General features: G+C 39.2%; 1 protein-coding gene across 4 annotated transcripts; it reads left to right on the forward strand.

Moving 5' to 3' along the window:
* Positions 1-8,020: 8,020 nt before the first annotated feature.
* LOC127424130 (GTPase-activating protein and VPS9 domain-containing protein 1-like) lies at positions 8,021-75,417 on the forward strand. 4 transcript variants are annotated; one of them, XM_051669051.1, is made up of 29 exons: positions 8,021-8,200; positions 16,201-16,298; positions 25,072-25,276; positions 31,464-31,731; positions 32,539-33,114; positions 35,203-35,289; positions 36,194-36,328; positions 37,869-38,061; positions 38,864-38,944; positions 41,692-41,846; positions 42,050-42,179; positions 42,531-42,656; positions 42,781-42,954; positions 45,075-45,200; positions 48,871-49,005; positions 50,546-50,665; positions 52,762-52,839; positions 54,239-54,585; positions 55,139-55,226; positions 63,910-63,981; positions 64,101-64,241; positions 64,403-64,532; positions 66,396-66,508; positions 68,178-68,337; positions 69,150-69,337; positions 69,505-69,718; positions 70,936-71,008; positions 71,114-71,311; positions 72,039-75,417. In XM_051669051.1, exons 3-29 carry the CDS (start codon positions 25,092-25,094, stop codon positions 72,177-72,179), a joined length of 4,434 nt encoding a protein of 1,477 aa, XP_051525011.1. In that variant the 5' UTR covers positions 8,021-8,200; positions 16,201-16,298; positions 25,072-25,091; the 3' UTR covers positions 72,180-75,417. The 4 variants fall into 4 exon arrangements, with proteins under 4 accessions (XP_051525011.1, XP_051525010.1, XP_051525012.1 ...); XM_051669050.1 differs by lacking the exon at positions 16,201-16,298; XM_051669052.1 differs by lacking the exons at positions 16,201-16,298; positions 38,864-38,944 and having other exon boundaries at positions 41,689-41,846.
* The last annotated feature ends 68,762 nt before the right edge of the window (positions 75,418-144,179 follow it).

The following is a 144,179-nucleotide window of genomic DNA, read 5'->3' on the forward strand; positions in this document are numbered from 1 at the left end:
TGTACCTGAAATTTAAAAGACCGTATGTGTGTGTTAAGGGGAAAGGTGTTTTTACACATGAGGTATATTTCCCAAAAGAGCAGTGAGTGACAGTCTAAGGCAGGCACTGATTGGGCAGTTACTTCTCGAGGGAAATACAGCGCTGTTAGTACCTCTTAGCTCAACACACATCTCCAGCACTTGTCATAAAATAAATCAGAGCAGAGAAAAGAGAAGTGTGGAAGAGAAAAGAGAAAAAGAGGATAATAAAATATATGAGATGAGCCGTAATAAGATGATTAAGCAGAAGACGAGGAGATAAGCGCCATGAGTGAGCAGTTAGCAGAGAACCCAGCCATCCTGGAGAAGTGGTTGCAGAAGAGGAGGAGCAGAGATGAGAGAGAAAAGGATGAAATAAATATGCAGGTTGAAGCTGAAGAACATGCTCCCGTTGATCTAACAAATGAAGCAATGGAAGAAAAGAATGAAGTTGCAGAGCCAGTTGCAGATAAAGAAAAGCAGGCTAGAGTCCAATCAGTCTTTTCTTTGGTAAGGAGTCAGATCAGGACGCAGGCTGGTCTGGATGCTCAACGTATGTGTATACTGGATGTTGTACACCAAGCCACCAAGGAACTGAAGATGAGTAAGAGAGATCAGGGTGAACCTCCACCCACTGTTGAGATCCCCTCATCTGAAGAGGAGGCAGTGGAACAGAAGGACCAGAGAGAGACTGTGGAAGAGGGAGTACAAGAAACAGGGAAAGGAGAGGAGGTATGTGTAGCCTTGTTGGAGGAGATACTGTTGAACTTGGAGTCATTAAAGAAGGAGTTGAGAGAGGAGCTTGCTCAGCTTCGCCTTGAAACTCAAAGCTATACAGAAAGAGCGATTGGCGGCCTAGAGACACGCCTAACAAACTTACTGAGAATACAAGCAGTGACTCGCACAACTCCTGCTGCACTTCCAAGAAACCACACAGCCGAATCTGCGGAGACTAAGAAACACAAACCTCCCAGCATGCCATACTTAGGAGCATCTAGGAGACAAATGCTCAACCGCACAATGACCACCATCACCCCTAAAACTTGCCTCCCTCTATCCCTTGGGCCCCGCTCCAATTCAGAGCCACGGGGGGGTTGGGGTGTGGAGACTGCCACCAGCAACGCTGCTCAGATGTTGCTGAGGAGAGATGAGATGGTAAGTCAGCCTCCTGGGACATTGCCTCCTCCTCGACCCCCTGCACAGACAGGCAAGAAGACTTTGCGAAGCAGGACCCGTGTTGGTAAGCCAACATGCTAATCAAGTCTGCAGTCCAAACCTGGGTGCAATGAAAATACATCTATTGTTAGTTGGCAACAAATGGAAGGCATTAAAAAGATACAGAAATTGCACCAGAGGCAATGATAAAGTCCTCAGGAGAGAACTCAAGATAAGACTATTCAATACAAACAGTTGTCATGTTGAGAATTTGCGGAACATTGTCATTGCTCACATCAAAATGACCTTGTAGCAAAAGTGGTCTCTTCTGTGTTGTTTACTTGGTACATTTTATGACCATCAGTTTATATCACTTTATAAGTCTATAAAACTATTAAAGACCACCATGGAAGAGTGAACAAGATGCCTAGCTATAGCTAGGAGCTAAATTGTATGTAAAGATTACTGAAACATACAGTGATTTACAAATTTTTTGTTGAAGATGTTGTGCAATCTTTGTGTGTTATTTTGTGTAGTTATCTATGTATAATCAATTAGATTGTCCTTTACATTCAGCTTATACTATACATGTCTTACTTTGCCACTATCACTATCACCAGCACACCTCAAACTGCTTACAACAACTGCATGTACTTCTGTACACATTAAGAGTCAAACCATGATGATGTTTGGATATATACGTATATTATAACCTGTTTCAAAACTCCTAAGGTTAAATAAGGATGCCTGACCTTTGTTTTCAGGAAGAATATTAAAAACCTGAAACATGGTGGAACTATTGATTAGTTTTTTTCTTAGAGAATGTTGCAGCTACACTGAAAAAGATGCTTTATGGTTTCTCTTGTTGATATTTCTAGTCTCCAAAATGCAGAAATCGACTCTACACATACACATGACTGATCCAACATGGGTTCTCAGTGAGATACACAGACTGGTCAAGTTCTAACTGCTCTGTAGTCTATATAAAAATACAGACAAAAGGTGATCAAATGAAGTATAATGTTCAAAGATTTACACTAGTGAACACAACTAAAAAAACAAACAAATTAAAATCGAACATATATAGTAGTCGGCTGACACCAGTCACATGAAACCAGGTAGGAGCCACATGGAACTACTAAGGGACCTAGTCAGGGGAAAAATAACTAATTGCTGTATGAAAGTTGGGGGATGTGGAATTTAGGGGTTCACCCAATGATAGCTTTTAGACTTAGGGTGCCCCTGATGCTCAGTAGTGGAAAGAGTATAGATTTTTTATTTTTATTTATTTAATTAAAAGTATGGCTACTGAAGAAATATTTCTCCTGAGTACAAGTAGAAGTACTGAGAAATATTATGACTCAAGTAAGAGTAAATAAGTAGTTTGCCAGAAAACTACTCAAGTAATTACAAGTTATTTTATGAAAATTATATATAGTATATTCACTTCCATTTGTAGAACACAAAGGCATTTTTGTTCTTGAAAGAAACTGATGCTTCCTTTCACAAGGATGACTTAAATTGATCAAAAATACTGCCAAAATCATTAATTGCACATTATTATTACAGTTTAAATAATTGTTTTAAGTTGTATTTATTCCATTTTTTCTTTACCTGTGATGGCAAACATATACTGTCACCTATTCCTCAAACTAATTTTAAAGTGCTAATTTGGTACTCAAGAAAATATTCTTATTATTAGAACAATTGAAAATGGTTGCACTACCATGTGGAAATCACAATACAGTGTCCCCCCCATTTGCTGAGGTACTTAGTTCTTACAAGTTAAATTTTGGTTTTAAAAATAGGCAAAAAATTCTATTTTCTCCTAAAGTCTATTGTTTTAGAGAGATGAAGGCTATTCCACATTACTGTTTTGAAAAAATAATCTCCAACCAGGATAGAGAGGGAAGTGGATGGCCAGATGCATAACAAAAGTACAAGTAAATCACAGTCTCTAGTTTGAGAAACAGACACCTCACAGGTCCTAAACAAGCAGCTTCTAAATGCCAAAGACCTGCATTGCTTCAAGAGGATTCTTGGACAAACAGAAAATTTTAAGAATACAACATTTATTTAAATAGAAATAGCCATTTGTAACATTCCAGATGTCTCTAAATTGTCTTTAAACTACATAATGTACATTGTGATTAAAACACATTCCTATTTCAGGTTTATTCTCATTCACTTATGTCCAAGTATTCTGGCTATTAAGTTAACATACTGTACAAAACTAATATAATGCAATATCATTGAGGAGGAAATTTATCCTCTATGATATTGCAGCAATTATCCAGATATGGAATGAGATTACTAAGCAAACTGTTCAACTCCTACATGCCAACTGAATAAAATAAGGCAAAAATAAACATTTCACACAGTGTTTAGTGAGAGATATGATTGATTCAAACACTAAAAGTGGTTGTTCTGTATATGTATTATTGTATTACAGTTGTAATAATAAAGTCTTGATTAACATTATGGTTATTTAACATATTGAGTTATTATTATTAAGTAAATTTTGTTTGGTTACAAAATTTGGTTACATTATGTTTTGTGATTTCTCATACATTCTTTATCTAACATCCATCCATTGCACATTTTTTGCCTCTAGTGGGTGAGGATTTTCAGAGAGATAAACAGCAGCACAGGGCAGGGAAGTACAGTACAGCACCATGAGCGAGAGCGTTACACTCTAGGATAGATTATTTTTAACAAGAGGGGTGAACGGTTACGGAATTTAACACGGGAGTACAATACCGAACTGATGCGGATTGATAGAAGCGGATGTCTGTGTGCACGATGGTGCGAGGAACCGGACGGCGGGAAAAAGTTTAAGTTCACTGAAAAGTCAAAAGAAGATCGCAATGTACACGTGCGGCCAAAAGTTTGAAATAATGAACAGATTTTGCTGTTTCGGAAGGAAATTGGTACTTTAATTCACCAAAGTTTCATTTTACTGATTGCAAAGTATAGTCAGGACATTACTGATATAAAAAACAGTACCATCACTATTTGAAAAAAGTAATTTTTGATCAAATCTAGACAGGCCCCATTTCCAGCAGCCATCACTCCAACACCTTATCCTTGAGTATTCATGCTAAATTGCTAATTTGGTTCTAGAAAATCACTTGCCATTATATCAAACACAGTTGAAAGCTATTTGGTTCATTAAATTAAGCTTTACATTGTCTTTGTGTTTGTTTTTGAGTTGCCACAGTATGCAATAGACTGGCATGTCTTATAGTCAATATTAGGTAAAAAATGACAAAAAAGAAACAGCTTTCTCTAGAATCTCATCAGTCAATCATTGTTTTGAGGAATGAAGGCTATGCAATGCTTGAAATTGCCAAATAACTGAAGATTTCATACAAATGTGTACACTACAGTCTTCAAAGACAAAGGACAACTGGCTCTAACAAGGACAGAAAGAGATGTGGAAGGCCAGATGTACAACTAAACAAGAGGAGAAGTACATCAGAGTCTCTAGTTTGAGAAATAGATGCCTCACATGTTCTCAGCTGACAGCTTCATTGAATTCTACCCACTCAACACCAGTTTCATGTACAACAGTAAAGAGAAGACTCAGGGGTGCAGGCCTTATGGGAAGAATTACAGAGAAAAAGCCACTTTTGAAACAGAAAATCAAAAAGAAAAGGTTCGAGTGGGCAAAGAAACACAGACATTGGACAACAGATAATTGGAAAAGAGTGTTATGAATCTTAACCCCATTGAACTTTTGTGGGATCAGCTAGACTGTAAGGTGCGTGATAAGTGCCCGACAAGACAGCCACATCTATGGCAAGTGCTAAAGGAAGAGTGGGGTAAAACGTCACCTGAGTATCTGGACAAACTGACAGCTAGAATGCCAAGGATCTTCAAAGCTGTCATTGCTGCACATGGAGGATTTTTTGATGAGGGCTCTTTGAAGTAGTTTAAGAAGTTCTAAGTTGTAATAGTAATTTTTCATGTTATTAATGTCCTGACTATACATTGTGATCAGTTGAATGCCACTTTGGTGAATAAAAGTACCAATTTCTTTCCATAAGAGCAAAATCTGTACATTATTCCAATCTTTAGGTTGCCAGTGTATGTAATTGTAACTAAATCAGATATTTTTAAAGGTGCAGTATGTAAGATTCAGAAACCCTTGTTATTAATGACACCTGTGGCCATTAAGTGAACTGTAGCCAGCTACCTGTTGCTTGTGCTCACGCACACACTCCATAGGAATGTGAGCAAGCATCGACCAAAACAATGACTTAACGTACAAAGAGGCTGAATGTGATTCACCGACATCATGCTGACAGATGAGGTAGCATAATTAAAATTAAACAGTTATGATTGTTTTACTATAAACTTTGAGGCTGCATATTATATTTGACTCTGCAGTGCTGGAACAGGGCTAAAACAAAGTGTGGATATAGGTCTGACTCTGCAAGACTGTAGTTTGAAGTAATCACTTTTCTTTACATGATACATTGACTGCATTTATACGATAGCCTATGTCGGCGTTAGCTAGCAAGCCATCTTTATCAATAGCTGATGGCTAAATTTGGTGGATGATGACAGTAGCTGTTTATAAAATAGACTGTACATTATAAATATGTTGACACAATTCAGTATTGATGTGGTTCCATCACAACTGTCATTTTGATATATCGATGCACTATTGTTTTATAATAATAGAATGTATATATTTTCTGTATAACCAAGTTACGTTACACTAATGAATGGAGCTTTTTGCATTATCTTGAACATTGTCTAGCATTCATTTCATGTGTTATTGTAGTTTAGCTAAAATGACACAGATCAATCCTTATGGCACTATATTTCACATGCTTTGCAGTTATGTAAGCTTACCTGTCCAATAAGAAGAACGCCATTCAATTTTGATCCCAAAAACCGAACGAAGGCACCTCCTGGAATCAAATGCCCTGCCGATGTTCACTCTAGTTTTCACTTGACCACGATCACGTTCCCGCGATCTTAGCCAGACGGGATTCAGTAGATACATTTTTTTGTTGTTGTTGTTTTTTTGTTTTGTTTTTTTTTGGCTCACTCTGAGTTTGTGTAGGAGTCGGTGTTGTGCTGGGAGCCGGATGTTTGCTGGATTCCATCTCTAAGATAACATTACCTAGTGTTGCAGTTGTCACTGTCGAATAGCGGAAGAGAAGTTATTACTGTCTGAGGCAAGGCTCTCGGGAGCGCGCATAAACATCACATCCTTTGGATTGTCCCGGCAAAAGCGACCTGCTCCCTTCACATGAAAATCAGTCTACAGGCTTTAATAGGCAACCTAGTCAAATTAGGGCTCATTTTACAAGCTGCGTTACAAACCGTTCACACATTGGCAAAAAAAGTGAATATTACATGAAAAGTGTTACATATTGCACCTTTAATAAAACACGGGAACTCATTGCGTGGGCATTTTTTGCCACCATATTTTGAATTTCTGGGATTTTTTTGTCAATTTCTGTGGCATTTTTGCCCTGGGTCCTTGTTAATTTCCGACACTATTGCCATTGTATCTTTCTAAGGTATTTAAAAAGTTTGTTTTAGACATATAAAGTAAACAAGATATCCCCACATATATGTCAAATTACATTGTGTTAATGTTTGACACAGTTAAAACATTGCCTAACTTAAGTTTGATCAGTGGTTAAACGTGTTCAGACGGTTCCCTCTAACCTGAATTAAAGGCTCCTTTGCAGAATAAAATTAAATATGCAGAAAATCACCATATTACAGTTCTTGTATAGTGACAGGGCAGAAAGTCTTTAAGAAGCTAGAGAAGAAAGGACACCGGCGGCAGTTTATGCAAGCTGCTGTGCTCATGATGCTGTGCCCTGCGGGCTTCCGTCGTGCCACGCACAGCACGTTTTAATTTATAAACAGATTTAGTGCTTAGAACTTCCTATTTCTTCTTCCCAAAAATTCAGAAACATTATGTCTTTTTTTGTGCTTATATGAAAAATAACTGTAGCGAAGTTGAGTACTTAATTTTTAACCAACTCAAGTAAAAGTCCTATTATTTATTCATACTTAAAAAAGTAGAAAAATTTGAAAAATGTACTCAAGTACTGTAACGAGAGTAGTTGTAATTCATTACTTTTCACCTCTACTGACGGTAGCCAGTAAATGCATTCCTGCATATGGTGTGGTAACCACATGTTTCTCCTTATAATTTTCACTCTGTATTACATTTAGCTTTGTGCTACCATATCTAAACAAGTGATGTATAAGTAGATGAAAGATGTACCAGAGAGTACAGGTTGTACTCAACAAGTGCTTAAATAAATGCATTATTTCAGTGTTACACTTCTCACATTTGGTAATGTGGTTGGTTGTTTCAAAAAGACCTACCTGAAATAAATGTTAGAAGATAATGCTCTAAATAGATAGTGTGTGATTCTATTTGAATTGTTGTGCTCACAATGTGTTATTCAACAAAAATAGCTTAAATTGCTCACATGAAGTAAAAACATTTACAATAAAGCACAAAAAGAACAGCACAAAATTGTATTTATTTATTTATTTTATTTTTTAACAATGATATGCAAAAGCGGTACAATAGTAGGCCTACTACCAGTCTTGTGTGTGAGCATAGCGATACCTGCTGGTCAAAACAATTTGACATTCTGCTTTATGCACATGAACGTCAGTGAAATCAAACCCAAACTAAAAAAAAAAAAAAAAAAGTTATTTATTGTTTTAACATCATTTTGAATAATTATTTAAGCCAAGTTGTTAATTAAAAAACAAAAACAAATAAAAAGTTCCATAAACAGGTCTGCGCAGGTTTGAACTGCGCATGCGTATGGCGCGCGTCCCCGTTTGATGACAGCTGTGATCTGCCGCTGTGGCTGTTGCTAAAGGGAGGAGAAAATCTCACGACGGAGGGTTTCTTAAATCTTTCATTATCATCTAGGACCTTTGGAGGATTGTAACCAGAACCTGACTGTAAAACCAACGCATAACCAGCCCGACTGTAACAGTAATTACCACCCAGCCGTCAGAATAGTCGGTAAGTCTGTTTGTACGGCCGCTCGAGCTGGCTCGCTGGCCTGCTTGTCTCGGTCATGTTGTCACCTTTGTTTTTAACCCTGTTTGCTGCCAAATTAAATACTCAGAACCACATTTCGGTCTCATAGATTATTGTTAACTGACTGCAGATTTCAGAACCCTAATGTTTGAGGTATTTCACTTATTCTTTTAGTATAATTAAAACACGATGGTTCGCGATTGGACGTAGAGTCCTTCAGTAACTGACGCTCACTGGCGCTCACTGGCGCACCGACTCTTTCAGCTTTTGTTGTTGCAGTCAAGCACTGCTCTGTGACAGTCATGTTCGTTTGGTTTATGTTACTGTGTTTCGCAGTTTCAGGCCGTAGGTGGTTTGTATCGTTACATTGGACTGCGTATTACACACATATTTTAGTTTCGCAGAGAGCCTCAGTGGCTTGCATGGATTTGCTGCCTTTTTGTTTCTGTTGTCACGTATGTTCAGATCACGCGTTTCCGTCTCTTTCTTTTTAAATTACGTTTACCAGACGTTTCTCGTTTCTCTTGTTTTTGGATCACTGTAATATATGTCAAATATTCAGCCACGATCACCTCCTACAATGTTGTTTGCAGCGCTCTGATTTCAAGTGTTTTCATGCTGGTCACTTATTTCCAGACATTGTGATTTGTCTGGAAATAAGTGACCTAACTACAAACTAAAGGTATGGTTGCTTTGCTTTAAATGTGTATGATGGGACATTTTTATGGTTAGTGCAAGACAAGTGCACATACAAATAAGTTGTTTGGTGCGTGTAGGTGTCAATTGGTGTTTCCCACTGTGGGTCGGGGGTGTGGGTATTGCTTCTGTTTTTGGATAATTTCATGTGAGGGATGCTGCGATCTGGACATGCTTTCTTACTCAAACACATGCTGTCACATACAAGCTGGTCTTGTTTCTCTTAGAAGACTGCCAAATCCTAGAGCGCTCTTGTTTTCGAATCACTCAGCTGTGTTTTACTGGCACAGGGCTGACTGCTTTTACAATCTGGTTCATGCTTCAACTGGCCGACCAACCCCCATTCAGCTGTACATTGGGGGAGAATGAAGTCCCCTTACACTGCGTCTCCTCAAAACATGGCAAAGCTGTGACACTGGGTCAATGATGGTCTTTGAGTGGCATTCGAAGCTTTGGGACTTAATAATGCAACTGTATCCTCACATGTAACTAAACCTACTGTCACTCTCTAGTAGTTTGAAAGCTGAATAAGGAAGTTTCATAAGGAGAGTTTGCCTCTTCCTCTGCGAAATGTGCTGTTTTTGTTGGAGTGCTTTGTCTGAGACTAGTTCAACTCATGGACAGTTTTGCATTTTTAACAGTGAGCAGGGAGAGCAGGAGATATTTTCTGTCATGTGAAAGGAGGCAGTGCTTAAACTGTTGCCTGGGCATGGTGTGAGGTGATGCTGAGGTCAGGCAGGATGTTTCCAGCAGGGTAAGGAGTTGGGAAGTGTAACGCTCTAGATTGTGTGTGTTCATTTATGTGTAAAAGAGAGAGTATACACACACACACACACACACACACACACACTTTAGACGGATGTCAGAGGTGCCCTTAGCATATTTTTCCTGGCACCTTACTGTTGGTGTTTAGCAAATTTGAGAAACTCATACAAATCTTGAACAAAGTGTGCTTGTTAGCATATGATGTGATTCAGTAGACATGTATTTCGATATTGGACAATGGTCATATACACTTGCATTGAAATGCTGTAGCCTGGCCATTTTTTTATTAGAAACATCATCTCTGCAGTTGAGCAAACTTTGGTTGGCCTTCTCCAATTTTTATTACTTTCAACAACTTATCTAAAGGTGTCTTTACACAGCAGAGCCTGTAATTTTGCTCAAAATTCTGCGTAAAGAGTCAAAAGCCAGACTAAATTATGCCTGCTTTGACCCACCTCAGCCCCAGTATCAAAGGCAGTTCAGGTGCTGCTTAAATGTGTAAGTGAAATGCAGCATCAGAGCAGACTCAAGCCTAAACTTTATGATAGAGCATACATTTTCATAATTTAGTTTCATATTTAAAAGCATAATGTCATTTTCATTTGTTTCTGTTTTCATAATTTTATATTTTAAATATTAAACATTATTTATGCAGTTTTTATTGCTGTGTAAATCCATATATGTCTGCTCTGAGCAGCATTAAACTGTCCGTATAACTGCACCTAAATGCCACTTTAGATGCCGCTTCTGTGCCACCTTTGCAGTGTAAATATAGCTTATGAGAAGTTTAGATGACTGTTTCTGGGAGCTGCTTGAAATTGTCATTCACAAGAGGCTGAGATCATCTGCCTGTCTTGGTCAGATAATAAGCAAATACATTTGGCCTTTTCATCCTTGTTAAGCCCCATCTGGGGTGGGGGTGGGGTAAGGGTGCAACAATAAGGTTTTGAGTGGATTCCCAATCAGCGTATCATTGATTAATTTAAGTGTAGTGAAAAGAACGGGACAAAGCATCCCCTAAAACATTTTCCTTAGCCTTTTTAAAACGAATTTCAAGGTTTAAATCTTGGACAATCAGAGCCCACCGCATTATGCGCTGGTTAGAATTATGCATTTTCTAAAGAAAAATTCAGCGGCTTGTGATCAGTATACACAACTACTAAGACTGGGAAAAAATTGGTTCTGTTACAAATCGTTATCCTTGAGCAATACGATTTTAAAATCATCTCCCTGATGAAAAATCTATTTAATAAAAAAAACAAAACACTTATCTTAATGCAACAGTGATTAATAGATAAATATTTAGTTAGCTATATTTGTGCAGTGTTCCACATAACATGTTTTCTCTCTGAGAAGTTTTGTTTTACATGTAGTCCTTTTAATGCACCGCTGTTACAGCCATCAAGTGCCATTGATGGTGGACATCAAAATTCTCTGCTGTGATCAATGTTCCTGTTATTATGCAGAATCCAAAAGTTTATTTTTAGAGGTGTTGTGGAGAGTATTTGGAAGAAGTCATTCTGCAGATTCTGTCTGACACTGCTTTAATAAAAAGTTTAGCTGTAAAAAGGCTCATCAAACTGTTAGATCCCATGAACTACTGTACTTGTCGTGCCCCCGAATATATTTACAGTTGAAGTCAGAAGTTTACATACACTAGGTTGAAGTCATTAAACCTCATTTTTGTAACCCCTCCAGAGATTTCATATTAGTAGAAGCAAATAGCAAACTATAGTTTTGGCAAGTCGTTTAGGACATCTACTTTGTGCATGACACGAGTAATTTTTCCAACAATTGTTTACAGACAGATTGTTCCATTTTTAATTGACTATCAGAATTCCAGTGGGTCAGAATTTTACATACACTAAGTTAACTGTGCCTTTAAGCAGCTTGGAAAATTCCAGAAAATGATGTCAAGCCTTTAGACAATTAGCTTCTGATAGGAGGTGTACTGAATTGGAGGTGTATTTTAAGTCCTACCTTCAAACTCAGTGCCTCTTTGCTTGACATCATGGGAAAATCAAAATATATCAGCCAAGACCTCAGGAAAAAAATTGCGGACCTCCACAAGTCTGGTTCATCCTTGGGAGCAATTTCCAAACACCTGAACGTACCACATTCATCTGTACAAACAATAGTATGCAAATATGAACACCATGAGACCACGCAGTCAGGAAGGAGATGCAGTCAGTCTTCTAGAGATGAACATAGTTTGATGCAAAAAGTAGATGACAAGTATCTATATCCACAGTAAAACGAATCCTATATCGACATAACCTGAAAGGCTGCTCTGCAAGGAAGAAGCCACTGCTCCAGAACTGCCATAAAAAAGCCAGACTACAGTTTGCAAGTGCACATGGGGACAAAGATCTTACTTTTTTGAGAAATGTCCTCTGGTCTAATCAAACAAAAATGTAAGTGTTTGGCCATAATGACCATCGTTATGTTTGGAGGAAAAAGAGTGAGGCTTGCAAGCCAAAGAACACCATCTCAACTGTGAAGCATGGGGGTGGCAGCATCATATTGTGGGGGTGCTTAGCTGCAGGAGGGACTGGTGCACTTCACAAAATAGATGGCATCATGAGGAAGGAAAATTATGTTGATATATTGAAGCAACATCTCAAGACATCAGCCAGGAAGTTAAAGCTCGGTCATAAATGGGTCTTCCAAATGGACAATGACCCCAAGCATACCACCAAAGTTGTGTCAAAATTGCTTAAGGGCAGCAAAGTCAAGGTACTGGAGTGGCCACCACAAAGCCCTGACCACAGTCCGATAGAAAATTTGTGGGCAGAACTGAAAAAGCATGTGCGAGCAAGGAGGCCTACAAACCTGACTCAATTACACAAGTTCTGTCTAGAGGAATGGGCCAAAATTCCAGCAACTTATTGTGAGAAGCTTGTGGAAGGCTACCCAAAACGTTTGACCCAAGTTAAACAGTTTAAAGGCAATGCTACCAAATACTAACAAAGTGTATGTAAAGTTCTGACCCTCTGAGAATGTGATGAAAGAAATAAAAGCTGAAATAAATCATTCTCTCTACTATAATTCTGACATTTCACATTCTGAAATATAGTGATCCTAACTGACCTAAGACAGGGAATGTTTTCTACGATTAAATGTCAGGAATTGTGAAAAACTGAGTTTAAATGTATTTGGCTAAGGTGTATGTAAACTTCTGACTTCAGCTGTAATCTAACAGCCAGGGTATTCATTAGGGATGTCCCGATACTGATATCGGAATCAGGTCCGATACTGGGCTCACATACTCATAAAAAGATACCAAAAACCAGTTTAAATTCATTCGGAGTCTCCAGCAATCTGCGCTTCCTCAGCTGTGAATCATGAGATCATGAAGCGGCATTGCTGGGTAAATCATCAAAATAAGAGTTCCATTTAAATAGACAAAAATGTGACCGAAATATATCACTACTCTATAGTTATGTATTATTTACTGTATAATAAAATAATAATTGTATCATATTAAGCAATACCTCACAACTGTGATGCTCTGTTGTGCAGCACTTTATTTGACCGTTGTATTTTGATTATCTGTTAACACTTCTTATAATAAAATAATGCAATGGTGTTGAAAATTACTGATAATTTTTCTACTTTCATTTAATTAAAGTTTTATTGAATACATTTGTTTAGACACACTTTAATGATAACATTGAATAAAACTGTTAGATATGGAATTTGTGAAAGAAAGAAAAAGAAATAAAAAAAAAAAAAAACATTGATTTCTGGGTATGATAAATAGTGATAAAATGGATTAATGAAATGGACAGGCCATACATGTTAATTCCGATTCAGTATTGATCCATATTGGTTTATTTCAGTTATAATGTCCATTTTGCTTATAAAATAAATTATCTCCCAGCTAATGCTGTTAATTATACAGGGGACCTTTTAACTAGGTTCATTAGGCAAATATTAATTTCATCATTTTGGTCACATTTGAATAAATGTATTCAATCAATAAATAAGATACTATATTTCATATATTATATTTGTTACATATTTATGGTTAAATTGCATAATTTTGCCCATTTTTCCTGCTTCCAACACATGAAATTCAAGAACTGACTCTTCATTTGCTGCCTAATACATCCCACCCTTTGACAGGTGCCATTGTAATGAGATGATAGATATTATTCACTTCACCTGTCAGTGGTTTAAATGTTGTGGCTGATCAGTGTACATTACAGAGTGAAAACAAAAAAATCACAATACTAACAGAATTGCAGTATCGCAATACATATCGGCTAGGAAATATCGTTGTAATATCGAATCGGGAGGCCTGTGGCAATTCCCAGCCCTGACAACCACAGGCAATGAGCTAGAGCCAACATTTACCTCGAGGTGTTGCAGAGCTAATAAGAGCCCCAATGCCTTCTTTTCAGTAGTGCTAAAATGAAGCTGATGTTTCAAAAACTTCCTTGAAATAGCAGAAGGGATGGTCAAATCCATGCGCATCCTGCTGCAAAAGAACTGCACCGGCTCCAGCAGCGCTTGAATCAACCTTGAGTTTAAAGGTCAAAGAAAAATCAGGGGCAGACAAAACAGGTCTGCTACAGAAAAGTACCTTGACTGACTCAAATGCAGCATGACAGGCATCAGACCACACAAAGCAAATAGTTTAAAGGCGAAACCACATCCAAATTTTTTTAATATCCCATCATACCAAGGAAGCGTCTCGGCTCTCTCTTGGTTTGGGGAGCAGGGAAATCCAAAATAGTCTGGACCTTTGCAACAACAGGACGAAATTTACCTTGGCCCACTAACTTACCTAAATACGTAACCGTAGCCTTGCCAAATTCACACTTTGAGAGATTCAAAGTGAGTGAGGCTTCTCTTAAACGACCAAACACAATGTGAAGCGTTTTCAAATGATCAACCCAGTCTGTGGAGTACACCACTATATCATTGAGGTATGCATCACAGTTAGGAATGCCTGCTAAAACAGTATTCATTAGGCGCTGAAACATAGCTGGAGCGTTTCGAAGCCAAATGCCATAACTGTATATTCTGGGGGGTTATCGGGAGTAACAAATGCGGAAATTCTGCCAGACGAGGAGTTAAGGGCACTTGCCAATTGCTCTTAAGCAAGTTGAGTTTTGAAACAAAATCAGCGGAAACAACCTTATTGATGCAGTCCTCCATGTGGGGCAGTGGAAATTAATCAAGCTTCGTAACTCTGACTTTCCTGTAGTCAGTACAGAAACGAACAGAACCATCACTCTTTGGAACAAGGACACAGGGTGAACACCAAGCACTTGAACTTAGGACTGCTAACCATTTTCAAGTAAATACTTAACCTCAGACTGAAAGATTGCGCATTTAGTTGGATTAACGCGATAATCCTTAATCATTATTGTTTGCTTAATCGGTGGGTGGTCGTTCACATCAGTATCATAACACATGACATTTGTTCGAGAAGGCACGTCAGAAACAAGTCAGGGTAACACTGGATCAATTGGACAACCTCACTTCGGGATGCCTCGGACAAATAAGACAGATGAGATTGTAGATCTTTTAAAATCTCGGAATTTTGCAACCGAGCACCAGACACGGGAACACTACGCAAATCCAAACCATCTTCATCTGAACAATATAAAGTGGAGAAAACTGCAACAGGCACAACCAGGGCAACTGATCTTTTTATCTCTTTACCCTCATCTTGACAAACATATGGCTTTAAAATATTAATGTGACACATGCAAGTTTTTCTCCTCCGATTTGGAGTGCGGATCACATAATCTGTCTCACTGAGTTAGGCATCAATTTCAAATGCGTCAGTAAACCTCGCTTGCAGCACTGAACAAGGGATTGGAAGTAAAACTAATACCATGTCACCTTTCTGAAATGAGCGAGGAACAGACTTTAAATCAAATCGGGATTTAATTTTCGTCTGTGCAGACGACAACGAAGCACGAGCTAAATTGCAAGCACGATGCAAACGTTCATGGAAGGAACTCACATACTCTAACACATGGGTGGCCTTAGTTGATTCCTCAGACATCCACTTTTTCCTCAACTTTCAGAGGGCCTTGCACAGTGTGCCCAAAGACCAAATCGGCTGGACTGAAATCGAATGGTTCTTGTGGGACCTTGCGCAGAGCGAACAAAGCAAAGCTAAACCCTCATCCCAATTAATTTCCGTCTCAGCACAATATGTGCGCAACATTGACTTTTTCTCTCTCAAAAGGCAACACACTATCCAGAACAAAAGATTGGGCCACACCGGTGTGTCTCAAAATCGTAACAGGAACCTGGTCTTTCTTGAGGCCATTCAGAGAGACCATGCCCTGACAAACAAATGGATTTTAAACGGCGTAGATTTCCAAAATAGATTTCTCACTTATCAAGCGAACAAAACCAACACTTTTTGTTTGTTTCGACTGATTTTTCTTTAAGGTTGGACAGCCAGCAATAAGATGACCTGACTCGTGGCAATAAAAACATTTGTGCATTTCATTTTGTGGCAACTGTTTAGATGTTTTTGGATTTTTTTTCAGAACTGAACAACAAAGGCAGCTCACGATGAGAAGGCACAACCAACAAATATTTGTGCGCCAACACAAATTCGTCTGTGCAAACTGCAGCTTCCGCAAGGGTTGGTACTTTTTGTTTGTTCAGATAAACCACAATTTTTGAAATCCTCAATCTAAACAAGTTCATGGAGTTGTTCAAAACTGGTTACTTTGCTGGATTGACACCATTTATCAAAGAGTGTACCCTTTTCATGGGCATACTCCACAAAAGTCTGATTGGCAGTTTTAATATGAAATTGCTGTCAGTATGCTTCTGGAACAAGTTTATAAGCCCCCAAGACAGTAGACTTAACCATATCATAGTTCAAACTAACTTCTTGAGTTTTTGCGGTTAACTTGCATTGCAGCAAGAGAGGCCAAACTTCCCTCGGCCAATGCAAAGCTGCCGCAACATGTTCGAATGCATTACAATTCAAGTAAACTTCAGCCTCTCTGAAAGGTGGCACAAGAGTAAAGAGACAGAACCAATAGAGGGTGCAAGCGTTGGAGTAGTAGATGACTGATTCTATACAGGATTGGGAGATACAGAAACTTGTGGTGTCCAGTTAGACATTACAGGTGAGTGCCTGCATGTTGAGCTCTCGCTGTTTAAACCGCAGAAACTGAGTAGGATGCTCCTGACGCTTAATCTCCAAATCCAACTGTTTCAATTGGAGAGCCAGCTTAAGGTCTTCGTACCCAAACCACCAAGGGAGCGAAGTAGAGAGTCACCGCACGGAACCGACACCTTGGAATTTGCCTCCACGCCCGCCAACATATTCGTTTCCAAGCCTCCACTCAGGGTGGCCAAAGGCCAAAATAACAAACAGAACAACTCAAACAAAACCCAGTATATAAATCACCTGACGCATATGAAAAACAAAATACAGAGGCCTTCCCTAACTACCTGACTTAAACAAAGCACAAATCAATTTCAATAAAATAACCGGCTGGTCATCCCTACACTCCAGCTTCTCTAAAAACTTGCATTGGCAGTTTTGAGGAGAACACGCTGAACAAAGTATCACATGCTGAGATGTTAAACAAACTATAACTTTGGTCTGCCACCTGGAGGGAGAATCCATCGTGCTCTCAGACGCACCAGAATCCGAAGTGAGCTCCCCGTTTGTCGGTGACGCAGCCTTTTTGACGGTACACGCCGATTGATCAGCCAATCCCGTGCTTCAGAGGCATGTACAACCAAATGCACCTAGGGAGAAATAGCGAGTGGGGAGGAGAAAGTGTTAAAGAGAAGGACGGCAAAGGCAGCACAAAAAAGGAAACAATACAAACAGGCTGTAACATATTGTCGACTCATAGCTTCGGCATCTGGAGATAAGAATTCAACATTTCTGGAAGTACAGTGGGAAAGCACATCAACATCCATTCCCTTTTACGTAAAAATCCCAGAAATGTAAAAGGGAAACCCCACTATTGCAGCGCAATTCCACTTAAGTCGGTTGCAGTGGAAAGTGAAGGAAACAAACACAGCAACCTTGAAATATCTGGAAATAAAGCAAAGCAACAGAGAATAAAATAGAGAAGTCTACCTCAAATGCCATTTTTGTTATTTACACAGACGTCACATGGAAATTATGTTGCTGTGGAGAAAGCTGCCTACTGACGGTGCCGCATGTATACAGGAGTAAAGATTATACCGCTTATATGTGTATGTAAACAAGAATGGCTCTTTCTCACAATAAACTGCTTTCTGTTGTCCATGTAAACGTAGTCACTGATGACTGAGAGAAAGCAGTGCATGCGGTTTTTATCTCAGCATCTATGCCAAGGTCCTCAGATTTGCTTGGCACACAATTTCTTTAAACCACAGAGATAATGTTTCTCAAAGAGAGTGAAGAAAGCATCCTGGTTAGGAACAATTTCAATTCAGGACTCCCCCACAGCCTCCTTTGAACCATGTCTATTGAAATGAAGTAGATTTCTGAGAAAGATTTAGTGCTTGGTTATGGGATTTTCAGTGGTCAACCAGATACCAGCAGAAGCAGAAGAATGCAGATCTGAACACACTGAAAAAGCTTTCAGGATGAGTTCCACTGACTATCTTTTTGCATGCACAATTAAGTAGTTTTAAATGGAAATGTGGTTGGGATGCCAGGCCACCGAGAGAAAGTCTCACCCCACATCCCATTCCCAAATGATCATGTTGAATGTGTTAAAATCCATTAGCCTATCCCAGTTTAATATGCAGAGACTACTATAAGTATACCATTTGTAAGTTTTTGTATTTGTAAGTTGATTTCCCTGAAAGTTGTAAACACTGTTGCTCTTTGGTGCAATCAAATATTGCTCTGATTGATTAAACATCACGACCAGCCCAACATAGCAACATTTGCTCAACCAGTGGTGTAAGTTTGAGATGGGACAACCTGTTTGTCTGACCAGTAGCTGATGAAGCGGTGTTCAAGAAACCTATTTGTCTTCACATTTGTATTTCCATTTGGTGACGTTATGGCATAGAAATTACACAATTCACCTTTAACTGCCCCCTTTCCTCAATTGGTGTTTCTTTGTTGGCTTTCTGTCTATAAATGTCAGGAAAAGGATACAACCTTACTCACAATTTCTCATTTGTTCAGTCATGACATACACAATGCTGCTGTTTCAGTGCACTATAAATATGAAGTCGATCGCAGAGTCACACCACATGCACTGCTGAACAGAGCCTGAATGGTGTGTGTGTGGGTAGTTTCTCTCAGGGGTGGCCGGGTCTGGTACTTTGTTAACATGAAAGAGTCTGATGTTGCATTTAGAATGTGAATTATTTTCCACAGAGCTCTTTTCTGTCATGCACTGAGAGCATCGGCTTAGCAAGACACAATGCGGAAGAAGAAATGAAAAACATATCCTTGTTTAGGTGTCTCACTGTCTAACCTGAGAGTGGCATGCATATCACGCTGAGTGCTTCCGGTCGGTCTGTCTCAAACTGAATATCTCAGACAAACTATGAGAAGAGTGCTGTGAAAGGTTGGTGCTTTTAGACTCTTAGGATATGTGCCTTAAAATGCTTATTAAAAAGACATTTTGTTCTCTTACACTAAATGCTATTACACACATCTTTCCATTCCTCCTCAGATCTGTGTCCACTCTACCTGCTCAAATGCTGTCAGATCTAATCCAAACGCAGCTCTCTATAACAGAGGAACTGAAAAAAGGACCTTCCTCCTGTTCCCAACGCTTTTAGAAAGTGTACCTTTCAGTGTTGCTAAAAACAGAATAATTTGCTGTTCAGAGCCTGAAAAAAGAGAAAGTAGATGAATCCCAGGGCTTTAGTTGCTTGTGTGCATTTGGCTGCTGATATTGATAGTCAGTGTATTGCAGTATACTGTCATTTGTTTTTTTTTTTTACCTCCACAAAAACATCTGTCTTTGTGTGCAGTAGCTGCTGCATAATAACTTACAGTATTCTACTCCTCATTTTCAGATAAAGGCCAAATTGTTCAAGCTAATCATGACATTCTATAGATGTTCTGATCGTCAAAATGGAACAGAGACCAATTATGTCTTGAAATGTTCCCAGTTACTTCCATTCTCCATCCCAGAAATTTCGCAAGGCAGGAATTTATCTCTGGTTGAGACCCATTGTGGTCCAGTCAATGCTAGGCCTAATTGTTTGCTTTGTTTTCACTAGTTTTCCCTTTTTAAGCTTAATTAAAGCTTACTCAGTAAAGTCTGTGACCCAGCACATACTTTGACTATTCATAAACTTATTGGTACATAAAGCCCAAAAGGCATTACTACAGTTTTCAGAACTTCTCAAAATAAAGTAGAAACCTGGGTAAATAAGTGGCCTTTTCCTCTGCCCTAAAGCTAAACCTCCACATACCACAACACTGAACCACAGTGATGTGCTTTATTTGGCAAGAAGACAAGAAGTTCAGCTGGATCAGCAGTGAGCGGTAGAAGGGGCCTCGGATGCACTGATATTCCGTCATTGATGTCTGAGGTCCTGTGTGTTTGTGGGCTGGTGTATGGATGTTCAGAGGCCCATTCTTGATTTAGGGTGTCTCTGGGCTGCATTTCGTCCCACATTTCTCCTGTTTTCCTTTGTGACTGTGTTCTCTGTGTGGACCCACACACAATCGTGGACACTCTTGATCTGTTCATTAGCAAGGGTCTGAACATTTCGACCACTATTATTAAGGACGTTGCGCTATCTGACCATTTCTGTATTTTCTTTGAAATATTGATTTCTCCTGCCACTGAAGTTAGATCTGTCTCTGTCAAAAAGAGGTATATAAATGGGAACACTAGTGTGTAATTTTATAAAGGTTATATCTTTGAAACCGAGTATATCCGCAGACTGTGTTGATGATCTCCTCGATAACTTTAACTCCAAAGTTCAAATGTTATTGATGGCATTGCTCCCATAAAGGTCCGGACGATCACGGGCAGGCGTAAAGCACCTTGGAGAAACAAAACAGCAGTGAAAAACATGAAAAGAAAATGCAGGAAAGCAGAACGAATGTGGCAGAAAACACAACTTGAAGTCCATTATAATATCTATAAAGACAGCCTTCATGGTTTCAATTTGGAATAAGGCACAGCTAGGCAGACCTTCTTCTCAAACATTATTAACAGCAATATAAACAACAACCGCACTCTTTTTGCTACTGTAGAGAGACTAACAACACCCCCCCAAACAGGTTGCCTGTGAAATGCTCTCTGACAGAAAATGCAACGAGTTTGCATCTTTTTCATGAAGAAGATGAATGATATTAGAATGGCGATCAACTCGTCCTCATGTTGCACTGAGGTCAGACAGCACCCACTAGTCACTATGTCTGATTTTGAGGAAATTGATGGCAAAACCGTGGAAGAAATGGTACAGCATCTTAAAACTTCAACCTGCTGTCTTGAGACACTCCCCACAACACTTTTCAAAAATGTGTTTAACTGTCTGCAAAAAGATCCGTTAGAAATAGTAAATGCGTCACTCCTTTCAGGCACATTTCTGAAGTCCCTGAAAACTGCAGTTGTTGAGCCCCTTCTTAAAAAGAGCAATCTAGATAACTCAATATTGAACAACTACAAACCAATTTTAAATCTTCCTTTCATAGGCAAAATCGTTAAAGTTTGTTTTCAATCAGCTGAACAAATTCTTAATCTCGAATGGTTACTTGGACAATTTAGTTGAAGTTGGACTACTTCAATGGACTCCTAACTGGCCTTCCCAAAAAGACCATTAGACACCTGCTGCTCATTCAGAATGCCGCTGCCAGGATTCTCACCCGAACCAAAAAATCTGAGCACATTACTCCATTCCTCAGGTCTTTACACTGGCTTCCTGTTACATACAGAATTTATTTTAAAGTACTATTACTCATTTATAAATCACTCAATAGCCTAGGACCTAAATACATTTCAAATATGCTTGTTGAATATAAACCTAACAGACCTCTCATATCATTAGGATCAAGTCAGTTAGACACACAGAGCGTTCACTTAAAACAAGGTGAGACAGTGTTTAGCTGTTACGCCACCCGCAGCTGGAACCAGCTTCCAGAAGAGGTTAGATGTACCCCAACAGTAGCCACATTTAAATCCAGACTGAAAGCACATCTGTTTAGCTGTGCATTTTCTGACTGAGCATTGTGCTGCACTTATTGATTTCACTGAATCATTTTGCTTTTGTCTTTCTTTCACTTTAGTTACTCTATTCTTTTTATTTTATTTTTGTATAACTTTTTCTCAATGTGTTTAACATTTTTTGGTTATCCTCTGTTTAATCAGGGAAGGTTAACAACAGTTACGGATGGTGCTAGCAACTTAGTTATCCTCTGCTGTGCCAGGGAAGGTTAACAACTATTAAAGTGTCAACAATTTTTGGTTATCCTCTGTTTAATCAGGAAAGATTAACTACAGTTATGGATGGTGTTAACAGTTTAATATTCTTTTTCTTATTCATTTTAATCATTTGACATTTTTTTCAAATTTATTTTATTACTTTTTATTCTTATTTCATGTTCAGGTTTTTAATTTTTTTTTATGTATCTTGTATTTTCTTTAAAATGTATATGTAAAGCACTTTGAGTTGTGTATGAAATGTGCTATATAAATAACCTCGCCTTGCCTTACAAAGAGCTCTTTGTGCCTGAGGGATGGTCTGGGAAATCATTAGAATTTTATGCATTTTAAGAATGTGTACGTTTACTTTCACTTGTGAGAGTGGATGTGTTTTCTGAGGGTGTTTTTTGTTTGTCTACATCCCTTATTTGTTTGAGAAAGTAAAGGAGCCACCAATGTGATTTGCAAATTCTTTGACTTTATGACACAGAAAGTGTCTGGCGATGGAATACAACTAGCATTTAAGAGCAGTGGCACCGGTGCCACCAAGTTCTGTAGATAGTGACACAAGCACCTAATTTGGTAGCGCATATTTTTTTTTCTTTTCTTTTCTTTTTTTAATTAAGAACAGAAACGAATAATAGTGATATTATTGCATTGGTCAAATAATTGAAATTACAAATATATGCATATTTTTTTAAATGTGCATTAAGAGTAAAACATTGATTTTGAGTTGGGGAAGCAGATGTAAACGTACTGATATTAAGAACAGTAACATCTGTAAAAGTTAATTTACATACACCTAATTTGTATAGGGCTAAATTGAAATATTCTGACAGCGTGACTGAGTTGGGATTCCAACTGATTAAGTACAGTTATTTCTTGAATTTTCTGAAGGCAAACTAAGCCAGTTACCTTGTCCTACGATCAAAGAGGATTCGATTTTAAACAGAAGGAATGGAAATCTAATAGCTTGATATAAAAATTTTAAAAATCTGTTTTTTTTTTTTTTTTTTTTTTTTTTGGTTGTCCTTTTCAAACTACTAAAACCAAAATGAATTTGAGTTTATTTTTTTCTGCCTGTGTGAACATAGCCTTAGCTGCCTTCATTTACAAATAAAATGATTTTGGTACAGATCTGTCAACACGTCCCTATTACACATAGAACTGAAAAGCAGAAATGATGCCTTCCATTTTACCTGAAGTTTAATGGGGTTAAATGAAACGCACCAAAGCTTAGGGTGTAGTTTCCATTGTTTTGTGATGACTATGTTACAAAAAGGTGAAGTAATTTTAAAATGCTTTAGTTCAGCATGCCCTTTGGACCATGTAAAATTCATGCAGATGTCTTATGCTACATGTCCATGTTTATGGGCTCATAAGTTCCCTGAATGACAATTGCTCTATTCTCTCCCCCTCAGAGGAAATAGAGCAGTCTTTCTGTTTGGCATGGTTATTTGTCTTACACAGTTGGATTTGTGCTATTTAGCCACTCTGTTTATTGACCTTAACTGTTGTAATTTTACTGCTTCATTTGCTTATTTCATTAGGCAGGACTCCAGACTAAAAAAAATGACTTAGGAGCCATTGGCTCTTAAACTGATATATTAAGAAGCCAAATGGCTGCTTTTAGTAGCCAAATCGCAGATTTTCCCTATCTAGATTGCTGTCCAGAAAACCAAAGAAAAGGAAGTCAGCTGATAACCCATTAACCGAAGGTTTACTAAACAGTATATTTAGTTGAGAAGATAAGTTTGCATTCCCTTTTGATTCATAAATATTTACACCCCTTTCATAATTTATTCAAATATAAGAGATAAAAGATTTTTTTAATTTAGTACTGCTCTTCAGAATCTACATTACAGATATTTACATAAAGTATAGTATAGTAGTGTGTTGTCTTGAGTATCAATGAATGTTTGCACCTTGTGTAACACTTGCGTACCTCAAAAGTCCCTCAGTTGTCCTAAGTGTCAAAAGCTTGATTTTTATATATATATATATATATATATATATATATATATATATATAAAATCAAGCTTTTGACACTTAGGACAGTTGAGGGACTTATTTTATTATATAATTTTAATTGTTTTAAAATATTGCCTTTTAGTCTTTCTTTACTTTTACCGGATGGCCCAGACACAGAGACTACAAGAGTGCAAATTGAATGAAATCCCAGATGCAGTTTATTGTGCTTCTCCAATCCCAATCAATAATTACCAGAAGAAAAAAGTGATACACAATGTGGGACTTTAATTATAAAGAAGCCTGAAATACACATTTGGCACTTATTTTGAAATGTCTGCACTCCCAGTTGTGAGCTCACTGATGGCTGATTCGCTGAGAAAGTAAATCTGATTCAAACTGCTAACCTGAGCTCAAATCCTCAGTTCTGTTCGGGTGATTCATGAAAAAGATCCGGTTCAAAAGAGTCGTTTGTTCAGGACCTCACGTGCTGGGTTTGTTATTGTGTGCGGTGCAGCGAGCTCCTCAGAAACAGAATGGGTGAAAAGTGGCGCGAGACACTATGGTTGTGCACGTTCTAAAAATATATTCAGTAACTCACAAGATGATATCTGACGGAACCGCATATGAATGCACACAACCTGACTGTCGCCAATGGTGACTAGATTTTAAATTATTGACGCAATCAATTATTTTTGGTCGCATTTGCGACCATTTTAGTCACAGTCTGGAGCCCTGTTAGGTGAATAACTGGAATGCCGAGTTTTACTCAATTGGAGCAAAACTACTGAGTCTATGTTGTGAATAGTCATACCAATGGTTTACCACACGCACATCCATGCTGTATGATTAAAATTGATGTTTCTTGTTACTTTTTGATCAACAACTGACCAATAATAATATAATGTGGATATTAAAAGACACATTATTCAATGAGTGTGTTTCCATCTCATCTTTGACACACATATTGCACGGAAGATGTATTCCATTTTATTTCAAGCATATATTTTATATTCAGCTGATATAGTGCAGATGTAATGCAGTTATAATCTCACTTGTCTGCTTTTTGTTGTTCATCCCCAGCACTGTGGCTGAGCTGAACGATGGTGAAGCCAGACATTCACACTCTGGCCCACCACCTGAAGCAGGAGCGTCTATATGTGGCATCAGAGAAGCAGCTCATCCAGCGGTTGAACAATGAGGTGCTAAAGACGGCAGAGAAGCTCTACCGCGCAGCCTGGATAGCCAAACAGCAAAGGATCAACCTCGACCGCCTTATCCTCACCAGGTGATTGTGCTCTAGACCAGTACAACCAGGAGTCTTGTGCTTTTCTTGCATGACTCTGCTCATTACAAGATCAACTGAATCGGAAGAAACACTGTGAGATTATTATTCTGGCATGGCAAGTTTTGATGTTTGACTTTTTTCCTTCATGTTACATTGCTGTGCAGCTACATTCCTAGATTTTAACAGGGTTTGCCTCTAGTGGTGGTGTTTTATATCACCTCTAGTTTGTCATAGCAGACTTTAAAGTCCACATGACATAAAAATTTGAGTTTTGTATCTTTAGACAATTACACTATATTGCCAAAAGTATTCGCTCACCCATCCAAATAATTGAATTCAGGTGTTCCAATCACTTCTATGGCCACAGGTGTATAAAATGAAGCACCTAGGCATGCAGACTGCTTCTACAAACATTTGTGAAAGAATGGGCCGCTCTCAGGAGCTCAGTGAATTCCAGCGTGGTACTGTGATAGGATGCCACCTGTGCAACAAGTCCAGTCGTGAAATTTTCTCGCTACTAAATATTCCACAGACAGCTGTCAGTGGTATTATAACAAAGTGGAAGCGATTGGGAATGACAGCAACTCAGCCACGAAGTGGTAGGCCACGTAAAGTGACAGAGCAGGGTCAGCGGATGCTGAGGCGCATAGTGCGCAGAGGTCGGCAACTTTCTGTAGAGTCAATCGCTACAGACCTCCAAAGTTCATGTGGCCTTCAGATTAGCTCAAGAACAGTGCGTAGAGAGCTTCATGGAATGGGTTTCCATGGCCGAGCAGCTGCGTCCAAGCCATACATCACCAAGTGCAATGCAAAGCGTCGGATGCAGTGGTGTAAAGCACGCCACCACTGGACTCTAGAGCAGTGGAGACGTGTTCTCTGGAGTGCCGAATCACGCTTCTCCATCTGGCAATCTGATGGACGAGTCTGGGTTTGGTGGTTGCCAGGAGAACAGTACTTGTCTGACTGCATTGTGCCAACTGTGAAGTTTGGTGGAGGGGGGATTATGGTGTGGGGTTGTTTTTCAGGAGCTGGGCTTGGCCCCTTAGTTCCAGTGAAAGGAACTCTGAATGCTTCAGCATACCAAGAGATTTTGGACAATTCCATGCTCCCAACTTTATGGGAACAGTCTGGGGATGGCCCCTTCCTGTTCCAACATGACTGCGCACCAGTGCACAAAGCAAGGTCCATAAAGACATGGATGAGCGAGTTTGGTGTGGAAGAACTTGACTGGCCTGCACAGAGTCCTGACCTCAACCCGATAGAGCACCTTTGGGATGAATTAGAGCGAAGACTGCGAGCCAGGCCTTCTCGTCCAAGATCAGTGTCTGACCTCACAAATGCGCTTCTGGAAGAATGGTCAAAAATTCCCATAAACACACTCCTAAACCTTGTGGAAAGCCTTCCCAGAAGAGTTGAAGCTGTTATAGCTGCAAAGGGTGGGCCGACATCATATTAAACCCTATGGATTAAGAATGGGATGTCACTTAAATTCATATGCGTCTAAAGGCAAATGAGCGAATACTTTTGGCAATATAGTGTAGGTCATCCGTTAAGTACCATTTAGGCTGTCTTTATGTTGAGAGAATTAACTTTAGCAGTTATACACATTTAAAATGTATCTAAAGCCTATTGGCTATTTAACAGGATAGTTCACCCAAAAATGAAAATTCTCTCTTCAATTACTCACCCTCATGATATCCCAGGCATATATGACTTTTTCTTCAGCAGAACACATTTGAAGAAAAATATCTTAGCTCAGTAGATCTTTAAAATAAAAGTAGATGGTGATCAGACTTTTGAAGCTCCAAAAAACAGCATAGTCAGCATAAACATCATCCATACGACTCCAGCGGTTAAATAAATGTCTTCTAAAGCAATACGATTGGTTTTGGTGTGGAAAAAGATCAATATTTAAGTACTTTTTAACTGTAAACCATTGCTTCTGGTCAGCAGCAGAACGCTTATTCACGAGTGCTGAGTTCATGTGGTCTCTCGTGTGACGTTCACGTTGGCATGTTACGGATGTAATCTCACGTTCTTCTCTCGGTTGAGACATCCAGGATAAGCACACAAATGCACCATTGTGAGTAAACAAACAAATACAAATATAGCTCTAAACCAAAACCAACAAAGCTTCTGTACAGCATTTCTATTACTCAGTTGTAAACAACGCGACAGGAGACAGGAGTCGTATGGATAACGCTCATGCTGATTGTCTTTTAGGAGCTTCAAAAGTCTGATCACCATCCACTTGCATTTTAAGGACCTACTGAGCTAAGATATTTGTCTATTTTCCTTCAAATGTGTTCTGCTGAAGAAAAAAGTCATACACACCTGGGACATCATGAGGGTGAGTAAATAATGAGAAATTTATTTTTTTATTTTTGGGTGAACTAAACCTTAAAAAGGGGGATGAGCCCTACAATATGCCCTGCCCAAGCTTCCTGTTTCAATAGGAAATATGACCACACAAAAAAGAAAATCTGTCTTTTCAAGTCTTTCAAATTTCATGTCCAAAGCTAAGGTTGTTTTGATGGTTGAGATTATCAGTCATCATGGCCCATTTGATCTCCACTTGGAGTTATATAAACTAAGGATGCACTACTCTGAAACTGATGTTTTAACTGGATCTGGTATCAGTCCGATGAGCCTGATCCAAATCTGATACTGTAAGTCATAGTCATTACTGTCAAGCTCCAAAAATTACATAAAAGAATCATAAAAACTCCATTAAAGTAGTCCATATGACTGGTTTTAATAAGTAAATAAATAGTATGCATGCACGGCATGTTTCAGTGAATGCGCGTTGCTCTGTTGACATGCACTTTTACATGATGTGCTGCTGTTTTCAGGTCTCAGATATGTGAGCGCTCCACGAACTCCATCTAAGATTTATATGCTTAATAGGGGTAGGAAAAAAAATTATTCTGTTACAAATCACGATTCTTGAGAATGATGATTTTAAAATTGTCTCCCTGATGAAGTTCTTTTTTTTTATTTTAAGTATTCCGGGTTCAATACAAGTTAAGCTCAATCGACAGCATTTGTGGCATTATATTGATTACCACAAAACTGTATTTTGACTCATCCCTCCTTTTCTTTAAAAAAAGCTAAAATCTTGTTTACAGTGAGGTACTTACAATGGAAGTGAAAGGAGCCAATTTTTGAATGTTAAAATACTCACTGTTTTAAAAAAACAGTGTGCACTTTAACATGATTTTAGTGTGATAAAATCACTTTCTAACATTTTCTCTGTAAAGTTATAGCCAATTTTACAACTTTGTTGCCATGACGATGTAATGTCAACAAACCCTAAAATGACTAAAAACGACAATTTAAACAACTTTACAGCTGAAATAAAACATGAGTTTTAACAGAAGAATTAATGTAAGTGCTTTTATAAAATTAGAAGCTTCACATTTCTGGCTTTTTTAAACCCTCAAAAAATTGGCCACATTCGCTTCCATTGTAAGTGGCTCACTGTAACCTTGGTTTTTGAAAAGGAGGGACGAGTCAAAGTAAATTTTTGTAGTAATCATCATTATGCCACAAATGCTGTCGATTGAGCTTAACTTGTAGTGAACCTGGAATATTCCTTTTAATAAAAAAAATTACATGTTTAGCTTAATGCTAATAAAGTGATTGATAGATAGTCGAGGAAGTGATTTTTGTGCAGAGTTTCCTCACAAACAGGTTTTCTCACTTAGAAATTATTTTAATTCTTTACATTTAGTTCTTTTAATGCGCTGCTGCTACAGCCATCAAAGCGCCGCTTGTTCACTGTCGGACATCTGATTGGGTAACTGCTTAACTGGCTAGTCGACTGATACCTCAGACAACGCAACAACTGGTCGACTGGCAGTTTTAAATTGGTAGTTTTGCACATCCCTACCTTTTACCTGCAAATATGTATTATGGAGTGAAATGACAAATGAGTTGTCATTTCAGAAACAACTGTTCTTCTATTGACATTTCTTTTTGAGAAAAAGGAGTTAACACAGGTAAATATAATAAAACATCAAATCTCAATACATATTGAATCGGCAAATAAATGTTGTTATATCGAATTGGGAGGTCTGTGGCAATTCCCAGCCCTAACACTTTATAGTTCAGTTCCCATAAATGCTTTGAGAATGGCACCGGATGACCATTTTACCAGATTTTGAATATGATTAAGTAAAAGTGATTAAACTGATTAAGAAAAAGACAACACTAGTATCAGATCGGTATCAGCCGATACTGAGATTTCACGTATCAGAATCGGATTGGGAGAGAAAATTGGTATCGGCGCATCCCTAGTTTAGTATGTTTTTCCTAACTTCTCTTTAAACAGCTTCTTCACTCATACCATCTCAGGTCTCCCTTTTTTCAGTCCAACTGATTCACAATCAGAAACAAATCCTTGCAATGAGACCTGTTCCATGAAATAAACTGGAATTGCAAAACTCTTCTATGCAGTATGTAAACTCCTTGTTTGTCCTCGCCTGTCTTTTTCTTTGTTCAGTTATTTGTGGAACATCAGTCACTCTTCAATGACCCCCTTTGATCTTAAAAAGACAGCTTTTTAAATTGCCCTCAAGAGGGGTGGGCGATTATACCAGTAGACACAACAAACCGGTAGAAATTTGACAACCATTTTAAATTATCATCTCTATCACGGTTATGCAAAATTGCCGCTGCGTGGCAAGAAATGTGCACCTCATTCTATTCCCATTACACGTATGCGGTACACATTATTCTGTTGAAGAAATGGAGGAAGGCGGCACAGTTGTGTTTCACATGATTGTTGTGTGCGTGCTGGAGCATGCGAGTCCAGCAGGCTTCCCATTTGTGATCCAGTGACAGGAGAGTGCAGGGCGGGATCACTCTCGCCCCACAAACCCATTTCTCTTAATATCGCACACAAACCACAAAACTTACGTGACCCATTTGAGTTTGTTTTTTTTTTTTGTTTTGTTTTTTTACCTCAAAGCGCTATGGAGGAAGTCAAACATCTCAAACAGCAGATAGCCCGACATTGTAGCCACCAGTGACTAGGAAAACCGCTAAAACTATTTATCATGCACCAACAATTATGTGTCATAACCCTTAAAATTCTGTTTGAATGATGTTAGGTATTATAAAACAAACCGGCCATGTTTGCCTTCAGATGTTCAAATATTCTCTACAGAGATTATTTAAATCATTAATTAAATACATGTAATGAAGTGTTTATTTTCTTTGGATTTTTTTCTTTATGTATTATTTCCTTTGTTACATTGCTTTGATAAGATGTCGAGTTTCTTAAGGAAAGTTTATAATTATAATGCTAATCAACAACATCAGACTGAAATGTTGCATAATGTGAAATGTAGTATTATGGTAAGGTTGATTTAAAACCAAATTGATTTTTATTTTTTACTTTTATTTTCTTTTACTTTGATTATGTTTGTCAAATTCCATAAATTATATAACAGTCGTTTTCATTTATAAAGAGTTTCATTCACTGACGTGATTATTCAAAAATAGGCATTACATTATGGTTATTTTATAGATCAACTTTTTATTGATTTATTTTTTTAGAAAAATTTAACTATTTTGATATATATCATTATTATATAACATTTTTCATATCGTGATATAAGATTTTGGTCATATCACCCACCCGTAGCTTCCAGCAAGACAGCAAATTTGGTTTGTGGTCTGAACTGACTCATCCATGTGGGCTACTGCTTCACAGTGTGGTCCTGCATCTGTCTTAAATCCAGCACTGGATTAACCTGCATTTTGCTGCTCCTGCTGTTTTTAGATTTGTACTGTTAATATTAAAATAGAATAGGGGATCAGTTACATGTAAAAATAACATATAAAATGGTTAGTTTAAAGCTTTGTCAGGCAGATCTGAATATTTTTCTCTCTGGTCCATTTTTACCCCATGGTTTTCAGGGGCAAAATATGATTTTGGTTTTAAGCTACCCAGTGAATTTAATCAGTAACAAGATATGAATCAATTTAAGGTAAATTGATACATGAATGAAGTGCATTTCTACATAGCAGAAACATGCTTTATTTACTTATGCTGGCCAAAATCAGTTTGACCTGAAGCAGATGAGCAAGCATTACTACATTACTAGTCTCCCAATATGATGTGAAATTTCTTATTCTCCGAGGCACAGTTCTCTGACTATCTCCCACCTCTTCCCCCAAGTGCGGAGGCCTCCCCAGCAGAATGCTGCCAGCATGCCAAGGTGCTGGAGGACACACAGTTTGTTGATGGTTATAAGACACTAGGCTTTCAGGAGAGCATCTACGGGGAGTTCTTGGGCCGTTTGAGAGAGAATCCGCGGTTGGTGGCCTCTTGTCTGGTGGCAGGAGAGAGACTCAATCATGAGCACACACAGGGAGTCATATACACAGTTTTCACCTCGCTCTTTGGCAACTGCATCATGCAAGAGGATGAAAGCTACTTGCTGCAGGTAAATGGAATATATGCATGTGCACTGAGAGTTCGATATATGTGCCAGACCAATAAATCAAATTGTTTTTGTTTTTTTGGGGGTTATTTTGTGATTATCTGCATTGCCCGAGAACTCTGCCTACTTGTTCAATTATCATTAGTGTCCAAAATCAGCTTGAATCCTTTTCAGATTTTCAGTTTAAAAATAAGTTGTCATTTCATTGCCTACTGGCATTATGTCTGCCCCTTGGTCTTTCTGGTCAGATATCAGAGATTGGCCATGAAGAATTCAGATCGGTTGACCACTACTTATGCACAAAAATAATACCTTAATTTTTGCACTTACAATTATGCATTTGGACTTACTGCACATTCAGCATATACATTTTATTAGTCTATTCATTCCCTGGGGATCGAAGCAATAACTTTGTGATGTTAATGCTATGCTCTGCCAGTTGAGCTACAAGGACACAATAAGTCATTATCCCATCCTTCGTTGGCATTATAGTAGAATTGAATATGATTTAAGCAGCAAATAATGCCTGGTAGTCCGAAAATGCCTTCAAACAACCTTAATACCTTTATGATTGCTCACTTTAAACACATACCATGTTTAGCCTTTTAGAAGAAAAATGGGGACACTGTTTTATCAGTTTTCAGTACTTTTTTATGGGTTGGATACTTTTGGTCACGCTTTACTTTAGATATATGCAACTACTATGTACTTACATTAACATCTAAACTTTTAAAACGTTAAACTGCAACATTAAAAAGTAATTTTTTACTCTAAGCTCTTGTGTAACTTATGTTGTCCTTCTATTATCAGGTACTACGATATTTGGTGGAATTTGAGCTTAAGGAAAATGACAACCCTCGGCGCCTTCTACGGCGAGGCACATGTGCCTTCAGCATTCTCTTTAAACTCTTCTCCGAAGGCCTGTTTTCAGCCAAGCTCTTCCTCACTGCCACCCTCCATGAACCCATTATGCAGCTACTGGTGGAGGACGAGGACCATCTAGAGACAGATCCAGCCAAACTGATTGAACGCTTCACCCCAGCCCAGCAGGAACGGCTGTTTGGGGAGAAGGGGACAGATGAGTACCGCGGAAAGGTTCAAGCAGCAGTGGAGGCCAATGAGGCCAAGCTGGTGACCCTGGTTAACTCCTTTATCGGCTACCTGAAGCAGAATACCTACTGCTTCCCACAGAGTCTGCGCTGGATTTTGTCTCAGATGTTTAAGACATTGGCACGGGTGGAGAGGTTAGAGGTTGGTGAGGTGAGGACAATGTGCACTGACCTGCTGCTCACATGTTTCATCTGCCCAGCCATTGTCAACCCTGAGCAGTACGGCATCATCTCGGATGCACCAATCAATGAGGTGGCGCGTTTCAACCTCATGCAGGTATGTGGGATTTTGAAGTTACATTTGTGCTCAAAAGTTTGCATACCCTGGCAGAAATTGTGAAATGTTGGCATTGATTTTGAAAATATGACTGATCATGCAAAAAAACTGTCTTCATATGAATCCATTTGATCATATGAAGCCATTTATTATCACATATTTGTTTGGCTCCTTTTTAAATCATAATGATAACAGAAATGACCCATATGGCCCTGATCAAAAGTTTACATACCCTTGAATGTTTGGCCTTGTTACAGACACGCAAGGTGACACACACAGGTTTAAATGGCAATTAAAGGTTAATTTCCCACACCTGTGGCTTTTAAAATTGCAGTTAGTGTCTGTGTATAAATAGTCAATGAGTTTGTTAGCTCTCACGTGGATGCACTGAGTAGGCTAGATACTGAGCCACGGGGAGCAGAAAAGAACTGTCAAAAGACCTGCGTAACAAGGTAATGGAACTTTATAAAGATGGAAAAGGATATAAAAAGATATCCAAAGCCTTGAAAATGCCAGTCAGTACTGTTCAATCACTTATTAAGAAGTGGAAAATTCGGGGATCCCTTGATAGCAAGCCAAGGTCAGGTAGACCAAGAAAGATTTCAGCCACAACTGCCAGAAGAATTGTTCGGGATACAAAGAAAAACCCACAGGTAACCTCAGGAGAAATACAGGCTGCTCTGGAAAAAGACTGTGTGGTTGTTTCAAGGAGCACAATATGACGATACTTGAACAAAAATGAGCTGCATGGTCATGTTTCCAGAAAGAAGCCTTTACTGTGCCAATGCCACAAAAAAAACCCCGGTTACAATATGCCCAACAACATCTTGACATGCCTCACAGCTTGACGAGACCAAAATAGAGCTTTATGGTCACAACCATAAGCACTCTGTTTGGAGAGGGGTCAACAAGACCTATAGTGAAAAGAATACCATCCCCACTGTGAAGCATGGTGGTGGCTCACTGATGTTTTGGGGGTGTGTGAGCTCTAAAGGCACGAGGGATCTTGTGAAAATTGATGGCAAGAAAATCAGAAAATACTGGCAGACAATTTGCATTCTTCTGCACGAAAGCTGTGCATTGGACGCTCTTGGACTTTCCAGCATGACAATGACTCCAGTGGTTACAGCAGAAAAAGTTGAAGGTTCTGGAGTGGCCATCACAGTCTCCTGACCTTAATATCATCGAGCCACTCTGAGGAGATCTCAAATGTGCGGTTCATGCAAGACGACCAAAGACTTTGCATGACCTGGAGGTATTTTGCCAAGATGAATGGGCAGCTATACCACCTGCAAGAATTTGGGGTCTCATAGATGACTATTACAAAAGACTGCACGCTGTCATTGATGCTAAAGGGGGCGATACACTGTATTAAGAACTAAGGGTATGCAGACTTTTGAACAGGGGTCATTTCATTTTTTTTCTTTGTTGCCATGTTTTGTTTTATGATTGTGCCATTCTGTTATAACCTACAGTTGTACATGTATCCCCATAAAACTGCAAATTCGGCATTTGTCCTTCTTCAAAATGTGAAATTTAGCCAGCGGGCACGTAACCAAGATAGTTTGGGGTAGGGAACAGGGTTTTGTTAGGGAAACAGCTGAAGAAACAGCTCTTCATTTCTGCATTAGCTGCTCTGAATCCAGGTTTGTTTACATGACTGACTCTTGATGGGGCAGGTCAGTCATTTCACTGGAAGAGCAAGTTATGCCATTTTGATGAAAGATTGCGAGGTAAAAAAAAAAAAAAAAAAGATAAAATAGCAAAAAATGTCTTGTATGAATTGTTCACAGTAAGACCAGTAACATGCATTAATATAATAAATAGGGTCCATTTTGATTTCATGCCAACTAAATTTAGTCTTCATAGGAATTAAGGGCCCTAGCCAAACCTGTTAATTAGAAGGGGTTGTCCACATACCTTTTCGCCATGTAGTGTATAATCCAACTGTAATGACAATGCCATTTTCTTTCACATTCAGCCTGGTTTAAAATGCTGAGATTATTTTCCATAGTTGTAATTGTAATATTTGATGTTGGTTTGCAGTATGAATGCATTCTAACAATAATATCCAATTTCATGTGTTAGGTGGGGCAGTTGTTGCAGCAGTTAGCCATGTCTGATGCAGATGATGGAGACCCTCGACGTAAAAGCAGTTTATCAAAGTTTGATAAGGTAAGAGACATTTCCAGGATTTTGAGACGACTTTGTTTCTGATTCTGAAACTTTATTGTATTAATCATTTTGATATTGATTAGGGATGCACCGAACTTTCGGCAACTGAAAATATTTGGCCTAAACAGCCAAAAAATGAATGTTTGGTTGCGGCCCTTCAAAACTATTTCGGCTGAAACCAAAAATATTTTTTTTGTGATGTTTAATTAGCGCTTCTCCGATGACGCGTTTTGACAGTGTCAGCGTCTCCTCCCATTTCGTGCACACAGCTTGGTTAAGATACAACTGGCAAATATGTCTGCAGTGTGGATTCACTTCACCATGACCAAAAAGGATGCTAAAATAGCTAAATTTGTTCGGCTGAAATATCGAGGCGGCTCGTTGCTGAAGAACTTTAGTACGACCAGTTTGATTTATCACCTGAGAACATGACACCCTGAAGAAAATACAGAGTTCATCAAAATAACAATGGCAAAGAAAAATCTCCCCAGCCCCAGCACACCGACTCTGTGTTTTATTTGATATTTGAGGCCTAAATAATTAAATGTGTTATGAAGTGCACAATGTTCAGAAATAATATCCACTTTTCACCATTGTACTGTATTTTTTTTTGTAATTTTCTCATTGATAAGCTCAGAAGCAAAATTCATTGACTAAATTAATTTAAACACATTGCCACATAAATGATCAATCAGTAATTACCCAAACTTTATTTTTGGTTTCGGCTAAATGAAATCTTTAATTTCGGTTTCGGTGTTTCAGTAAAAAATACATTTCGGTGCATCACTAATATTGATGAATATTTATTACATTTATATGCATGTTAAAGATGAACATTGAATGTTGAAGATTTAATATTTATCGGTGGACTTCCATTTCAAATTGTTGATTGGCTCAATTTCAGACATGTGTTGCTGCCTTTTTGGATGTCGTCATTGGTGGAAGAGCTGTCGAGACTCCACCAATGTCCTCAATTAACTTGCTGGAGGGCCTAACACGGACTGTGGTTTACATGACTCATAATCAGCTTTTGGCTCTGGTACGTAGTGAAGAACTAGAGATGTGTGGGGAAGGAATAACTTTTGCTGACATTGATAACATCATCAAAAGTACAAATTGTCTAAATGGGCTTTTCACTTGCCAACAAAGTCATATTTCTTAAAAATACTAGTCTGCAGTTTCTTAAGAATCTGCGTTATGTTTGGTTACATTAGAACTCTTTTGCTGTTTCAGGTCAAATCACAGTGGCACTCTTTTCATGGCAAAATATAAAGCTTCGATAAAGTAGTGTAGTAGTGGAGTGGCCTTTCTTTCACTTTTCACTTTTTCAAATTAAAAACTGTGCTAAAATATTTAATAAATATTTTGCCATGATGTGGTTAATTTTAGGTAGGTCATAATATGCTTGGTCAGCTCTTACACAAGACTCTAAATAAAAAAAAGACTTGTTCTGTTGCAGTGCAAAAGAGAGTGAAGTAAACATGTCTAAACCTATCTAACCAATACACCAGTAACAGTCATACTGCATACCTTTCCAGGCTTAATGCTGTAAATCTTCCAGCCCAATCTGCCAAAAGCCAGTTACCCTCAATTTCTGTGTTTGTGTGTGTGTGTGTGTGTTTGTGTGTGTGTGTTTGTGTGTGTGTGTTTGTGTGTGTGTGTTTGTGTGTGTGTGTTTGTGTGTGTGTGTGTGTGTGTGTGTGTGTGTGTGTGTTTCTTCTCAGCATGAGCAGAAAGGTGTTCATCATCACACTGTCATTTACAGAGCCAATTATCCCAACTCCTATGTTGTTATTGCATTAGACTCACTGTTTGAAATTCACTAATGATGATAGCTTAATAATGAGGCCCACCTGCTTTAATTACCAGCAATGATTAAGAATGAATTCAAAAATTACCTGAAGATATAAAGAGAGCTCATCGTACACCTTACCAAAACCTTGTTTCTCAAAGAGATTTCACAGGATATCAGCTTGCGGAAATTATTTGATAACAATTTGTAGCAGTTGCCTCCTTATTCATTTTTTGATTTAATAATGTGTAGAAACAGAACAAAGATATTGTTAAACACTTAAACTGGTGGGTTGTGACCCAACAATGGATTGCTGTTCACGGACTGCAGGGAAAACTATGCTAAATGCAAATAATAAAATGTAACCAAGAATATAATCGTGTATAGGGAGCATTGCAAAATTAACCCTAACCTGATATGGCTAATACCATACTTTTGCTGTCATTTATGCATTTACACAATGTTGATTGTCAGATTAAAAATTCTGTCATTAATTACTCATGTGGTTTCAAACCTGTATGACTACTTCTGTGGAAAACACAAGGAAATGGTAGGCAGAATGTGAGTCTCAAGTCATCATTCACTTTCATTGCATCTTTCATTTGGTGAAAGTGAAAGGGACTGACAGCCTCAGTCACCAGTCATTTTACTTAACAATGTTTGATTTTAGATAAAATGTTCTTGTGCACAGTAAAAACCTTTTGTGTTGTTTTAGGTCAAACCTAAAGCAAAAACATTTAATTTTTCAAATCTCATATTGCAAACCTCATTTCATCTCTGTGTTCAGGTGGACTTTGTGCGTAGTGTGACGACAGGCGATCAGCTCAGAGAAGAGGATCACCTTGCTCTGGAAACCCTACTGGCCAATGTACCTCAGTCCCGCACGATGAAGAGCAACAGTTTTGAGCTCACGCCCTCTAACACGCCCCAGCTCTCCCCAGCCACCACGCCTGCCAACAAGAAGAACAAACTCCCCATTGGTATTCATTCTACATGAGATATACAGCATGTTCATTGCTGCGATTTATTCCCTAAAGACTAAACCTAAACAGCAACAGGCTTGATAAAAACCCCATTTCTTTTCCAAGTAACTGTCTCGAACATTGACATCAGTGGTCTTCTGATAATTGTTAACTACTGTTAGTTCTTATACTCATTTACTAGTCTGTTACATACAGTGGCCCCAGAAAGTATAGTGGACACTAAAGCAACACTTACAAAGGTATGAATGTCATAACCAAGTAGTTAGTTTCAAACCAAGTAGTGTTTTTATGACAGACGTCACAAGCTCACTTTTCAAGCAGAACATTTTACAAAAATACGTTTGTTTGGTTTTAAACAGCAAAATACTGTATTGTTCAAAATGAAGACAAAGTATTTGGACTCTTGTCCAAATGACACTTGTCTGGTTGTCAAACGTTGTGGAACTACGTGGAATGGTGTGCTGAACTACATCTGTAGTTACTCTGCTAGGTCCTCTGTGTGAACTTGAGGTGAACTGACTTCATACAACTACTATAAATGACCTTGGGACAAGATGGTTTAAATGAAAAGTGACATTTTGCATCTTTTGTTTGCAGATGCCACTTGAATAACAACATATAAAATCAATACAATGAAATTCATATTATTATTTATTTATTTATTTTTTACAAGTGTCGCTTAAGTGTATGAATACTTTTTGGGGCCAATGTATTCTGTTTCTCTTGACCACCACCTCTCTGATTTCGCCCTTCTGTCTCTTCCACCTTTTTCTCTTGCCTTGCTGCCAATGATAATCAGGACAGCAGTTGGTTGCCATAACGTGTTGGGAGCCCTCTGCCACTGCCCTGTCCACTCATATACCTTTAGTAACCCCGTTTGGTGGGTAGTCCTGCCAGTCTGCTGTTGCTGATATGTTCAAATACCCCCATCCATCCACAGACTATCACCGCTTTACCCATGCTTTGCCAGTCATCACTGTGACTGCTGTAATATGTGTGTGTGTCCCTGCTTGGAATTTTGCTGCTCGCTGTAGCACATCTGGGCTGCGTTACTTGCCTCTAGCGATATCAGTGCAGTTGCTCAGACAAGCAAGACAGTTCATAAGTGTCATAAATCTTCAAATCTTGTGAGCTATCTGCTCCTTTTATATTCCATACTGGCTTTCTTTTCGTCATATGTTTTGTGTTTACCTAATGTCATGCATCGAGACCAGAAAGAAAGCATTTAAGGGGGCTTTTACATTGGCAGTTTAGTCCAAAACAGAGCACAATTTGCATTAAAAATTGGTAATATGAAAGCTGATTTATGGACCGGGGAGTGGACCAGGGACACTCGGATAAGTACTGCAGCAAATGTGCTCAGAATGAAAACCTCTTTAGACATTACAGTCTGTCCAAGAAATGCCCTCTGAAAAGAATTGAGATTTCATCTTCCATACATCCTTCTGGTATTAATATCCATCTTGGTTGATCCGATCACAAGTGGACAGAGCTCACTACAGGTATGAACAGGTTCCATCCAAACTGTAAATGCTAATGGGACCTTATGCATCCTGGACAACAGAGAAGCCTACTCGGCTGTCAATCAACCATCGTGCTACCACAAGGGAACTTTGCCTGTTAGGTATGGCTGTAAAAGAAAACCATCTGATTGAAAAATTGCAGTACTGCAGTTTATGTTTGCTCCCTAAAAAATCCCACAATGCACTGTAAAAACCAGGGAGCATCGTTGCTCACTATGCTCCCTTACCGGAAACGTCCTCGTCTTCTGAAGTCTCAAGTCATTAGATGACGAGCACAAGTGTAAAACTATGAAGTCCAAGCATTATTTTCTCTTAAAAAGAGATGTTGATTGTAACGTCTTTCATTCATAATTACCATGAAAGTGAAACAATCTTTTAAATATTTAAGTTGTTAAAAGGTTTAAAATACACTCCTTTTTATAGTTTTATTTCTTTATGCCATTTATCTATTATAACAGACCTTTTTCACAGACTGTGATGACTCGTTTCAACCTTATTTATCAGCGTAAATCTCGCAATTTTCTTTATTATACATTTTTTTTATGCTTTGTGTTATATTACCCTGGAATTAGTTTTAAAAAATGAATTACCACAGCTGCGAGGGGGTTTCTATTACAGCTGCTGAGAGAGTGACAGTAAATTTGGCATCTTCTCCCATTTTACTGTATTAATCCACTCTCTATTTTTTACCTCTTCTGGAAAGCCGTTCAAATGTAATAGTTTCTTTTGGTCTTGGAGCAGATGGGTAAGTGAAAATAATATATGCTGTGATCTCCCATTCACCGCTGTCGACGTTTACCCTGCAAACGTTTACTTCTGCATTCCAAAACCCGGAGTGTGAAAAAGGTCTATAACACTGTACCTTGAATATCTTCAACGAAAATGAATGATAGTGTAATTTATACAGCGGTGGTGATGATTAATAACAGCTGCGCTACAATGCGCGAGCTCGTTAATGTGTCGTGGGTGATTGAGTCATAAGTGTTCCAATTTTCAGTGGATTAGTACCCTTACCAGTGCCCGAATTCATGTTCACAATATACTGATTCATGACATAGGGAGCTGGGGAGCTGATTGAGACACAGGGTGAGTTTTCTTCAGCATTGTGGACCATCGCTGTGTCTCCCATGTTGCAGGAGAACTTGTGAGTGGGGCCGGGTTTGCTCGCAGACGCATTGGGAGAGTGGGGGCAGGGTTTCATGGAGAGTGTGAGAGAGGAGTGATGCAAACCCTGGCACGGCTTTATGGAAGAAACCGGTTATGTAACGCAACATCAAACTATATCGATATAAATGATATTGTCTCATCCTATATTTCATTTGAAAATACATCAATATATCTTTAAAAATCGATATACCACCCAGTCCTAGGTGAGATCTGGAGCAACTACTGAATTTTTGTGCTTCATGTAGTAAGTACTATGTAGTCGTGAAATCAGAGACCCTCCCTTCGACAAAATCGGATACAACAGGAGATGCATTTGAGACTTAAATACCAGGTATAAATGCTGATCAGTCTTGGTTGACCACTTGTGATCATTTCACCTGAGATGAATGTTAATACCTGATCTATACAGGGCCTTTGTGGCAACTTTACAGAGTGGGAATACACTCTCATTACCTGCACCTGTGCTGGGCTTTTAAGGTAACAGTTGCAAGGAAGAAAAACTGCTCTTAGCAGTATAGAACCAAACGATTTCATTGTCTTCAAGTGTTCTCTGTTGATACTATACTGGTACAGTTCTCACAGAAGTTTATGGTTCACTAGCATGTTCTGTTACCACTTAAAGGAATAGTTCGCCCCAAAAAATGAAAAATTATGTAATTATTTACTCACCCTGGGTGTTGCCTTAAACCCGTATGACTTTCTATCATGGTACATTTAAGGAGATGCTAAACCGAATATAAGCCTATCTTTTTAAGCTGTTTGTATCGAGTATGATTGTGATTACATATGCACCAGTGCTCATTGTGTTTTGTTTCATCATCCTGATGTTTTAGGCTTCTACATTCCAGCCTTATGCTTGCTAACACTTTAAGCAGCTGCCTAACTTTGCTTCTAACCCCTAACAGTTTGTCCCTGTCCTCTCTTCCTCACCCAGCAGGCTCTCGCAGCCGCAGCCGGTCCAACGTGGCCCAGGAGGGTGAGACTGAGGCCAGCTCTCAGGAGTCTCTGCAGGAGGTCTTGCCCGAGGAAGTGTTAGTCATCTCGATTGGAACCTTAACACAGACTGTACCTGGAATGATGTCAGAAAATGAGGTGAGTCTTTATGCAGTATGTCATGAGCTATACCAATCAGTATCAGTATCAATCTATTATAATATCTACAATATTTAGCTATTATAATCTATAATAATACTGATAATATCAATATCTATTCTAATCAAGTCATCTTATGGTAGTTTTGATGGTATATATTTTGATGATATATTGGTATATTGCTGTTGTGTCTCTTTCCGTAGGTCTTGACACTTCATCTTGGAGACGGTGGACAAGGAGAAGCCCCAGTCGATGACAACAAACTGCACGGCAAACCCGACAAAACGCTGCGCTTCTCACTCTGCAGCGACAACCTGGAGGGCATTTCTGAGGGTGTGTTTTCATCAGACAACCAGCAGATGGCTGTCTTGTACATAAACACTTTCATGCCCATCTGTGTCTTGTTCCTTTATTACCTCTGTGATGGAGAGGCAGAAAGAGACTGGCAATCAAGACCAAATAAATAAATATTAGTATTGTTGTAGCCTAGTGGGAAAGATCAGGGCTGGTAACTGAAAGATTGTAGGTTTTAACACTGCAAGGGGCAATCCATGATCTAATCACCATTGTAAACCTGAGCAAAACATTTATACCAGGTTGCCCTGTCGGATAGAAATGTCAACCAAGTAACTAAATGGTAGTAATATAAATGAGTCAATGTAAGAAATTGTGTTTTGTCTATAGGGCCGTCTAACCGTTCAAATTCAGTCTCATCTTTGGACTTGGAGGTGGAATCTGTGTCAGAAGGAGGACCGGGGCCCTCTGGTAGTAATGGTGCAGAGGCCTTGCAGCTACTTGAACATGAACAAGGTGAATTTGTGTTTTTAGATTGTCCATAAAAATTGGTGACAAATCAGATACATTTCTATAAAAAGAAATGAATTTGTTGTGTTGTATGGGTTGAACAATTCCTCCTGGGTTGTTCTCTATATAGCCACCACTCAGGATAATTTGGATGATAAACTGCGCAAGTTTGAGATTCGGGACATGATGGGCCTGACGGATGACCGGGACATTTCTGAGACTGTCAGTGAGACATGGAGCACAGATGTCCTGGGCAGTGACTTTGACCCCAATATGGATGAGGACAGATTGCAGGAGATTGCAGGTAAGATGCGGTGTATTCCTGCACATCTAGATCACAAATCTATGGTTACATAAGGCTATTCATTAAACTAGATAAAATAAAATAAAAAAGCCATATACAGTATAACAAGAATTAGTGTGGTTATCTCTCTCCTGTTATACTTTCACTTTCAGGTTGTTGGCTTAAGCCTAACTACACAGGCCTTGCATGCCTAACATTTTGTTTTAGACTCATTTTGGTGATATGCGTTGTGTAGTCAAGTTGTGACCCCATTATGTGCCTCATACCAGAGTCCGCTGTCTCTGAAGCATATTTTATTAGATTGTGGTGGTTTTAATATGTTGAGAAAATTGTTTTATTTGACTGATATTTTGAAAAGATTTTAACAAAGTCAGACTAGATTGAGTTGTAGAGTTTTTATCAAAAATAGATTAAAAAATCTCAGTTTTTAATAAATATTTTATAACTTTTAAACTACTTTTTGCCATGAAAATTGTCATGGAAGCTGACATGGTGTTAAATGACAAACAAACAAACACACTAACATTATATGATCAGAAACAGTGTCTTTTAGTTTATTTTTCAGAAAACTCATTACTGGCACCTTGTGGTCAACTGAAAACTTGCACTTTTTAATTAAGCAGCTATACATTAGCAATTTTGTGAGTCCTGTTTAGTAACACCCTAGTAATTGCAGTAATAATATTTGTTTGGTTGGCCTTAAAAATAATTTGTAAAAATTCTAACAAATCATGTGCCATGTTAGCCATTTACTAAAAAAATCTAACAATAGTGTTCATAGTATGATAAATTATAGAATAATGTATTTTAAATGAAAATAGTATGCATTGTATTGTATAAAACTAGCATGCTGTATTTTTGGGAGAGTCTTTTTGCCTCTTATTACAGTAAAATGGTCACAGTAGTGATAATTTAGATAAAATGAGCATGGCTATCCAAAAAATTACAGAGGGGAATGTATTTGTTATACCTCACAGTATTGGCTAAATGGATTTGGGCATATTTAATTAACTCTCTTTCCTGGATTGAGACAAAACTATCCATCTCTGTTGACTCAGGCAATTTCCAATGATTCGCAGGGAACTGTACTGGAACAGAGTTCTATAAAGAACAACCTCAGACTGCTTCTCGCTTCATTCCATCTCATGCCGTCTCTCGCTCTCTCCTTATGTCTTTCACTCTCCCTCTCTCACCCCCTTCACCCCTTCTTTTCCCTCTATTCCCTCATCTTCTGTGTTCTCTCTCTTCCTCTCTCTCTGTCTGACATTCACACTCTCCGTCTGACATTCACACAGTCCCTGCAGTCTTATTGACCTTGGTTCCTTCTCATTTGCATCCTCCATTTTTCATTGCTCGGAATATGGCGTTGGGGGACTTTTCCGCCATTAAGTGAATTTACAGCGATTTCCTTATGTGTTTTCTCTGAGGGATTGGGTTATGAGATACACATTAAATATCCATTAATACCTCATTATCCCACTGATAAGATTACCATGATAATGAGGCAGAAATTCTAATTGTTTCACTACTGCGGGTGCCACTCATTTAATCATACACCTGAAAGACGGGCGGCCCAGAGCCCCTGCCTCACTCACTGTAAACAGGGCCAACGGGGGAAAGCTATCCTGCAGGCACACCAAACCTGGCCTTGTGCAGGCCTGCGTGTATGTGTATGCAGGGAGCTGTGATCTGCTGATTATCATAGGGCACGCTGATGATCTCTGCATCCACCCGGCCATCAAGTGCCCCCACACACATGCAGACACCTCCCCTTCTAGGCAAGCTTTTGTCTCTCTCCTCCCTTCTCCACTCTCCATTCTTCTGCCTTGTGAGGCGTTAGCTCCTGTTGGGAGTGTTTGGGAGAGAGGAGGCACTATGTGGGATGCTGGATGAGTGAGTAATGAGGTTATGAGTGATGCTCTGCTCAAATCACACCTCACAGTCACAGCCCTGATGAGACTGTGTGTGTGCGTCTGTGTGTGTGCTCACACTCAAGAACTTGCGAGGAGGGAGGCCGCAATTAACCTTTGGCCATCCCTGTTGCAGTGCTCCTACAGGATGCTTTCGATCAGAGGTGCCTCCCCCCATATACATGTGTTTTTTTTATGTCATGTTCTCAGGGGCTGCGGCAGAGAATGCACTGGGGAGCTTGCTTTGTCTGCCTGTTCTTCTGGACCCATACGGTTCTACCATTTCTGAGACGACGAGTGAGGCATGGAGCGTAGAGGTGCTGCCCAGTGACTCAGGTGAGAGTTAACACACAAAAGAAAAAGACACTGTGAGATGTACAGTATGTTTACCAACATCAAACATATTCTGCATTAAATGTGAAGAAAGAAACACCAGGTAAAGTCACATAGGCCTGTTCCCTTTCCCATACATTGCCTCCAAAAAGTAGTTGGACACTTAAGCCATGCTTTAAAATGGATGATTTTCACTGAGCTAGATGATAAATTATGAAACTAAGGGGCATCTGCATACAAATTATGCTAGACCCTTTCTTAGGACTTCACTTTTCTGAGCCATATGTGCTATTACTTAACCTCCTGAGACCCAAGCATGACTGCTAGTAGCACCTAACTAACTAGTAACTAGTAGCACCTAATAAACAAGCAAAAAAAAAAAAAAAATTCTAGAACAAATAGTTTTCCTAAAAATATGTGGACAGCGGGACTAAGTTGTGCAATTTTAAATAATACCAAGCTATAGAAAGTCAGATTTTTTTCATCAAATATTATGTTATTCCAGACGGCTCATTATAATCTGATGGCAGGTCACTTAGGGCAGGAAAAGACACTGAACAGTCTAATGGTCCTGTTCTATTGGCCGGGCATTCGTGGGGATGTTTGCAGATGGTGTGCGGCATGCCGTGAATGTCAGCTAGTAAATCTGCCGGCTGCCCCAAGAGCGCCGTTGTGCCCACTTCCTTTGATCGAGGTCCCCTCCAAAAGAATGGGTATGGACCTTGTCGGGCCTTTAGAGCAGACGGCACGTGGGAATCGCTTTGTGTTGGTTCTGGTGGACTACGCAACATGATATCCGGAAGCAGTGCCTTTGCGCAACATCTCAGCATGTAGTGTTGCGGAGGCACTCTTTAGAATTATCTCCCAAGTGGGGATTCCGAAAGAAATCCTCACTGATCAAGGCACTACTTTTATGTCACGTACACTACACAAGCTATACGAATTATTGGGTATTAAATCGATTTGGACAAGCATGTACTATCCGCAAATGGAAGGCTTGGTCGAACAGTTTAATAAAACCCTGAAAAACATAATTCGTAAGTTCATGCACGAAGATGCTCGGAGTTGGGATAAGTGGCTTGAACCCCTGTTATTCGCAGTTCGAGAGGTTCCGCAAGCTTCCACGGGGTTCTCCCCATTTGAATTATTGTATGGGTGTAAGCCTCGCGGTGTCTTCGATATCGTGAGGGAAAATTGGGAGGAGGGACCTTCAAACAGCAAAAACTAAATTCAATAAGTTCTAGACCTGAGAGCAAAACTCCACACATTGGGGCAACTATCACAGGAGAATTTGCTACGGGCTCAAGAACATCAGTCCCGGCTGTATACATGGGAAATCAGCTACAGGAATTTACACAGGGAGATAAAGTCCTTTGTATTACTACCCACATCAAGCTTTAAATTACTCGTAAAATGGCAAGGGCCCTTTGAGGTCACACGGCGAGTTGAAGTTGATTATTAGGTTAAATGAACGGATGGGGCAGAGAATGGCAAATTTACCACCTCAACCTCTTAAAACCGTGGAGGGAGGTGGTCCCTGTGGCTTTAGTGATGGTGGTACCGGAGAGGGAGGAGCTCAGGCCGGAGGTGAACTTAAAAGCCAATCGCAGCACCCCGGTCACTTGCGGAGACCACCTCTCACCGTCACAATTAACGGACGTGGCCCAGTTGCAAAGAGAATTCTCGGACATGTTCTCGCACCTTCCTGGTCGTATGAACCTCATAAAACACCATATCAAATCAACCCCAGGGGTAGTGGTACGCAGTCGTCCCTACCGATTACCCAAGCACAAAAAAAGTGGTTGGAGAAGAATTAAAGGCCATGCTCGATATGGGGTAATAGAAGAATACCACAGTGACTGGGCCAGCCCAGTGGTGCTGGTTCCGAAGAGCAACGGCTCGTTCCGGTTCTGTGTGGATTATAGAAAGGTCAATGCGGTGTCTAAATTTGACACGTATCCAATATTGACGAACTGCTCGATCGGTTGGGCGTGGCTCGCTTTTATTAATTCACTGGAATTAATGAAGGGTTATTGGCAGATCCCTTTAACACCAATGTCCTGTGTGAAAAGGCCTTCTCCACACCATTTGGCTTATACCAATTCATGACCCTTCCGTTCGGTTTGTTTGGTGCCCCGGCTAAATTTCAGCGCCTTATGGACCGAGTCCTCAGACCGCATTCTGCGTATGCTGCTGCCTATCTGGATGACATCATTATATACATTAATGAGTGGTAGTGGCATATGCAGCATCTGAGGGCGGTTCTGAGGTCGCTGTGACAGGCGGGACTCATGGAAAACCCCAAGTGCACAATTGGACGGGTGGAGGTATGGTATCTGGGGTTCCACTTGGGTCACGGGCAGGTGCGCCCCCAAATTGATAGGACTGCAGCGGTTGCGGCCTGCCCGTGACCCAAGACCAAAAAGGAGGTGAGACAGTTCCTGGAGGTTTGTGCCAAATTATTCGGATGTCACCAGCCCACTAACCAATCTCACTGAAAAGGGAGCCCCAGACCCGGTCCAGTGGTCGGAGCCATGCCAGCAGTCTTTTATGCAAGTGAAAGCTGCGCTTTGTGGTGGGCCGGTATTACATATACTCCTGATTTTTTTTTTTTTTTTTTTTTTTTTCTCTCCCTTTTGTTGTACAGACCACCGTGTCGGACGGGGTTGGGAGACGTGTTGTCCCAGGTGGTGAAGGGGGAGGAGTGCCCAGTGCTGTACATAAGGTACAGCACTGTTGAGAGAGTGTCTGGCCATCAAGTGGGCGGTCCTCACCCTTTGATACTACCTCCTGGGACGGGCTTTCACCCTCTGTTCAGACCACACCCCACTCCAGTGGCTCCATCACATACAGGATACCAACGCGTGCATCACTTGTTGGTATCTGGCTCTTCAGTCTTTAAAGTTCGAGGTGGTCCACAGACCAGGAGCTCAGATGGCTGTTGCGGACTTTCTCTCCAGAAATGGGAGGGGGTACTGGGCAGGCCAGATGGCTCCCTGGCCTGAGTCGGGCGATGGGGGGGTATGTGGTGGTGGGGGCGTGGTTGAGCGCTGGCCTGTGAATGGAGAGCGAGATCAGGAGATGAGAACAGTAAGGATCATCACCTGGCAATTGTTGTCTCTAACAGCTGTATGTCATTGCAGTGAGTGTGGAGACGGGCTTTAAAAGCGAGCCGGACGTCAGTGAGGGGTGAGAGCTACCCACAGATACGCACTGAAAGAGCGTGTGCTGAGTTGCGCTGAAAAGGGAATTGTTTGAGTTATTGTGAAAATAAATTACCTTTTTGAGTTTAATTTCGCCGTCTCCCGCTCCCTCCTTGCACCCCATCCTAAGAACTTTGTTACAAAGATATATTTCTGTATGATTCCTCCACAATCCATGTCATTAAAGTGTGTTATGCCAGTAGGCAGTAGGCAGCCTGGATGTGGTCTTGTCTGCTTGCCTCTTTTGCCTCGTAAACAGAGGAAAAAGTGAATGAGTGATATTTTATTTTTTAATTGCTGAGATTTGTTTCAGTTCTAGGCTGTGGAAAAGTAGACTCAGAAGACCAATTGAGACCTGCATTATTACAAATGAGTATATAAATGAGAGCTCTCTCCACGGAGATGCCCTGGGTGTTTTGTGTGTGTGTGTGGATGTTCCAGTTTGTGCAGTTAATGGATCTGTTTTGCAGAAGCTGCAGATCTGAAGCAGGAGGAACGCTTGCAAGAGCTAGAGAGCTGCTCTGGTGTTGGTAGCACTTCAGACGACACAGAGGTCAGAGAGGTCAGCTCCCGACCCAGCACCCCAGGGCTCAGCGTTGTTTCAGGTACACATAAACATGCATGTATGTATGTATGCAGACTCCCTGTCTAATTCTTTTTAATGAGAAACAACATGAATTTAAGACATTTTGCATTTTGACATCCATTTTTAAATGCAGAGCGACGTGAGAGAAGCTTTTTCACAGTGGTTATGTGTTCGGACTTCAAGTTTTTTACTACAGAATGACTTAAATTTGCTGTTTGTTTCTCACCAGATCGCATGCCTTCAGAAGAATTGTAAAATGATGCACAAGTCCCATGTACAACTTTTATGATACTTTTGGATGCTTTTTAAAGCTTTAAAGTGAGACTATGAACTTCCATTGTATTGAGAAGGTAGACCAGGATATATTTTTTTTCTTTTTTTCTTTTTGTGTTCTGCATAAGAAAGTAAGTAATATAGTTTGGAAGGGATGAGTAAAGTATGGCAGATTTTAAATGTTTGGGTGAATGATTCCTTCAATAGAATGACCCAGTGTAATTACCATGCGCAACATGACAAAGTTATAAGACAATCACTTTCATGATCACTTGGTTTTTATTTCTGCACTATTGCATTGGGAAGCCCTGCCCAATGTGAAATCATACTTGTCCAAAATCCTTGTCCTCATAACTGTACATTAAGCATCAAACATTTTTTGATTGGCTGTGGACATCAGTGTGGACAGACAAATTTCTTGTTGGAAACTTGTTACATCACGTTTGGTTACATGAATGCTATGGAATACTTTGTTTTTCCGTGTGCTGTTACATCTTGCACACAGTGAAGCATTCTAAACTTTCCAAGTATACTCTTTTGACCACAAGCCTGTACAGACACGTTTGTTTTGTTACGTCACACGCAAAAAACGAAGCATACTTAACAAACTGTTTGGACCAAGCAAGACCTCATAACAACTGACAATACAAAATAATGTCCTGCTTACTCATGAAAGTACTTACTTTCCCTGCTTTTGCTGATTTTTATTTGGTGACTCTTCTGTCCTGACATAGTGATGAAGAAAAATAGCTAGGTAGCAACAACAAATGCCCAATAGACTCCTTGTGGGGAGTTTTCCCTAAAGATTTTGGCAGATGGATTGTTTTTTTCTTTCTTCCTTTGTTCATTTTTGCTGTTTCCATCTCTCGTTCACCTACTATGACCTCTCCCTGGAGGATTCCTCTGCCCTCTTTGCGTACTTCAGAGCATTGGCGCAATTTCCATGATTCCTTGAGTGGAATGAGATGGGCCATTCAACATGGCCACCTCTCCGTCACCAACACACTATAGATCCTTGCTTATTTGTTAACCTTTCTGTATATCTCGGATATATGCAGTCAAATCCTAAGATATGAAAAATGTAGTCTGAAGCTCATTGTGCATAGACAGTAGAAGAAAGGTTGTTTTTTCTTTTTTTCTTCTTTTTTTTGTATGAGTGGAAGTATTTCAAGGTAAAGTTTCTACTTTGACAAACAATACAACTTCACAGTTCTAAAACTAATACGCTTCCTGCTGTGATTTATTGTTTGGTGGTTTTGCTGATGTGTTGTCTGTTGTTCGTGCAGGCATCAGTGCCACATCAGAGGACATCCCCAATAAGATTGAGGACCTACGCTCGGAGTGCAGCTCAGACTTTGGAGGCAAAGACTCCGTGACTAGTCCAGATGGAGAGGACTCTGCACATGGTACAAAACACACTTGCACACTGAAGTCACTGATTGGAAACAGTCTTACTGTGCCGTGTACTTATGTTTAAACTTTTCTGCTTAAGGCTACGTCTGCATTAATCCAGATTAGGGATGGAACGATACAATTTTTTCTCTTCCGATACCTGAACTATCAGTATCAGCCAATATGATCCCAATCCGATACCAGTGTTGTTTCACAATTCACTGTGTGGAACTAATTGGGAGTACTCTGGGTACTAAAGAAACAAAGACTTCTAACAATACATTATTTCATTATAAAATTGGAAAACAAAAAACAATTACATAAGAGCATGTGCAAAACTTTATTGTTAACTAGTCTCCAGGAAGTCTGTGTTTGAGTGTTTGTTTGTAGGCTAATTCACAGTAGTGTAATATGCTTCTCATTTAACATATGTTAAAATGCTTGTCCGGTGCCTTTCTCAATGCATGTTATAGGCGGACCGAACTATTGATCATCTACATCTGAGATGGAGTTTGTGTGGAGCAACCACATATTGCGCTGAGCAGTCCATCACGAGCCTCTGCGTGTGTTTGTGTGTGTGTCGGCAGAGCGGCGCTTATTCAGTAAAGCGTGGTGCCAGAGACTACTTTGCTGTGCATGCTGACTGTATATTTATTATTAAACACAGCCTTTTACAATTCACAAAGCTTTTGGATGACTGTAAGAGCCTGACTAAAATGCACGAGTTATATGGACTACTATAATGGTTATTTATGCCATTATTTGAGCTTGACAGTAATGTCAATGACCAACATGCGGTATCGAATTATGATCGGTCCTGTTGGACCGATACCCGATCTGGGTAAAAACGTCAGTATCAGACCTCATACCGATCCAGTTATCGGATCGGTGCCATCCCAAATCCAGATACATTTGAAAACAGCATTTTCATTTTCAAAACACTCTCCGTCCACACTGCCGTTTTCAAAAAGTTGCTTGTCCACACTGAAAAATATTGACTACCCATGCAAAAAATCACTGTTCCATGTACGGTCTGAAACGCAATTGTCGTTGGACACAAATTACGAGTAAACTCCCCATCTCCTTTGAAGGAATACAATGTGAAGTTTATGCAAAGTAACATTTATCTTTAACAACACTATAAATGTGGATGTCAGGCACAAAGCGCTGCTATCACACGGCCGCCATCTTGATTGTTTTGGGTTGAATGGATCACATGACTGCGTCACATGACAACAAATACATCATTTTCAAATATAACAGTTTTCCCAGTCCACGTTACAACGCGAAGGTGGCGTTTTCAAATTTATCCACTTGGGAGAGCGTTTTTGAAAAGCTCAGTTTTCACTGACAAAAATGCTGTCTCAGTGTGAACTGAAGGCCAAAACGTAGAGAAGATGCATTTTCAAACAAAAACGCTTTAGTGTGGACGTGGCCTAAATTTAAATGCATAGATCTGTCTCTAAAGGAATATGTCAAACCTTTTGTCTTCCAACATAATGGCCCCAAAATGTATTTAGAAAATCAAGCTGCACTTAAGGTGTGAATTTTACACAATTATCTAACACATATGAAACAAAGTGATATGTGAAAAAAAAAAAAAAAATGTTGCTAGCCATTGTTTTATTTATTTTAGCTATTTTTGCAGTTCACTTTAAACACACTGGCCCCAGGGAAATTTTTAGTGGATGTACTATTAAGTCAGTTCTCCTCTGGGTCACAGGTGTGCTTGCAGTGAAACCACAAGTGTAGTTCATTACATTAACTGTGGACATATTCCACTAAGATTTACAACTAAAGAGTCCAAAAAGGCATACTTTTTATCTTAATTTTGAACATATCACTTTTTTTTTTTATTATAATTGTATAATGTACAAAGCTAACAAAATTATTTTTGAAAAATGTATTGCTTTAAAACTGTGCCTGTGCTAGCTTTCTTTAAATTAAAAAAATAAAAATAAAAAATACTTTTTGGGGTCACTGTCTACTACTATTTGGTGTTCAGCTTTTGAATTTGTTTCTTGGGATCTTTGGTGTGGGATTAACACCTCCTTTTGTCCCTCCTTTTCAACATCCCTGTATCCATCCCTTCATTCCTCCACCTCTCTAGGGGCTCTCAGTCTGTCCTGCGCACCCTCTCAAACTGACTCACTGCTGGCCATGTTCGATCCTCTCTCCTCTGGAGAAGGTAATGTCACTTCCCAGCATGCACTGCTGTAGGATGCAGTACTTACACATGTAAAAGCTAGAAAGCAGAGCCATTAATGTGCCTAATGACAAGAGCCCCCTGAACAGCGTGTGCGTTGTGAAATAAAGCGAACGTGCGCCAGATTTCTATTCTCTTAAAGGAATAGTTCACCTAAGAATGAAAATTCTGTAATTTAGTCACCCTTTTGTTGTTCCAAACCTTTATGACTTCCTTTCTTCCATGAAATGCAAAAGGTTTTGCAGAATTTTAGCACAGTTAACCACTCAGTGAAAGTAAATTGCGACTGAGGCTAACATTCTGCCGATCGCCTCTATGTTCCATTAAAGAAAGAATGTCATACAGGTTTGGAACAACAGGAGGTGTAAATTATGACAGAGTTTTCATTTTTGGGTGAACCATCTCTTTAATGCCCATTCTGAGGTCCGGTTTCCCCCTATTTAATGGATTTGTACATTAGTGTTTAAAGCATTTAATTTGTGTGTGTGTAATACTGTGTATCTTCAATGGAATTTTTTTTAAGGAATTTTTGGAGCTCCTTAAATGTATTGGAGAGACATTGTGCGTGTGGGAATGTGTGTGTGTGTGTGTGTGTGTGTGTGTGTGTGTGTGTGTGTGTGGGAATTTGTGTGGGGCAAGGTGAGGGGATGACAGGTTGCTAGACCTCACTGCAGACGTTTTGGCTCAGTGGCCAGTCCCTACTGAGCTAGTGGCACAGGGCTGGCATTGGAATGCACTCAGTAGAGATGCTGTACCCTTGGAACAGGTGGCCTACTTTCACCTGAGGTCTGTCTCACTCTGACAGCTCTCTCAAGCTCTCTCTCTCTCTCTCTCACACACACACACACACACAAACACACAAACTGCTGCTAGCTCTGCCTCTTTCTTGACTTTGTGTGTGTGGATTCGTAGTTTTATGAATGTCAGTTGAACAGAAGTCATGTCATGACCCTGACATCTAGTTTTGTTTTCAAGAATCAGGGGCTGCATTGCAAAAACGGCTAAAGTTTTCCATTTCAGTCAAGGCTAAAGAATTCATTCATTGGCTTTTGTTAGTCAACATGAAATCAAATGTATCCTATTTAGATTAATAAATATTCCTAGTCTCATTGTGCATGAATTGTCAGTGCACATTTTTTTTAAAAGAAAAAACAGGCAGGGAAAATCATGTTAACCAATAGTCATATAGCTATTTGGACTTTGTTTTATGCTAAGGTTGAGGTAAGCTTTTCAAAACACATTGAAAAAAAAAAAAAAAAGCAGCATTACCGTTGGGGAAACGTCAAGCTATCTCCATGCTTGACCTTCTGCCTCCACGTCCCATCTCCTATCATCAAGGTTTTTTAAAAAAAATGTTTATCCTTCTCTATTGTCTTTGCAGGCTCTTCCACTGGCACCATTGTGCGGCCCAAGGTACACTATCCCCGTCCCCCTCACCCTCCACCTGACCCACCCATTCCAGAGGCCAGCATACCAGGCCACCAGGATTCACGCCCACCCCTCTTTGCCCCCCATCTGACCCAGAGTGACCTGGAGCATCCCAAGCAGAGGCACTCTTACGCTGAAAGGTTGGTGAGGAGCCGCAGCACAGATGTGGTGTCTGCTGGCCGCAGACCCAACAGCGATCCCGGACTGAACCGCAGGACCATGATGGAGGAGAGAGACCCCACCGGGGCATTCTCCACAGGGCCTACCTCTTCTCCTAGCAAGGACTCACTCAAAGGAGAGGTGAGGAGTAGTGGTCAACCACTATGGGTTTTTAAATGGCCGATACGGATATATACATGGTGAAATGTAGTAAACACTTATTTTACATAAAAAAAAAAAATATATATATATATATATATATATATATATATATATATATATATATATATATATAAACAGAAATTATAAGTTCCAAAAGCTGTCTGTAGATATTGGAACTGACACAAGGGGAGGAAAAACTTATCTTAACTGGCCAATTGGACAGGGTTATGGACTGATGCAATAATCTCAGTTTCCAAACATCGGCTGATTATCAATCCTGTAAGGATGGGTTTATCAGTCTTGCACCCATTCTAAATATCCCCACAGTATTGATGTATCTATTCTGTGTAGGTATTCTATTTTCTAACTGTTATTCTAACTGGTTGTAAATGTGCACAAACACTAAGTCTGGCGTCCATTAGAAATGTCAACTTTTTTGAAAAGGAGTGGAACTTGGCTCTTGTCTAATGGGGACTTTAAGTTGTTGGAGTACTGACATGGAGTGTGCTTAATTGTTTTTCTATGTGTTCAGTCTGAGGACCGGAAGGACAGTGATGATGAGAAGTCTGATAGGAACAGACCCTGGTGGAAGAAGCGCTTTGTTCCTGCTATTCCTAAAGGTGAAATTTATTCCCTAACTGTTTTTGTAACCAGTTTGCTTTCATCCAGTTGGCCTGTCTAGGCGTCCCAACTTAATATGGTGAAGCACCATATAGATGTGTATATACCACAAATAGATGCACAAATACAGATATTATAGCAGATGTTTTTTAAATTTTTTATTTGTAATCAGGCAACTGAAATCAGGTATCAAAACATTGTAATGGAAAAGATGGGTATTTAGAATTTGTAAAGAACTATATGGAAGTATTTGAGTATATAGTAATTTCATGTTTGAATTAAAAAAAAAAAAAAAAAAAAGCTAAATGTATATGCTTCAAATATTAGCCTAATCAGACCAAAGCTGATCATTTTGAAAAAGCTATATCAGCTAAGCTAATATTGGACAATAACGATATGATCACCAATACATAAGAGTTCTTTAAAACAGTGTTTCCTAACTTTTTTTCTGCCATGGCACACTTTTTATGACTAAAAAGTCCAACGGCCTTCTATCCCACATAACCGTCATCGATAGTTTTCCTTTTCAAGAACTTGTCCATATTTTCTGTCTTCTTAGTAGCATGTTTACTCGTAATGTTTGAAATTCGGCTCTGCAAAAAAAAATGCAAGTCACGTTGGTACGCTGTATAATGAGGTCACAGGTCCTAATTAAAATACTCTGTGGGAATGAGTTTTCTATCACTGTTTCTTTTTTTATCAGGATCTTGATGATTAAAATACAGTCATCTGAAGACAAATAAAGCCTTTTTCTACAATCAGAGAGCATTAGAAAAGATTTTACACAGAAGGAAAGGTCCATTGTATCCATAGTTTTAGCTGTGGTATTTGCAATAAGATAATAGTAACCAAAGGTAAAAGTAAAACCACGATTAGCAGTAACAATAAAACAAATTATGGCATTTTTCATAAGAAAAACACATCCAGAAATTAAATTGTATACCCTCTCTACCCTGATATATTGATATAAGTTCATGGTAAATATTCTTTAATATCTGTGATATGTGGACTAAAGCCTTACCATTTCGGTCTGGTCATGGTACAGATTTCTCCTTTATTCCTTTTCAATGCGGTTTAAAATGTTGGGGCCGTTTAATACAATTTTAAACTAGTTTAATCATTGACACATTATGGGTTTTCATAGAGGTTTTTTACAAATAATCATGCCGAATCCGCAACCCAGCCCGCTCGCAGCGCTGTTTATGATGATCTGCGCGGCTAAGCACTCATGGAAGGTAAAGTCTATGAGGGGAATTTTTTTTTTTTTTTAAAAAGGCATTTTCTGTGATGAATGTTTTTATATTTGGATACTGACTTCATGAAAAACATTAACAATGGCAAAACATCCATTGCAAAACACTCAGGCATGGTGATCATGTGCAAGTTTGCATCATTACTATGTCAACCAATGTGGTAGCAAAAGCGACTGTAGTCTGAACAAAAAAAAATCAGGGGCCGTATGTATAAAGCTGCTTAGAGTAAAATTTTAGTCTTAAGTGTGTCAAAAATTGAAGAATGTCATTTTACTCTTATTCCTTGACTTAAGTGTTTTTTTTTTTTTCCGTGATTCACAAAGTTTCATAAGTGTTAAGATTTGGTCTCAATTGTTTAAGAGTGCTGGAGAGGTGACTGTGCTCTGCGGAGACAACACTCTACAACAAAGAAAGAATGTGTTGGACCTATGATAGTGGAATTTGGGCAAATGTGTTTCGTAGTCAAGCAAAATGAAATCCATATATATATATATATATATAATTGCAGCTCATTTTTTCATTTAATGAATACATTGAAACTCGTTGTGAATTAAGCATTTGAAAAATTTGATGGGTTATATGTCTAAGCTTTCAGAGGGCTGCAAAAACTAATTGATCAAATCTAAATATTACTAAAATTATAAAAATCAGCAATGAAAATAATCAACAATGAATTAAATTATGATTAGTTGAAGATCTTTGCATTAACGTGACAAACCTCCATCTGTGAAGACAATTTACAGTAGTGAAAATGTGCTTCGATAGGAAAAAATACATTTGAAAAATGGTACAGAGCTGCATCTGAAAGAAGCTCAACCCAAGCACTATATAAAACATTTTGTAAGCTCATGGTTTTGTGTGGGGTGTCAGGTGCTTTCACTGATTCCTTCTGCTGTTTAATGTGCTTGTTAGGTGTTTAACCCCAGCTCTTAACTTACTGATTTATTCTTATTTGTCAATATTGTAAACTCAAAGTCATGTAAGTTTACATTCCTAGTTTGCAAAACAACTTGTCCAAAACATCAAGCAAGGCATTATTACTTTAAATAGGCCAATAAATAAATACAAATAGTCATGGTGTGAAGTAAACAAAAGAGTGCCACAATAAAATATTGTAAATATGTTGAACGTCAAATTTATCACTATATTGAATTGTGTTTAACTGAAATCTTATGTAACTGTAATGGTTTTGTTAATTATCATTTCATTTTATGATTTAAATTGTCCTTAATTTATATTTCTTTATATTTCTTCTATTTATATTTATATTGCAAGATTTTGCATTTAGATTTTTTGTAACCTTCAGTTTGTACATTGTTTGAGGACAACATTCGGCAAGATGTGGAATAATGTTTTAAAATACAGGAAATTAAATGTGGCTTTCTCATTTGATTAACCAAAGAATTAATCAAAAGAAAATAACCTATTACCAAAATATTGTTTTTTAAGGTGTTGTATTAAGTCATGAGTGATTTAATGATGTCATACCAGATGGGGCATATTACCCTTGCAGGCTCACTATTGGCTGATTCAGTGGTTGAGGGCAGCCGTTTTGAGTCGACATCACTATAGTCCTTATTTTACAACACGTGTCACCTCAGTCAGCACCTAAGGCCGGGCGTGCACGGTGCGATTCTGACGCTCAGGAAGTCGTGAGCTCCTGCACACGTTATGAGTCAGTTTATATGAAAATCATACAGGTGCTATCGCACACGACACGACTTTACGGCCAGGCGAATTCCGGAGCAATCGCATGAATTTTCACGCTATTTATCATTATAAGACATAAAGCCAGAGGAGGACATTGCTTTAATACCTCGTAGCTTTCGATTTAGATATACAAAGAAGACTAGCATGGCCAGGGGCTGCATTAACTGAAAACTCATTAAAAAAAAAACAAATTGATAATTATAGCAAATGCTGTCCAACATTTGACAGATTCAGATGTGAAGGGAGGCTGTGTGATTTCATGACTGCATACATAAATCATAATATCAGTGTGTTGCTGCCAGTTACTATATGACATTAAAGTGCACAAAATGTGCACGTTTAAAAAGAAAGTGCTTAAAATTCATGCACTGTTTCTTTCGGGTATACTTGAATTTAATTTAAGCACAAATATGAAGTTTAGTACAGAGTTCTGAGTTATTTTAGTGGAGTAGGCTACCAGTATTATTCAGCTTTAGATGTAGGCCACGTCCTTCTCATCTGTGTCTCTGTTTGCATGTTGATGGCAGACATTCAGAAGAAGATCCGTTAAGTCGTCTTGTCCATGTACATGTGCTTTAAAGCCGCACACAGCAACAATCTTGTTTTAGCACAGCGTTTGATTGACAAGTAGATCTTTCAACCTAGAAGTCCTTGGTTTCACTAGACATGCGTTTGGAGAGTTACAAAAATCTTCCACTTTCGTGTGCATATACAATTATAGCAGATGCTACGTTGCTATGCAAGTATGACGTATAAAAATAGACCATGATGGAAATTTTACAACTCTGTCTGTCAGAGTGATAAAGATTGTTTTCTAGCGCAACCTGTATGCCATTTTTTTTTTTTTTTTTTTAAGTTGAAGAGCAGAGAACAGCGTGGCCTATCTGTAGAATCATTTCCAGTGATGTGGTTGTGAATAATATGGGGAAAACACAGTTTTAACACGACCATTTTCTCAAAATGTGAACTGAGTTTCATTCGTCCATTTGGCCTACATATAAAAACCCATCTGGAGAATCTGAAAGTGGATCTAAACAGTTTGGAACAGACACATTTCTGCAAAATTCCTCCATGGGATCTCAAAAAGCCTAAAATCCATCTGGATTTAGCAAGGAACCAAAAATCCAAAACGCATCCGAATGATTTCCACCCAAAATTTCTGGACATAAGAGCAGTATACCCACAACATATCCCAATATACACAGATGGATCTAAATCTGGAAATAAAGTGGCGGCAGCCTTTGCAACAAACCAACTGTGTCAGGGTATCCGCATCCCTGACCAAAGTTCAGTTTTCACTGCAGAGGCAAACGCTCTACAATTGGCACTGAAGTTTATTGAGACTGCTCCACAAAACCCTTTTTTAATAATAACTGATTCAGAATCATGTCTTGAAGCATTGGAAGCTACTAAAACTGTTCACCCAACAATCGTGAAGATTTTAAACAAACTGTCATCTTTTGAAGCAAAGAGTTTTACACTCAGGAATCTCTGGTAATGAACAAGCAGACAGAGCTGCCAGAGAAGCACTATCTACTGAACCAGTAAAATGCCCTATACCTTCCACAGATCTGAAACCAACTCTGAATGTATAGATCAAAAACAAATGGCAGTCTGAGTGGGATCAATGTTTAAACAACAAATTACGGGAAATAAATCTTGTTGTTGGAACAAGATATGTGTTCCCTTTCAATAATCGCTGGGATCAAGTCATTTATACACAATGCTGGATAGGACATACAAGACTCACACACCAATTTTTACTATCAGGAGAAAATTCAGCAAAGTGCTCATCTTGTCAGAACCTACTTTCCATTAAACGTATTTTACTGGACTGTCATACCTCTACACATCTGAGGAACCTGTATTATTCAGTTGATACTTTTGAAAAGGTTTTTAATCAAGTGAATCCAAATTTAGTTTTAAGGTTTTTAGGAAAAATGAATTTTAAACACCTTATTTAACTCTATTCTTAAATAACTAAACCTGGCTCCTGCCATGAATATAGCCATAGAAGCTGGCATGGCATAAAAAATGAAAGAAACAAACAAACAAACAAATTCTCCAAATGTGTAAAAGCTTAATGAATACTCAGTTTTCATTGATTGTGTGAGTTGTAACACCTTTTCCTGATTAGTCAACTTCAGGTAGATCGCCAAATCGATTCGTACTCGCCTCACAAATTCAAGCTCCGCTTGTAATTCCTCTTACATGATGCGAGCCGCAACCACACACACCAACGATTTCCATGCTATCTCTCCCGACTGGAAAAAAAAAAACCGGTTGGGAGCTCCCACGACAGCCGATAATCGCACCGTGTACACCTGCCTTTACAATCAGGGCCCATATTCACAAAAAATCTTAAGGCTAAAAGTAGCTCCTAACGTGGAAACTCCTAATTTTAGGACTTGTAAAATTTTCTTCTAAGAGTAATTCATGAAGCATTTAAACACTAAAAGTAGCTCCTAAACCCACGACATGGGTCCTGAGGTCTTCTAAATCCCTAAGAGTGACACAACTGATCCGAAGCATGCCTGCTGTCGTCAATCCACATTAAAAACAATGTTTTAGAATTTAATTTTGACATAAACCTTTTAAAAAGGTATAGTCAGAATCTCAATTGAGTATGTATTTTAATAATGTAACATTTTAATATTATAAACATTATAATATCATAAACATTATAATATCAAATCGAGAGGGTGTTTTCATTATTGTAAAGTTAGTCAGAGACGCAGCTAACTCTCTCACCGGAGATACATTTTGACAACTCTGCACTCTCTGGCCACTGGCAAATTGGAACAGTGTAGCCCAGATGAACTGTGAGTTTCTGTCATCCGTCAACAGAAACATCTATCAAACTATATATGCCCTCTCCAGACTGCACATTGTCCGACAATTTAAAGTGTATGTATTCTCATGGATGCGTGCTCGCTGCAGAGAAAAAAAGGCGGTGTTCACTGCCATCGTGGGGCTACATGGTCTAGTTGGTACTTTAGACGGGACACGCTAGTTTAATTCCACAAACACAGGATGAAGAAATATCATCAACCGAAAAAACTCTTGTCTGTGTGTCTAATTATATTTGTTATATATATTTCGCTGTCTAATTATATTTGTTATATACTGTCTGTCTAATTATTTGTTCTGTCTGTCTGTCTTATATTTGTTATTTATACTGTATTCCGCAACTTTGCTGAAAGTTTCTTTTAGCATCTTTATAAAAGCTCCCACTCTTACACAAGTCCTATTCTTTGCTAAGAATTTTGATACTTAAGTCAAAGCTTAAGACTACTCTTAGGAGCATTTCTGAGAAGTTTTATGCATACGGCCCCAGATCTATCCACATATAACTTGCAGTTTAAACAGTCAGTCAAAATTGGATTTGAGAAAAAAATCTGATTTTTCCTGCATTGTGAACAAAGCCTTAGAGTGCAAAGCAACAAGAAATATTTTAAACCTGTCAAACTTTATGAAGAGATATTGAGAGTTTAATTATTTCTGTTTATTCACAAATATTTACCTTAATGCTTTTGAGCATCCAGAGACCTCAGTACTTTAATTTATATTCACATTCACAAAGGGGGGCAAAGCGGCACATGAAGCTGGCTTTGAGTGATGCATTGACGCCCCAGTGTGAGTCATGTATAAGTAGCAAACTTATTTTGTACGGGATTACTATTACTTACTTAACTGATATTACTTCTTTCACACCCACATTCCCAACTTTCCCATTAAGGATCTTTCTGACTTTCTGACGCTAATTAGCAGTTAACGTTTAGCATGGCTTGGGAGAGAGATTGTGTTTGTGAAGCCCAACCCTGTCTGTTGCTGCCTGTGTTTCTCACACAGTGCTCTATTGGACTGCAGAGGGTGAACTCCCAGGTAACCAGCTCTTCAAGCTCTCTCCCACTCAGTCTAGCACAGTAAACTAGCTGCTAGATTGCTGTAGACCCTTCCTCACCCCACTGCATGACGGCTCGAGCCCTGTCGAGCTTCAACACCTCATTCATGCTTCCATTTTGGGTTTCCATGGTTTATTTTTGCAGTGGTCCAAACAAACAGCTGAGCTTTTGATACATGGGTCATTCTTGCTACAAAGGCAAGTCTGTTGACCCACGTAAGAGGAAACTTGCTTAAATATGCATTGATTAAAAAAAAAATGCATATTTTGCTATTATAGTCTTGCTGTCTTACAAAGTCTAAATCTTATCTGCCTACTTGTACGTTGAACCTAAATTCACACATACAGGCAGTGCAAACACATGACCTCCTGCAGCACAGAGTTCCACATTTGTGCGCTTGCTCTGTAGTGACATGCTTGTGATAACACCCCATTACTGAATATGTACACTGGTGGCCAAAAGTTTGGAATAATGTAGTGTTTTGCTGTTTTGGAAGGAAATTTGTACTTTAATTCACCAAAGTAGCATTCAGTTGATCACAAAGTATAGTCAGGACATTACTGATGTAAAAAAAAATGCACCATCACTATTTGGAAAAAGTCATTTTTGATCAAATCTAGACAGGCCCCATTTCCAGCAGCCATCACTCCAACACCTTATCCTTGAGTAATCATGCTAAATTGTTAATTTGGTATTAGAAAATCACTTGCCATTATATCAAACACCGCTGAAAGCTATTTGGTTACTTAAATGAAGCTTAACATTGTCTTTGTGTTTGTTTTTGAGTTGCCACAGTTGGCAATAGACTGGCATGTCTTAAGGTCAATATTATGTCAAAAATGGCAAAAAAGAAACAGCTTTATCTAGAAACTTGTCAGTCAATCATTGTTTTGAGGAATGAAGGCTATGCAATGCTTGAAATTGGCAAAAAAACTGAAGATTTCCTACAAAGGTGTACACTACAGTCTTCAAAGACAAAGGACAACTAGCTCTAACAAGGACAGAAAGAGATGTGGAAGGCCAGATGTACAACTAAACAAGAGAAGTAGTACATCAGAGTCTCTAGTTTGAGAAATAGACGCCTCACATGTCCTCAGCTGACAGCTTCATTGAATTCTACCCGCTCAACACCAGTTTCATGTACAACAGTAAAGAGAAGACTCGGGTGCAGGCCTTATGGGAAGAATTGCAAAGAAAAAACCACTTTTGAAACATAATTCAAAAAGAAAAGGTTAGAGTGGGCAAAGAAACACAGACTTTGGACAACAGATAATTGGAAAAGAGTGTTATGGATCTTAACCCCATTGAGGTTTTGTGGGATCAGCTAGACAGTAAGGTGCGTGAGAAGTGCCTGACAAGACAGCCACATCTATGGCAAGTGCTACAGGAAGCGTGGGGTAAAATGTCACCGGAGTATCTGGACAAACTGGCATTGCTGCACGTGGAGGATTTTTTGATGAGAACTCTTTGAAGTGAATTTTTTTTTTCTTTTCTTTTTTTTTTCAAATTGTAATAGTAATTTTGCACGTTATTAATGTCCTGACTATACATTGTGATCAGTTGAATGCCATTTTGGTGAATAAAAGTACCAATTTCTTTCCATTAAGAGCAAATTCTGTACATTATTCCAAACTTATGGCTACCAGTGTAGAAGTGGCTTATGTGATGATTGGAGCAAAAGCATTCACAGCATGTAGGTTAATTTGGAGTGGTGGACTGGATAGAGTCCATGTCATGAGGTTCGGTTTCTCGCAGGAACATGGATGCAGCGGTATGGCGGTTTGTGAGATAACTGCATGTGTTCATCTCTGCAGTGCCAATTGGAGGTCTAAGAAAGCGGGACAAGACAGAGAAAGACGAGCAAGGAGCAGAGAGGGTCCCTCAAGGTCATTAGTCTTGATCACACATGCATACACCCACTGCAATTGTTTTGCGAGCATCTCAATGGGGTGGTTGCTGTTACTTTGATTCAGGTTGACTGTGTGTTTATGTTTGTATATATCAGGTTTGTCAGATGAGCCATCTATGTTCAGGCAAAGCTCCAAGACCCAGTCAGCAGAGGCAATAATGGACAAGTACATCAGGTACATGGAGAAACGGCCCGCTCCTAGTGATGTAGTAGCTGCAGGACCCTATGTTGGACAAGGTTTGTCATACACTAAAATTCATACTTAAAACCACAAAGTTTTTTTTTTTTTTTTTTTAAGCATTTACACTAAAGTCCAAGTTCTAAAATGTACCTGCTTCAAGTGAAATTGTTTAATTGTTTTTGTTATTGTTAAAATGTTTTGCTATGTGTTCTTAAAGAGCCATGCAGGGAAGGAGAGAGTGAGCATGACTCTCCAAAAGATGAAGCTCTGCAAAATATCTCTGCAGATGACATGCCAGACTCAGCCAGTCAGACGGCCCTGCCTCAGGACAAGACATTCTCCTTCAGGTCTCTCAGACAAACACACACGCACACTTCTGTTTTTCATGAACTTCAGCTTTTGGTGAATCCCCCTGGAGCAACCTTGGCTTAAGTGCCTTGGATGCAATGGGCACAATGCTCATGGCTTGCTCCTTTGCGGGAATCGAACCAGCAACCTTGTGGTTACTAGTTCTGAGTTGTTCACTTTACCATACCACAATCAGAACGAGTGAACTATATTACCTATACGTGTGTGTGTGTGTGTGTGTGTGTGTGTGTGTGTGTGTGTGTGTGTATATTTATATCTATTTCTCGTATACAGTTGAAGTCAGAAGTTTACATACACTTTTGTAAAAAAATTTAAAACTATAGTTTTGACAAGTCATTTAGGACCTCTGCTTTGTGCATGACATGAGTAATTTTTCCAACAATTGTTTACAGACAGATTGTTTCACTTTTAATTGACTATCACAATTGCAGTGGGCCAGAAGTTTACATACACTAAGTTAATTGTGCCTTTAAGCAGCTTGGAAAATTCCAGAATATGATGTCAAGCCTTTAGACAATTAGCTAATGATAGGAGGTGTACTGAATTGGAGGTGTACCTGTGGATGTATTTTAAGGCCTACCTTCAAATTCAGTGCCTTTTTGCTTGACATCATGGGAAAATCAAAAGAAATCAGCCAAGACTTCAGAAAACAAAATTGTGGACCTCCACAAGTCTTGTTCATCCTTGGGAGCAATTTCCAAATGCCTGAAGGTACCACGTTCATCTGTACAAACAACAGTATGCAATTATAAACACCATGGGACCACGCAGCCATCATACCGCTCAGGAAGGAGACACATTCTGACTCCTAGAGATGAACATAGTTTGGTGCGAAAAGTGCACATCAATCCCAGAACAACAGATGCTGGAGGAAACAGGTAGACAAGTATCTATATCCACAGTAAAATGAGTCCTATATAGACATAACCTGAAAGGCTGCTCAGCAAGGAAGAATCCACTACTCCAAAACCACTATAAAAAAGCCAGACTACAGTTTGCAAGTGCAAATGGGGACAAAGATCTTACTTTTTTGAGAAATGTCCTCTGGTCTGATGAAACACAAATTGAACTGTTTGGCCATAATGACCATTGTTATGTTTGGTGGAAAAAGGGTGAGGCTTGCAAGCATCCCAACCGTGAACCGTGGGGGTGGCAGCATCATGTTGTGGGGTTGCTTTGCTGCAGGAGGGACTGGTGCATTTCACAAAATAGATGGCATCATGAGGAAGGAAAATTATGTGGATATATTGAAGCAACATCTCAAGACATCAGCCAGGAAGTTAAAGCTCAGTTGCAAATGGACAATGACCCCAAGCATACCTCCAGATTTGTGGCAAAATGGCTTAAGGACAACAAAGTCAAAGCCCTGACCTAAATCTGAAAATCTGTGGGCAGGACTGAAAAAGCATGTGTGAGCAAGTAGGCCTACAAAGCTGACTCTGACTGACCTGACTGAGTTACACCAGTTCTGTCTGGAGGAATGGGCCAAAATTCCAGCAACTTATTGTGAGAAGCTTGTGGAAGGCTACCCAAAATGTTTGACCCAAGTTAAACAATTTAAAGGCAATGCTGCCAAATACTAACAAAGTGCATGTTAACTTCTGACCCACTGGGAATGTGATGAAAGAAATAAAAGCTGAAATAAATCATTCTCACTACTATTATTCTGACATTTCACATTCTTAAAATAGTGATCCTAACTGACCTAAGACAGGGAATGTTTTCTACAATTAAATGTCAGGAATTGTGAAAAACAGACTTTAAATGTATTTGGCTAAGGTGTATGTAAACTTCTGACTTCAACTGTACATAAGCTGTCCTGTCCTTTTTATTTTCTACAGTGATATTAAGAAGAAATTACGGATGGCACTGTGCTCGGCAGATTCAGTCGTTTTTCCAATTATTCCTCCTGCAACAACACGCAACGGCCTCCCAGACCATGCAGACCCTGAAGGTTCCTACTATCTAAACCTGCCACCTTAACACGAGAAAGTTGCGATTATTATTATTTTTTTAATATATATTACTGTAGGTCCTGTAGCTGGTGACAGTTTTTAAGCTGATGTGTGCAATTTTTGATACTTTATATGCAGAGACAACATTTAAGTAAGCCATTCAAAGGCTGATTTACACTTAAAGTGTGAACACTATGGCTCTGTGGCGTTCTCATATATTTATTTATTTTTTGGAGCATACTGATCAGCCTGACACAGCAACATTGACTCTACCATGGCAAATGTTATTCTGTTTGGTAGCACTAGTTGTGAGAAATTACACATTTCAGCTTTAAGATTTTCAATTTTTCAATATCCATTTGCTTTCACAAGTTATTTTAAATGGTCCTACAGTTGTAAAAAATTACATTTTAAAAATATACTGTCTAGTCTTTATATATATGTAAGCAGCGATTACTAGGCCGAGCACACCAGTGGCAAACATTTAGACTGAATATAGAATTCTGGTGATTATTTTAAGAGTGGTGAAAAAAGAGGTGGTGCTGTCACCAAATTGATATGGTATTGTAAGTGCTTGGTCACAATGCCATATATGAAGTTTCATGTCAAAATCCTTATTGGCATCTTGCCATTAAATTCACTGTGTTAAATGAGAACGGTTTGATATATCAAACAGCTTTTCATAACTTTATGTCTCTAGGTGAAACATGCAAAATTTCATGAAAATTGGACGTATGTTCTAGAAGTTCGAAAAAGTAGGTTTTCAGTTCAATTAAATTAAAAATGGCAGACAGGAAGCATGGCGAACGATAGCCAATTTATCATCAACGTACATGGCATGAACCATGGAAGCTAATGACAAGTCTAATGACCGTAGGCCAAATTAATCAAAAGTTATATGCATTTCTTTGTATCTTTTGACCACTAGGTGGTGCTGTCCCCAAGCCTTTGAGGACCTTCAGGACATGGCCCCAATGACACATACCAAATTTTGTAATGATATACCAGTGCGTTTGCAATATGCAGCAATTTAAGTCAAAATTCAAAATGGACGACAAACAATTTGGCATCAAAATTTGGTATCATTTGACTCGGTATGCCCTATAGAATCAAAAGAGACCATCATGATTTTAAGCCAAGCTATTCAGAAGTTATAAGCAAAAATAGCTATTTTTCAGGTCTCCTGACCACTAGGTGGCACTGTGCCGAAACACTGCAGGTCCCCTCAGGTCACATGAAAGTGAAATTTTGACCTGTTGGTGGTGCTAGAGGGTTTAAGTGAAAGACCACAAATTTGGTTGTTACATTTGAGAGTGTCCTATATATGGTTCTATGGGCTGCCATAGACTCGCCAGAAGAATAGTAATAATAAGAACATTAACACTTTGCACCTTCAGTGCTTCACCCCAAAAAATTGGCAAAAATATTAAAATAATTTTTGTATAGTAGTATGTCACATTGCATGGCATGTCAATTTGCCCTAATTATTTCATTTCAACTACCGGTATACTAAAGTCCATGGTATCCTGTCCATTTAAAATTAACCTTATTCTGAACTGATTTTTTTGTGGCTGTATACACATGGGATAAAAGTAGCTGTTATGCAGGTTCTGAGGTTGCAAAACGCTGTGCATTTATGTCTGTCCCCTGTCTCCTCGCTCTCCTCAGACAACGAGATCGTGTGCTTTCTGAAGGTGCAGCTGGCGGAGGCCATTAACCTGCAGGATAAGAACCAGATGGCTCAGATCCAGGAGACTACGCGCTGTGTCAGCCACCTCGACCCCCGCACCTGCAGAAAACTGCTCACTGCCATGGCAGAGGACTACAGGTACACATTACACTCTCTCTCTCTCTCTCTCTCTCTCTCTCTCTCTCTCTCTCTCTCTCTCTCTCTCTCTCTCTCTCTCTCTCTCTCTCTCTCTCTCTCTCTCTCTCTCTCTCTCTCTCTCTCTCTCTCTCTCTCTTAAGGTCTCACTTACTCTCTCTGTCTCATTGTCTCTCTTTTACTCTGTTCTCTCACTCACAACCATAAATAATTTAAAAGAAAACGTCACACAAAAATGAAATTCCTCTGTGAGATTTTAAGCTTCTGTTTCCCATACAGTGAAAGTGGACAGCGATTTTATTATTTTATTATAATTTTATTTTTTTACTGCCAAGCTCCAAATGGACAAAAAAGCACCATAAAAATGTTTGTGGCTTGTATGCTGCATTCAAAGTGTTCTAAAGACATATGATAACTTTTTGGAACAAACTGAAATCAAAGTTGTTTGTCATTGATAATCTTCACCACCACCAGAGCACTTGTGTTCAATTCAAAAGTGGCAGCTTTGTACGCATTGTGACAGGTTTACATCATTAATGCCTGATCATGACATGCTTAAATATGTGACCGATTGTCCTTTTTGGAGCTTGGCAGTAAAAATTACTATCCACTTTTGTTTTATGCAAAAGAGCAGCTGAGAGGTTTTGCATCTCCTTTTGTCTTTCATAGACAAAATAAAAGAATACTTGGTTGGACCGCATGTGTAAATACTGGAGAAAAAAAAGCATTTTTTGGGTGACCTATTCCTTTAATAAAGCTTGACATATTTTTGGGAATGATTCCATAATTAAAGTTTTGATGGGCTTGTGTGGTAGGAAGCGGGCTCCGTACATTGCTTATCTTACTCGTTGCCGACAAGGCCTGCAGACTTCTCAGGCTCATCTAGAGAGACTCCTGCAGAGAGTTCTAAGAGACAAAGAAGTGGCGAACCGTTATTTCACCACTGTCTGCGTCCGACTGCTCCTGGAACACATGGAGTCCAAGATGCTTGACTTCATCAAAGGTCTGTGTTCTCCATAAATATCCTTGAACAACAGAACTGCTTGTAGATTCTTTGTTTACTGTTGCTTGAATAATCCTATACATTTCAGTGCATTATTTGTAGTTTTCTCAGATCAGAGATGGATGTTTGTCTCAGTAGAGCCTGATTTTCTTTTTGGCTCCCTGCAGCATTTCAGGGTTGCACAGCAGCTGACGATAAGACTGCAGCGGTGGAGGATTTCCTGCGTTACTTGTACGGAGCTATGGCCCACGATGCCATTTGGCAGTTCGCCAGCGAGGAGCAGCTTCAGGATGCCCAGATGGCCATCGAACGCAGTGTCATGAATCGCATCTTCAAACTGGCATTCTATCCCAATCAGGATGGGGACATCCTCAGAGACGAGTGAGGGAACACTTATATCCTGACTGCCTTTATTTATTCATCTCTTTTTCCATTTCTTTTTGATCCTTACACTATCATAACCAGTTTAATATAACCAGGTGACATGATAAAGCATGAAGAAATTAACTGTATCTCTCCATGTAAATCTGAATTCATAAAATGGATTGCTATTACTCTAAATTCTGATTGGATAAGCTAAATTTAAAGCCATTGTAAAATGCTGATAAAAGCACATTGTATGTTATTGCACCAGGTTGATCGGCAACCGCATTGCTTGACATTTTCTTGGTCACTTGCCCTTCATTTGAAATCACGAACTGTCAGAGTATGTACTGCATTAGATGAAAGATGTACTTTCTGGCTAGTAAAAAAATATGTTTTTTAGGTATGCAGGTGAGTAGTATGAATAAATTTCTGGACATACTTCATCTGAAAATGTAGTAACATCACCTCACGCACAACCTTGCACATAACAAACACGCACGGACGACTGATGGAAGTGTGCAATTTACCGCCAAATCCGTCCCAACAGCTCTAAAATGTAAATAATTATCAGGGTAAGGCAAAAACATGGTTTGGAAGATGGATTGTTGGTGTACTACTCATTTATGAAATTTTGTTCATTTCTAACAAAAACATCTTGCATAATGTAGCTTTTAACAAGCACAATTTAACCATATGGAACAACTTTCTTGGTGTATATTTAGTACGTACAGTCGAAATGAGCCTTCCGAATCACGGTTATCTGCTGTGTTTTTCTTTTTTTTCCTTTTTTTTTTTTTTTCCTTTAAGTCGAGCATTTTGAATATGATGTCTCCTCAGCTCCCTTTATTGGGTAGTAAAGTGTCCAGTTGATTTGCAGGATCTTGCTGGAAATAGTAGATCACCTGGGTATTCCTGCCTACTCTTTTATTAGTATTGAGAGTTCGGACATCCTAATCAATTGGCATACTGTGTATAGTAAGGAATTGTGCATATTCGAACGCAGCTTCAGTTTCTATTTGCATTGCATCACGCTGTGTACTCCTTCCCACCGCTGCTTCCGCTCTACATACCTTTATATTAAATATCAAATACTGTATTTTCTGATTGCCGCTTAACACAACATATGTGCTTGCCGTAAGGACAGAAAAAAATTACTTCAAGCTTGTGATGTTGTGCCTAGTTTGGATGAAGTGTCTTAAATGTCCCATTTTATGATGTCTCCTTTGTTCCAGGCTTTTCTTGGAGCACATTCAACGTCTATCCAAAGTGGTGACGGCCAATCACAAGGCATTGCAGATCCCAGAGGTAACTGTTCTCACTACACTTCAGAATATGCTCAAAAATAAATAAAGCAACAACAATAAAAAAAAAAAAAAAAAAGCAATCTGATTTGTTTGTTTGTATGTGCAGGTGTATCTAAAGGAGGCACCATGGCCCTCCGCACAAGCCGAGATCAGGACGATTAACGCCTACAAGACCCCTCGAGATAAAGTGCAGTGTATCCTGCGTATGTGCTCCACTATTATGAACCTGCTCAGCCTAGCCAATGAGGACTCTGTACCTGGGGCTGACGACTTTGTCCCTGTGCTCGTCTTTGTTCTAATTAAAGTAAGTTAAGAGCCACAAACGTAGTCAAGTCATTTTTATTTGTATAGCGTTTTTCACAACACACATCGTTTCAAAGCAGCTTTACAGAAAATCATGCTTTAACAGAAAATGAAACTGTAATATCTATTAAGTCTTAGAGTCATCATTGTGTAGTTTGATTAAAATATAATTGTTATAGATGTTGGTTAATTGGAGAAAAATAAACTTAGAATGATCATGGTGCAAATTACTTGCATAGTTCCCAAAACCCTTGATCTCTTCCAAGTTATCATATACATAGAATACTCTGGTTTTTTCTTAAAAATATATACATCTTGTTCTATACATTTCAGCACTGAACAATTTCAACATGTTTTTGATCAATTATGGAATCTCAATTACAGTATATCAACAACACATAATGCCTTTTATGAAGCAGCTTTTAAGCTGCAGTGAAAAACTATTTGTCCATTAAAACAGAAGACAAACTATTCATCTAGCATGTTTACATAGATAAGCAATTAAAAAAAGTGTGAAGCAAAAACGCTGGCGAAAACAAAGTTGTGTCTGTGCATGACTCTCACTTCTATTTCACTTCACTTTTCCATACCTGTTTGTTTTTTCACGTATGTACCCACCCACACCAGATTTTCTCAACTAGTAAACGCACTTGGATGTGTAAGCATGCACAATGTGGGTGGTCAGATGTTATCTTGAATGTTAATTCTCACTCTCTCCCTCCCTCCAGGCGAACCCACCCTGCCTTCTGTCCACCATTCAGTACATCAATAATTTCTACGCCAGCAGGCTGAGTGGGGAAGAGTGCTATTGGTGGATGCAGTTCACTGCTGCCGTGGAATTCATTAAAACCATCGACGATCGCAAGTGAAGCAGAACAGCCACCTGTATGGGCAGACTGTAGGAAGGAGAGAGAGAAAGAGAGAGTGGACACAGAGCGGATGACTACTCTCCCCTTCACCTAGACCGCACATCAAGGCGTTGCCTCCGTCTGTATAACTGTATATAGAGGCAGAATCACTTAAACTTTAAAAACGATCAAATATTTGATATGATCATGGCAGGTTTTACTGTGGGGTATTAAATGAAAAAAATTATAATAATAATACAGCCAAGTGGAATTGCTGATGGCGACTTTGCCTCTACTGATCTCTATTATAACCCGCATCACTTTTTCTGTAGTACTGGGGAGGTGCTGGGACTTTGAATAAAATTTTATATAAAATATTAAGCAAGTAATTAGCTCTGTTATAAGATACCTATCATATGAAAAAGGGACCATGAACTACCTGCAATGATCATGTTTGTGTCAGGACACTCCAGAGGGGAATCGATGATTCTAGCCTCCTTGTGTAAACCGTGCAATCTTAACCCCATACAAAGCTAACTGTCAGAGGAGTCATATCAAAGAACGCATCACTATAGATGCTACCAATATATCAATGTTACAGTATATCAAATAATCATGCCATTATTTTAATAGGGCAGCTTGTTCTATGAATGTAAACAGGTGTTGTCATTTATTGTACATTCTTTACTACATTTCCCGGACAATTTGGAAATAAGGGCCCACATATTTATAATAAATAAAAAAATGTATTTATTACTTAACTCCTGTATTTAATCTTTTTGTTTTTATATTTACAGTCTTGTCCGATGAATTTGTTGGACAGATGGCAGTTCAATGCACAGTTTGGTTGAGAAGAAGATCTAGTAATACATGTACATCATAAAACTCGCAGAGAGCTGCTAAAACAGGGTGTCTTCACATTAGCCGATTGTTTTTCGGTGTTGTAAATTAGTGCCTTGCAGAGGTTTGCAGTATATAACACTGATTCTTTTAGTTTTGGTAGATTTTCTGCCACATCTTGAATTTCCTGTCTTCCTTGAGATTGAGGAACTCTGACCAGTCAAAGCCATGCAAAACAACAGTACTGTAGCATATTAATTAGAAACATTACCCATTAATTGACATTTAGAAAATGGATTGCTTTTGCTGAATTTGTGAAAATTATTATTAAAAAGGATCTTGACTGCTTGTTCTTATAATATAGTCTGTTGTATGTGATCGTACCAATCGATATGAGATGTATGATGAAGACTCCATGAGTTTCCAAACTCTTTATCATTAGCTGTTGTCCCAAGAATATATTTGTTTTTATTTTGCTCGTTGCTTGTGTTAAATTCCATGTATTGTTTCAGAATCCTTTACTAGTTTGATTCAAAGCCATGTTATTATTTTGCAATGGAAACCCCAAGGACAAATATTAGTTAGGATGTCTATTCCCTTGCCTATAACAAAAGACTCCCAAATTTACAGTAGTGCCTCTCATTGCTTAGTTTAGGGTATATTTTGTGGTTAGGTATCAAAGAATATTAAACACTGTGGCATGCTCATCATCAGTGCTGAGGACTGATAGGTAGTAGTTTAGGTAGTGTGTTATGAATTGATGTAGTTGAGAAAAATACATCTGATTTGATATTCAGCGTGCTGCAGGCTACCTCGTGTCACTCCCATAAGAGCTAGCTCATGTCCTTCAGTCTCTTTGTGTTTATAACTGTCTTTGCGATTGCATACATCAAACCGGAGTATAGAATATAATGCTTTACTTGTTGCAGTTAATCTATTGATATCATTTATTAACTTCCTATTAACCTTTGCACATAACACTGGGGTAAAAGAACTGTACCCTTGATATTTTGATACTGTATTGTCTAAGACTTTCCCCTTTAAATCTCTGTTTTAACGACTGATCACATGTGCTCATTAAGATGCCATGAAAATGTTCTACAGGAGGGCTGAATGTTGATTTTGGTCCTAAAAATAGTAGATGCACTTAGAACAATTAGTTCTACCTCCTACCATGCTAGTATAGAAGGCATGATAAAAATGTTGTAATGCCTTATTTTCCTCCTAGCTTTGTAGCCATTAGAGCTGAGTACATATTTTATTCCTGTCCATCTGATTTAAATGGTGCATGAACTCTGTATGCTGATCACCAGTTGTTATGGCCTTGTAAAATCTCTGCTCTTGCACAAACCGAACCCAAGCATCAGCTGCAAGAATCTGTTTATTTCCAGTGCACTTTAAACATTTATATTCTATATCAATTGTTATAACTGATTATCTTCATGTTACTTAATCCAATATAAACATGTATCAACCTTTCAACATTTTCTGTATATGGAATTGGCTAGTATTGATTTATAACTTTAATGTTACAAATGGTTCAGGCTGAAGTGTTTTCCAACACTATTTTGGTGCTCTGTTTAATTGCATTGGTTGGATATTTTAAAATAGCAGCAATTTTGCATCTGCATCTTCATGAGATTAGTTGCCAAAGGAATCAAAGACTATATTTTCAAATTTTCATTACATAATTTTACTGATATTTTTTGGTGTAAAGTCTGTCCTAACAAATTTATGCAGCTTGAGGTTTGTGTAACCTGTGACAAATAATTTGAAGAGGAGTTAATTCTCATTTTATTTACTCCTATTTTCTCCAATTTTTTTATTGTGTTTTTCTCGAGATTGAATGGTTGGTATTTTGCATACAGTTTTGTGCATTTTAAATCGGAAGAAACAAAGTTGACAGACTTACTGAGTCGATCTGAACCATCGGCCATATTCAAACCCACAAGGCAAACCTAATGTTTGAGGCCTCCGATAGAACTATTTTATTTGAACATATGATTTGAATAAAATTCACTACGATTGATTTGAAAACGGTACTGTGCAAAACCAACTTGTGTACCCCTCACCAATGAATCACATAAATGATGCAGTGGTATAAACAGGGTTTTGGGGGACTGAAATTTCTAAGACCCAGACATAACTGGCTTAATGTTAATGTTTGCACAGATGTGTTGACTGGGAGCAAGGCATTGTACTCTTTGAATATATATTGAGCTTTATAATCCTTGGCATATAATTTTGGTCCTCTATTTTGAGTGCAGAGCATGCTCATCATGAGAATTATGGATGATGGTTTACATTTGTGAGCTTACATTGTCAGGCTCCTGTTGGGAAAGTATGTTGTGTGTTATGTGATTTAAAATAAATCTGTACATATCTTTAAAAATTTATTAAAAAAGACTTTTGCCGTGAACATGCAATGTCTGTTTTTAAGTCAAATGGGTCTGTTCTATTACAATCCTGGACACGTCTAAGCATGCCAAGCATGATCTAATTCACCGTTTTCATTTTCTGAATCAAATTTTAATTGTGTTAGCCTACACAAAAGCTCATTGCAAAGCCAAGGTCAGACTGTGGAATAACTTCATCTACAATCGATAACCACAAACAAAACTCTCCATGCAGTGCTACTGATGAAATGTTCAATCAACAAGGAACATACATAACTATTTTTTAAAAGCCAATCCTTCTCATAACATCTCGCCTTGACTGATCCCTACGTAGTGGGATGTCTGAAGTGACCTCAACAGCGAGCACGTCATATGGTTTGCGTTATGACGAAACGAGGGCCTCCACAAATAGCAAAGCCCTCTACATTCGCCACACATTTAATTACCACTGACAACTGTATAGCGGATTTGTAATTGGAGATTTTCTCAGTGTAATAGACTCTCTCTCCTCAAACCTTACCACTCCAGTGCTCTAATTTTAATCTTTCCATCAGAGCAAAAGAACTCAGTGGGGTGCCTTTGCTTCTCTTGATGATATCTCAGATTGTTCATTTAAATTCAAATTTGGCCAGAAAAAGGATAATTAGTTGTATTAATAACCCAAAACGACTTGCATGGTTGGGAGATGAAATGGCTTTTGTTTAGGTGAGATGAACGGATATAGACAGCCCGCTGTGTGAGATAGAGGAAACAGGCTGGTGATATGAATAAACTTTGATTACACAATACGAGGTCCTCACCCCTCATCTAAACGCATTTGGCAATTGTATTGCCATGTTATTGTCGTTTATCCATTTGTAAACAAAGGTTCTTGAGGGTTTGGTGATTTAATTGTGCATGCTGGATTTTGGAATGGGCTTTGTCTGACACAACTGTTACATATTGATGTCAGATTGTTGCATGAAGATCTAAACAGCCTGAGGGCCAAGCCCAGATGGCACTGAAATCACAGATCATCAGGCCAGTGAGGCTCACACATGACTACACACACACACACACACAGTCTACTCCTAAAGTCTCTGTATCTATGCTATTCACTTCTGTCTTTAAATGTTAGGCTTGCGTTTTAATTCAGATGGTTTGACATTCGCAGCTCAGCACAAGTGGTCTTCTTCAATCCATCACAAAAGGTGAATTTTTTGAAGAGTGAATCAGAATAAGCTTTATTGTCGTGTTCTCATGCACACAAGTTTTTTTTTTTTTTTTTTTTTTTTTGGTGATAGGAAAAACAAGAGCACACACAATATAAAACAAGGTAAGTGTGTAAATAGACATACAAATAATAGGACATATAACAGAGATTGGCGTATGTACATGTGCAAGTGGTAATGTATGTACAAGGTAGGGGTATGTACAGTTATTGAATTAAATATGTGAATTTACATATGTACATGAGGTATTTATTTACATTATAGCACTATGGGGAGTCCTGAAAGCAGTTTAATTGTTCATGTGGAAAATGGCCGGAGGGTAAAAACTGTGCTTGTTCCCGGATATCCTGGTGCTCAGTGTTCTGTAGCGCCGGCCAGAGGGCAACAGTTCAAAGAGGCAGTGGGCAGGTTGTGTGGGGTCCAGAGTGATTCTACCTGCACATTTCCTCGATCTGGAGACATACAGGTCTTGGAGGGTGGGCAGGGGGGCACCAATAATCTTCTCAGCAGTCCTGACTGTCCTTTGTAGTTTCCTTCTGTCTGATTTGGCTGAACCAAACCAAACCGTTATAGATGTAATGACAGTGAATTAGGATTGGGGCTGTCAAACTTCAAAATGACAATATGTGAAAGCCATAAAAGTGGTCTTGTGCATTATATTCAAAGTCTTCTGAAGGATAGTGATAACTTTGTGAGGAACGGACCATAATTTTAGTGGATGTTCTCTGAATCTTGATGGTCATGAGAGTAGTAACAATGTCCAATTCGTGAAGGAATCGTTCTTTTGAGGAGGATCTTTTCAATGAATCGATTGATTCAGTTCACAAAACCGAATATTTGAAGGGAGTATTTTTTTTTTTTTTCACATACAATTGAGTTTGTAATTCGCTGCAAATGTTTACCACAAGTTTGCAGCTCTTCGCTGGTAGTGGTGAACCTGCAGCAAACCTTTGGCGACAATGAAGGGTTTGCTGCAAATTTTGAAAATAATGAGTGGTGGATTTATGATAAGTTTGCCAGAACTCTACATATGTGCAATGATGGACGAAGCCGAGCTACAATTGCATTATCTAGGTCTTTTAGTTTGACTTTGTAAAAATCGGACTGGAACGATTTCAGTCGGACTAAAGTATGAAGGTAAATTCATGACTAAATTCTTTGAAGCATAAAAGCATGTTGAATTGCTCTAAATGCAATTATTTTATAATGTTATATAATTATTTTCCAAAATCCAGAAAACAAATGCACAGGTAAATGAATTGACAGTTTGCACTAACTGACAAAATGTAACACCAGGTTTTACATTCACTGATTCAAAAACTTCATTTAATCACTTTTATTGTCACACAACCATATACACAAGTGCAATAGTGGGTGAAAGTCTTGGGTGCAGTTCCGAGCAACATAGCAGTCATGACAGTGATGAGACATACCAATTTACAATAAACATCAGATTTACACAACGCAAATTACATATCTAATATACACATAATTACACACAACACATTATACAAATAATAATATACAATACACACAATATAGAATACACATTCTACAATAAAAATAGTATATATAGTATATATAAAATATACAGTAGGTTGTATTGTACTGTATTGACATTCAGGCTGTCGGTTGATAGTCAGTTGCTAGTGTGTTGTTAAAAGAGAATATAATTTATGACAGTCCAGTGTGAGATAAGATTAATAAAGTGCAGTGCTGATGTATATTGATCGTGAGAGATCAAGAGTTCAAAAGTCTGATTGCTTGGGGGAAGAAGCTGTCATGAAGTCGGCTGGTGCGGGTCCTGATGCTGCGATACCACCTGCCTGATGGTAGCAGTGAGAGCAGCCCGTGGCTCAGGTGGCTGGAGTCTCTGATGATCCTCCGAGCTTTTTTCACACACCGCCTGGTATAGATGTCCTGGAGGGAGGGAAGCTCACCTCTGATGATGTGTCTGGCAGTTCGCACATTTAGGAAAAGAAATAAATGTGTGATGCCTTTTATGAAATAGAAAAATGACAATACCGTGTGCATTCAATTTCCAGCAAAAGAAACAAACTTTTGGCAATATTGACCCTTATTATGATTAACATTCCATGCATTCACATACATGCATTTCTATCATTAATCTCTATAAAGCTGAGAATCAATCTGAAACCCCATCTTACCAAAGTCATCACTATTTGTTTAATTAAATGCTGTGATTGTCATTAACTTTCGGCATCTCGACAGGGTTACATATCATTTCCATGCTTGTCAGTATTTCTGCATTATTGTCATGTTGAGCAGACAAATTCCTGGACATACTGGCCAAGGTTTCAACATTGGACCGCACAGCTCCCGTAATGAAGCATTTAAGTTCTACTTGATAACGAGCAATCTAAGTGCTATTTTGGGAAACAGGCGTTCTCTATGTAAAATAACAAGCAGCGTTAATTAAGATTATCATAAAAGTTTAAGTTGCAGCCAATATATATATATATATATATATATATATATATATATATATATATATATATATATATATATATACAGGTGCATCTCAATAAATTAGAATGTCGTGGAAAAGTTCATTTATTTCAGTAATTCAACTCAAATTGTGAAACTCGTGTATTAAATAAATTCAATGCACACAGACTGAAGTAGTTTAAGTCTTTGGTTCTTTTAATTGTGATGATTTTGGCTCACATTTAACAAAAACCCACCAATTCACTATCTCAAAAAATTAGAATATGGTGACATGCCAATCAGCTAATCAACTCAAAACACCTGCAAAGTTTTCCTGAGCCTTCAAAATGGTCTCTCAGTTTGGTTCACTAGGCTACACAATCATCGGGAAGACTGCTGATCTGACAGTTGTCCAGAAGGCAATCATTGACACCCTTCACAAGGAGGGTAAGCCACAAACATTCATTGCCAAAGAAGCTGGCTGTTCACAGAGTGCTGTATCCAAGCATGTTAACAGAAAGTTGAGTGGAAGGAAAAAGTGTGGAAGAAAAAGATGCACAACCAACCGAGAGAACCGCAGCCTTATGATTGTCAAGCAAAATCGATTCAAGAATTTGGGTGAACTTCACAAGGAATGGACTGAGGCTGGGGTCAAGGCATCAAGAGCCACCACACACAGACATGTCAAGGAATTTGGCTACAGTTGTCGTATTCCTCTTGTTAAGCCACTCCTGAACCACAGACAACGTCAGAGGCGTCTTACCTGGGCTAAGGAGAAGAACTGGACTGTTGCCCAGTGTTCCAAAGTCCTCTTTTCAGATGAGAGCAAGTTTTGTATTTCATTTGGAAACCAAGGTCCTAGAGTCTGGAGGAAGGGTGGAGAAGCTCATAGCCCAAGTTGCTTGAAGTCCAGTGTTAAGTTTCCACAGTCTGTGATGATTTGGGGTGCAATGTCATCTGCTGCTGTTGGTCCATTGTGTTTTTTGAAAACCAAAGTCACTGCACCCATTTACCAAGATATTTTGGAGCACTTCATGCTTCCTTCTGCTGACCAGCTTTTTAAAGATGCTGATTTCATTTTCCAGCAGGATTTGGCACCTGCCCACACTGCCAAAAGCACCAAAAGTTGGTTAAATGACCATGGTGTTGGTGTGCTTGACTGGCCAGCAAACTCACCAGACCTGAACCCCATAGAGAATCTATGGGGTATTGTCAAGAGGAAAATGAGAAACAAGAGACCAAAAAATGAAGATGAGCTGAAGGCCACTGTCAAAGAAACCTGGGCTTCCATACCACCTCAGCAGTGCCACAAACTGATCACCTCCATGCCACGCCGAATTGAGGCAGTAATTAAAGCAAAAGGAGCCCCTACCAAGTATTGAGTACATATACAGTAAATGAACATACTTTCCAGAAGGCCAACAATTCACTAAAAATGTTTTTTTTATTGGTCTTATGATGTATTCTAATTTTTTGAGATAGTGAATTGGTGGGTTTTTGTTAAATGTGAGCCAAAATCATCACAATTAAAAGAACCAAAGACTTAAACTACTTCAGTCTGTGTGCATTGAATTTATTTAATACACGAGTTTCACAATTTGAGTTGAATTACTGAAATAAATGAACTTTTCCACGACATTCTAATTTATTGAGATGCACCTGTATATATATATATATATATATATATATATATATATATATATATATATATACACTATATTGCCAAAAGTATTCGCTCACCCATCCAAATAATTGAATTCAGGTGTTCCAATCACTTCCATGGCCACAGGTGTATAAAATGAAGCACCTAGGCATGCAGACCGCTTCTACAAACATTTGTGAAAGAATGGGCCGCTCTCAGGAGCTCAGTGAATTCCAGCGTGGTACTGTGATAGGATGCCACCTGTGCAACAAGTCCAGTCGTGAAATTTCCTCGCTACTAAATATTCCACAGTCAACTGTCAGTGGTATTATAACAAAGTGGAAGCGATTGGGAATGACAGCAACTCAGCCACGAAGTGGTAGGCCACGTAAAATGACAGAGCGGGGTCAGCGGATGCTGAGGCGCATAGTGCACAGAGGTCGCCAACTTTCTGCAGAGTCAATCGCTACAGACCTCCAAAGTTCATGTGGCCTTCAGATTAGCTCAAGAACAGTGCGTAGATAGCTTCATGGAATGGGTTTCCATGGCCGAGCAGCTGCGTCCAAGCCATACATCACCAAGTGCAATGCAAAGCATCGGATGCAGTGGTGTAAAGCACGCCACCACTGGACTCTAGAGCAGTGGAGACGCGTTCTCTGGAGTGACGAATCACGCTTCTCCATCTGGCAATCTGATGGACGAGTCTGGGTTTGGCGGTTGCCAGGAGAACGGTACTTGTCTGACTGCATTGTGCCAACTGTGAAGTTTGGTGGAGGGGGATTATGGTGTGGGGTTGTTTTTCAGGAGCTGGGCTTGGCCCCTTAGTTCCAGTGAAAGGAACTCTGAATGCTTCAGCATACCAAGAGATTTTGGACAATTCCATGCTCCCAACTTTGTGGGAACAGTTTGGGGATGGCCCCTTCCTGTTCCAACATGACTGCGCACCAGTGCACAAAGCAAGGTCCATAAAGACATGGATGAGCAAGTTTGGTGTGGAAGAACTTGACTGGCCTGCACAGAGTCCTGACCTCAACCCGATAGAGTACCTTTGGGATGAATTAGAGCGAAGACTGCGAGCCAGGCCTTCTCGTCCAACATCAGTGTCTGACCTCACAAATGTGCTTCTGGAAGAACGGTCAAAAATTCCCATAAACACACTCCTAAACCTTGTGGAAAGCCTTCCCAGAAGAGTTGAAGCTGTTATAGCTGCAAAGGGTGGGCCGACGTCATATTAAACCCTATGGATTAAGAATGGGATGTCACTTAAGTTCATATGCGTCTAAAGGCAGATGAGCGAATACTTTTGGCAATATAGTGTATATACAACAGTTAGTTCTGGTCCTCAAATCAGATTGGACAAGAGACATTCCATGAGCACTGATGGTCTCACACCATCAGCACTCCAACGCTTCACTGTGTGTATCACTCCGCTTGTGTTCATGCTGTTCTAAACTAAAGTGTAAGAGCAGTGCATGTGTGTTAAGAGCTACTGTTTGTACATGTATTTTTTTTTTTTTTACATTACATATGTTAGCCAGCAGGTGGTGGCAAAAGATCATTTTTATGTGTAATATGAGCCAGTTAGGTGACGTGAAGTGAATCCGCTTCAGCAGTGTTTACATACAGCACTATATGATCGCTTGTATTACTAGGAAATAGCTTTAAACGGCTTTAAATGAACAACTTCAGCATTACGGCTCATCACAGCTGAGAGACACAACAGACTGATTAATTACACAAACTGAAGGTGCTTACCTCTTATCGGACTTTCCACACTAGAGTGGACACACTGTTTAAAATGGAGGACATTGAGGTCATATAGTAATTGACTCTTGCGCACCAGCTACCACGAAATAGGTAGAATTTCCCTCGCTTGGACAGCTACTTTTCCGCTGAGAAAGCTGATCTTCAGAAAGCTGACAGCATCTCTGCTTGGGTGTGGCAACAGGTGATCGCACATGCTCTGTCACACTCTCACTCTCTCTCTCTCTTTCACACACACACACACACACACACACACACACACATCCATCCTTCCATCCTTGTTTATCCAATAACTTGTTAGAAACAGCACAAGCCGTGATACTATTTCTGAAGTGAACTTTTTGAATTAATAACGAAGGCTTGGATGCATCATTTGGTTTGAACCAGCAACGGCAGATTCTGATCCGCCGCGTAATAAAGTAGTTCCATGCACAAATGCGTTTTTATGACCGTACTCAGTGTTTCCTAATTTTAATACCTACGGCACTCGGCCTTCGGCCGAATCACAGCAGTGCTGATGTAGAGCCATATCACACTCTTGCTCATGTGATATTGCTTAAATATATATATATATATATATATATATATATATATATATATATATATATATATATATATATATTGTAAAAAATACACATTAATTTATTCTCTCTTATCCAATGTATGGTCGTGAAGGTCCTGGAGCCTATCCGAGGAACATGTATTTTTTTAAATTATTATTATCTAACATTAAAAAAGCTGAAAACTGAGCTTTGACTTTTATAAATGAAGATAGGCAGATATGTCTCAGCTAGATTTAATGTAATGTTAGCCTAGATAAGATTATTTGAATGTTTATTAAATTTTTTAGGTCTGTCAATTACAGTTCTGATTTTAAAAATCCTCCACTGTGAAGAAGTATTTGGTTTTTTGGAACTATTTACTTCAGCACCGGACATTAATACGCAGATATTGACATAGTTCAGGAAACGCAAATAAATAGATAAATAAATAAACAAGCTCAGTTTTCACCATGGTACAATGTTAAATAAAAAATATATGTTCCAGCAAATCATATTAATGTAATAATTGCATCTTACATATTAATTAAATAAACTGTGGTCACCCTACTTCATTTTGCCTATGTCTACCTGAACTGCAATCTGTGATTCAGGGCCGGTTCTAGACACTAAGAGGCCCTAGGCAATTTCATTTTGAGGCACCCTGAATTTTTTTTTTTTACTTATTTTTATTATTTAATGTGGCGTGACATACAACAAAGTGGTAGCTCATTCAAATATTCACTTTAACAATATGAACAATCTGTTTAAAGCAGTACTCTTAGCTGCTTTTTTTTATTATTATTATTTTTGCAAGCTTTGGCAAATCTAATCAAAAGTCAAGTAGTTCTTCCACAGAGGTGCTCATTGTTGTAGCCTGGTAACTTCTAAACAACATTTTGTTATCTGATAAAGTGATAACCTGTGCACCTCATAAGAGCTGCCAGCCAATCAGAATGGATTTTCTTTGCAGTTTATGATGCCATTTACATCATGCTTGCTGTGAATGGTCTGTGGCCATTTCCTTATGTCTGAGACTGAGACTAACCCTTAGCATTGACCAAATTAAATTCACTTTCAAACATTCTTGACTTAATTGTTTAGTGTTATACAAGTACAGAAACTAAAATATAGAGAGTGCAGAATAATCAATCCCATATCCATACCATACCATGTTTTGAAATAATAATGACATAATTATATTACTAGTAATATTCATGTTCAGATAAATTCTAGCCATTTCTGAAACTCCAACACACCAAAGAATATGCATTTTCCTATTTCCTGCTTTGTTGCAAACACTGCAAGAATAAATACAACCATTTTAATAAATATATTTATTAACATTTATTATACTTTATATTAATTACAATGTTATTATATTATACATTATCTGTCAACTACTAATATGAAAAGTCTGTTAGAGGAACACATGGCATGGTGTTTCTACAAGAAACATGTTGAATTCAGTGTTACTGTGTCAAAGTTCAACATCTTTAAGCGTGTTCTCTTCAAGTCACGCATCTAAATAAAGGACTCACATGCATGACTTGTTGGGCAAACAGAATATTATTTTGCATTTTATTTGATCACCTCTCAATTCTCCTGCTCTTTTTTTTTTTTTCGCGTACAGCTCATTAAATTATGGATTGCGTCTCTTGAGCGCGGCTACGCGATACAGCAGAGGAAACTTCACCTCCACCCAGAAGACGTGTCTGAGATTTTGCGATGGCAAAGTAGACATCAGACGCATTTTACAAGTTTATTTGTTGCAACGCTGTCAATATGCTACATTTGTGGATTTCCCAAGAGAGAAACCATGCTTATCGGTCACATGTGAATGAGTTAAAATTTCTAAACGCAAGTTTTTAATTGCAGATGTGAGCGCACTGCGCAGCTCTGGGCCTCGTTTCCCAAAAGCATCATAAGCCTAGATCGTGGAATACATCTTACAATTCTTCTTAGTTTTGCCTCCTGTTTCCCAAAGCCATCATAACTTAAGTAGTTCTTGAAAATGCTCGTAGATTTATGAGTAATCCAACAGAGTTAAGAGCATCTTAATAGACAAGGGCTATATTAAGATATACGATAGAGTAATGCCTCTGTCCCAAACCAGCACGTAGATCGCTCGTTATAAAGTTGAACTTAAGTGCTTCCTTATGGGAGCTGTCCAGTCCAAAGGTGCTGATCACTTTGGCCAGTATGTCCAGGAGTTTGTCTTCTCAAAATGAAAATAAGGTGGAAATACTGACAAACATGGACGTTATATGTAACCTTGTCAAGGCAGCAACATTTATTACCTAACTATTACAGAATTTAATTAAAGAAATTAGGCATCATTATGCATCATGCAATTTGTTAATGCCTTGTAAAAAGACTTTAGGCAAGCTGATTTGAACAAGCCATTGGAGGAAAGAAGAAGAGGAGGAGGAAGAGAGAGAGGGAATCTCTCATTGCACACTCTTGCTCTAATCTGCTTGATTAACCATAATTAATTATTTATTAAGGCATATTTATTTAATTTTTAAACTGCGTGGTTACATTACTCACGTCTTCTTAAATAATCTGTTTAATAAGAACATGTCGTCTTTCTATTGCCATTACAATTATGCTCATCAAAGAAGGCTAATGTAACGCTATACTGTATTATGTGTCTTGTAAATTTAGACCTATCACGTCATATGTACAGACTGTGCAGACTGCCTATTGATTTCATAGCAATTTTTCAACACTTTTTTTATCCTCTGAAATAGTTTACAATGGCTTTCCATTGATCAAAATATATTAATACAATTTATTAAATGTCCCATTGTCTTTGATAAACTGTGAAAGATGCCAGTGTTGCTTTTTGTGCTAACAAAAGTAGACAGAGGCAGAGACTCAGACAAAAGGCCCACAGCCTGTTTATTTTCTTCCACACTCTACAAAGTCAAAACACATTGCCAGAACATGATGTCAACACTCTGCTTCGATCTGGAACTTTAAGGGGCATAGGCAGAATATGTATAGGCAGCGGTAGTGCATGAATTATGTATCTACCCCTACATAGGCCCCCCAGAATTCACGAACACTGGCAAAATCAACTTATCCGGGGCACGAACTATCCACCCTGACCTTGTAAAAGGCCTGTTTGCTGTCTCTACATAGGTCACACCAGCATTGGGAACCGCTTGAACAGCTCCCTTAGAAGTGGCAACCAGAGGGTGACCCTTTCTAGGGGCCGGGGCAGGGACCATTGTTTGGTCCAACACATGATGAGTGGGTTTAAGACGGTTGACTGAGATGCGTTCGGGTCGACCCCTAATATCCACCAGGAATGTTTTGTCCCCTGACTCCAAAGCTCTGTAGGGGCCATCGTATGGTGTCCTCAAGGCATTGCGATGTGCATCGTGCCTAATGAACACAAACTCAGTCAAGGAGAGGTCAGAGGGTATCCAAGCTTACGGTATTCCATGTTGAGAGGTAGGAATGGATCTGAAGGTGTGTGCCTTATCTAGCAGAGCTAGGCGATGAGCAGACACTGTCCAAGAATTCGTGGGGTCAGGAATAAAATTCCCTGGAATGTGGAGAGGTTGGCCATATACCAGCTCAGCTGACAAAGACTGGAGCCATTCTCAAGCCAAGCAGGACCCATGGAAGATGCTCAACCCATGTGTCATCCTTAAGGCTAGCCCTCAGAGTGGCTTTAAGTGAGCGGTGAAAGCGCTCACAAAGACCATTCATCTGCGGGTGAAATGCTGTGGTGTGGTGCAGCTGCACACCCAGTCCTCGAGCCACTTCAGTCCACAGTCCAGAAGTAAAGTGGGGGCCCCGTTCTGAAGTTAAGTAGGAGGGCACGCCTAAGTTGGCATCCCATGTGCCAATGAATGCCTGTGCCACATCTGCTGTTGTTGTCGAGGCCAGAGGTACTGCCTCTGGGCATCTGGTAGTCCTGTCCACCATGGTCAACAGATGAGTAAAACCACAGGAGGGCAGTAAGGGACCCACCAAGTCCATGTTCACATGATCAAATTGCCTTTCAGGAACTTCAAAGATTTCTAGTGGTGCTCTGATGTGTCACTGAATTTTATCTCGTTGACATTCCACACAGGAGGCAACCCAGTCTCGAACATCCTTTTTCAAGCCATGCTACATACATTTGGAAGAAATTAGCTTTTGTGAAGCTGTGCAACTTGGGCGTGACAAACCATGAGCTGAGTCAAACACTTCCCGTCTCCACGGCCTGGGTACTACTGGGCATGGTTAACCCCTGGAGACATCGCACAGCAATGTAGATTGAGCCCCTTCAAAGCTGACACCAGCTATTTGCAGACATGAGATGGCCGTTCTTTAGGCCTGTACTTCGGGGTCATTTACCTGGTCGGTTGCCATGTGGGTGAAATCAATCCCCAGTTGCACTGTTTCCACAGTAGCTCTAGACAGGCAGTCTGCCACTGCATTGATCTTCCTGTCGATGTGTCTGATATCAGTCGTAAATTCAGAAATGAAAGCAAGGTGCCATTGTTGTCGGGCAGAACAAGGCTCTGTAGCTTTTGCCATGCTGTAAATAAGTGGCTTATGATCTACGAATGCTGTGAAAACATGGCCCTCTAAGAAAAAGCGGAAGTGCCTTACTGCAAGATACAATGTGAGCAACTCCCGGTCGAAATCACTGTACTTCATCTCATTAGGGCGGAGTTGCCGCCTGAAGAATGCAAGGGGTCACCAGGCTCCTTTGACCATCTGTTCGTGCACCGCTCCCACTGCATTCTGAGGCATCAGTAGTAATGGCTATAGGTGCACCCAGAACAGGAGGTGACAGCATAGTTGCCTCTGCCAGGGCCTGATTAGCACCCTCAAAAGCCTAAGTCATCTCCTCTGATCAGTCTTTTATGCATTCGCTGACTTGCCCTTTAGAGCACTTTACAAGGGGTTCATAACTGTCGCTACCCGTGGTATGAAGCGGTGATAGAAATTCACCATCCCCAAAATATCTTGCAAGGCTTTGACTGTGTAGGGAGTAGGGAACTCTGAAACAAACTTCACTTTGGTGGGTAGTGGTACCGCATCCTCGCTCATAATTCGGTGGCCCAGAAAGTCTATGGCAGACAACCCAAATTGGCACTTTGCAGGATTAATTATTAAGCTGTGTTGACTTAGGCATACAAACAGTGATCTTAAATGGTCTAGGTGCTGTTCCCTTGAAGTGCTAGCAACAAAGATATCGTCCAAGTAGACAAATAGGAAATCAAGGCCCCTCAGCACCGAGTCCATCATATGCTGGAAAGTTTGCACCACGTTTTTGAGACCAAACGGCATCCTCAAAAATTCACACAGGCCAAATGCCATATCATCACTGTCTTTGGAACATTATCTGGGTTGACTGGCACCTGATGGTATCCACGGACAAGGTCCACTTTCGAGAAAACTGTTTTACCAGCTAAACGAACAGAGAAATCCTGGATGTGTGGCACTGGATACCGGTCAGGCGTGGCAATGTTGTTAAGGCATCTGTAATCACCACATGGTCGACAACCACCATCTGCTTTCAGCACCATGTGAAGAGGAGAGGCCCAAGGACTGTTAGAGCAGCACACTATGCCCAGTTTTCCATGGTGGCGAATTCAGCCTCAGCCACTGCAATTTTTACTGGATCCAGTCGGTGTGCCAGCAGCCCAGATGTGGAGATATAATGCACAACCCTATGATTGGCCATAGTTGTGGAGAAGGTGGGCTTAGTGAGATCAACAAACTCTCCCAACAGTCGCGCGATCTCACATTCTCCAGAGAGTGCGCTGGACAGTGTGGTTGTTGAGAAAATGCTTCATGCACAGGGTAGGGAATTGAAATGCTCAGCATCAACCAGTCGACAGTTCTTGACATCTACTAACAGGCCATTGGTGCACAGGAAGTCTGCTCTGAGATAGGCTCTATTCACATCTGCCAGTACAAACTCCCATGAAAAATGTCGCCCGTTGAAACACAGAGGCACCAGGCATTTTCCATAAGTGAGTGTTTTGCCTTTATTAGCTGCCTCAAGTGAGGGCCTGACCATGACCATTTGTTTGTCAAGTGATGAATCTGGCAAAACGCTAACCTGTGCACCTGTATCACACAGGAAATTATGACCAGATAGAGAGTCTGTGATGAACAACAGATGTGCAGTATTGTTAGTGGCAACAATGCTAATTGTTTGTGCACTGCTGGTTCCGCTGAAACTACATGGAGGGCGACATTTCTTGGCTCTTGCCCCAAAAATTGCATGAAAGAAACACAATCCTTCTACATCAACTTGCCGCACCACCAGCGCTGGGTGCGAGGTAGTGTGATGCTCTCCCGCTTTCACCACCAGGTAAACGGAAACAGCTGTGGAGCCGACTGCTGTGCGTTTTTGTGATGCAGCTTGATATTGGTCTGCCAACTAACTCCCTGTAGTTTCCGACAGAAGTATTTGTCAGGGTGGTGCGGACACTGTTGGGTAAATGTTGCAAAAAAAGTTATTTGAACAGAAAGCATGGCTTGTGCTCACACAGTAGCGTTAACATGTGATCCATTAGTTCCAACGGGTGAGCGTCACCGAGACCGGGCAGTGAAAGCAACCGGTGGGCTCCCTCTGTCTCTGAAAAACTAAAAGTCTTTAACAGGAAAGCTTTCAGTGTGATGTACTTGTCCCGGTCCATGCTGCTGTGGAGCTGCTGAGGGCCGCAACATTGTAGTAATATTTTGTTTCGTCTGTGGTGATGTCCCGCAAGGCGAATTTGGGCTCGGCTTGGGCAATCCACATGGTCGCTTGTTGCTCCCAAAACTCCGGCAGTTTTAGAGACACGGCATTCGTCGACATTGTGAGTTATGTGTTTACAAGCGTCGGGGTCACCAATGTAGCTTTTGTGCTAACAAAAGTAGACGGTGGCAGAGACAAAAGGCCCACAGCCTGTTTATATTCTTCCACACTCTACAAAGTCAAAACACGTCACCAGAACATGACGTCAACACTCTGTTTGATCTGGAATTTAAAGGGGCATATGGGGAATATGTGTAGGCAGCGGTAGTGCGTGAATTATGTATCTACCCCTACACAATAAAGATATGTTTAAGTTGCACTTAATGGACTTAAGAGCGGTTCAAGAATGTTAATTTGCGAATGTTTTTACGAACTTGGGAAATGCGCCTTAGATATTACAATTTACAAAGTACTACTTCAGTGCTTCTAACGTCCTACTTAGTGCTTCGGGAAACCCAGCCAAGGATGATAATAATAATAATAATACATAATATATATATATAAATGGATTAATAGATAAAATAAAATCAGAGAGAGTAGAAAAATGTCAATGACTTTTCTCATCGTCTCCTCTTCCTTTCTGACACCCAAGGGCTCTCTCGCCCGCACAACGTGTTGTTCAGCACCACATTTCTGTCACTGTTATCACCTCAAGAGCAGACCTCTCGACTGGTGAATGTCCCTTAAGAGCAAGTTCCACATGTCTCCTTGTTTGGTGCTCCGCAATAACAAGGTGAGTTATATTCAATTAATGTCAATGGCAGGACTATATGGCCTCCACTGTTCAAACTGATCCTGGAAGCTTTCATCTTGACCCACAGAGCAATTTGTGAAAAATAAACATTACAAATGCACATAAATGCACACCTGATGAATGAAGCATTGATTGTGTAAAAGAAATACACAATCGTTCTGCACAAAACTATTGCAAAACAAAATGTAATTATGTAGTTAATTAGGATGAATATATCTTTAAACATTTCCAGGGAGGTAAATTACAAATGTTTATAAAGTTATGCACAAATATAATGATGTTACTGTTATGAGCAGCACTGGTCCACTCAGATTGACGGCTGGTCCATGTAATCAAATCTGCCAGAATATACCAATAGTTTGCAAATAAAATTAAACTGCACTTTGTCGCACGCAAAATAACTCACATGATAATCATCATATTCCTGTTAGAAAATGTAGTTAGACATTTTTTTGTATTATTTCAAATAAGAAAATTGATATGGTTTTGATGAATTGAAATGGGTCGTGCCGTGCTTCTCACTGAATCGGTTTGTTCCGCTTTGCAGATAATTGATCCCATTTTATCTCTGTTGAAGTAGGCTAGGCCTACTTAACATCCAACACAAATAACAGTCACATATGAGCAGTAATAGGCTGACCGCATCCTCTTTTACCTGAGCCTGTCCTTTTTTTCGGAATTCTGGCTGATTATCTGGCATAATCAATGTTGCTATCTGACACATTGAAAGGCTTATTATTCACAGCCAATCATACAACAATTTACTGAGCTCATATCAAATTGCTGAAAACATAGAAGAAAAGATACATGCCATTAAAATTCCCGAACTACATGATCCTTCGAAATTCTCATAAAGAGATATTATTTGAAAGCCAGGGCTTGGGAGCATATGAGTGCTCAAGTAGATTTGCCAGGTTAAAAATAAACTGCAAAATGAAACCTAATTTTAAAATGAACTGATTTCAATGGGTGACATGTCGTCAATGCTAATCATAAACATACCCAAAAATATTTCACTTAATTCTAATGAAATTATAAACAACAAAGAAAAATAAATGCTGCTCAAAATTTGCATCAGGTTTTCTCGTAGGCAAATCAAAGACAGACAAATCAACAATAAACACAAGTGCCGTTTTTATTTTATCATTTGTTTATCTCATGTAACAACTGATTATTATTCAACTGAATTCTATTATTTAACTGACTATCTGCTGATTTTATTTAACTACTATATGAAGTGCAACAGTTAAAGAAACAAAGTGAGCCCAGTTTAAAATTTGTGGTCAACCGCATCTTAATTAAAGAGTGTTGACAGTGCACTTCTCCTTGAGGTAAGGAAAAACAGATCCAATATGACTTTGGATAAAGAAATTTGTGTTTAATTACGTTGGTTTTAGTAAATACAAATGTGTGTGTATGTGACTTGGCTCAATGGAGTTCTTGTTCATTGTAAAAATGGCAACAGCCGCCCCTGAAACCGCGATGCCTGCACCGCCTACACTGCACAAAACGCATGTGTAATGAGGGAGCGAGAGCTTTATATCTCTTGACATTTCTCTTAATTTATGTATGTTGTTTTGCATTTTTCTTTGCATGCCATTTCTTTCTAAGCTGCCATTGCTTCTTAGCACTGCAAACTGAAACGGAGAGTGCTCCCCAGCCAAGTGCATTGATCATGAGAAACAAAGGCTGTGTGCTTTTCCGATAACTATGGGTCTTAGCGCTGAAGAGTGCCTCTACATGCGAAGTTGCGAACGTTCTTTCCTTTTTTCTCGTGAGTTTCCCAAACCTGCACTTAACACGAACGCGCGACGCACTTTTAAGTGCTTCTTTGCTGTTCATTGTGAAGTGCTGAAATCTGACCGTATAGTGTCGCTCATTCATAGATTTGTGCATAACTTAATAAATACTTTGAACATTTCTCAGCGAGCTAAATTACAAGTTATTTTCTTAAATAATTAAACTAATAAACAACATAATACATAGTTTTGTAAATATTTTTGTGTTGGAGGCTACGATCTACTGTTTTTAGACAATCACTGCTTTGTTCATCAAATGTGCATTTGCAATGTTTCAATTATCATCTGTGGGTCGACCATCGGGGTGCAAGCTTCTAGAGTCTATGAAGACTATATAAAAAGTATAAAGAGGTTAATGTGTTCGCAGGCCTATTTTATGTGCACAATAGGGCGGTGGAAGCACTAACATAGGTTAAATGTACAAACATTAACTGATTAAGCGGAGATCTGTGCTTTGCGCCCAAACTGATCATCAGTGCATACCAATGTGCACGTGACAGCGCCCTTTGGTGTCAGAGAGGGAGAGTTTGTTAAGAGAAGGAATGTGGGAAGATGCGCTAAGATAGACAATTTCCCCGTAGATACAGTATAACATCGACTTCATTCCTTCTGAATTTAATACTATATCATGCGCCACTTTGTTCCAACTCATGCACAAAGGTAGGCCTATTGTTTATTGATTTAGGCCTAATTCATTTTCAATTCATTCATGCATTATTTTATTGTAATATTTTATTTTCTTGTTTCTTGTTTCTGCTAATTTCTTTTCAAATTGAAAAACAAACTATCAAAAACATACATGGCTGTTCTCTCTACCTATAGCTTTGGTCTTCAGCAGTTAACACCCGATCTCATTGCACTACCTACTGGTGAGAACGAATAGCACCAGATGGAGATTGTGCATTGGTACTCTGCTGCTTTTCCTGCAGTTCCCGGATGTGGAAGGTTGAATTTCCATCCGAATTTGAACCACTGAATTTGAGAAAGACATTATTGTTCAGCGAAATAGAATGGGCTGAATTTTACCTGTCGAAAAATCTAGGTGGTGTTTTCAAATGAACTGAATATTTTGGAAATGAACTTTGGAAGGTAATGAAATTAGTTGTGAAATTTAACCATGTTAAATTTCAGACTCCCAAAATCAAGCACTGTAAATTCAACGCATTTAAAAGTGGCGAATTCTCAGGGCCAGCAAAGCCTTCTCTGCTTGCCTAACATGTCAAATAAATACATATTTTTCATCCTTTCATTCTCAATCACCCTTTTGCCTATGTATTTTGAATCGCTTTCCACTCTTAATTAATCTACAGACAAATAGAGAAAAACGAGAAGTTTATCCAGTCAGAATTTATTCCTTGATGCTTACAAGTAAATTGTGACAACTGTTTCACAAATCGCATGCCCGAAGCCGATCTCGTTAGCCGAAGCAGCCAGTGAGTCTGAGCTCCACCCCCTAAGGCCCTCAGAATTTCCACAGAATCCCTCAACAGTGCAGAATAGGCATCTAAAGTCAGATTGTCAGATTCATCAGCCAATCAGATTTATTTATTTGTTCTTGGGTGTGATCTTTAGGATATGTCCCTGTCAAGCTCTTCTAGCTGGCCTTGAGTGACACAATCACGCTTTAAGTGATGTACATAATTTGAAAGTGAAGAGTGCGAGATCGTCATCACAGCTGGTATGCCATTGAGAAAGAGATCCTTATGGATTTAAAAACCTGAGATGTTCTGCATGACTGTGTGATTGCTTAATTTATTAAACAGTAAAGAAGGACTGATTTTCACATCAAGTAAACTGGTAAGTGCTTTTTGCATTGTTATAGCAACATCAGGAGTTTTCTATGTGTAAATTAGGCTGCTTGAGCATTCAGTGTCGGATCAAAAATTAGTGCTACGTTCCATTCAACTTGGAAAGTCGGATTTTACAACTTCCTACTAAGAAAAGTACAATGGAGTGCATCTTGAAGTCAGAATTACAACTTGTAGGCTCGTGCAGAAATTCTCAGCTCCGATTTCACCGAGATACAGGGGCATGATGTCACACAAACATGTCAACACTCAGGGAGATATACGAAGTTAGTGATAAACATTCACTTTATTATGTAATATCGATAAATGAGTTCATTTCCACATTACATGATATTAAAGCTTGTTTAACAAACACCTGCAGAAACAGGTGTATAAAACATTATAATCTCTTTTGATAATCGTACACCTGAAGCACAAATGCTAGCGCTGCAGAATTGTTTATCAGTTGGGTTGCTAGGAGACATCTCTAATGAGAGTCAAACCCCTGCTAAGCTAACAGGAGCTCTGCAGTTCCGAATATCAGGGAATGGAATGCATTTATGGTCGGAGATATCAAGTATGAATATCCCACATCCAACTTGAATGGAATGCAGCATAACCGTGTACCCTGATGAAACGAAATTTATTGCAAGCAATATTTAAATTGCAAATATTATTAGATAGATTTTTCTAGGTATTATAGACCTCCTTGGTAGATTCATATGAAAAATTATGATTTTTGAATGTCTGTTCGGGAGACGTTCATTTCACAAAACAGTCCTGCTGCAGTTAAAATTAGGCTTGCTTGAGCATTAAGTTTCGTTTCAAGTTCTGGCTTTTGTGCGTGGACGTGTTTTTAAAATGTCAGTTGGTATTATTAGTTGACTGCCACGTAATGTATGATAGGCATAGTATCTTATTCATTGTGAAACTGTGTTTTCTTAATGGCATGAATCACACTGAAGGCCTAGACTTAAAATGCACGGCCCGCGGCTGTTTAAATGCAAACACTGATAATACAATGCATTTATTTTTTCGATTAGAGCAATTCAGCATGCTTTTATGCTTCGAAGACTTTAGTCATGAATTAACTTCCATACTAAAGCATACATGACATCTTACAAAGACAAATTATTGTTTGTCCATTTGAAACCAAACTTTTCAAGTATATGTGAAAGCACTTGCAGATTCCTTCACAAACCAGACTGATTCAGTAACTGGGCCACAGCAGTTAACAGCTCATTGGAGCAGAAGCGTATCAGTGAATAATGTTTTAAAATTTGGTCTGTTTCTCACACAAAGCTAGCTATTGTATGCATTCAGAAGACGTGGAATGTAGCGCACAAGTCATTATGGTGCTCGACAGCCCCAATCTCACTTTCGTTAAACGGAAAGTGTGGCCAGAATATTCTTCAGAAATTCACCTTTTGTGTTCTGTGGAAAAAAGCTCATAAAGTCATACAGGTTTGGAATGACAGGAGGGTGAGTAGCCTAAATGATGGCAGAATTTTCATATTTATGTGGTGTTCTTTTGAGGCAAATGTGTTCAATTAGCCTAAAATTAGCCTAGCAACAAACATTTTTTTTTTCTTTTTTTATTTAGTCAATTTTCTATTGTTCAGCCTGGTATTCCCACCCCAGAGAATGAAGTTTAACACCTGTAACAATATAAAGCTGCTTAAGATTAGATAACCCAGCGCGAAAGTCAAAAGCGATTGTGGGTTCGACAGAATTGTCAATAAATCTCCTCATTCGAACGATGCTGAGTGGGTGTCATGCCTTCAGTGACCGCCAGATGGCAGCCGCACCATTTGCGAGCAATGCGTTCTAATTGCGCTGAAACAAAGAACACATTCAGTATCAAAGACAGACACACCATTTTGTGAAACCTTCCTTTCACGAACATAAGAGAAATATTGATAAATTTGTCAAAAAAAAAAAAAAAAAAAAAAAAAAGTCTCTAAATGCTATTTGTTTTATGTTAAAATACACAATACAGATTAGATGTACAACGGCAACAAGCGTACTGTAAACTCATAATGTAATGAAGTTAACATATCTGAAATAACATTAATAGCTAATAACAATAATTAGTTTTTTCTCTTATGAGTTAAAATTTAAAATAAAATTCAAAAAGATTTTGTAAGACATTTATATTAGGGCTATTATGTTATAAAAATAAATGTATTAAAATTATTTGTAATATATTTAAATTGTATAATTGATATCATAATACTTTGTGTGTGTGTGTGTGTATATATATATAGGGCTCTTGTGTATTTGTTCTTTAGAGAAACAACTCTTGCCTAAAGCCCTAAATAGCTCCCTAAATGGAAACTGAGCTAAAAGAGATTTAAAATACTGCTGCTCAAATAAGTTTAACAAACAAAGTGTAAATTATGTGAAATCTCTTGAACTAATTAACTGAGCCACTCCAGTCTTAGAGCTTGTTTTGTCTAAGTGCTTTTTGAAAATGAGCTTACCAACATTCCTCACCATAAACCAACTGCTAATTTAGAGGCACCATGAACCAATGCACACAATTGATAACCGACTTTATGATATCCCTGCATCCTCATAATCTCAGCCATTTATAATTCAGTTGATCAAATTGTGCACCACAGTTCTGCTGATGACACTTGCAAATTTATTACATGGGTAAAGTCTGCCCACAGGTACCCCAAACAATTCACTGACATCCTCCTGGTTTTGGGGGCTCATTGAGATGTTTCTGTTTTACTTGCATGCTTGCATGAATTATTTTGTTTCACTGTCTGTCCACACATAATGAAAGTTCCAACACAACTGCAGTGATATGGAAGCATTAGAAGATGGGGGAAAAAAAACATCCCTACACAGGCGAGAACAAACAAAACAAGACAGCAGCATGTCAATTAAATTAAAGGGGGAAGCTAAATGAACAAAACGTCAAACGCACATATTAAAGCTAAATGAAACAGCCCCGAGGAGCCTGTGAGACGTGCAGATTAGAGCTCAGGAGGATCCACAGAGATGTAAATAATAAAACCCAGCTCAACCTGCACACACTGGGATCGCAGCATGGACACGGGAGATGTTCAGTATCCAAACCAAATAACCAAAATCTTCTGTTCCAAACATGTTCTTCACCTATAAACAAGAACATGTTGAGCTAACTGCCTAAATTGAGTGAAGAGCATGATCAAACACACCAGGACTGTACTTTGCATTAAGAAGCTGTGAATTAATGCAGCTTTCTGCAGTAGATAAGCATGTTATACATCATGCCTCATTAATAATATCCATACAAAATATAAGGTGTTTTAAATATATTGTAAGAATATTAGGTGTTTCAGGTCCTAAGGCCTGTTTTGTAATATAGCATAAATTGTTGTTTTATAGAAGAATTTTTTTTATTTTTTATGATTTTGGTCCGATTTCCCGGAAGAGAAAGACTGTCAATTTTAAATATTGTCAGAGTTTCTACTACTTCAGGTGCTTTTATGTCCAATCGGGTTGATTTTTAGTAAAACTAACAGATTTCAACCTGTTTTTTTATTTTTTATTTGGTCAGCTGACTTCGATAATAATAAATAATTTTACATAGTAAAAATTTTAATGTTTTATGTTTATTTTACACTTTGTTTAGATTATGAAGGCCTGGTAGACCAGGCCTTCATAATCTAAACAAAGTGTAAAATAAACATAAAACATTAAAATTTTTACTATGTAAAATTATTTATTATTGTAATTTCCATCACACCAAACAAATTTGGCAATATATAATCAGTATATATGTATGTATATGTATATGTACTGTATGTATATGTATATATATGTATGTGTGTATATATATATAGATAGATAGATTTAAGTTAGTATATTTGTTAACTAAGGCAAAAAAAAAAGTGTCAGAGAATAGCTTGCTTGAGATGAAATATGAGACAAGTGATATTTGAAGAAATCAAAGAATAATCAAGATAAAGATCACTTTGTGTGCGGAACACAAAAAAATGTTTGCAATGTGAAAATTGTATTTAATTGTTTGTAGAATGCAAAGGAGTTGGCTATTTTATTTCAAAAATGTTAAAATTCTATTTCCATCACTGGCATTTCCACCATAAAGAACACAACAAAGAATTTGTTATGGGGTGGAAATGACACAATGGTGGGAATTTATGTGACTTTTATAAATAAAAATAAAATGACAATCATTACATAAATCTCATGTGATGCATGTACATACGCTGTTGGACATAGTTAGTAAACAAATAAATAAAAAATGTGAGAATGTGAATTTTTTCAATTTTTAGGAGTACACTATAGCACATAGATGGCCTTAAAGGTATACACTTGGACTAGACACAAAACTCTAATTTTTGTTTCATGGTGTCTTTAAGATCACTTTGTGTCTTCACATGCGAGTGTTCATCTCTTTCTCAGATGTTTATATATTTTATCTCAGACATCTCTAAAGTCCACTACCATGATCAGTCAGACATGCATCATCTGCAGCCAATGACTCCCTCTGTGTGAGAACGATCTGGCCTAAGTATGTATGCTTGACGCCTGCTTTGCTGATTTCTGTCAGCGTTAATATGAGCAATGAGCTCTGAGCTGTGCCTCTCATGTGTCTGAGGAATCTAAATTGACAGGGACATAGATTTCAACACAACACCAGAACCAGATAGGAACTCCATAGCATTTTTTTTCTTCATCTAACCAGTTTTAGTCACGCTGCCTTGTCCCGCAAGCAACAGGTGACAGAAGTTACAAGCAAATGTGTCTCTGGCCAAAGCAGCCCTCCTTTGAGGACCTGACCCAGGGCAGGCTTTCTGGCAACGTGCCTGATAAAAAAGTGAGCTGTTTCGGCTTCAGACATGCAGTGAGTGGAAGATGTCAAGTCTCGTCTTCATTGCAGAACAGTTTTGTCCATGTTTGAGGAGAGAAACAGGAAAAATCTCAGAACAGAGACACTGGTGGTTTTCAGAACACAGGCATATTTGCAGAAGAAAGCTTTTGTTTTTTCTGTTCATCCGGTCAGTGTTTGGCATTTAAAAATCATAAAGCATTTTAAAACAATGCTTAAATATTAAAACATACTAATAAAAAGGTAACACTTTACAATAAGGTTCCATTTGTTAACATTAGTTTACAACATTAGTTAACATGAACAATTAACAATATTTTTACAGCATTTATTAATCTTGGTTAATGTTAATTTTAACATATACAATATATGTTTTTAAAATCAAAAGTTGTATTTGTTAACATTAGTTAATGCACTATGAACTAACAATGAACAGTGTTTTTCAGCCTGGTCTCATGAAATTTACGTGAGCATTGCAACAGTTTTGCAAAACTGAAATTACGTGCTTCATTCCACATTTGGCTGCAGTTTTCAAGTGAAATGTCCAGCGGGGGTGCCAAAACAGAGCGAAATGAAGTTGTAATCAGACGAGGTTTTTAAGGTGAATTTTAGATCATACCTTCGTAACTTAAAACTTTACCCTAAACCTAACCAATAGTGTCCGAAAAGATAAATGAGAGTTTAACAAAACAGACATCCTTACCCTTAACCAACACCAAACCCTAACCGATAGTGTTTTAAAATGCAAATTTGAAATAATAATAAAAAGAAAACACACTTGAACTGAAGCAACCACGTCAATTTGTGCTGCTTCTATGCCACTTTCACTTTTTTGCGTCTTTGGCTAGACTTGAACCACAGTTGATGAGCTAAGTCAACGCACAATCAGGTGAGCTACCAAGCAAACTAATGACATGGGAAAACATGTATATGTAGGTGGGTCTGTAATACAAGTGTTACAATGTTTTGTTTTTCAAATCATGCATTAAAGTAAAAGTGTTTTGATATCATAACATAGTGGGAGGTGAGTAATAAAGTGAAAATAAGTTTTTATAAGATCAAAATCAGCAATTGTACTTGTGATTTTTGAGACAATGAATAAACCACTCAGTTGTTGTAGCGCCTCTAGTGTTCATTTCACCAGGAAACTGCAGCAAAATGAAGAAAGAGGCACATACAAGTCAGTTTGCAAAGAATTATAAAGAGTAACGTTCATTATGTGAGACCAGGTTGTTTTTTTATTAACTAACATTAACAAAGATTATTAAATGCTGAAATGTTCATTGTTTGTTTATGATACCAAATGCATTTACTAATGTTGACGAATGGAACCTGTTTGTAAAGTGTTACCCAAAAACTAATTAGTCTTTTCTTATCCCATAAATTATTTTATTAATTTTATCTCAGTTTAATCCTATTTTTCTTCTTCATTCCTGACCTCAACATTTCTTCCTCTCTCTCTCACTGTGAAAAGTGAACAATGTGTATTTGTTTCATTAAAGGGATAGTTCACTCAATAATGAGAATTCTGTCATAATTTACTCATCTTCATGTGTTCCAAACCTGTTTTACTTTCTTTCTTCTGCATGTTAGGCAGACGTTTGGCCTTAGTCACCATTCACTTTTAAGGGTAAAAAGAGTGAAAGTGGATGGTGACTGAGGGACATTCTGTCTAACATCTTTTGTGTTTCACGGAAGAAAGAAAGGTTTGGAACAACACAAGGGTGAGTAAATGATGAGAGAATTTTCATTTTTGGGTCAACTATTCCTTTAAGGAGCTAATTCTAACCAGTCTAACCCTTACAAATGATTTTGTTGGTGTAACCCAATGTTGCCAGGCTGATTTAATTATATTAAATAATATTTTGACTTGAATAAAACCATTTTATTTAGGTTACCTGATAAAACTATGTTTGCAATGAGATACAATGCTTATCAATGTGATACAGGCACCAAACCCAATAAATAAATGTGTTATAGAAAGAGTAACAAATTTAAGAAGTAAATGTAAATAACTGTAAAAAAAAAAAAAAAAAAAAAAAAAAAATCTGCTAATTTATGGGAAAATTTTATTTAAAAAATGGTAAAGTGAAAGAAAATGGTTGTAAAATATTGATTCAAAATCTCAAACCTCACAAAACAGATTAGCTATGACTGTATTATTTATTTATGTATCTATTTATTATTATTATTATTATTATTATTATTATTATTATTATTATTATTATTGTTGTAATAAACAAGATAGGTCACTGGTAATTAAATGTTTGACAGCATTATGCATACCACTGCTATGCTGCAACTTAGTTTAAAATACATGCTGCAACATATGTGTGTCATCAAATCCTGCCAGGTGAAAGTTCCTGCTCCCCATCTCTCTTTTATTTAGATGCCCTAGTTCTTATCTCACATGCCATTTCTCTCTTCTTCTCCCCTGGTTGCCTGGAGTATGCCCTGCAGGTATTTAACACAGGCCTGACTTTTCTGCTGCGCAATGCTGTTTTACAGGGCACAGGCATTAAACAGGGCTGCTCCTGGCTTCCCTGCCCTGCTTGTCAGCCCAGCAGTCTAACAAAGGTGAATTTGCTCGGTATTAAAGAGGCTCTTGTAGAAAAGCCACAGTGTGATAACACCGCTGCTTAGTCCAGTGTCCTGCTGACCATTAATGCGCCAGCACTTAGTCTTATAGGCACGACTGCAATGTTACATAGCGTTTTACACACACACGCACACACACACACACACACACGCACGTACACATTGGTGCGGCTCTACTTATGAGGACTCTCCATAGACATAATGATTTTTATACTGTACTATAAAAATACATATACTATATTCTATCCCCTAACCCTAACCCTAACCCTACCCCTAAACCTACCCCTCACAAAAAACATTCTGCATTTTTACATTTTCAAAAAAACATTTTTTAGTGTGTTTTTTAAGTGATTTGAATTATGGGGACACTAGAAATGTCCTCATAAACCACATTTATAGCATAATACCCTTGTAATTACCAGTTTTTAACCTAAAAAAATGTCCTTGTAAACCACCCAAACCCACCCAACCCAACCCCCCCCCCCTTTCGTCCGTAGGACATCCGTGTACGCAAACACGGTTAAGCGCATTGCAGATTGCATGTCTTTTCAGGAGGCACTGTGCTAAGATTAATACACTATGCTTGTCAACCTGTTTAGCAGGGAGGCCATTTAAATCGAATATTGTCATAGATATAGAAAAATACCATTCCACAGAAGCCCAATGAGGTAATTCGATTAGGCTTCTAAAATGGGAAATCTAACATGAACTAGCTCACAACTCATACAAATCTGATTTAAAAAGACATTAACAGAGAAGCCTAATGTAAAAAATGCCAATTAAGCATTGATTGCTGTGAAATGAATGTGCTCAGTGTCATAGCAGAGATGTGTGTGTATGTTTGTGAGTGTGTGTATATGTGTCTGTTCCCAAAGCAAACGACACAAGTGTGTGACCTCGGCCCTGTGACACAGAATGGCGCAGCCGCCACTGGAGATGTGTTTTTTAACCTCTCTCTCTCTCTCTCTCTCTCTCTCTCTCCCTCTACCTTTCCTCACCACTCTGTCACACAGCTACAGCTGCTCACCCATGGAGGGGACGACGGCACTATATATTAATTGAGGGTTTTCAGAAATAATAATAATAACAATAAAAAATACCTCCACCATATCTCTCCCTTTCCATCCAGCCCCCTGCTGTCAGACTACATTAAGAGTAGCATGTAGAGAAAGAGAGAATGAGAGAGAGAGAGAGAGAGAGAGAGAGAGAGAGGGGGCCAATAGAAAAGGCGAGACACCATCTCATCTCTCCTGAAGGCATCAACAATTTCCTGCCATTGTAACAAGGTGCAGCCTAAACTGATAAATTGCAGATTAAATGATGGCCACACTTCACTTGCGCTCTCCCATCACACACACACAAACACACACACACACATATTGGTGCAGCTATCATTATGAGGACTCTCCATAGACATAATGATTTTTATACTGTACAAACTATAGATTATATCCCCTAACCCTAACCCTACCCCTAAACCTAACCCTCACAAAAAACTTTCTGAATTTTTACATTTTCAATAAAACATCGTTTAGTATGTTTTGAATTATGAGGACACTAGAAATGTCCTCATAAACCACATTTATAGCATAATACCCTTGTAATTACCAGTTTGTAACCTAAAAAAAAAGTCCTCGTAAACCACTTAAACTTGCCCACACAAACACACACACACCTACACATGCAATGCCTTCCTTAATTTCACACGTTTCTGCAATTCGCTACCTTCTTGGCCTGTCAATTCAGCCTAATAGCAAGAGGCACTAAAACACCAGGGCCTGACAGACTCAGATCAAGAATGATGAACATCTCTTAGTAGTGAGAGAAGTATCTTCTCAGTCTTGACTTCACTGGATGTCTGTAACTGCTTATGCAGAAATCAGCTGTGCTCTTCATAGAGGAGCTTAGACTGACAGTGCAGGCCGTGTCGACATGTATTGGTTAAGAATGATTGCAGAGAAAGTCAAAACAATTTGTCTGTTGATGCCGTTGTAGGCATTATAACAGAATTAGGCTTTATGGTTTGCAGAGGGCATTATCCATGGAAAACTGTGCAATGCATGGGTAAAACATTCCCTGTCGGATGTTAGAATGACATATTTGCATCCCTACTTACAGTACATTGTAATTTTACTTAATACATTTTAATATGGGAGAAGAAGTGGAACATTAAGTTTTGGGTGAATTATTTTAGTTTAAAGCATATTTCAATTTCTTCCTAAATGGAAATATGCTATTTGGCGGACCACCTGCAGTGTCACCGTGGACCCCGAGGGGTTGCAGCCCCCTGCTGAAAACTACCAGTCTACCAGTTTAGCTATCTTTGGAGAAGCCAATTTCTAACATAGCCATAATACCTCAAGCAACTGGCGTTCCAATCTAAAAAGCAGGTTCTCACTTTTAGAGCATGTTCTTCCACAAATGTGAGGCCCACTTCCCACACAGGCCTCAACATATTCCTTCATTTTGCCCAAATTGTACCTGAACTAATGGAGGAAAGACACAATTATCTTTTCCACACGTATGTACCAGCCCCCACCCGCGCAACGTAAAAAAAAAAAAAAAAAAAAAGAGCAGGATGACATGAAACAAGGTCATTAAAAACCAAAACAGTGAGTAGATGCTTGTCTTCCACGGGTAGATTTGTATTGTATATTCTAATTTTACTGCCTAAATTAGATAAATAAGCATTCCAATGTAAATTTATTCATGGAGAGGGAGTCTAAGGGGGGTGCACTAAGATCTGCCAGATAATGCATAATTTCAGAGCTTAAGCCCTCATTTCTGCATCAAGCCCCTTACGTAGCGCCTGGTCATTAAATGCTAAAATAATGGCAACCTCGCAGCTTCCTCAGCCTAATTGCCTCCTTCTCTACCACTGCATTCTCAATAATGATGTAGTGTGCCTGTAGCACCAGCCTTTCTATTAATAAGATTGTATTTCTAAGTGTGCTGGATGACACCAATGTCTTTGGAGTTTAGCGCTCTGTGTGTGTGCATGTGTGTGTGTGGTGTTTGAACAAGAATTGTATAATTTTCATGTTTACTGTGCAATACTGTAGAAGCAGATTCACTGTCTATATTGCCCGCGGTTCCTTATATATGGAACAGTCTTAGATTTCAGCATGTTGCTGCTAATCTAGCAGTAAAAGGGAAATCAAAGAAGAGAAATTCTCATTAATAAAATGTTATGTCTGCTTTTCTTGATAGCTGACAAATGTATTTGGTAACAATTTAGGATACTGTTTCATATTTAATAGGTATGCAGGAGTTAATGCAGGACAAATGAGTAGTACTACATTAACACTTTACTCACTGCTATTTACTAATATAGAAACATAATTAACTAATCAGTAAGTAGCTATCTGATGACTGTAGTTGTTCTCTGTTAGCTAATCAGTATTTACTGAATTTTATTTGCCTCATTGAGAACTATTAACTAACTATGGGTAAATTAAAAGAACAATTAATTAATTATTCATCACAATATTAACTCTCTAAAATCCAGTATCTAAAATGTGAACTGTTACATTTTTATTGTCAACATGAAAATTAATCATCAGATATGCATACGCGTCATGTGTTCTTAGACCGGAAATTAATTTATAAACGTAACATCACTCTAACTCACCTACAGTGCCTGGTAGAGTACCATGACTAATCAGCTTACCTTAAATGAAGGGATGTGGTCCTATACTGCATGTGACAAACCTCTGTATTATTTAGGGTATCTTTTATCATCATTAGCCTACAAATGAATGATTTGTGCATGTTACAAAGTACTGTCATCATGAGTTCTTCTAAATAATTACTTAGAATGGAAAAGTGAAAATCTTGGTTAACCCTTAGTAATGAGTCAAGTGTTACCACATCCATATGAAGGAATTACAAATGATCTGAAACAGTAATTTAATGTGAAAATCATAGTAATTTACTAATGAACAAGATCTTATTATGTCCTTCCTCATGAGTTAATGGTTCTCTTGAACAGTATTATAAAGTGAAAATCATGGTAACTCCCTATTAATCAATGGGAACATATTGTTTCCTTCCTTATGAGTTTATCAACTTATGTAAGGCCACCGGCACTTGTTCATGACTGCAACTGTGAGCACCAGCCTTTTAAAGCGTTACATCCTGCTATAGATTGGTTTAAAGATATTGTTCACCAGTAAAGTGTTTATGCAGTATATGTTCAATGAATTTAATGTCACAGTCTCACAGAAAGATGTTTTGAATAAGTGGGAATGTTTATGTAACTGATTTATGTATCTGATTAAATTAATAAAATGTAGAACCACTATTAACTGACCAGTAACACATGAGTTACTATGAATGGTTTATAATGTGTTTTCACTATATAATACTGTTCAAGATAGCCATGAACTCAACAAAAGAAAGGAAGGAAACAATAAGATCACATTAATTAATAGTGAGTTACCATGATTTTCACTTTGTGATGAGTAATTAATGAGTAGTTATTTTAATTTACTCATAGTTAATTAATAGTTCTCAGTGAGGCAAATAAAAATCAGTAAGTATTGATTAGATAACAGTGAACTTCCACAGTCATCAGACTGCTACTTACTGATTAGTAAGAGGTGAACACAGCGATTCCTGAGAAACACTGTTGATATTCGAACTCAACTGCTAAAACAAACACACCCCTTCCTTCTGTGCTACTTTGGAAGCTCTGCCCCCCAAATTCATGCACGCAAATTCATTCCTTTTACCTCTCGGAGGCCTCTCCACCACTGAAAAGCCTCATTGATGCTGAAGCGGCTCCTAGCCCTCTACTTATCACAATCCTTCTTTTTTAGTTTATTTTCGTCTGACCTTTTCTCTTGGTCTGTTTTTCAGTCATTTGTCCTCCTTGGAGTTTAGAAAGTTTGCATCAGCCAGATTTGCCGTCGCTCTTCTAATGAATTTCCCTCTCGCTCTGCCCCCACCCCCCATCCTGTGCATGCGCAAGAACCACCCCCTGTTGCTGATTGGCAGGTGTAGTGTTGTGTGGATCGGTCTGATCCACTTTGTTTTTGTCCCATTTACAGAGCCAGGGCTGTGTACAAATACTAGATTTTTTTTCAGCCCACCCACAGAACGGACAGCTAGCAGACTGTGAGGAGATATTTGCAGAATTTGACAAAAAGTGTATTGGATTAGAATTACTGAGTGCAACTTTAACTGTGTTTCTATATTGGTTAGTAGAAGTGACTGAAGTATTAATGTAGTACTACTCATTTGTCCTGCATTAATTATGGAATAGTTCACCCAAAAATGAAAATTATTTCATCATTAACTCACCATCATGCCATCCCAGATGTGTATGACTTTCTTTCATCTGAGAATTTCTCGGCTGTTTTGGTCCATACAATGCAAGTGAATGGGTGCCAAAATTTTGAAGCTCCAAAAATCACTTAAATCAGCATAAATGTAATCCATAAAACTCCAGTGGTTAAATCAATATCTTCAGAAGCAATATGATAGGTGTGGGTGAGAAACAGATCACTTTCACATTCTTCTTCTTGTGATTTTGGTGATTCAGATTCTTCATGCATACTGGGCAGGGAGAAGAATTTAAGCAATAAAGTACTTAAATATTGATCTGTTTCTCACCCACGCCTATCATATTACTTCTGAAAATATGGATTAAAACACTGGAGTTGTATGGATTACTTTTATGATGCCTTTATGTGCTTTTTGGTCAACATTTTGGCACCCATTCACTTGCATTGTATGGACCTACAGAGCTGAAATATTCTTCTAAAAATCATAATTTGTGTTCTGCAGAAGAAAAAAAGTCATACACATCTGGGATGGCATGAGGGTGAGTAAATGATGAGAGAATTTTCATTTTTGGGTGAACTATCCCTTTAAGTATGAAACAGCATTCTAAAGTGTTCCCATGTATTTTTATTTTATTATTCAATTCACTCAAAAAGTTTGAACAGGCATAATGCTAAACTGAAGTTCTCAAGTTCAGTGCCCTGGTTTGTGTTTTTGAACATGCGTACCAGTGTGTATAAATATATGCCCCGGTCCTGCCTCTGATGGCCATAATAGCTCACAAGTTAACACTCAAAGCTCTTCCCCTCATTCTCGGGCTCAAAGGAATCTTTCCACAGGCCACTTAAGGCTTTATCTGGCCGTTGAGAGGAACCTCAAGTGGTTTTGATGGCATTGACTACCTTAAACACCCTCTCAGCATTCACTCTCACTGAAACATTTAGCCTCTGCTCATCTTCTCACATCCTTAAAAGCTGAAATTAATGACAGGAGCTCAGCCGCTCATTTATAATTGCTTCATTATACGGCCGTGTTCTCCTGACAATAATGGTGTTTGTGGTGTATTTCTAATTATGTGGCATTTTTTGTGCTCGTTATCAAGGACTTTAGGTTTCCTCTAATTGCAGGGAAAATAATGACTGCCTTTGCCTTAGCCTTGTCTGCTCCTCGCTAGACGCATCTCTCTTGGATTGCATCACAAAAAGTCTGTGCATCTCTCTGTAGCTGGAGTCTTGACAGGGAGGCCGGAAGTATAGATGTAGTATGGAGGCCCAGCTGTCCTCTGTTTACCCTTGGGCTCATGGCTGTGCACTCACTTTTCAGGAAGATATTTTAAACATTTTATTTTATTTTTTTACCAAAGAGATGGTAATTTTTAATCATTAGATGTTTTGCTTTGTCTTAAAGGGATAGTTCACCCAAAAATGAAAATTCTCTCATCATTTACTCACCCTCATGCCATCTCAGATTACTGACTTTCTTTCTTCTTTTATTTCAGCTCTGTTGGTCCATAATTATATGGGTGCCAAAAATGTGACGCTCCAAAAAGCACATAAAGGCATCATAAATGTAATTCATATGACTCCAGTGTTTTAATCCATATTTTAAAAGTTAAATAATAGGTGTGGGTGAAAAACAGATCAGTATTTGAAAAAGTCCTTTTTTGCTTGAAATTCTTCTCCCTGCCCAGTAGGGGGCAGTATGCATGAAGAATATAAATCACCAAAAACACAAGAAGAAGGTGAAAGTGATCTGTTTCTCACCCACACCTATCATGTAATTTCTAAAGATATTGATTTCAGGATTACTTTTATGCTGCCTTTATGTGCTTTTTGGAGCTTCAGAATTTTGGCACCCAATTACTTGCATTGTATGGACCTACAGAGCTGAAATGTTTTTCTAAAAATCTTTGTTTGTGTTCTATAGAAACAAGAAAGTCACACATCTGGGATGGCATAAGGGTGATTATTATGTTATCATTTTAATTTAAGGGTGAACTATTCCTTTAATGTAATTTGCTTCTTTTGTGCCAGATAGTTCACTTTAAAAAAAAAATTACAATTCTGTCATAATTTACTCACCTTCATATTGCTCCAAACCATATGACTTTCTTTCTTCCTTGGAAAACAAAGATGTTTAAAAAAGCCGTTCTTTTCCATACAATGAAAATCGATGTGGACCAGGGGTTGTCAAAAAGTACAAAACTGCATCATAAACATAGTCCATATGACTCGTAGATGATATTCCAAGTTTTCTGAAGCCTTATGATAGTTTTGAGTGAGGAACAAACTGAAATTTACATCATTATTGACTGAAAATCATGTCTGGGACAGCCGTGGTCATCATTCACATTCAGTGAATAAAGAAGAGCTGATCAAACATTAATTATGCCTAACATTTCCTTTTGTGTTTCACAAAAAATAAATAAATAAATAATTCTGGGTTGGAATGACATGAGGGCAAGTAAATGATGACATAATTTCATTTTTGGTTGAACTTTAACATTCTTCATTATTTTGTGTTGTCACTCAATGGGTTAACTCTGTGTATCTTTTAAACCTTTTACATTAAATGCACACTCTGAGGAAAGTGATATGCCACACTTCACTGAAACCACAACTTAATTCTTTAAACTCACTGCATGCAGCAACCCAAATATCGCTCTACACAGCAGGTTAAGGAAATTTAGAGATAAATAAAAACAAACAAACACAAAAAATATCATAATTATATCCAATAAGGCCCCTGAGGAGATAATCTCACCACCCGACGTGTACGAGAGATGACATTTGATGATGCATCCCGCTTAATAATCTGTTGCCGTGATGATGATAGCATCACCAATAAAGTCTTCTTTAGATAGAAGCTTAATTCAACCACAGGAGATTAAAAACCTGCGCTTAACGCCCACTGTGCTCAGCTGTTCCTTCTCCCTGTGTTACATCGACGGATATGGATAATGCCATTATAATAATTAAAGTGTGTCATGAGCTGAACAAGCCTTGCTGTTTGTAGTTGGGTGTAATGGTTACCACTACTGATACTTCCATTTGGGGAATAAAATCCATTGGAAATTACAAATAATATAACACCAGGAGCATTAGTGTCAGTTCTGTTCCTCGGTTTAAGAGAAGAAAGTCTACTAAACTATTTCTCTCTCTCTCTCTCTCTCTCTCTCTCTCTCTCTCTCTCTCTCTCTCTCTCCCCCCCCCCCTTTTTTTGGAATCTGCTGTTGCAGCATTACCTCCACCACAGTAGGAGCCCTCAGAGGTGGACTTAATTAGTAGCTAAGAGAAGGCAAGCTCTTGTGTGTAGCCACTAGTTCTGTGCAGATCCAAGTTCTACTGTGAACTTTGCTAATTATCAGGTAGTCTGTAATTCTCCCCTCTCCCATGTGGCCCCTGACAAAGAGCTGCTAGAATAGAGGGAACAATTAGATGAAAATGATGCATGAATGTTGAGAGGGGGGTGAAACGCGAATAGATATATTTCATTTTGCAGTCTGAATATGCTCGGCTGCCCGGTGAGTGTTCATTGTTTTAAAGTCATGACCAGCATGAATGAGATCCAAAGGAGACATTGCAATGCAGCACATTTTTTACCTAAATGCAAATCTGGTGCCAAGGTGCTCATTGTGCCAACGATACAATGATGTGGTGACGTGGCAGCATATTAAGATAATGACAAAGAACAACAGGATTTTTCAGGATTTATTAATCTAATATGAAGATAATTACATATAAAATCTGAATAGGCTATATGTAAATAAAAGTGTTTATTGTCAGTATTAGGTAAATTACTCAAAAAAGTAATTCACTACAAATTACTAATTACTACTCAAAAATTGATATCAGATTAGTGACTACTGATTACTTAATAAAAAATTTAATCACATAACTTATTACATTGTAAGTTTCTTAAAACACTTTTCACAGAAAAGGTTTTTTTTTCTGCTCAACAAATTCAACATAATGTTTATATTTCCCTTCTTATTCATTGACTTGTTAGGGGGTGCAGTCACGATATGCAAACAGATGTGCATATTAAAGTAATTCATGTTTTAAATATATTCTACATATGAAATATAATATTATTTTAGAAATATGTGTAACCCAAGTCAAGTAATTAAAAGGTATTCACTTAATTGAAAAGTCAGGAACTGTAATCTCATTACAAGCATTCGAAATGTAATGTGATACACTACTATTTGTACTAACAAAAAGGTAGATTACAGTAACAAGTTATTCGATTAGAGTAATTAATACATTTGTAATTAGATTACACCTAACACTGTTTAATTTTGTACTTTAAATATACAAGTATTCACTTAGGCAATATGGGAAATGTTATATATATATATATATATATATATATATATATATATATATATATACGGAGAGAGGAAGGGAGGGAGGGAGGCAGGGAGGGATGGAAGGATGGACTGATGAACGAACGGACAGACTGACAGACAGACAGACAGACAGACAGACAAATAGAAAGATAGATATGTGGCCAAGTATAGAAATTTCATGAAATTTAACTCTAGGCATAAATTGGACATGGTCCCTTTAAAAACCAGAGTTTTGCGACACTTGTTTTCCGCCACTTTCTCGTGATGCGCATGTGTGCTGGTTAGAGACATGAGAACATGTATTGCGCAAGAGAGCTCATGGTTTTGTTCATCGTTTGAGAATCTTTGGGTAAATATACAATTTCACACAATATGCTGATAAATTACATTAAATATATGTTCACAAGAGTCATAAACTCAGCAAAAAAGAAACATCCCTTTTTCAAGACACTGTATTTGAAAGATAATATTGTAAGAATCCAAATAACTTTACAGATCTTTATTGTAAAGGGTTAAACAATGTTTTCCATGCTTGTTCAATGAACCATAAGCAATTAATGAACATGCACATGTGGAACAGTCGTTAAGACACTAACAGCTTACAGAAGATAGGCAATTAAGGTCACAGTTATAAAAACTTAGGACACTAACGAGACCTTTCTACTGACTCTGAAAACACCAAAAGAAAGATGCCCAGGGTCCCTGCTCATCTGTGTGAACGTGCCTTAGGCATGCTGCATGGAGGCATGAGGACTGCAGATGTGACCAGGGCAATAAATTACAATGTCCATACTGTAAGACGCCTAAGACAGCACTACAGGGAGACAGGAAGGACAGCTGATCATCCTCGCAGTGGCAGACCATGTGTAACAACACCTGCACAGGATCGGTACATCCGAATATCACACCTGCGGGACAGGTACATGATGGCAACAACAACTGCCTGATTTACACCAGGAACGCACAATCCCTCCATCAGTGCTCAGACTGTCTGCAATAGGCTAAGAGAGGCTGGACTGAGGTCTTGTAGGCCTGTTGTAAGGCAGGTCCTTACCAGACATCACCGGCAACAACGTCGCCTATGGGCACAAACCCACCTTTGCTGGACCAGACAGAACTGGCAAAAAGTGCTCTTCACTGACGAGTCGCGGTTTTGTCTCACCAGGGGTGATTGTCTGACTCATGTTTGTCATCGAAGGAATGGGCGTTACACCAAGGCCTGTACTCTGGAGCGGGATCAATTTGGAGGTGGAGGGTCCATCATGGTCTGGGGCGGTGTGTCACAGCATCATCGGACTGAGCTTGTTGTCACTGCAGGCAATCTCTGCGCTGTGCATTACAGGGAAGACATCCTCCTCCCTCATGTGGTACCCTTCCTGCAGGCTCATCCAGACATGACACTCCAGCATGACAATGCCACCAGCCATACTGCTCGTTCTGTGTGTGATTTCCTGCAAGCCAGGAATGTAAGTGTTCTGCCAGAGCCAGCGAAGAGCCCAGATCTCAATCCCATTGAGCACATCTGGGACCTGTTGGATCGGAGGGTGAGGGCTAGGGCCATTCCCCCTAGAAATGTCCGGGAACTTGCAAGTGCCTTGGTGGAAGATTGGGGTAACATCTCACAGCAAGAACTGGCAAATCTGGTGCAGTCCATGAGGAGGAAATGCACTGCAGTACTTAATGCAGCTGGTGGCCACACCAGATACTGACTGTTACTGTTCCAGATTAAACCCCCCATAAATAGTTGTATCCTGTGTTGATTATTTCCAACCACTGGCGACAGACAGACAGACAGATAGATAGGTACACTGGCAGCCAAAAGTTTGGAATAATGTACAGATTTTGCTGTTTCGGAAGGAAATTAGTACTTTAATTCACCAAAGTGGCATTCAACTGATCACAAAGTATATCAGGACATTACTGATGTAAAAATCAGCACCATCACTATTTGAAAAATGTCATTTTTGATCAAATCTAGACAATCTAACACCTTGTCCATGAGTAATCATGCTAAATTGCTCATTTGTTCCCAGGAAATTCACGTGCCATTATATCAAACACAGTTGAAAGCTATTTGGTTCATTAAATGAAGCTTAATATCGTCTTTGAGTTTGTTTTTGAGTTGCCACAGTATGCAATAGTCTGGCATGTCTTAAGGTCAATATTACGTCAAAAATGGCAAAAAAGAAACAGCTGTCTCTAGAAACTCATCAGTCAATCATTGTTTTGAGGAATGAATGCTATACATTGCTTGAAATTGCCCCAAAACTGAAGATTTCATACAAAGGTGTACACTACAGTCTTCAAAGATAAAGGACAACTGGCTCTAACAAGGACAGAAAAAGATTTGGAAGGCCCTGATGTACAACTAAACAAGAGGATAAGTACGTCAGAGTCTCTAGTTTGAGAAATAGATGCCTCACATGTCCTCAGCTGACAGCTTCATTGAATTCTACCCGCTCAACACCAGTTTCATGTACAACAGTAAAGAGAAGACTCAGGGGTGCAGGCCTTATGGGAAGAATTGCAAAGAAAAAGCCACTTTTGAAACAGAAAATCAAAAAGAAAAGGTTAGAGTGGGCATAGAAACATAAACATTGGACAACAGATAATTGGAAAAGAGTGTTATGGATCTTAACCCCATTGAGCTTTTGTGGGATCATCTAGACTGTAAGGTGCATGAGAAGTGCCCGACAAGACAAGTGCTACAGGAAGCGTGGGTGAAATTTCACCTGAGAATCTGGACAAACTGACAGTTAGAATGCCGAGGATCTGCAAAGCTGTCATTGCTGCACATAGAGGATTTTTTTTATGAAGACTCTTTGAAGTAGTTAAAATTTCAAATTGTAATAGTAATTTTTCATGTTATTAATGTCCTGACTATACATTGTGATCAGTTGAATGCCACTTTGGTGAATAAAAGTACCAATTTCTTTCCATAAGAGCAAAATCTGTACATTATTTCAAACTTTTGGCCACCAGTGTAGATAGATAGATAGCCTGTTTTGCTGAAAATATGCCACTGACCATGAAAAGCAAAAGTAAAAATGGTGAAAACTGTAGGATAGATGGAAACTAACAAATTGATAAGCATTCTGATTCTTGATTTGTATGTGTTAACTTTTTGTAATCATTTATGGAAGACATGTGACTTGACAAGATCAGGATTCAGGCACTTGTCACCATAAGAACATTTATGAGGACACTGCCACCTGCATTAATCCATGCATATATTCAAATGCCAAGAATGCCAGAATAAAATTCCTCTTCTGTGTTTTAAATAGACTCCCAGTGTCACTTTCTGCCAGTTTGGTAACAGCCTTTGCTCCTTGAGTGGCCTTTAAAGTTCATTGTGTCAATATCACAAGCCATTTCAGAGTCTTTAGCATTATCATGGATATATTATGTGATCGTTAAACACCCAAGGAGATCGTGAAAATTATAGTAAGACCACCTTTTAGATAAAAGGAAGGGTGAGAAAGAGAGAGAGCGAGAAACAGATTTGCTAACTAAAACTCTAATTCCTTTATTGTATCCTCTGTCACAGCCTCACAATATACTCCTTTTCCACTGAAATGTTGCTTGTTTTCATTCTGGGGATCTGAGATTTTGTTTTCAGAACTGGCCCACATTTCCACTGACTTGTGAGCATTACGCAGTGGTGGAAAGAGTACTGTTTTCTTTTTTTTTTTTTTTTTTTTTTTTTTTTACTTCAGTAAAAGTACTGCTACTGAAGAAATAATTCACTTGAGTACAAGTAGAAGTACTGAGAAATTATAACTCAAGTAAGAGTAAATAAGTATTTTGCTGAAAAACTACTCAAGTAATTACAAGTTACTTTATGAAAATTATATTATATATAGTATATATGCTTCCATGCTTCCATTTTTTAGAACAAAAAATGTATGCTTCTTTTCACAAGGATGCATTAAATTGATCAAAAATACTGCCAAAATCATTAATTGCACATTATTATTACAGTTTGAAATAACTGTTTTAAGTGGTATTTATTAAATGTTTTCTTTACCTATGATGGCAAACATATACTGTGTCCTTACAAAAGCATTCTAAAGTGCTAATTTGGTACTCAAGAAAATTTTATCATTATTAGAACTATTGAAAATGGTTGCGCTACCATGCAGAAATCACAATACAGTGGGTTTTCCCCCCATGTACTGAGGTATTGAGTTCTTACTAGTTGCTTTACACTTGCAAGTCAAATTTTGGTTTTAAAAACAGGCAAAAAGAAACGTTTCTCCTGAAATTATATTTTCTCCTAAAGTCTATTGTTTTAGAGAGATGAAGGCTATTACACATTACTGTTTTAAAAAAATAATCTCTAACCAGGATAGAGAGGGAAGTGGATGGCCAGATGCACAACAAAAATACAAGTAAATCACAGTCTCTAGTTTGAGAAACAGACTCCTCACAGGTCCTAAAATAGCAGCTTCTAAATGCCAAAGACCTGCATTGCTTCAAGAGGATTCTTGGACAAACAGAAAATTTTAAGAATACAACATTTATTTAAATAGAAATAGCCATTTGTAACATTCCAGATGTCTCTAAATCGTCTTTAACTACATAATGTACATTGTGATTAAAACACATTCCTATTTCAGGTTTATTCTCATTCACTTATGTCCAAGTATTCTGGCTATTAAGTTAACATACTGTACAAAACTAATATAATGCAATATCATAGAGGAGGAAATTTATCCTCTATGATATTGCAGCAATTATCCAGATATGGAATGAGATTACTAAGCAAACTGTTCAACTCCTACATGCCAGCTGAATAAAATAAGGCAAAAATAAACATTTCACACAGTGTTTAGTGAGAGATATGATTGATTCAAACACTAAAAGTGGTTGTTCTGTATATGTATAATTGTAATACAGTTGTAATAATAAAGTCTTAATTAACATTATGGTTATTTAACATTGAGATATTATTAGTATTACGTAAATTGTAGCATTTGGTTACATTATGTTTTGTGATTTCTCATTCCTTCTTTATATAACTTCCATCCTTTGTGCACTTTTGGCCTCTAGCGGGTGAGGCTTTTCAGACAGATAAACAGCAGCACAGGGCAGGGAAGTACAGTACAGCACTGTGAGCAGGGGCAGATCTAGAATTTTTTTTATGGGTGGCAAGGGGGTGGCATGCGGGCTGTAAGGGGTGGCAACACTAAGGCAAGCGCCTATGCGTAGTTCTAATGGATGAAGGTACCAAGCTTCATTGCAACAAGTACTAGTTCATTAACTGGAGTCACTATCAAATTTCAAATGCCCATGAATCTGAACTGCATTTCCACAGTAACCACATAGTAACCATTTTGATACTGATTTGCCACATAAAAAAAAAAAAAAAAAAAAAATATATATATATATATATATATATATATATATATATATATATATATATATATATATATATTTTGCATAATAAAAAAATAAGTAACAAAATGTATATCTCCAGAGAACCAAGACATTGTCAATTAAACATGTCAACAAATTCTAAATGTCAAGCTAAGAAACATTTAGAATTTGTTGACATGTTTAATTGACAATGTCTTGGTCATGGATGGAAAATGCATGGATGGAAAATGCATGCATATCCCATATTATACTGCTAATAAAGTCCTGAAGGCCTATCACCTTTGCAACAGCTGGAATAATCAATTTGAAAGCAAAGATTAGCACAAAGTTAGGTCTAAATAAAAATAAACTGTACAGAAGGGGGCAGTGCTGCGAAACTCACGAATATTAATTATGCTATGCACAGTAAAAGATTATTTTAAATTACCTGTTTTGATCAACAGTCATTCTTAATGACCGATTCAAGCACCCAAATAAATATTTCACATGATATGGTAATTTCATTTCTACATCTGCAACTTGGAATTTTGTTAGTCGGTAGATGAATACATAGATCAGCACTTTGATTAAGAACATAACTGATTGATCTAGTCGTTTTTGCCTTTAGTTTTTAGAGGTTTTGGATTGTAATTTGCCCAAATATAAATTTTTATTTTAATAAAACAAGATTGCATCAGTATGTCATTACGTCAGTGGATAGGTGTTAAACTTTAAAAATAAAATGGAATAAAACGTGCGGAGACAAGAGTAGCGGAAACACAGACACATTTATTGTCAATTCTGTGTATGAATGAACAGCGAACTCACAAATTCAGACAGCGACAACTACAAACCCTCTGCTCAAGCAGCAGGAACCCAGAATGCGCCTGAGCACCTGTGAACGAGACGACACAGTTCACGAACAACCGTCTTTCCCATCTCACAACCCAGCCATGAAACGTCATGGTTACTTGTGTAACCTCCATTCCCTGATGGAGGGAACGAGACGTTCTGTAGATGCAGTGACACTAGGGGTCACTCTTGGGAGCCCGAGACACCTCTGGTCTTTGATAAAAGGTCAATGAAAATTGTCGAGTGGTATTTGCATGCCACTCCCCTGGACATACAGGTATAAAAGGAGCTGGTATGCAACCACTCATTCAGGTTTTATGCTGAGGAGCCGAGACAAGGTTCGGCCATTTCAGCAGGTAGTTCAGCGTTGTGGCAGGAGGGACACAACGTCTCGTTCCCTCCATCAGGGAACGGAGGTTACACAAGTAACCATGACGTTCCCTATCTGTCACTCACTCAACATTGTGTCGATGTAGTGACACTAGGGGTCCCTATACGAAACGCCACAATTGGCTGAACTGTGTTACGTGAACTGGCGGTGTGTTGGGCAGACTACTGTGTGCCTCATAGCCAGCACACCAGGTCGACACATAACCTCCCCCAACATAGTTATGAGTGTCGAACTGCCCTTTTTGGGGACAAGTCGACTACCCAAGAGATAGAGACAGGCTTAACCCAGTTGTGGCCTCTTTTCCCCTTCTCTTTTTTCCACTCTCTAAAAAAGAAGGGGGATTATATGACTGGGCCGCCAGGTCTAGTCGGGGGGTGTCCCTCCCAAGGGGAAGACACAGCGGAGACCACACCTCACCCAAAGAGAGGGGGGGATATTTAATGGAAGGATACGTCACATGGTCTTTCCAACCATGTGGAGAGTCTTCAAGGTAGATCCTGCCCAATGGGGGAGGAGTTACTACAAACATGGAGACTGGGGCAGAGGAGCTCTGCCCAAGGAAGACGCAGTTTGCCAACAGGGAAACAAATTAGCGGAAGATATATATCGCATGGGGTTAGCCTTACAGGGAACCGCCACATGCGGAGCACCTACCCCAGAATAGGACTCTTAGTTAGCACGTGTACTGGGCCAGCAGTGAATCTCTCAGAAAACTCGACTGCCACAGGGCTCGGAGGAAGTCAACCAGGGAACAAACTTGTGAACACTACTGGGAATTAATGGCGCACATCTTCAGCTCAAAAGGAGGTGGGAGGCGGTATGTGCAAGCGATACACCCGGCCAACTGTCCCAGGCTTATCCGCTTGTGTTGCGTGCCACTACCTGGGACGAAACCGGTTCCACCCGGAGGTTGTAGAACCTTGCAAAGATGTTGGGTGTAACCAAAGTTATTTGATTCAATGTCTTTATGCAAACATGGGATGTTTTTGATGTAACCATCAGAAGTTAAAATTCATAGTAATCTGATTTGTTAACTTAAATTCATAGTAAATAAAAAAAATGTTTAGGACATGAAATCATTTTTTGCAAAGTTACACAATTGCGCTTTTCATTAAGTATAATAGGAGTTTTGTGCAATGTAGTTTTTCGTGTCAATTTTGCCAGATTATTTGTTTTGAAAATTTGATGAGGACCTCCATCGGTTAACAGTTTGAGACCAGCAAGTTTTCTGGAGTTGATTTTTTCTGCAATGGAAATGCACAGAACGGTATCTTGTCAGCAGAAAAGAGTTAGCCAAACAATTCCCTTCTCCCTCCAGTCCTCTAAAAACAAGTTTAGGTCTTATTAAACATTCATTATCCTTGTAAATGGCCTGAAGTCAAATGTGTGTTTAGATGTGAGTATATCTCTCTCTCAGTGTACCCTCAACCCCTCCACCCCCTTCGTACTCTTTCTCCATCTACCCTGTCACTGCCGAGTCTGTGTCAGTGATACCAAGGGAAAAACTTTTAACATGCACGCCAGAGAGCTCGCTGAAAAGAATCCACTTCTAACACACTGTCTTTAATTGTCCCTCAGAGACCAGTGGAATTGGAATCTAAGTGGAAAAGCAGTCTAACTCTCCATCCCTCTGTCTCTATTTCTTCTCTCCATCTCTCTGGAGTGGTGGTGCTCAAGATGCAGAAAGGAGGGGTGGTTTGTTTTGGGGCCTGCAACATGGCCGTCTTTATATTTTTGCAGGAGCCCAGTCTTTCCTGTTCTCCACAACACTCTCTCTCTCTCTAGCTTCCCTCAGCTCCAGACTGCTGGGCTTTATTAACCCTCCTAAGCATGTGGGACCTAAGGGAGGTCAGACATCGGTCATTAAAAATCTATTGTGACTCGTTGGGAAAATGAATAAATGAGTACATTATTTCCCCCCTTTGTGTTCCATGCTGTTTGTCTGATCAAGTGCAGGCAGCGGGCGAAGTCAAGCGGGGCTGACGTGCACATTTTATTTAAGTTTTTTGGTCTGTCAGAGGAGCTTAGAGTTGTAATGAAGAAAGGAGCGATGATTTGAAATATAATCCCATTACCCTGATGAAATTACAAGGATGGTGAGAGTTCACAAATCACACGCTGTGTTTTCTATCAGCAGCGATGCCCCTTTTGAGGTGGTGGCACCCAATGGAAGCCAGAACAACCAATGAGAAGTGACAGCAATGTAACAGCAGTGAGACTGGAAAGCAGGTGCCTGGATCCCTTTGCACCTCACGTCGGTGCTCTATTTTAACTTATGTTGCTCGTGGGGGGTTTCCACACTTGTTATTACAAAACCAGTTTATTAACAATTTCTTTTTTCATAATTGTATTAAAATGCATGGAAATAAAGACTACAGTTTGATTGCACTATATCAGACGTTCTTAAATAATTTTACTTTAGGACTCAGATTTTACATTGGACAATGAGTGGAAATAGTGGAAAGATTTATTTGAATTACTGAATTAGCCCAAAATATGCAAAATAATTGAGTGTTTGGTTTATAAATGTCACTTGAATTTTAATGGTTTTATGCTCTTTGTAGTACAATAATTTAAATTGTAGAACCATGTTTATCCTTGTTGCAAGTGAACCTGTATTTAAAGTATCTTGAATTTGCATATACTCTTACCTGGCTTCAATTGGCAGGTTAATTTCGGTGCAAAATACCATAGAGTTTGATCTGACACACAACAACAAAAGAAGTGTTATGGTAAACATTTTCTCCTCTCTTTTAAAAAAGATATTAGCCTATTTATTTTGCTATCCTAACTATGCAAGATTATATGGTGTGGTGGAACGACCCACCTCTCCCTCTCATCATCATTGCCCTGCCTCTGAGGGCCGTCCTTCAGCCAGGCTCACAACGGGAGTGGGCAGGAGAGAGGAGAGGTGCAATTTAATGAGCCTCATTTGGGCAGCGGATGATGAGGCACACCTGATGTGAATATAGCCTCATCACTGCTGCCATGAGTAATTAAAGCGTGCCTCTCCTCAGGGAGCAGGCTTTTATCTCCTTGTGTGTACACACAGGCATCCTCGCAGGTCCAGGAATGGAGCGAGGAGGGTCTGGCGCGAGTTAGATGCGTCGCCGGACCCACACCCAGAGCCCAGAATTAGACGCAAAGCCTATGACTGGAACATGCATCGAGACCAATGGGCTAGGGTGCCTGGCCGCCCTTCCCCTCACACTCCCCATCCCCAAAGAAGCCAAGCCGCTCAGAGGGAGCCGCTGCCCCTCGTGCCCGGATCCAGGAGAGGAGGGTGTCGCGGCCACCGGACCCCGCTCATTAGTGAAGGGCAAATTAAACTTTATGAAGCAGTGAGGCTTTCAGTACAAATGTGTTGAAAATGGGTTCATAACCCAAAGCATTAGGACATGGTTCAGTGAAGCAATAACATTTATTATCAATGCTATTATGTAATGTTTGTGTAAAAAATACAACCGAGTAAATTAATAACTGATTATTAATGTGTAGACTGGGACATAGATATGTTTGTGGGCTGGACAGAAAATTGTTATTAAAGGGGTTATGACATGAGAAATCAAATTTTCCTTGATCTTTTGACATAAGAGGTCATTACTATAAAAACAATACAATACTAAAAGATTCAATACTGAAAACTTCCTCCTTAATAGAAAAAGAACATTTATTTAAACCAAATGGCTTGTTTGTAATTTGTTGAAACTTTTGATATCACAAGAACCAAATACTGCCTCTTCAACAAGACATCAATGCCTATTTTTCAACATTACACCCTTGGCCCCGCCCACTGGTGCTCAGTCACAGGTGAAGAGGAGAGAGGGCTGGTCATGGGAGATTCATCTACAGCAAAGGGGACTTACAAAGGACACTTTCATGTGCTGATCTGGATTTAAATGTTATTCTACATAAACATGTTCTAGATAAATGTCTTTGACCATTATTTTGCATCTCACACTGCTTTGAAAAGATGCAATGTCAAGTTATAACTCTAAAAAGACCCCCATTCTGTTTCATCTTGCTGTTGTGCTGTTTTGAAGGTGTCCTGGACCATTTTTGCACCCGATATCAGTGCTATTTTTAATTGTTGGTCTTTTGTAAACATGCACTATGCACAATGCATTTCTGGCGATGTGTGCCACCTTTTAAGAGCGGAACAAGTACAACTTTTAAAAACGAGTTTCATTCTTCTGCTGCCACTGACTGGGAGAAACACATACCTTTCTGTGTGTAAACAAACATGGAAGATGTGTGATGTCATTCCTGTGAAGACTTGTGTCTCTGCTTTGGCCTGCTGAAGCACCCAACATCACCATGGATTGTATTACATTTGCGTATTCAGAACATATCAGCATGGATTGTATGTGTTTTCGGTTCATATCAGCGTGGATTGCTTGTGAACCAGTTACAATATGATTAATGCGTTGCAAAGGAGCTGTTATTGAAAGATGGGGCAGTATAAACACAAAACCTTGAGTAAGCAGTTTCATTCATGAATGTTAAAAAAAATTCATGACTGTTTGATAGTTGCTGTGCTTGAGCAAACAGTTTGATACATTCAGATAAAATGTGTTGGGTGTATGTTATGTGTTAACCCTGAAATGAAGTTTTATAAATAATAATGTGTAGCTTGTTAATTTTCTTATGACTGAGTTATGGCTGTATATGAGGGGCTGCATGAAGTTTTCCAATCATAACAGTGGGCGTTTACATTGAAGTCTTAAAGGGCCATAAAGCTTATGACAGAGCATTTTAGACAGAGGGCCAGAGACAGGGTGGAATATGATCATATATTACTAAATTATAACTGTTTTGGGGCAAAAAAAAAAAAAAAAAAACTTAACTAACTATTAACTAATATAAGTGGACCTCAGGGAAGATAATCAAAATTATAAAAATTAGTATGTCATGACCCCTGTAACAGGGGAGTGTACTGTGCTTATGTGACTGTATTGGGCTCAAACTTGTACTGGGATTTGCGCTTCTTTTGAACCAGATACTGAAGCAGTCATGTGGTTTTCAGCTGAATTAAGCTTCGGACGTGACGTCACAGATCATGTGGTTTTCCATAAATGAATCAAGCTCTGATACAGTGCTACAATGTGGAATGGTTTGTTTTTTTCGACACAAGATTCAAAGCTTCTGTGCCAAACATCACATCCCTACCACCCATTATGCCTGGACCTTATCTCTCTTCACTCCCCACCTTCACAAAGCTCCATTCACCGCGAGGGCACCAAATCCCCCTTTATTTTGGACAATATTTCCCCATGGACACTTTATTCCCTTTTTTTTAAATTTTTATGTTTATTATTATTTTAAATAAACGCCTCTTTGAGGCCTGATCCCAGACTCACTGTGTCTGTCTCTTGCTCACCCAGCCACAGTGGTTAGTTGCATTTTAATATTTGCATTTAGTATTGTTTTCCATGCTGTCTGCAATTCTATCAGAACAGATCTGTGACCTGTTTTTGGGTCATGGCCCACCAGTTGAGAATCGCTGCACTATATAATGATCAATATAAGTAGGACACATTACAGGAGAAGTGTTAAAATGTATTGGAATTTATTATTAAAATACCTCTAAAACATACTGTAAGTTAGAATGCTTGATGTGTAAGGAAATAAAAGATACATCAAAAACCTTGTTACATGTTATGAGACATCTGGGAGGTAATGGAAACATTATGTGCGTCTTCTCGAAGGTTCTTACTGTGGAATCTCATAATTCAATCAGAGGCAATCCCACAGAAGTGGACATTGTGTTATTTGTGAGTGTGGAATCCATATACCCTCTTTGATTTTTCTATTTGATAAGGCTGATACGAGCTGCTCATTCCTCAGGAAATAAAATACAGTTGCATTCAGTTCAAGGAGGATGGGGGGTAAATATTATCTTTCAAAGTTCCCTGGTTTGTTCTGTCTCTGAGAGTTTCTGTTTTAATTGGTTGCCTCATGTGCCCTTTAGGAGAACATTACAGAGGGCTAATAATGCTAAAAATCTACATCTGCCTATAAAATGCCACCCATTTTTAACACTAATGAAGTCAATGGTATCTCAGTGGGTGTGAAACAGTGAGTGTGCACATGAAATGTGGATTAGGCTGCGATGTAGCATTATAGCATTCCGAGGATTGCCCTTTCACAGAATAGAGTTGTATGGAGGTTATTTGTGTCTAATTGGTGTGGTGGAATGATAATGACCTGACTGAAATGCCCTTTTAAGCATCGCAAGCTCACATGTATGTAGCTTCTCCATTGCTGACATTTTTGACCACACAAATGCATTTCAGGACAATAAGGCAGAAAATTCTTCAATAATTACATTATATATTGCAGCTGTCTCCAATTAGGCCCAGTTACATATTGATGAAAACAGAATTTTGGAGTTCGGACATTATGCAACTAGTTGCAACACTTGACGTATAATGCAGGCCATTCTGCAGTCTTAATGAGAGTGTCATGCAAGTTAATATTTTTACTTACAGAGAGATACTGGTACCCAGATACCATTATCACCATTATAATTTTATTAGCATGGGGTTTCTAGAAGGTTTTAACATCATTAAATGTTTTGAGTTTACTCGGGCTGGTCCACCAGCTATAACCAGTCTAAACCTATTTAAATCTGGAGTGTTTTAATTCCTTCCCCAGATTATTCTTGAAAAAAGTGAAAAGCCCAATGCTTTAATAAGTGCTGTTTCCTGCTATCCTTTAAAAAAAGTTAGTCTCAAAGACTCAAATAGCCACAAAGTAATATTTTTCATGACTTATTTTTTGCATTTTTATCTGCCGTGAGCATTATTCAGCAAGTCGCACTTCAGTTCACACTAATGCTTTGCAGTATGAATAAATTATTCAAATGACTATGTACTGCTCATAGCTTTACTGTTTACAGATTTTATATATGCTGCTGTTATTGTATTTGCTGTAATTTGCAGTTATTTGTCATTTTGTGATTATTTAGAGCTCATCTTATATTTAATATGTTGTCTTTGGTTGTCACCATTATTGCGATTTGTATGTCAAATAATGAGGTCCACCCAGAATTAATGCACTTACGGAAATGCTCTACGATGTGTAAGTAATTTCAAAATAAATGTAAATTCAGTGTTTCAAAATAAAAGCCATTGTATTGACCTTACCGTAGAAAGTTATTGAATGTCCACTATGTAATTGGGTCCACGTAAGCATTTGGAGCCCAGGGCGGCCACTTATATCATCTGTAGGTTGGGCCGGTGTCATGATATACTGAGTCCACCCGGTAAATCGAGTCCCCATGGAGGTAACCTTTTGTAATGCCTGAGCCAAAATCTATCATGCTTTCGTGATAGCATGCGATTGAAGTCAAGGCTAACTGAAAAACACAAACAACGACACATCTTTAATTTCACAATCTATGACTTCAGTTATATACTATGTGTAACGTATGGTTTAAAATTCATTAAATGTTGTATTTACAAAGTTATATTGACATACATCATAAAACGATTTTAAAGGATTTCTACTCAGGCAGTGAATATAGTACCCATTAATAGGTCCCTCAGCCAATGGAATTGCTGTGACATCAGAGGGAGACCCGATTTTCAGAGGGGACTCGATTTCTCACGACACCGGTACTTGCGCAGCAATAGGCCGGACCAAATTACCCAGTGACCCACAGGGAAATCGCCCAGTGCTCCCGAAGGCCAGTCCGCCCCTGGGGTAGGGTTGGTGTAGTGTGTCTGTGGGACTCTAAATAAACACAATGAACACTCTGCAGTGATGCCCCTATACTGTAGGTTAGTATTTAATTAGGAGTGCAAATAGCATCTTACTCTATTTGCACTTGAAGATGCTTTTGGTTTCTATTTACATTTAGTGTAAATAGCATCTGTCGCTATTTGCACTTAGTGCAAATAGTGCAAGATGCTATTTGCACTCCTAATTAAATACTAACATACAGTAAAGGGGCATCACTGGGATTTGCACTTAGTGCAAATAGCTGCTGCTTATATAAAATAATACACAGAGATACTAATAATATACTAATATAGTGTGTATCAAAAACTACAATTTAATACCAAAAACTTAAACTAAAAATGTCATTGTCATTTTTTATTTTAGTTCATTTTGGAGTGCTGCAAATGTATTTTAATTTTACATTTTTCCAATTATATTGGAAAAACATTTGGAAAATCTTTTCAGTTAAGTTTAATTTAAGCTTTCATTTCTAATAAAAACACTGATACATGACAGAGAAAAGGAAAACGTTGAGCCAAACTAGACTTGTTGACGCTGGTTCAAAAAATAAAAGTTATTTTTTGAGCAGTAGAGTAATACTGGTTCCTCTTGCATCTGAAGTGCTTTTCTTCTGCATGGCAGTGTCGCAGCGACTGCTGCATTTATCACCAGGATCTACGGTGAGTGGAAGACAATAGCTAATGAGAGCTTGCTTCCCTTTGGCTTGGAGCTCTAGACAATGCAACGACATCTGTGCTGGTGTGCCGAAGTGCCTCTTCTCCAGAGAAGGGAGGATTGGAAGGGGGGGCGGGAGGGGACCTCACCTGTCCTGTTCTTCCAGATACCCACATTTCCCCCAACCCCCATCCTCCTCCATCCTTCTCCATCTTCTCTTCACTCCTTCCCTCCATCAGCCATGCTGCACCAGGAGCCAAGCTTGTCAAGAGGACTCCCAGGTCAAATCCATAAAGCATCCCCCAGCAAGGTCACTGCTCACGCTCGAAACCTGAATCCCAGAAAAGAAACATTTAAAATGTCAGACGTTTTGAGTTAGCACTGCGAGGAGAGAAGGATGGCTTACCCCAAGAGGCAGAAAGGGGAAAGCGAGAGAGAGAATGTGCTAAAAAACGTGAGAAGAAAACCAGGTGTGGACCTCACTTCAGCTTTAAGTGATGTTTAATGAATGGGACTCCAGGGTGGTTTAACACATGAGTGAGGCTGTACATTTCCCCCTTTCCCCCATGGAAATGCACTGGACATACACATGATTCAAGGACTGAGGAGAGCAGGCTGTAAATATGTCAACTTCTCTTGCAGTTTAAGGATAACTCAGGAATCGCACTCAAACTGCTGCTTGGTAGGAGGACTGTCACAAAACACAAACTACCAAACTACCACTTCGGACTATAAAAACTATGACACTAGGGAAATATGCACAGCTTGCTATGTCTAGAGCTAATTACATTGAGTGAGACTGATTAAAGGTGAAATACATAATTTCTGCGCCACTAGTGGCACCGAAATGTTTTCAAAAAGGTTTCCCGAACACTCTCCTTGTCTTTCATTTGTTGGCCCAACAGATGAAAACCATATGAAACCCACGCTATTGGCTGAGCTAATGTTGCTGTGTCGGTTTGGATCAGAATTCTCAAATAAAGAGAGCAATGTTTTGATAGGGCCACAGAGCCACAATGTTTATATTTCTTTAGGGGAATCAACCCACAAATGGCGTACGTTTACTATCCATATTTAACTGGGATGGGAGAACGTGTTTAGCTATCAAAACAGTTATTTGACTGTGAATGTCCTTTACACAATTTGAATATTAGCATACAATTTTAAATGACACAAGTTAAAAGTTAAGCAACTTTGTAAGAAATAGAATTAAAGACAACATGAAATCAAAATTATATCCCTGGCCTCAATGTGCATGATCCATCAGTGCACAATATACATCTTTCATCAAATATCCTCCCCCTCTGAAACAACTTTTCTGCTGACATAACCAAGGCCACATAGGCAGGAAAAAGTAAATTAACCGATAAAATAATTGCATAACATGTCCCACTCCCACTGATCCAATCCAAACACAATGAATAAAATCAAGTGCATTATTTCCCACTGAATATATCCAAGTTTGGAATTGTCACATTAGGCCAGTGGGTTCTAAACTGGTGCCCTCTAGGAGGCCTCATTAAAAGGAGGTTACAAAATGTCTTAAAATTATTTGAAATAAATGTATGTTGAATTAAAATAATTTAACGATTGAAAAAAAGGCCAACCCCTACATTAGGCCACATAATGACCCTTTTTTAGAGGCCCATGTAAACTCGTTAACATTGTCCATATACTTAAGCATTCTTAGCTGTAAACATTCACATACTTTACCTTCACCATATCTCCCACCTTCAACTCCAAGAGGCACACACAGGCTGTGACCCCTGTAAAGGACGGAGAAGAAGTGGTTGGTAATTAAAATGCAATCTTCACCACTTCAGCCCCCCAGAGCGAGGCACGCTGCAACAGTGGTGTCGCCCAGGAGCCCGAGGGCATGAGGTGCCACCTGCCCAGCTGTGCCACCTGTGCCCATGTTCTCCCTTCATTAAAGTGTGTATTTATACCACTCCTCCTGGTCCCCTGCTCCGCAACCCCACCCCCCATGTGGGACTCTCGCCCACTAAAGCAGCGCTTTATTAGAATTAATGTGCTGCTGTAGAGACGCATGGGCAGGCCTGGAGCCGGTGTACCAGAGGAGAGGGTCCCCAGCCCTTGTACTGTCACTCTGAATAAAGGCGTCCAGGCAAGCTGAGCATGGAGATGAACATGGACGGGCACATGACAGCACTGTTTTCCACTGGGCAGAGGGGAAAGCAAAGTATTTTTTCTGAACAATCTGCTCCCATGTTCATGAAAATCTGTGGCGTGTGCATGGAATAGATGAGTAAACGATGATGAAAATACAGTCAACATGCAACAAACTCACATAGAGTGAAAATATGAGCAATTAATCTGCAAACTATCTGCAAAGATCTACACTTTAAGAGGTATGTTTATTTTGTTTTACATACATTTATATTTGTTTATATTTATATATGTACATATTCTGGCCAACTTTGTTTTCATTGATTTTATAAAAGCAAAAAAAACAAACAAACAAACAAAAAAAACAAAACAAAAAAAAAAAACATTTACCCATAGTTATGCGAGTAATTGTCCTGCTGTGACACTTTCTTCATCTAACTATTTTAAACAACATTTATGATCTTGATCTTGTATAGCTATATAGTATACAGTTCATATATAATATATTATTATTATACTTTCCTGTTGAAAAAATTCCTGTTGCACTTTATTCTGTTTTGAATACTATTCTGATGCTAGTGGAACTTTGTAATACGGCACTTTTCATACCACTGTCTCCTTAAGATGATTCGCTTATGTTTTCCTGTTTTGTAAGTCACTTTGGATAAAAGCGTCTGCCAAATGAATAAATGTAAATGTAAATGTAAATGTTTCCACAACCTCATATTAACTAAGAAAATAGTTTATTTGCACTTCTAGAAAAAAAGTTGAAAGGTGATTAAGATGTCACAGCACCTAAAATACACACTTTCCCTTGTACTTTCATGTACATTTTAATCTAACATCTGTATGTTGGGAAAAAGGTTTTCGGACATGTTATTTTTCTGAGCTATAAAGTACTTATTTTAGTGCTTTCTCTAAAAAATCCACTCATCACATTTACAGTGGTTTTATATGTTTTAAGTTATGACAGTTTTTGCACTGTGGAGCATGTTGTCATGACTAGCAGTGTCTTTTTTTTTTTAAACACAAAAATTTGAAATTGAGCCAGAAAATCTAATCAATGAGCCGGTGTGTTATAGTGTGGTGTGTTGTGGGCCACTCTGGGCCAGAAAGTCCAGGGCCACTTTTTAGTCCCAGTCCGCCCCTGCCCTAACCCTAAACCTAACCCTAACCTTCCCTTACAAAAATTAACCAGGTTTTTACTATAATAACCATAGAATTAAAATGGTATTTTGTAGTAAAATCCTAGTAACATTAACTACACAATTAAACATGGTTACAATATTAACACCATATTACTATAGTAACATCATAGTTAATTGCATTAAAACCATGGCTTCTGCCTAAAAATATGGTTGCTACAATATTACTATAGTGAAAACATGATTAATTTTACCCAGATCAAATCTTTCTCTCAACTCTCCGACCTTCACTGTGACCAAATCAACCTTTATTCACTTTAATGTATTATTATAAGTAATATTAAAGGAAATATCAAAAGTGGAGACAGGAAAAAGGATGGGAAAAAATAGGGTCATTCTGCCACCCCCCCCCCCCCAAAAAAGGCAGATGCTATTTACACCCCAGTACAAATAGTGGCAGATATTATTTGCACCCCAACCCTGGTGCAAATAGTGTCCGATACTATTTGCACCCATATCTAACTACTAACATACAGTATGGGCTAACATACAGTGTGTTTATTGTGTTTATTTAGAGTCCCACAGACACACTACATTAACCCCTGCCCCAATCCTAACCCTAACCTTAACTTAGTTTGTAAATTTACAGTAACCACAAAATTAACCATGGTTACTATATTACCACCAAATTACTGTACTAACAACACCATGGTTAATTGCATTAAAACTATGGTTTCTGCCAAAGAACATGGTATGGACGTGGTCTTGTATCTGTCTGCAGGAGAGAGGGGTAAGGCTCATCACCTGGGTTATCATTATCTCTAACACCTTTTTCTTGTTGTAGTAATGGTTGTAGTAATGAGGCATCAGAGTGGCAAAGAGAGAGACCAGAGAGAGACTGTACCTGTGTGTGCACGACAAGAAACATTTACTCGTTTATGTGTGTGACTACTTGGCCTCTGAGTGCCCTTTTTGTTTAAGTTTTGTGAACGATGTTGAAGAGTAATAAAAATACTCACATTGACAGTTCGCTACCTCCTGACTCCTTCATTGCCTAGATAACGAACTTGCCACACATGGTAACTACAACATTAGTAATACAGTGATGCAATATACACACAAGCAATGCCAAGCTGCGGGAATGAGTGCGATCGACAGACCCCGCCTCCGAATAGAAATCCTTTTATGCACACCCCGACATTCGCCGTGACCAAATCACTGCAATGAATCAACATTTATATTAATTTTTATCTACTATTTGAAGTAGTATTAAAGGAAATATTAAGAGTGGAAACAGGAAATCGGATGGGGAAAAGAGTGGGACAAAAAGTGGATTCGAACCGCGATCGCCAGGACAATAGTACACATTCACACACTGACTATACACCCCATGCCACTACTGCAACATCTATTGATTAGTTTGTTGTATATTTCTGTGGTTCCATCAGACTATTGGGGTGAAAATAGCTGCCCTGTGTGGCAGATGCTATTTACATCGGGTGCAAATAGACACATCCAAAAAGGCAACACATCCACATCAACAAGACACCACCCCCTCGCTCTGTAGAGAATCAACGAATGGCTGATGACATAAATGTGTTTTACTGCAGGTTTGAAAAGCCCAGTCTAACACCCCTCCCCTGCTCTGATCTTCATTTCACAAACACACCAACACCTCCTAGAACCCACCTCCTGCTACTCAACCTGCACTTATGGTCCGTGAGGAGGATGTGTGCTGGGTATTTTGGAAACAAAAACTAGGAAAGCTTCAGGCCCAGACGATGTTTCACCTGCCTGTCTGAAAGTCTGTGCTGACCAACTGGCCCCCATCTTCACACAGATCTTCAATAGATCACCAGAGCAATGTGAAGTTCCCTGCTGCTTCAAATGCTCCACCATCATTCTGGTCCCGAAAAACTCAAATCACTAGACTTAATGACTACAGACCTGTCGCTCTCATGACTGTGGTCATGAAGTCATTTGAGAGACTGGTTTTGGCCTACCTAAAGGGCATCACTGGACCCCTGCTAGACCCCCTTCAGTTTTCTTAACGAGCAAACAGGCCTATGGATGATGCTGACAACATGAGACTGCATTATATCCCGCAACACCTCGGAAGACCTGGGACTTATGCAAGGATCCTATTTGTGGACTTCAGTTCAGCCTTTAATACTATCATGCCTGATCATCTCTCAACCAAACTGACCCAGCTCTCCATGCCCACCCCAATCTGTCGATGGATCACAAGCTTTCTGACAGATAGGCAGCAGCTAGTGAGACTGGAGAAATTCACATCTGTGACCCTCACTATCAGCACTGGTGCTCCTCAGGGATGCGTTCTCTCTCCACTGCTCTTCTCCCTGTACATGAATGACTGCAGTTCAAAGGACCCCTCTGTCAAGCTCCTGAAGTTTGCAGATGACACCATGGTCATCTGCCTCATCCGTGATGGTGAAGAGTCTGCATACAGACTGGAGGATGAATAGCTGGCTGTCTGGTGCGGTCACAACAAGCTTAACATGCTCAAAACAGTGGAGATGATAATGGACTTCAGGAGAAGTAGTACTGGCAGCAGTAGAGTCATTCAGGTTCCTGGGCTCTACCATCTCTCAGGACCTGAAGTGGGACACCCACATAGACTCCATTGTGAAGAAGGCTCAGCAGAGGTTGTACTTCCTTTGCCAGCTGAGGATGTTCAACCTGCCAGAGGAGCTGCTGACACCGTTCTTCTCAGCCATCATTGAGTCTGTCCTGTGTACATCTATAACTGTCTGGTTTGGTTCAGCCACCAAATTAGACAGGAGAAAACTACAACGGACAGTCAGGACTGCTGAGAGGATTATTGGTGCCCCCCTGCCCACCCTCCAAGACCTGTTCCTCTCCAGAGTGAGGAAACGTGCAGGTAGAATCACTCTGGACCCCACACATCCTGCCCACTCCCTCTTTGAACTGTTGCCCTCTGGCCGGCGCTACAGAGCACTGAGCACCAGGACATCCAGACATAAGAAAAGTTTTTACCCTCAGGGCATTTTCCACATGAACAATTAAACTGCCTTCAGGACTCCCCCATAGTGCAATAATGTAAATAAATATGTACATATGTAAATTCACTTATTTAATTAAATAACTATACATACCCCTACCTTGCGCATACATTACCACTTGCTCATGTACATATGCCATTCTGTGTTATATGTCCTAATATTTGTATATCTATTTATACTCTTACCTTATCTGTGTCTCACTATAATGTTCTGTGTGCACTTGTTTCTCCTATCACAAAAAAAAAAAAAAAATCCTTGTGTATGTGAGAACACTTGGCAATAAAGCTCATTCTGATCTTTACTCATCATGCTGCTGCAGCGGAACTTGGTGGCACAGTTTGTCTTCAATTTCTGTGTTTCTACCAGACAATCTGAGTGCAAATTAGTGCACATAGTTACTCTGTTTATATAATTTGAAACCTTTTCAGCCCACTTTCAAAAGTCACTAAATAGCGATAAGTCCTAAAATAATTTAACACAGTTTAAAATATTTAAATTATATCAGGTACTGCATTACCTCTAGCATACTAAAACTAAACTACAATAAAAACAATAAAAAATCATTAGAATCTAAAACAAAACTAAACTAAATTGAAAAGACAAAACTAGAACAACCCTGTTCTGCACATAGACACAATAGCCTCACTGTATTTGTCACAAAAGGTCTTAATGGTGAAATAATTGAGGTGTATGGAATAAAAGGAAAAGTCACTGATGTTTTATGAAGATTAACCATCATATAGAGCAGAAAGCGTACTGTTAGATGGGGCCATGCCAGAGAAATTTACACAATATATAATGTACTCTACCATTAAAAGAAAGAATCCCAAGAATTCCCAAGGCTGAAATAGACCCTAAATCTGAAATAGACACCATTTTAAAATACCATAACTCCTACATGTAGGTTACATCTCTGTGCTAACAGGGACAGAAATAAGACATGTACTTAGTATTTTTTTGTACTCAGTACATGTTTTTGTACTTAGTTCTGTTTACAAGTGTACATGTGGTAGTCTCATATGTAAGTTGGTAATTTAGTCAATAAATCAGACAAAATTGCAACTGAAACCGTTTGTTTTGAGTGACATGAAGGTGAGCAGATGATGTTTTTGTTTAAAGCAAATGTGAATGCATGATTTCTGCCACAGCTTTTTAGACAAACACTTTTTTTTTTTTTTTTATACCTACAGTAATCATGCAACTTTATTCCGTGGAACACAAAAGGAGATGTTTGGCAGAATGTTAGCTTCAGTCAGCATTCACTTTCATTGAATGGTGATGCAGTGCAAACTTATTGTGACCGCGGCTAACATTCCTAACATTCCATATCTCCTTTTGTGTTCCATGAAAAATAATAATAAAAGTAAAGTCATAAAGGGTTTAGAACAATATGAGGAATGAGTGATGATGACAGAATTTTCATAGTTGGTTGAACTAGCCCTTGAAAAATCCACCTGGCTAAAAATCTGAGGGGGCATGTGTTAGATTCAAGAGACTCCATGTTAGATTCTCTCCTTTAATTTTCTTATCCAGAAAGACATGAAGACCATAGCATTGTTTCTGTAATACTTTCTCCCCAGTAGCCCTCTCATCCCTTGCTTTTTTCCCCCAACCGGGCCTGTGAACACATTGCAGTGCCCGAGGGCAGTAGGGTGGACATCCTGCGCTCTCCTTACATGAGTGAACAGCGAGCGGTCAAGGGATCCGAGCTGGCATGCACAGCCAAACAGGTGTATGATTGGAAGACGCGGGCTGTGAAGGGTGAATTTCCTTACGTGGAGGTAATGTTGCTTTTGGAGCCAGTCTTGCTGTTTGGACCAGACTCAAGAAGCTTTTACACACATCACAAAGTGACTATTTTGAATAAGGCTGCCTTATGGGTGTGAATGTCGTGACATTTTGATTACATTCTCTAAATTAATTTTAAAGACCACCCTCCTTCCCAGACAGTTATCATTTTCTGTTGTTTTTAAATAGCATTAACAAAACAGTCTTTTAACATTTATTGAATTACACAAACACTTTGATCCAAAGTATACTGCAGTGCAACTAAGATCCAAATACATATTTATGAGATTGTGTGTTCTCTGGGAATTGAACCTATGACCTTGATACTGCTAGTGCAGTGCTCTACCAGTTGACTTACAGGAACAACAGTCACCTCTATTGCCTCTTAATGTCCACTCATATTAGTCTAAAACTGCATTCAAATTCTACTAAACCTAAATATTTCTTGGTTAATGTGAACAAATACTACCAAGCTCCTTCATTAAAGGAATAGATCGCCCAAAAATGAAAATTCTCTTATCATTTACTCACCCTAATGCCATCCCAGATGTGTATGACTTTCTTTCTTCTGTAAAACACAAACGAAGATTTTTAGAAGAATATCTCACCTCTGTAGGTCCATTCAATGCAAGTGAATAGTAAGCAAAACTTTGATGCTCCAAAAAGCACATAAAGGCTGCATTCAAGTAATCCATAAGACTCCAGCAATTTAATCCATGTCTTCTAAAGCAATTCAATCGGTTTTGGGTGAGAACTGAAAAAAAAAAAAAAAACAAAAAAAACAAACAAAAAAAATCCTTTTTTTTTTATTTTTTATTTTTTTTTTTTACAATAACTCTTGACATCAGCAGTCTCCTCTATTACCAACCTAGTTTCATAGAATCAACATTACTATAACGACATTTTTACAAACAGACATTTATGAGCCGCTTTCTACATTTTGCTGCAGTTTCCTGGTGAAATTAACACTAGAGGTGCTACAACAACTGTACGTTTTATTCACTTTCACACGAGTACAATGCTTGATTATGACTTCACAAAAACTTCATCTTTTGCTCTTTTTCTCACACACTGCAATGTTATGATATGAAAACACTTTTACTCTAATGCATTATTTGAAAATGATACATTTTAACACTTGTATGCAGACCCACCTACATTTACACTCTTATTCCAGCAAAATTATCTTCCACGGTAGCTCATCTGATAGAATGTTGGATTTTGAATTCTGAAGACTGTGGTTTGAGTCCAGCCAAGGATGCTCAAAATGAAAGCAGAATATTCACTAGGAAACTGCAGCCTAATGTGTAATACAGCACATAATTTTGGTTTGCAAAAATGTTGCCATAATCACGTAAATTTCATGAAATCAGGCTGTCTATTACACTTCCTAGTGCCATCTAGCACTTTGCACATGCGTTAAGAGCACAAGAGCTTGAAATCATGATCGAGCCTTGAGACTGGAATGTCAAAATGTACAGTGAAAAAGGAGTTACATTTTAATCTGATACTAAATTTAGACTAAATAGAGACTAAATTTACACTTTAGACCAATTAGATCACTTCTGACGCCATAGATTAAACCACTGGAGTGCCTTTATGTGCTTTTTGGAGGTTCAAAGTTTTGGACACCATTCACTTGCATTGTATAGACCTACAGAGTTGAGATATTCTTATAAAAATCTTCATTTGTGTTCTGCAGAAGAAAGAAAGTCATACACATCTGGGATGGCATTAGGGTGAGTAAATGATAAGAGAATTTTAATTTTTGGGTGAACTTTTCCTTTAATGTAAAACTATATAAACAGCCCAAACTCAAATAGAATATATCTCTCTACTCTGCATTAAGCAGAAACAATGTCCTGCTGTGTACAGGTGTCTGACTCTTAATAATGTGGTGTTAAAAGCTGAGTTAGTCCCACTCTACTCATTGGAATAAAGAAATGACACAGACTCCCTTAGGAGTCACTAAGTCATTGGACATAAATCTCAAGCAGTCCTGCTCTTGAAGGCTGGACCTTGGGTTTCCATAAGAGACCAAGCTAGCTGTTATTAAGTGAAAGTTTCCAATCGATAGCCAGAGAGGTGTAATCAGGGAGGGTTTAATTGCACTGGGAGACGACATCTATTCAAGTTATTGCCTCAGCTGTCTAGAGAGTGTTCATTTCCGCTTGGCGCCTATTTCTCTCCTGCTCATGAACCCGTCCTGGACTGTGGAGGGGTGAAATGGATAAGAATGACCCTAACCTTTGATCCACTCACCTTTTTAGTGTGAGGTCACCCTACTAGAATAGATTTTTAACTCAATGCATTATAATATCACTAGAGCAGACTGATTGCATGTGCAATAAAGAAAGGGTACAAAATGACTACTTTATGGGTCTTGTCTCATCCAAAACAATGAGCCCCTGAAGTCTATTAAAACTCTTTGGGGCAAATTCACTAAACAGGTGTGCCACTTTTGTGTGTGATATTTCAATTGCAAAAACCTACGTTATTGACTATCTGCAATCTAGCTTAATCAGTCACTGTATGCGCCGGTATACAATCACTGTCAATCTTTTCAGCATGAACATGCCTTTTTTCTATACAAATGAGGCTTATAATAGAGTACATGTTACTCACAAAATGCAGTACTTACCTGGTGCAATTGATGTTGACGCAATCTATGCTATTATGTCTACGAAAAGCAGGTGGTAAAAGTTTTTTGACATTTGTGCATAATTTCTAGTGATGATGGCAAAAATAAGTCATTATTTTACAACCAAATGAAGAGCATTATAAATAGGAATATATCCTGGTATGCTTGATGTATGCAAGCACACTTTCAGCATTTTGAAGAGCTGATTCAGGTGTCTGGATCACAGTGGTGGAGTGATGTTGTACAGTCACAATAATGTATGCCAGATTGCAGATTGTCTGCTGCATCCTCCACAAACTAGTCATAACTACTGTGCTGCATATTAGGAATGGGCAGATCGATCCTAATGTATCAATACTTCCGATACTGATGTTGTATCAAAAATATCGATCCTCACACACAAATATATATATATATATATATAAAAAAAAAATAAAAAAAATAAAAAAATATATATAAACTAGGGATATTATTATTTGGTTACCATGAACATGAACAATAATCATAAGCTTCAAATTGAAATAAAATGGATTAGGCTATATTATCAAATACTTGTGCAGGATGGGAACTATTTCTTCCACTCATCTTAACATGCATGTTGAAAAATGCAAGCAGACAAGTGCTTGCCCTGTCACAAACAAGAGGGATCAGTGCCTTGTAGAGGTAATGATAGAAAATCAGAGAAACAGCTTCTGGACAGCAGTGAAGTCTAGGGCGTACACAAGCATATGCCATATGCCCACCTATCTTTCTTAGGATTTTGCGTATGTCCACCTGAAATAAGAGATGATACGTATGGCCGCCAGAACAACAAGTAGGCTTTTGACCCAGAACTTTTTCAGTCTACTAACGTGATGCTGCAGCACCGTTAAGTGAATTGTGTGTATATATATTGTGTGTATCATATGTGTAGAGATTCTCTCTAAATGTGCACGGAGCTGCGGGAGCGCAAATGATGGCACTGGCAAGACAGACTGTGGTATGGGGGCGTGGTCAGGTGTCTGTCTGCGGGAGAGGGAAAGCGGTAAGGCTCGTCACCTGGGCTGTAATTACTCTAAAACCTGTCTCTCATTATAGTGATGGTGGAGGGAGATCTGATACGGCACGCCGGAGCGTCAGAGTGGGAGAGAGAGTGTCAAGAGAGCTGGTGTCCGAATGACTGGCAGCAGTAACCAAAGACTGCATAGTTCTATGAGAGACTGTTAAAAAAAGCCCTGTTTGAGTTGGCCACTGAGAGCCATTTTTGTTTTATCTGAGTGTGTGGAGAAACTAAATACTCACCTCAACTTTTCATGTCTCCTGACTCCTCCATTGCCCACGAAATTAATTCCTTCACAGTGGTGCCGAAAACCCGGCTTTGGAGGAGAATACCATTATGGACTCCGTACCGCTGGGCGAAGTCTTCAAGACCCTTGCCAGCATCTAGCAAAATCAGCACCAAACCCTCGTGGACATACACCTGGAGCGGGAACAGCATTTCCCAGTCCTGCTCCAGGCACAAGCAGAGGACCGGCAGGTACTCTGGAGCCTGATCGCCAGCGAGGGTGCTGGCGCTGCAACCTCCCACCCCACCCGTGGCCCTGATAAAGATGGGGCCGGATAATGACACGGAGACCTTCCTAGATTTGTTTTAGTAGACTGCGGAGGTATGGAAGTGACCTCCCGACCAATGGGTGGCCCGCTTATGGCCCCTACACTCCGGGGAGGCACAGCTGGTGGCACAACAACTTCACACCGCCAGCCTCCTTATTTATTAACATGTAAAGAAGGCCATCCAGCAATGGGTGGGTCATAGCCTTGAGCAGAGCTATCAGGTCTTTAGATCCCTGAGCTTCAGGAAGCACAGCCGCCTGTTCGCTTTTGCCCAACAGCTCCAGGATGCCTGCTGGAAATGGTTGCTGGCGGAGGGAACCTGCGGCGCCGTGGACGTTGTCGATCTGGTGGTACTAGAGCAGTTCATCTCCCAGCTTCCTCGAGGAATGTGTGAGTGGGTCCAGTGCCACCGCCCAGCATTGCTAGAAGTGGCCGTCCAGCTGGCAGAGGACTATATGGCGGCATTTCCAGAAGGCAAAGATACAATTTTTTTTCTTCTCCATCTTCTCTCTCTGCTCTCTCCACCCCCTGTGAATCACTCTTCCCCCCTCCCCCCATCCCTCCAAGTCCCGCCCATTTCAGGCTCCCCGGAAGTGGGGAGGAGCCCCGCCCAAACCCCATCCCCGATCCAGGGGACCTGTCTGTCCCTCCTACTCCCCCTGTTTCCCTCCGCTATAACCCCCAGGTTGGCGAGACCGCCCCCATGAGTATGGAAGGAAAACCTGGGCCGGTCTGTTCGAGCTGTGGGGAAGCCGAGCACTGCCATGATCAATGTCCGGTGATGGAGGTGGGGACACTGATCTGGATCCCTGATTTTCCACAGGCTGCCCCCAATCGAGCAGGGGCGTATCGGATACCGGTAAGAGTAAAAGGGATACACATAAAGCTTTGGTGGATTTAGGTTGTTTGCAAACCTCTATCCACCAAAGCTTCGTGCAAGGTGGGGCATTGGGAAAGAATAGACAGGTGAGGGTGAGGTGTGTGCATGGTGGCACTCACAAGTATCTGGTGGTTACCACTGAGATACGATTCAGGGGAAAAGGGCATAGAGTCGAGGCCGCAGTTTATTTCCGCCTCACCCATCCACTAATTCTGGGAACCAATTGGCCTGGTTTGAAATTTATTGAGGGTAATGTGTGTGAATAGGTCCTGCAAAGTGGTGTCATGGTGTGTGACGTGCAACGCTATGGCTGGAGACGCGGTGCCAGGGCCATCGACGTCTGCTCTGCATCATGATGATACAGATGAGGGAATTCCCATACTCAGGGGCTTCCCTGAGGGGGATTTCCCTATGGAGCAGTTGCGTGACGAGTCACTCAAGCACACCTTTGACCAAGTGAAAGTAATTGATGGTCAACAGCTCCAGCCTAATGTTGCGCTCACATATCCATACTTTTCTATTATTAAAGACCAGTTGTATCGAGTGATGCAGGACACTCGGACCAAAGAGAATACAACTCAGCAATTAGTAACAAAGAGCTGTCAGGAAACACTCTTCCAGGCGGCTCACTATAACCTAATGGCTGGTCACTTAGGTCATGAAAAGACTTTGAACCATATAATGGCCTGTTTTTTTTGGCTGGGCATTCACGGCGATGTACGCAAATGGTGTGCGGCATGCCTTGAATGTCAGTTGGTGAATCCACTGGCCACCCCAAAAGCGCCATTGCACCCTCTGCCGTTGATCAAGGTCCGCTTCGAGAGAATTGGCATGGACTGCGTCGGGCCATTAGAGTGGACGGCACGTGGGCATCGCGATATCCGGAAGCAGTGCCTCTACGCAACATCTCAGCACGTAGTGTTCAAAATTATCTCCAGAGTGGGGATTCCAAAGGAAATTCTCATTGATCAAGGCAAAACATTCATGTCACGTACATTATGCAAACTGTACGAATTATTAGGCATTAAATCGATTCGCACCAGCATTTATCAAACCGACGGGTTGGTCGAACGGTTTAATAAGACCTTGAAAAACATGATTCGTAAGTTTGTACACGAAGACAATAAGAATTGGAATAAGTGGCTCAAACCCCTGTTGTTTGCAGTATGAGAGGTCCCGCAAGCCTCCACAGGGTTTTCCCCATTTGAGCTATTGTATGGGCATCGGCCGTGCGGCATGCTTGACGTCATACAGGAAGCTTGGGAAGAAGGACCTTTGAATAGCAGAAACCAAATTCAATATGTTCTTGACCTTAGAGCAAAACTCCACACTTTGGGGCAGGGCCACAATTTGCTCCAAGCGCAAGAGCGTCAAAGCCGACTGTATGATGGGGCACTCGACTACACGAATTCGCACAGAGAGATAAAGTGCTTGTATTGCTGCCCACTTCGAGCTCCAAATTACTCACCAAGTGGCAAGGACCCTTTGAGTTCACACGATGAGTTGGAGATCTCGATTATGAGGTTAGGCAAATGGATAGGGGAGGGGGGCGTCAAATCTACCACCTCAACCTCCTCAAACCATGGAGGGAGGTGGTGTCTGTAGCCTTGGCGATGGTAGTTCTGGAGAGGGTGGAGCTCAGGCCGGAGGTGACTCCCAAACCAAATTCATTCACCCCAGTCCCTTGTGGAGACCACCTCTCACTGTTGCAGCTTACAGACATTGCCCGGTTGCAAATGGAATTCGCGGACGTGTTTTCACCCCTTCCTGGTCACACAAACCTTATAGAGCACCATATTGAGACCACCCCAGGGGTGGTGCTTCGTAACAGCCCCTATTGTCTTCCTGAACACAAGAAAAAGATAATTCAGGAAGAATTAGAGGTAATACTTGATATGGGTGTAATACAAGAGTCGCACAGCGATTGGGCCAGCCCAGTAGTTCTGGTACAGAAGAGTGACGGCTCGGTCCAGTTTTGTGTTGACTACCAGAAAGTGAACGTGGTGTTCAAATTTGATGCTTATCCAATGCCACGAATTGACGAGTTACTCGATCGGTGGGGCGCGGCTCAATTTTCCTTGACGCTGGACTTAACAAAGGGTTATTGGCAGATCCTTTTAACTCCAATAAAAAACTGCCTTTTCCACACAGTTTGGATTACACCAAATCATGATGCTTCCGTTTGGTTTGTTCGGGGCCCCGGCCACATTTCAGCACCTCATGGACAAGATCCTCAGGCTGCATACGGCATATGCCGTCGCATATCTAGATGATATCAACATTTATAGTAATGACTGAGGGCGGTCCTAAGAGTGCTGCAACAGGTGGGACTCACAGCCAACCCAAAAAAGTGTGCAATTGGGCGGGTGGAAATTAGGTATCTGGGGTTCCACTTGGGTCACGGGCAGGTGCATCCACAGGTTAATAAAACCGCAGTGATCGCAGCTTGCAAGATGCCCAAGACCAAAAAGGAGATAAGGCAGTTTTTGGGGCTGGCTGGCTACTACCGGAGGTTTGTGCCTAGTTATTCTGATGTCACCAGCCCGCTGACTGACCTTACTAAAAAGGGGGCTCCCGATCCAGTCCAGTGGACAGATTCGTGCCGACAGGCTTTCCTTAAGGTAAAGTCCGCACTCTGGGGACCGCTGTTACTTGCACCTGACTTCTCTCTTCCCTTTATTTTGCAGACGGATGCATCTGACAGGGGGCTGGGGGCAGTGCTCTCACAGGAGGTGGGAGGGGAGGAATGGCCGGTGCTGTTTATTAGTCGCTGTTTATTAGTCGCATCCAGAAGGAGTGTCTTGCGATTAAGTGGGCTGTTCTTACACTCCGCTACTACCTGCTGGGGTGGGCCTTCACCCTCTGTTCCGATCACACTCCTCTGCAGTGGCTCCACCACATGAAGGATATTAACGTGTGGATTACCGTTGGTATCTGGCTCTTCATCCCTTTAAATTTGAGGTGATCCACAGACTGGGGGCGCAGATGGTTGTGGCTGACTTTCTCTCCAGAAAGGGGGGGGGTGAGTTGACAGGCTGGATGTTGCCCTGGCCTGAGTCAGCGGTGGGTGTACAGTGCATCCGGAAAATATTCACAGCACTTCACTTTTTCCACATTTTGTTATGTTACAGCCTTATTCCAAAATGGATTAAATTCATTATTTTCCTCAAAATTCTACAAACAATACCCCATAATGACAACATGAAATACATTTGTTTGAAATCTTTGCAAATTTATTAAAAATAAAAAACGAAAAATATCACATGTACATAAGTATTCACAGCCTTTGCCATGACACTCAAAATTGAGCTCAGGTGCATCCTGTTTCCACTGATCATCCTTGAGATGATTCTACAACTTGATTGGAGTCCACCTGTGGTAAATTCAGTTGATTGGACATGATTTGGAAAGGCACACACCTGTCTATATAAGGTCCCAAAGTTAACAGTGCATGTCAGAGCACAAACCAAGCCATGAAGTCCAAGGAATTGTCTGTAGACCTCCAAGACAGGATTGTATCAAGGCACAGATCTGGGGAAGGGTACAGACAAATTTCTGCAGCATTGAAGGTCCCAGTGAGCACAGTGGCCTCCATCATCTGTAATGGAAGAAGTTTGGAACCACCAGGACTCTTCCTAGAGCTGGCCGCCTGGCCAAACTGAGCGATCGGGGGAGAAGGGCCTTAGTCAGGGAGGTGACCAAGAACCCAATGGTCACTCTGACAGAGCTCCAGCATTTCTCTGTGGAGAGAGGAGAACCTTCCAGAAGAACAACCATCTCTGCAGCACTCCACCAATCAGGCCTGTATGGTAGAGTGGCCAGACGGAAGCCACTCCTCAGTAAAAGGCACATGACAGCCCACCTGGAGTTTGCCAAAAGGCACCTGAAGGACTCTCAGACCATGAGAAACAAAGATTGAACTCTTTGGCCTGAATGGCAAGCGTCATGTCTGGAGGAAACCAGGCACTGCTCATCACCTGGCCAATACCATCCCTACAGTGAAGCATGGTGGTGGCAGCATCATGCTGTGGGGAAGTTTTTCAGCGGCAGGAACTGGGAGACTAGTGAGGCTCGAGGGAAAGATGAATGCAGCAATGTACAGAGACATCCTTGATGAAAACCTGCTCCAGAGCGCTCTGGACCTCAGACTGGGGCGAAGGTTCATCTTCCAACTGGACAACAATCCTAAGCACACAGCCAGGATAACAAAGGAGTGGCTCCGGGACAACTCTGTGAATGTCCTTGAGTGGCCCAGCCAGAGCCCAGACTTGAACCCGATTGAACATCTCTGGAGATATCTGAAAATGGCTGTGCACCGATGCTCCCCATCCAACCTGATGGAGCTTGAGAGGTCCTGCAAAGAAGAATGGGAGAAACTGCCCAAAAATAGGTGTGCCAAGCTTGTAGCATTATACTCAAAAAGACTTCAGGCTGTAATTGGTGCCAAAGGTGCTTCAACAAAGTATTGAGCAAAGGTTGTGAATACTTATGTACATGTGATTTTTTTTTCTTTTTTTCTTTTTAATAAATTTGCAAAGATTTCAAACAAACTTATTTCACGTTGTCATTATGGGGTATTGTTTGTAGAATTTTGAGGAAAATAATGAATTTAATCCATTTTGGAATAAGGCTGTAACATAACAAAATGTGGAAAAAGTGAAGCGCTGTGAATACTTTCTGGATGCACTGTAAATTTAAAGTCAGTTTTTAACAATTCCTGATATTTAATCATAGAAATCATTACCTGTCTTAGGTCAGTTAGGATCTATACTTTATTT

Source organism: Myxocyprinus asiaticus, chromosome 33 (assembly GCF_019703515.2).
Source record: "Myxocyprinus asiaticus isolate MX2 ecotype Aquarium Trade chromosome 33, UBuf_Myxa_2, whole genome shotgun sequence".
Taxonomy (NCBI): Eukaryota; Metazoa; Chordata; class Actinopteri; order Cypriniformes; family Catostomidae; genus Myxocyprinus; species Myxocyprinus asiaticus.

Excerpts from the sequence above, each read along its gene's own strand:
- LOC127424130 (XM_051669051.1), top strand. The coding sequence starts at position 25,092 with ATGGTGAAGCCAGACATTCACACTCTGGCCCACCACCTGAAGCAGGAG. Across the intron at positions 42,955-45,074 it reads CAGATTGCAGGAGATTGCAG|GGGCTGCGGCAGAGAATGCA; the intron begins GTAAGATGCGGT and ends TCATGTTCTCAG. Across the intron at positions 71,312-72,038 it reads TCGTCTTTGTTCTAATTAAA|GCGAACCCACCCTGCCTTCT; the intron begins GTAAGTTAAGAG and ends CCCTCCCTCCAG.